At 43.1% G+C, this 144,179-nt stretch overlaps 1 protein-coding gene across 1 annotated transcript; it reads left to right on the forward strand.

Annotated features, from left to right (window-relative positions):
- Positions 1 to 4,805: 4,805 nt before the first annotated feature.
- Positions 4,806 to 118,232, forward strand: DIPK2A (divergent protein kinase domain 2A). Its single transcript, XM_029616203.1, has 3 exons — positions 4,806 to 6,209; positions 91,115 to 91,418; positions 114,122 to 118,232. Exons 1-3 carry the CDS (start codon positions 5,556 to 5,558, stop codon positions 114,451 to 114,453), a joined length of 1,290 nt encoding a protein of 429 aa, XP_029472063.1. The 5' UTR covers positions 4,806 to 5,555; the 3' UTR covers positions 114,454 to 118,232.
- The last annotated feature ends 25,947 nt before the right edge of the window (positions 118,233 to 144,179 follow it).

The following is a 144,179-nucleotide window of genomic DNA, read 5'->3' on the forward strand; positions in this document are numbered from 1 at the left end:
TTAGAAGAATTTCACCTCCAATGCTGTACCTCTCCCTTGGGTTTTTGCAGCCCTGCATTTTTTAGCATTAAATCTTAACTGTCAGTCTCTAGACCATTCCTAGAGCTTTGCTAGATCCCTCCTCATATTCCCCACACCTTCCTATTGCAAATTTCGGTACCATTGGCAAAAAGACAAACCTTTTCTGACAATCCTTCCGCCATGTCACTCACGAAAATGTTGAAAAGAACGGGTCCTAGAACTGACCCCTGAGACACACCACTAGTAACGACCCCTTCCTCAGCGGAAACTGCATTTATCACTACCCATTGTCGCCTCTCACTCTAGTTACTAACCCTCCTCATGAACACATTGCTTTGAAATTCGATTGAGTATTACTTCTCTTCTAATCATATTTGTGTTTGTTTTATGTGGTTCTTCTCCAGGCTCTTCTAGCTTAAACGCCAACCAGAAATATTTGTTAAGCAATTTTGCTTTTTCCTCAACTATTCCTTCCCTTCACCTCAGAGTCTCTCAATGCCACTTTTGCACTCCTTCTAACACTAACAGATCTAAAATAAAGTCTTGTCTACCCCAATTTGCTATTTTTTCTTCCATTTGAATTTTTGCATTCCTGACTACTTTTCCAACTTTTCTTAGCTTTTCCAGATATTGTTGCCTGTCTTCCTCTTTCTGTGATCTCGTGTAGTTTATGAATGCTAACCTTTTCTTTCTTACCTTTGCAGCTACTTCATTAGAAAACCATAGTGGCCTCTTTTTCCTCTTTCCTTTATTTAACTTTCCTAACAAATAAGGTTAGTTGCCCTTATATCTCTTAGTTTTGCCTGCTGCTCTTCTACTTCCACTAGATCTTCCCAACTAGCTAACAACTCCTTGAAGTACTCCTGCATTTTAACAAAATTAGTTTTCCTGAAGTTTAGCACCCCTGCCTTTGAATGAACCTTCATCTCTTGGGCTCTAATAATGAATCACACCATATGGTGACGACTGGATCCCAGAAGATCATCAACTATAACACCAGAGATACTGTCCCTGTCAGTAAGCACCAGGTCCAGTATTCCCCCCCCCCCCTTCTCTGTGGATTTTGTTACCAGTTGACAGAACAATTCTCCTTAAGAAAATTCAGAATCTCCTTGCTTTCAGAAGACACTGCAGCTGGGATGTCCCAATCAACATTCAGCAGATTGAAATTACCTAACAATAGCACCTCCACTTTCACAGCAATTTTGCAAATATCCTCAATTAAATCTCTAGCCATCTCCTTCATCTGTATATTACACCTATATAAATAGATATTCCATTTCTTCTTTCCAAATTATCCCACAGTACCTCCTCCTTGTCTTGTAAGCCCTGCAACGCGAAACCATCCTTAATGTGGGTTAAACTCAGATTTTGCAGCGATGAGATTTGAGAGGCCATCTTGTTATTCTGATCTTCCAAAATTCCCAGCATCCTTTCCTGGTCAATCAACTTGGCAATGGTAGCTTTGGAGAAAAGACATAACTGGGAAATAATTCTTCAGGATTCTTAGATCTTGTGACTGCTTCTTAGATATCAACCAAAGAGATGTCTTTCTTGATAGCCACAGGGACTTCCATACAGAAAAGCTCATAGTAAAAGTTAGCTTCTTCAGGCATAGTTACCCAGTCGATAAAGAGACTTGAGTTGAAACATTGCCCATCACTGGGATTTCATGCACACGTCAAAAATTTGATTATGTTATAATCACTACTGCCAAGCACCTCACCATTGTTTCCTCAGGTACAAACTTAGACTGTAAGCCCACTGGGGATAGGGAAATACCTAAAGTACCTGAATGTAATCCGCTTGAAGTGTTGAAAAAAAAAAAAGTGTGAAAAGCGGAATATAAAAATCTAAAAAAAATAATGACAGGGATAGTGGCATCTAGTGGCCAAACTGGGAGGGTCTGCCACAAATAAAATTATCAACAGAACATTTCTGTGTCAATGATCAATAGCTCAAAGTATTGACAGATAATAATGAGCAAATTAGCACATTTACACAATCTGCCAATCACATAGTCAGTATTCTAAATCCCAACCAACTTTCTACCTTTTTTAATGCATGGAACACATCTTGTCTGGGCTTCCAAGATGGTGTTTTTAAACAGTGTCCATATCACATGCAAAACTTATAACCTTTGCAACTGCTCATTTTATTTTCCCCTAAATTACCTTTTTTTATTTTATCATAGTCTCCCTTTTTAAAAGTTAAATGCTACAGCTGTAGTTTTCCTTAATGTTCGCCTATGAGGGTGACCGAGCAAATCACCTAGGCTGGAGCAGAAAACCACACTGACTCCAATCTTTTCAAATGCAATTTTCAAGTTTTATTCTCAATAACAGTACTTTCACAAAAAGGTAGACTATCTTATCTCAGGACAATGTACTTACAACCTTCAGAGAGGGTCAGGAGCTCCTTGCTCCTGGAGACGTGGGGCCTCCTCATCCCAGTTGGGCTTACACTCTTATCCTGCCTCAGCTGGTCCCACCTTCAAGACTCTCCCCCTTTGTGGGATTTAAGATGGACCGGGCATCTAGCCTGGTCCTGCACACACAAAAAGGGGGAAAACAGGGTCACTTCATCATAAATGTGATTATGTTATAATCACTACTGCCAAGCACCCCACTATTATTTCCTCTTGCATCAGATCCTACATTGCAGTGAGAATTAGATGTAAAATAGCCCCCCCCCCCCCCCTCGTTGATTCCAGGACCAACTTCTCCATGAAGCAATCATTTATGGCATCATTTTTGTATTTATCTGTCATCCCGTGCCAGATTCTAGATGACGTACAAAATCAACATACATAATAAAATTCAGAACAAACAACATAAACACATCTGTCAAAAGAAATTAACAAGGCAGAGACTGCAGAAACTACTCAGATTAATAGCATCAGGAGAATGCCTGCTGAAACAAAAAAGGTTTAAATATTAACATGAAGATTTTCATACAGGTCATAAGCAACATACTTTTGGGGACAGAGTTCCAAAATATAGAAGTAGTCACAGTCTCCCTAGTTTCAGCTATATGCGTCATACATACTGAGAGAACATCAAGCAGCCTTCTTTGAGAAAAAAAGCAGTGTACGCATGGGGTTGACATATGAAGCATTGCATTGGGCCATGGGAAGGAGTCAAGACAAAGTAATTTGTGAACCATCTACAAACATAAACTCCCTGGCAGTTCCTGATGAGACATTTACCCAGTCAATTTTGGGGTAATTGAAATCATATTATTACTCTGTAGAACAATTTGTTAGCTTTCCTAATTTCTGTATTTCACTCTGTCTCTTTATTTTGGCCTGGCAGTTGGTAGTATACCCCCACCACTACACTCTTCCCCATTACATATGGCAGCTTACAAAAATACAAACCAGGTAAAATATATAAAGATTATGGTGCCCATAGGCAGAGGACTTCAGGTGGTGGGTTTCAACCTCAAAAATTAGAGAGCAGCAGGAGGAGTCCCAGGGCTTTCAGAATGTGGCATCCTTGGAACCAAATTTAAAGGCAATAGGGAATAGCCACTGCTATTAATTGTATCAGTAGCATGGGATCTTCTTGGTGTTTAGGTACTTCTTGTGGTCTGGTTTGGCCTCTGTTGGAAACAGGATGCTGCGCTTGATGGACCCTTGGTCTGACCCAGCATGGCAATTTCTTATGTCCTCATGTTCTTAGGCAATGTGCCTCTAAATACAAAACAAAACCTAAAACAAAACTACAGCAAAATGTAACACAGCAATGATTAACTTTCAAATCCTAAATTTATCCTGTATGGATTATTTTTTATTTTCTTCTTCCAAGTTTCTTCTTTTATATATTCTATTGCTCTTGTTAGACAATTACCAAATGCCAAACTGTACCTCCCCTCCCCTATATTCTCCTTACATCAGTTTACCCTTCCCAAAATTAGGAGTACAGATAAAGGATCAATAGGATGGTTTCTGTTCTGTGACTGTCATGTTAGACAAGAAAAGTGCAAACCTGCACAAGGAAACAGAAACAAAAGCTCTTGACCGCCAGACAGCCTTCCAAACAAAAGACATGAATAAATCTAGTCTTACGAACAAAGGGAATCTTCATGTTTACTGCCCAAGAATTTCTAGATATGTACAATTACTGAATGCAAATAAATATTTATAAGAGAAATTTAATTTTTAGTCATTAGCCTTAAAGAGGTTAATGTTCAAAGGGACATTTTTTGTGTAAACATGCATTGAGAAATAAAACATGTAAATATAAAAAACAGTTATAGAATTTGATTGCACAGTATAGTTATAAAACAATTTGGTCCTACCCAGTTTGGCAAATCTTATGTTCTTAACTAAAGTTCTAAAATTAAATAATTTATAAAAGACAGCAAAACCTACCAATTTTACAGTAGATGCATGATTAGGCATTTTTGAACTACATCCCCCACAATTCCCAAAGCTGATGGTTGCTTTTTTTATATTGCGGTTCTATGTCCTGGACTCTCACTCAAAAGCTGGTTTGTTATACGGTAGTAGAAAATGGAAAGAAAGGTATTAGCTCAGCACGGGCAGCTGCCTTTGCTAGTGAACTCGGCCAATCTTTGCAACAAAGCGCTCTCCTTTTCATTGGTTGTCAGGGGCGGTTCGCTCTTTAAACACTTCCCCCATCAATCGCATACGTTCTCTCAATGAGGAAAGACAAGGGATTCGGATTGACGTGTCGTTTGCCAATCACAAGGTAGCTTTTTCAGAGGAGGTGGAGCTTGTCGTGGTGTGCCATCAAAAAGAGACAGCTTTATAGAAAGGCACTGATGCCGTTTCTATGGACGTGACGTCTTCAAAAAGCGACAGCATCCGCAATTTCTACTTTTCGGTTGGGCGCTGCAGTATTTTGGAACGGAATAAAAATATGCAGCTGGTTGTAGTGCCTGTTACCTGCCGGTGCCGCTGAGACCAAAGAATGGCCGGCGGGTCTCCTTTACTTTTGCACTTGTGCCTAATCCAACATGGCTGGAAGGCTTCGCCGTGTCGAGCGCGTTCTTTTTCCGCGTAACGCGCATGCCCCGCCCTCTTCTCCTCCCCCTCGCCAGCTCTCCCGCCGACGCTTTCATGTAAGTTCGCCGCCTCTTGCCGTTAGCTGCTGAACTCAGGCGGAGAGGGTCGGGAGCGAGTCCTTGGAGGTGTCTCTACTGCCGGCGCGCCGCGCTTGTGCGGGGTTTTGTCCTTTTTTTTATTTTTTTCTTCCGAAGGTTGTTAGTCGTGCGCGCGACCTGCGAGCTTTATCTCATGTATCTGAATCTCGAGCGAGCTCGGCAGGTTTGGAGCTGCAGTAGCCCAGAGGGTTTGCAGCGGAGCTGCGCGAGCCCCGCGGGAGCATGTTGTCGGTGTAGCCGGGCCAGAAGACTTTTCCCGTAGAAGTGCCGCCCCCCCGTCGTGGAATTTGCGGCTCCTGGCCACCAGGTCCCTCCGCTGCCGTCTGAGGAGGCCCCCCCTGAAGATACCGGTTACTGTCGCCAAGCCCCCCCTTCCCCGAGGGCGGACTAAAGTGGTGGAGACCATGCTGCGGTTTGTTTCTCTGAAGTTTGGTCGCTTGTACCGGTACCTGAAGTTGGTCTTCCTGGTCAGCCTGCTCATAGTCATGCTCATCAACACGCACTCCCTCTTCGCCTCCTTTCAGAGGAACGAGCTGACGGACCGGCGCTTCATCAACCTCAACAAATGCCCGGCTTGCTTCGGCACCAGCTGGTGTCGGAAGTTCATGAACGGGCAGCTCTCCTTCGAGACCTGGGGCCGGCTGCGCGTCCTGGACTTCTTCAACGTGAAGAACGTCTACTTTGCCCAATATGGCGAGCCCCGGGAAGGCAGCCGGCGCGTGGTCCTGAAGCGCCTCGGCTCCAGCCAGGAGCTGGCGGACATCGACCAGAAGATCTGCAAGCGGGCGACGGGGAGGCCACGCTGTGATCTCATCCAGGCCATGTACAAGACCGAGTTTGCCCGCCTGAACGGGGACGTGCGCCTGCTGACTCCCGAGGTGGTGGAGGGCTGGTCGGACTTGGTGCACTGTCCCTCGCAGAGGTTGCTGGACAGGGTGGTCCGCCGGTACGCCGAGACCAAAGACTCTGGCAGCTTCCTCCTCAAAAACCTGAAGGACACGGAGCGGATGCAGCTCCTAATGACACTGGCTTTCAATCCAGAGCCTTTGGTCCTACAGGTATGTTGAAAAGCAGTGGGGAGCATGCGGCTTTTGTTTGCTTTTTATTTTAGAATAGAGTTCGTTTTATTATAAGCGGGGTTGGAAAAAACAGCAGTTTACTGTTCTTCTTCTTTTAGGTGCTCTTTCCCTATCGGTTTGCCTTTTTTCCTTTTGTATTCTTCCCATGGTTATAAATGGAGAAAAGGCTATTCTTACTTGGAAGATTTGAACGTTCTTTTATATAAAAGCCCGTTCTAGAACTGTTTCTGAGTGTGCAAAATACGGCCACAGCAATACGGTTTTTGATTTTTTTAAATACATTGACTACTTATATTTCCATAAATAGGATAAACGATTCCTAATAACGTTTTAGCTCAACTTATTTGAGAGCATATTACTGTTATCACTAATTGTGAGTAAAGATTGAAATGTTAAGGCTTTTTTCATCTACCATACGTCTAACGAGAAGGTGGAAAATCAAATCCAAGAAAATGAATGAAAGCAATGTTGTACTCCTGGGTTAAAGTTAAAAAAGAAAAAAAAAGAAATAGTTGAAAATTTCTTTGATAGGCTTATAGTAATTGGACTTCTCCAAACACTATATAGAATATACTTTCTAAATTCTTGTGAATTTCTAGTTTTACAGTGTTTATTGTAAACAGCTAAATAGTCTTCCAGAACTGTATTAAAAAAAATAGTGATTTCACTGTTGGGACTTGGGTCCTCTCGATTTTCCAGTAGTGCATCATTTGGCTACTGTATCTTCTAGATGTCTGGAGTTTTAGAACCTAAAGCAGCGCTCATAAAATACACAAATAATTGACATTACACTATCCTATTTTATGTGATGCCAAGGAACAGCTAGGTGAATTAAACTTGTACTGAAAGCTAGGACCAGTGCTTGGTCTTGATAATTTTTCCTCTTACCTATCAACATCAGTAATGGAATAAAACAAAAATGTTGATATATTTTTAAAAAATATCTTTAGCGTTCTTGTGTGAATAACTCTAATCATTTGTGTGTGAAAGATCACAATTTTAACTGCTAATTATTAGTGTTACACTTTTTTTTTAAGGGGAAGGAGCAATTGTGCCCAGTTGCATGAGAACAATGGAATTCACATCCTTGGATTCTTCTAGTTTCTGCTGACCCAATTTTTAGTTAATGTCCCAAAATAGGATTTATAAGTCAAACACCTAAGCATGTTCTTATATAACAGTCATCTTAAATCCCTGGTATATGTAGTGGATTTGATTTCCTAATGTATTGAAATAGGGATTTGATAGTTCTGCAAATGGAGTAAATGTGTAGAATAAGCTACCAGTTCTATACATTGCAGAGCAAATAAAATTTGAGCTCAAAATAGGTTAACCAGGGGTTTTTAAAGCTGATAGTTATTGATTTGCTGGTCCTGTCTTGAATCTTTTGCTGTGTGGCTCTATTTGTGTCTTGCTCTTATCTAAAATATTTTTCCAAACCCTTCTTCCTCTCCTCCATGCCTCACTTCCCCCCCCCCCCCCCAAAATACAAATAAAGAAACAGAAGTGACTGTACATGCTCTCCAGGTTTCCCTTTCTTTGTCTTGCAACCAATTTACTTTCCCTGTTCTGACTAAATCAGTTATGTATGTGCTCATGCTTCCTCTATTTACTATACCATGTGTTTTGCTTTGCTTTGTGTGGCTGCTCTCTCATTTCAACGCAGCTTGGACTTATTACAGCATCCGTAGAGTCTGAACCACTAACATTCAGCTGAGGTTTGTTTGGCTTTTTAATATATTTTTTAGAAGTTTTCTTTTGTTGTCTGATTTCTCTTAGATGGATTTTCAATTAGCTAATTTAGAAGATATTCTCCTGCTTTTTTCTGGCAGTGTTTTTATACATTCTATTTCACTACTTTTGTGACTTTTGTGCAATAAAAGTAGCACTTAAGTTGAAACATTGTTTCAATCGCTGCACTTCCAAAATATCATTCACGATACCAGTATTTGAGAACCATCTGTGTTTTAGAGGGCTTCCAAAAATCCATATGATGGTTATTGCCCTGGAATGCAATAAAATTAAATCTTTAGGTGTCTCTTCTGTAAAATGCCTGCGTTGAATGGACAGACATTTGAAGGATTTATTTTCCTATGCAGGAAGAAGGAGATTTGGGCCAACTTGTGTTAGGGTTTGCTCTGTTCCATTGAGATTTTAATCCTGTGTATGTTTTTGCAAATCTCGATTTTGCAGACTTCTTAGGTTAGAGTAAGATATTGGTTCCCAAGTTTATCTTTTGAGATCCACAAAATATAATGGCTATAATCCAATATCAACCTAGATGCTGTGTGTCTTAAAATCTTTTAGGATGTTGCTTTTTACCTAGTGTCCCCAGTGGAGCTTCATCTGGGAACCATCCTGAGAAGTTTGCAGAAATGTGAGTTAAGTGACTTAATCAAAATTAAGAGAGCACTGGGCTGGAGAATCGCATTGTGTTTTCTTCAAGGTTTCCCAGCTTGCAAACAAAAGTTTGCACACTGAATAACAGCTTCTGTAGGTGAGAAGAGCGAACATATTCAGTTCTAGTTGATTAAACTGTAGCATAACTCTAAAGTGGTAGCCTTTGTTCCTCTAGGACTTTAAAAACATTTTTTTTAAACACTGTTAATAGCTAGGTTTCCAGTATGTTACAGGTCATGTTTTAGATGTCGTACAGGTTCAGATATTGCCTGGCTTCTGTCTGGGTAAAAGTGTGTAAGCAGTGTAGCTCCACTTGTACTTTTATTCGCTGCAAAAAACTGCACATGCTGTCTTTCACTCCTGACAAAATCAGTGTTTCCGAAGGCTGGGCTAGGTTCGGGAGGGGGTGAAATGAGCACCCATCACTTCCTTACCCAAAACATCCATAATAACCACCAAAAAAATATATTTTATCACTGCTAATGCAGTTCTCATTTTACAAGAAAAAGCCTGTTAGCTAAAGCTGGTGGCTGCATGCCACACTACCATTTATCCTCTGAATGCCGTGCTTTTAATACCAGTAAAGTACTTATAAAAATGAACTAGATGAACCTCGTGTGATTATAGTGCTGATGTAATTAACAGGTAGGTATCCTCAGATTTCATTCATAACCAAGTCACTGTAGCATTTTAGGAGAATGATATATACATGTATAATAAGCAGAAAGGCCCATCAAAAAAAGGTAGGAAAAAAGATGTTGTTAATGTGGATTAATGGCAGGTTTGGTAAGGCTTTGTAGAATGCAGCAAATAATTGCAAATCTAGCAGGGAACAATTTTTGTAAAAATAAGAATCTTATGTGAGTAGCAAAATGTTCTGTCTTCTTGAAAAGTATGTCCTCTTTCTGATCTCATTGTTTCACAGCTCTGGACCTGATTATCAATCTTCCCCACCCCCCCCCCCCCCCCCCCTTATTCAATGGTATATACGTGAGAGATCCAGTGCTGTGTTCTTTTCAACATTTTATAAATTTTATTACTTGGTATTTCATTTTGGCTCAGTGTTTTTTCGTACTGCAGGCAGTGTAACCAGTAGAATTCTCATCGTTCCACTGGTCCAAAATTAAACTTTGACCTTATTTTTACCTTGGGTCAAACAACTTTTGAATCAAAATCAAGAGTATCTATAAACTTAATCATTTCAGAAAGTACCATCAGTAAGTGATATCAGCGTCATTCCCCTCCAATCTGTCTGCTACATCATATTTAATGTTTATGTGCAAGTGGAGGTTAGCTATTTATGCTCAGAAATTAAAAGCGAGAGAGATGAAGAGAGGTTGAGATCAGTTTCACAGCATGTGGATTAATTACAACCATATTCTGATTTATCACTGGGGGTTCTAAAACATTTAGAAACACTCGGGAATGAAAAAGACCATTGAAGACAGTCCATATGGTTGAGACATATTAGGTCCCCAAAGCCTAAATTTTATTCTATCCTTCATAGGAACAGAATTGCACAGACTGCCTGCTCCAGCCAAGCCTAGTGGTTAGAGCAATGGGCTGTGAACCAGGGTTCATGTCCTGCTGCTGCTCCTTGTGACCTTGGGTAAGTCACTTTACCCTCAGGTGCCTCGGTGACAAACTTACAGGGCATCAGATTGTATTACGGTGTTATTGCGCACATTAGGGCTCTAACGCACGCAATAATGCCCTGACTCGCGCAATAAATACTGCATCGCGAAATGCGTATGCAAATTTAAAATTTAGTATTTGAGTGGGAGGAGTTTGGGTGGAGTAAATGGAAATGACTGGTTAACATGGCGTGCAATAAAGTAACGCACAGAAGTGCAGGTTTTAACACTGGAAATAACTACATCCTTTTTTTCCCCTGTGAGTTATGCCTGTGATAGCTGTGCGTTTACGGCCAAAACGGTATTTATCGCAAATCCCGGTTCGGGGAGGGAGAGAGCCTCTGTGACGGGTTATTTATAATTGAACTTTTTATACCACTGTGAGAGGGGGGCATTATGAACTTGAGGTGAGGTTTGTGGGGGTGGGTTTTGACGGCCAGTTTTCATGCAGTCATGTTTACGAACAGCACAGTTTCCATCAGTGAAGATTTAATGTGATTTGGAGAGATGAACGGTAAAAGAAGAATAGAATTGTACCATGTTCTCTCTACCTAGCTTGATGCTCCCTCTATCTAGCTGCAATCAAGCTAGGTAGAGAATAAAAGTGTAAAAATCTACTCTTTGCCTTTTGTTCCTCCAAATCGCATTAATTCTTCACAGATAGTAACTGCTGTTCGTACGTGTGACCCCCCCCACAGCCAGTCGGGTTTTCAGGATATCCACAATGAATATGCATGAGATACATTTGCATACCATGGAGACTCGGTATATGCACATTTATCTCATGCATATTCATTGTGGATATCCTGAAAACCTGACTGGCTGTGGGGGTTCCCAGGACAGGTTTGGGAAGTCCTGCTCTACAGAGTGTGGTTCTTGCTTGCTCTCTCTCCCCTATGCGGTGTATTTTTTTTTTTTCCAAATAGTCTAAAATGTCTGTTGAAAATGCTTTAAAGGACTGAAAAGCTTCCTGCCTTCATGTTACAGCTAAAATTACTTATTATGCAGGTATAGACCCAATAGTACATCCCTCTGAAAGGCAGTACTGCTGCGGGGTAAGGAAGTCATATAGCTAATCTCAGTAGAAATAGTGACAGGTTTTTTTACATGGCAAACTAGTAGACAATATGTAGAAAGATGAGCAATAATAACGTAATATTAAAGTAGTAAAAGGGGGATGGGGTTTCTTGTGATTGAGGACTGTTTTGAGAGTATTTTTTGTAAGAAATCAACAGTACTAAAATTAAGAAAAACCAACTTGATTAGTCTATTTTAGTCCTCTGCTTGGAGTCAGAACCAGTAGGAAAACAATTTTAAAATGTTAGGCAAAAGAAATGATATCTTTTCAGTGCCCACGGTTTCCTGTGGCAGATTTTCAGGATTCTGTAGCATGAGTTAGCGGATTCTGTGGCCAAGCTTTTAAAATTTGGCAGCAATTTTACATAATTTTGAATGTTTGCATAGTAAAATATCTTTAACTTCTGTAAACTTATTTTCTGACACTTCTGTGTTCAGTTATTTTAGTCCTTTAATAAAGGAAAAGGGATCTTGGTGATTTGGGGTGGGTGGGGAAGGAAGGAAAGGAATCTGGGAATGGGGAGAGGTGATCTCAGTGGGGAAATGAAGATGGTAACTCAGATATGAGGGATGGAGGAGGTCAGAGGCACATGAGGATTAGAAGGGATATTCAAGGAGGTTAAAGAGAATAAGAGGAGGGGAGAGATCAGGAATGGGACTGATGGGGGGGGGGGGGTGGAAAAACAGGGACACTTGAGATGGAAGGAGAAGATCATCAGGGATGCAAGAGAATAGCAGATAACTGGAGAAAAAGGAGGTCCTGAGATCTTGGTGAAGGGGGAATCTGGGGAAAGGAGAAAGCGACTCTCCCCTGGCTCCAGTCATGCTCTTTTCAAATACCCAACTCCTGATATCTTCTCCCTACCCCAAGTTAATGTTTCCCATCTTGCCTACCTATATAGACACCCATCCACCTTTCCCCAGTATCTTTCACATAAAACACAATTCCCTAGTTCTCCTATTGTCCTCCAGGCTCTCTAACAATTCCCTCCCTCTATCCTACCAGGACTGGTCATGCTGCAAGGAGGAGGAGAGCGATAGCACTTTGGGCTATGCTCTCTAACTGGGCCTGACAACTGTCCTGTGATTTGAAAGCAGCAATCAGACTCGACAGAGGAGGACAGAATGTTTTGAATTATTAGGAAGGGAATGGAAAATTAAAGCAGAGGATGTCATAATGCCTCTGTATTGCTCCATGTGTGCAGTTCTGGTCACTGCATCTCCAAAAAAAAAAAGTATAGCTGCACTGAAAGTGTGTAGAGGACGACGACCAAAAATAAGGGGCATGGAATGGCTGACCTGTGTTTGGCGTTAGGGCTGTTTGGAGAAAAGACAAGGGGGGGGGGATATGATAAAGTTTACAAAATCATGAAAGGACTTGAACAAGTTAATATAAATTGGTTATTTACTCTCTCAGATAGGACCAGGGGGGCGCTTCATGAAGTTAGCAAGTAGCTCATTTAAAACAAATCAAAGACAATTCTTTCACTCGGTGCATGGTTAAACTCTGGCATTCATTGCCAAAGGATGTGGTTACAGCAGTTAGTGTAACTGGGGTTAAAAAAGGTTTTGATAAGTTCCTAAAGGAAAAATCCATAAACTATTATGGTAATTAATAAGCAACAATAGCTTGTGAGTTATTTAATGTTTGGCTGCTTGCCAGATACTTGTGACTTGGATGGGCCACTGTTGGAGACAGGATAATGGGCTTGATGGACCCTTGGTCTGACCCAGTATGGCATTTCTTATGTTCTTATGTCACAGCTCGATATGTTGTTGCTCTTCGCCTTGCCACATTATTAACATGTGGGGAGCCAGAAAGGTGTTCGGTGGCAGAGGAAAGTGCCACAATGGAAGCTTTTTGCAAACTTTCATGGACTTGGCTCCCTGGTCTCTTGTGGCAATTTTGTGGGCAACCAGCTAATTCTGCAGGAAGAAGCAGATTTTGCAGCCATTGCCACGGAATCACAGGAGATCAAGGACCAAGCGTAGAGCTATGATTCAGTCACAGAAGTTATAAAATCTGTGACTTCTGCAGATTTAGGTGGCATGTAGAAAGAAGGATGCCGAACATTAAGAACATATTAATGGAGGGTTGAAAAAGTATCTTGAAATATTAATGCAAAAAAAAAAAAAACAACGTACAGGAAAAAGGCCAACTGAATTTGGTTGTCCATGGGGATTATTTCATAAAAGATCTATTGGAAGAGCCTGGGGGTAGAGTGAGTTATGTATTCTTGATGACACTTTGGCTGATGCTTTTGAGGCAAAAGTGGCTTAGATTGGGATAAATTTTTTTCTCTTTTGGAATCTGCAGCTGCACCATTTGGTTTGTCGCAATGCCTCGCTAGAATGAAACTTTACTGGTCCAAATTCTGTTTAATATAAAAATCTGTTGTGCTGCTAGTGTGTTCTGCACTACAGTTGCTTCATAGCCTCATTGTTTAAAAAGGGTGTTTTTTATTATGTGTATGATGGAAATAATGCTCTATCATCAGAAGCAGTTGTACCCGGTACAGTGAAGCAGGCATTGGTGTGCTCTGTTTTGAAAAGTGTATCCCTTGCTTTAACTAATCCTATAAAACTATTGGCCAGTTCTTAACATACAGATTTTAAGTACATTTCTTGAAAAGTATGGTTGTGCTAGTTACAGAACTGGAATGGGACAAACGAGGTCAGATCCCTAAAGGCTTGAACAAAGGGGTGGTGCAGCATGTCCACTGGGGGTAATCCACATGTTACTACCCTTAACGATGCATGGGGTAAGCCGCACCGAGCGCCAGTTACTATCACAAGTAAATTGTTGGGTGGACTACATGGGCCATCTGCTCTTTATCTGCAGTCATTAATATGTTATGTTATAGTCTGGATGAACACCAGTGTGGATTTAGGACCTACCATAGTACTGAGACCTTATCGATATCCTTAGCAAATTTACTAGGTGAATGTCGTTCAGCCATTTTGGTCTCATTAGATGTGTAATTGGCATTTGAAAATTTGTCATGACATTTTTGAGTTGGAAGGTCTGGGTAAAGGGAGGAATGCACATAAATAATTTTATTTCTATTCTGGCTGACCATTGGTGCTTTATCCAGATCATGTGCAGTTCTTTTGAACATACCTCAAGGCTCTGCAGTGTCTGCTGCATTTTTTTTTTTTATTTGAACCCCTTGGAGAAACTTAATTGCCACTTTTTTGGTGTGCAGTATGAAACGTATGCAGATGATGTACAGCTAATTCTACTTGTCAAGGCTCATTGCCCACATCCTTGGACTGTATCATAAAGTTTCTAGCGATGGATGCTTGCTAGTTAAATCTAAGTAAGACTGAAGTGTTATGGGTAAGTTAGGATTTGCAGCCAGCCCCCAGCTAAATGTGTCATTTAAACATGCCTTGAGTTTTAAACCCTGCACTGTTTTGTTTTACTTTGTTTTAATGTGTGATGTCTTTGTCAGTAATCGCTGAGGTCAGTGTTTTTATACCATGATCCGCTTTTTAACTAATATGTGAAAGGTGGAATATATCTGTGTCTAAATTAAAAAAAACAAACCAAAAACCTGTAATGTCCAATTTCTTGAGAAAAGTATAAAAAGAAAATACTGTTTAAAGATGGCAAAAGTGCCCATGTCTCTCAGCCCACTTGCGCTTGGCTTTATAGCTGGTGAGATTTGTTGAGTAGTCGGTTGATTACTACTGGCCACACTGCATTCTTGTAAAAAGATGCGATCATCAGAGCGTACAGTTTAAACTGCAGTTGTGCACGTTTTTAGCGTGTAAAATCTACTGCAGATGCAAGGAGTTTTGTGCAAAGGTTAATGCCCTGTCATACAAATCCCATGCAAATAACATTAACCTTTTGCCATTCCCCCAATGCAGAGAGGTCTTGGCTTAATTTGTGTGTTTCTTGATGCTGGAAATTTTTACTCTACTAGGTATTTTAAGTTTAGCAGCTTTTATTTGTGCGGGGGAAGGGAATTGGCTATATTGTAGAGATTCTTAGAAATCAGGAAATTCAAAATATTGTAAAGTTATTTTATTGTATAAACTACAGATTATAAGCCAATAAGATGGACATCTGTGACAACTCATGCCAACTAGTGAATTAACAAAGGTGGAAGTTGAAAGAAGTTGGGGGAAAACTACTAAATTTGCTAACATCAGTGCAAAAGCAATTGACAACCATTTCTTATCTGCAGGCTTACAAGATGTGCGGAACTAATTAATTGGGAGATCCCTTGCAAACGCATCTAACTAAATTGCAAGGGTGGGTTGGGATGGTGGGTTTATTCTCAAACTTTTCCATTTGGCCTTTTTGTTGGAAATGTTGGAGTTATTCTCCGATTGTCTTTAGTAATGCCATGTCTCTCTAGTTATTGGTTCAGTGAATAATAAGCAAATGTGTTTTAAGAGTCTTTGGAGGTTCACACCTCTTGCACAGCCTGCAGTTTGGACATTTGCCAATTGCTTTCGCACTGATATTAGCAGATTTAGTAGTTTTTCAGCTTCCTTCACCTTTGTTAATTCACTAGGTGTTAACAGATGTCCATCTTAAGCCAATAGATTTGGACCTGGAAAGCTAAGCAGTATATAATGCCTCAAATCCCTTTTCTGCAAGCCACAGGTTTCCAGGAAGCTAAGCAGAAGTTGGAGTTTCAGTGCCAGGATCTGTAGTTAGGATTTTATGTGCAGAAAACATGCTTTGTGCACAGACATCTTTTCTGCACATATGATTTATATGCACAAAAATGCCGGTGTTTGCATGCGTAAATCACGAGTCTGAGAGACTTCCCCCGCTGGAGTTAAAATGTGCCCTCTGCCTATGCAAAAGGCTAAATGCATGTTTTTAACTTGTTTCCCAATTTTTATTTTTTCATCATGTGGGTTAAGCTGTGTGCTGAATTCGATAATTTTACTATGCTGCTCCTTTATATCGGGCCTAAACTGAGCACTGTAGCTAGCCTGAGAATTTTCCACTACCTAAGGAGAACATTTCTTGAGTCTGACAGATTGATATTCTTGTCCAGCATGTTATGTTCTTGTGTTATAAGCGAAAAGTAAGCTGTGACAAACATCTAAAAAGTGCTTTGCACAAACATATAAGGGGCATGGCCCGGGACTGGATGAGAGCACTAATGCAAAAGCACAAAAAAAAGAATAGTTTACTGTAAAGATGAGTGGCTGCGTCATAAGAGAAGTTTACCAACATAGAGGTTTTCTGCAATAAGTCTATATTTTGTGTGTTTCTGTGATATGTTGGTTATTGCCCACATTGACTAAGGCTTTTATTGAAAATTGTCATAACAAAATGTTAGGTATAATGACAGTTTTGCATTTTTGGCAAGTTCATTTTATAAAGAGCATTGCTTTAATGGGTGAATTTGACGTGTGAAGGTAAGTCAAACAAAATAGCAAATGTAATATGCTTCAGGGCCAAAGTGCATCCATTAGCTAAATATAGGCTTGTTGGTGAGTTAGTCTTTGGTAGGTTTGCTGTCCTCACGTGAGTAACCATTCACATCTTTACCCATTAATGAGCTCCATATTTGAAGACAAGGGCACACAGTTGGGTTGGGGGTGGTAGGAGAAAATCCAAGCCACGTGTGTGAATTTATTTATTTATTTAACAACTTTTCTATACCGACATTAAAATACACATCATATCGGTTTACATTGTAACAAAAGGTAGAAAATACAAATAACAGGGTGTTATTTGGCATGTGTGTTAAAAAGTACAGTGACTAATGGTTATCAATTTTCTCTTTAGAAATGTGGCTTTCAAGATTGACTAGAATGAGATTTTCAATGCAGAAATGTAATTGTTACTAGTACCATGGAATTAAAGCTAGACTGTTTTTGTGTTCTTAAATTAAAACATAACCTCCTCTCTCCAAACTATTTGTTTTCATTCATGGTAACTTCTGTTTTGGATATATCATTAGTAGTGGTCTTTAATTGTGAATTTTGACTGCAGAATGGAAAATGGTTCTGAAATTTTGGAAAGAGGTAGCATGCTTCAGGAGATGTGAGCCCTTGGGCCACTGCTAGGTTGACATAACCTGGTGCATGTGAACATGGACCAAGCCTTATCAGGCAGCAGCTAATATGCTGCAAGGTGCAAGGTCTTCTGCCTGGCCAGTCAGCTCCCCATTTGGGTTGAGCTCATAGGTTCTGGCAGCCGGTAGGACTTCTCTGGCAGAATGTTTGCGACAAGGAGTCAGGACCAGGGCGGGCAGAAGTTAGGGCTGGTGGAGTTTAGACAGCATCGGGAGCAGGCAAGGGTCAGGGCTGGCAGAGATCAGGCAGTGTTTGTGTACAGGCTGGGGTTGAGGTAGGTGGAGATCGAGCAAGGTTGGCATCGAGGCAGGCAGTGATCAAGTAAGGTCAGTCTGGCTTAGCAAGGGCAGAATGATGCAAGGATGGCTGACATGAAAGGCAGGGCAGGAGAATAAGGCAGATTGGAGAGGCTAGGCAAGACCAGCAACATAATCATGGAACAAAGTCAGCATGGCTTTACCCAAAGCAAATCTTGCCTCACAAATCTGCTTCACTTTTTTGAAGGAGTTAATAAACATGTGGATAAAGGTGAGCCGGTAGATGTAGTGTACTTGGATTTTCAGAAGGCGACAAAATTCCTCATGAGAGGCTTCTAGGAAAAGTAAAAAGTCATGGGATAGGTGGCGATGTCCTTTCGTGGATTATAAACTAGCTAAAAGACAGGAAACAGAGAGTAGGATTAAATGGACAATTTTCGCAGTGGACGGCCTCCTGTATTGGGACCCTTACTTTTCAGTATATTTATAAATGATCTGGAAAGAAATGCGACAAATGAGGTAATCAGATTTGCAGATACAAAATTTTTGAGTAGTTATATCACAAGCAGATTGTGATAAATTGCAGGAAGACCTTGTGAGACTGGAAAATTGGGCATCAAAATGGCAGATGAAATTTAATGTGGATAAGTGCAAGGTGATTGCATATTGGGAAAAATAACCCATGCTATAGTTACACAATGTTAGGTTCCATATTAGGTGCTACTACCCAAGAAAGATCTAGGCATCATAGTGGATAACACATTGAAATTGTCGGTTCAGTGTGCTGCGGCAGTCAAAGCAAACAGAATATTGTGAATTATTAGAAAGGGAATGGTGAATAAAGCGGAAAATGTCATAATGCCTCTGTATCGCTCCATGGTGAGACCGCACCTTGAATACTGTGTACAATTCTGGTCACTGCATCTCAAAGATATAATTGCAATGGAGAAGGTACAGCGAAGGGCGACTACAATGATAAAGGGAATGGAACAGCTCCCCTATGAGGAAAGACTAAAGAGGTTAGGACTTTTCAGCTTTGAGAAGAGACGGCTGAGGAGGGGATATGATAGTGGTGTTTAAAATCATGAGAGGTCTAGAACGGGTTAATGTGAGTTATTTACTCTTTCAGATAATAGGACTAGGGGGCACTCCATGAAGTTAACATGTGGCACATTTAAAACATCAGAGAAAGTTCTTTTTCACTCAACGCACAATTAAGCTCTAGAATTTGTTGCCAGAGGATGTGGTTAGTGCAGTTAGTAAGGCTGTGTTTAAAAAAGGATTGGATAAGTTCTTGGAGGAGAAGTCCATTACCTGCTATTAATTAAGTTGACTTAGAAAATAGCCACTGCCATTAGCATTGGTAACATGGAATAGTTTTTGGGTACTTACCAGGTTCTTATGGCCTGGATTGGCCACTGTTGGAAACAGGAGGCTGGGCTTGATGGACCCTTGGTCTGACCCAGCATGGCATGTTCTTAGGCTGGGCAGAACAGAAAATGGCAAGACTGGGTGAATAACATAGCATTGACTAGAACAGGAGGACCTGTTGCTGAAGTGTCTTCAGCCATCATCCCAAGAAGTCCCAGCTGCAGGGCATATAAGAGATCATGGGTGCAGGAAGGTTTTCTATACATGGTGTGGGGACATAATGCCGGAAGTGATTGGAAATAAGGAGCGTTACAAGAAGTAAGAAGCAGAAACAGGTATTAGAATTTGTTTAAAAACAATCTTTTTCTGAAATGTGAACTTGGTCTTACTTGACTGTAGATAATGTTTTCTGCAACCAGCTGTGCTACTGTGTTTGAGTGGTGAGGTGAATTTTCTTGTGGCCTCATACATTTTCGGTTATCTGAGCTGCAAGTCCACTTTTACCTGGAAGCTTTTCTATGCCAAAAGCACTAGCACATTCTGGCAATCCATCTCATGAACTTGGTTTTCTCTAATACTTTATTCTTGGTAATCAGTTTTTTGCACTACTTTCCATGAACAAAAGTTACAGTAAGAAATGACAGCATATATCATGCATAAAGAACAGGACTGCCTTGGATTATTTGCAAGATTTGAGTGGTATAAATTCATGTTTTTTTGGATCTAAAACTTTGTAATACACCTTAAGATAACTCCTTTTTTGTTTTTTTGAAAACTTGAGACCTACATGTGCATTTTCAGGTGCTTAAAATTACATGGATGAATTTGGGATATCAAGGATTTGTTATGGATTTATGCAAACAATTTAATCAGTTTTGAAACAATTAAACTAAACTTAGCTGCATAAGAATCTGATATACAAACACAATTTATGCAGGTACCTCTGTGTTAGAAAATAGTTTGTGCATGCTTTATAGTTGGGTAAATTTTTATATAGAGTGCCTAACTATGCCTGGAGGGTTTTCTCAAGTCACGTTTAATACAGTCTCCTTGCAAATGATCTGGAATAAGGAACCGATGGCAACATATCAATTTTAGTAATGAGTCTAAACTGTGCTTTTATAATGTTGTTGATGTACTTGGGTCACAAGAACAGGCAAGCAGAAGACAAGCTAAATGGGCCATGCATTCCGCTACCTCCCAAGTATGGGCTTTTAAATTATATTGAGCAGTAAACTAATTGGGAGTTTTCAGGGCTAGGCAATAGCTTCTAAGGTTGGCTAAAGTGCTGCTATGGGGTAGAATCAATGGTTGAGGCCTTGTCTAATACTGTAACCGTACATGTGATTAATTTAAGAACTAGTCTAAAATCGGGAAGGTGTGTCAGTTATAACCACTGTGGAAGATTTGTAATAATTGGCTTTAAGGAGAATTTGCTATTTGTGAGAAGTGGCATTAGTTAAAATGGTAATTCCAACTTTATTTAGATGCGTTGTCATCACTTGGATTCTCTCTAGTTCAGGAGCATAGCCGATATGAGGGGTCCTTGTCTTTTTTTTTTTTTTTTTCTTAGCATAAATTAAGTTGATGCACAGTGTATTTAAGTACCTTGAATTTTTTTTTTTTTTAACTTGCTGGGCTTTATTTTAGATCCTGTTTTAATGAACAAATCCAGTTTTGAAAATGACCTTTTCAGTCTCCAATTCAGCCATCTACATAATAGGTTTACGGGATTTCATTAACTTTTTTAGAAATCACTATCTAAACATTTGGTATTTAAGTAATGAACTGCAAAGGCTGAGCATTTGATGTATAATAGAAAAAGTGACTTTCATAATCGGATAAACCTAGTGAATGTTGGATTATTGAAATCTGGAGGCTTAACTTGTCTGCTTGCACTATATTGATAGTGTTTTCTAAAAGCAAGAGTTCTAAACAATTTCAGCCTCTGCTTTAGCTGGATACAGGATTTTTCTTGTCTAGTTCAGTTTGCATGTCATACCTCCTGCATTTGGTTTATGTGCATGGCAGCATCACAGTGCCTGTTGCTATAACCTAAAATGCTTTAAACTTTTAAAACCACAATTCTTGCTGGAGTATGTTTGATTTAGTTTATTGGTAGTCATACATTTTGTACTATGAAGTGTTAGTTATATTTTGTCTGAATAAATTCTTTTTTTAGGACAAATATACTGAGATTTGTTTACATTATAGGGTATGCATTGTCTTTGAGCTCCTTTTTCATAGCGTATGCTTTCTTGTGTTTAATCAGTTGTAGGGAATGTTTGGTTTGCCAGTGTTTGGCATGAAATAAATCTTGCAGTATGTTAGCAGGGAGATAAACATTTGGAGTGTATTTCATAAGCTATGCTGAGGTGTTGAACATTTTAATTCTGCATGAATATCTTTAGTCTTAGGAAACTATGCATTTTCTAAATTTATTTTATGAAAAAAACAGTATTGGATATTTTTATTTTCTCTAAGCTGGTCCACTTTTCTGTATGTAATCAGATTAGTAACTGTTCCAAATGCAAACATTTGAATAATTTTGTGTATTTATAATTTATAAAAGCATCTTGGAATAGAATGGGCTTTTTACAGTGTACTAAAGATTCTACTGGAAGAGACCTGGATTGTCCAAAGACTATTATTCATTTATTTAACGGGTTTTTTATACCAGTATTAGTGGACACAAACCGGTTTACATCAGAACTGCAGGTGGAAAATACATCAAACAGGTACTGGGTAGGGGGTAACAGAGGATAGAGAGATGAGAGGCCGAATATTGGCATAAGTAAGCAACATAAAATATAAATAACAGAACAATGTAACAAACTTAATGCATAATTTCTGGTCAAGTACTGATGCAGCATAGGGTCAGTGGTGCGGGCGGGTCTAGTCTGGGTAAGCCTGCTTGAAGAGCCAGGTCTTAAGTTTATTTTTTAATTTAATGGTGCAAGGCTCAAGTTGGCGGTATGTGGGTAGTGAGTTCCAGAGGGTGGTACCAGCAACAGAGTGCTCGATCCCTCATGGATGTGAGGTGTGCCTTCTTGAGGGGAAGGTACATGGAGGGTTCCTTTGTGGGTTGCTCTGGTGGGGCGGTTAGAGGGTATATAGTGGAACGGTTCATCTATCCAGTTGGAGTTGTCTGTAGATGGATTTCTGAATAATGGTAAGGGTTTTATAGTGGATGCATGAGAGGATCAGGAGCCAATGGAGGTCTTTAAGGATCAGGGTGATGTGGTCTGATTTGCGGGCATTTGTGATGATCCTTGCTACAGCATTCTGGAGCATCTGAAGCGGTTTAATGGTGGAGTAGGGAAGGCCTAGAAGGGAGTTGCAGTAGTCCATTTTAGAGGAGAGGGTAGCCTGAATGACAGTACGGAAGTCGTGGGTGTGTGAAGTAAGGGTTTTAGTGGGGGGTTTTTTAGGACATTGAACTTAAACCCTCCTTGAGGATATTGTTGATGATTTTCTTTAGGTTCAATTGCTGGTCAATCAGGGCACCGAGGTCTCTTACGGGGGGGTGCTGAGTGGAGAAAGAGCTATATGCTGGGTCATTTGCGAGGGTGGGTTTAGGGGTTTGGTGATGGGATATGAAGAGCAGTTCCGTTTTGGAGGTGTTTAGGGCATGTTGGAGGTTTGTGAGTAGGGTATTAATGGAGGCTAGGCATTTCTCACAGAGTTTTAGAGATTCGGAGATGGAGTCCTGAATAGGTATGATATAAGAAGAAAACTGCATTGAATTAAAAACTTAACTCCCCCTCTGAACTTTTCGTCAAATGAAGATGACTCCACCATAGTATGCCTATTCTGGAAAGAGGAGCTGCTGGTAGCCCTTATTTTCGGTATAGTGTCCACCTTAGGGATGTCTGTTACTCCTGCAGAAGACTCATGTGAAGGGGATCTCATTCTCCAAGGTATTAGGAACCCACCGAAAGCATTCCCTTTGCACGTCACTTTTAGGTGTACGATCTTTTCCATATAGGATATTCCTCAGGAGGGGATAAAGGGGGAAATGTTCTAAAGTTTACCCCCTGTGCTGGGGGAGAGTAATAGCCTCCTCAGAATCCCTGGAGTAATGCTTTGGACTCAGCAGTTACATGCAAGACCACTATGCTGGTGGAGGGGGATTCAACATTAAAGAAGCCTTGTTAGGAAAACAGAGGAAACTGTTCAGCCCAGTGTCTCTCAGCAAGCCCCCTTGGAGATAGGCAACCCCCCACCCCCTATTGAGTCTATTGAGATACTACACAAAGTGGACCCAAATCTCAGGCCAGTGGGTCATGGACATCTTGTGAAGGGGCTATGGCTCTGAGTGCAAGAAAATCCAACATGCATCTAACAGTCGTAGGCGCGTACCTTTTCCTGACAGTCACTACAGCTGAAGGCTAGGATATCAATAGTATCTACATTTTATGTGAATCAATCTTGGGCAGTAAAGATGGGACCAAATTCTGATATAGGTCCTAGCCTATATCAGAAATTGGAGAATTTTTGATGATTACTGCTCCAAGCAGGACCTTTCTCCCTTGGAAGCAGACTTCCCAAAGACTAGATTTCTTACAAGCTGGCTTGGACAAGGGACTGGCACTCGCTTCCTTGTAGGTCGAGGTAGCAGCCATTGTGTGTGCTATAGAGGTTGAATTAAAGGCACCCCTGTGCTATACATCCAGACATAGGGTGTTTCATGAAAGGGTTAAAGTACATTAGAGCATCTTTCTGCCCAGTTATACTGTAATCCAGTGGGATCTCAACTTAGTGCTAAGGGCCTTGGTAAGGCTGCCCTTTGAGCCAATTTCAACAGGCATCCATTATCTCTGAAAATATCCTTCCTTGTAGCAGTACGTTTGCCTAGTTATATCTCAGAGCGGCAAGTCCTGTCTTGCAGAGATGTTGGATTTTCTTGAGAGATCCAAAGCTAACAAATGTTTTATGAAAACAGACAAACTTCGTTGTTTGGTGCCCGAAAGGAGAGGTGGCCTCCAATGCCACCATAGTTAGATGGATCCAGGAGGTAATCTCATTGGTTTAATTACTGTCAGGAAGCAGTCCCTGCACTTCAGGCTCACTCTACAAGGGCACAGGTATCATCCTGGGCAGAGTCAGCTTTGATCTCTCTGGAGAAAATTTACAAGGTAGCGGTCTGGTTTTAATTTTAGACTGGACATAAAAGCCAAGGCAGATGCTACCTTTTTGGGGCAAGGATCATTGAGCAGCCCTGTATTCTTCCCACCCCAGCAAGGAGTAACTTTGGTAACTTCCATACATAATGACTCGTCTAGCAGGAAGAAAAGGAAGGTTCTGCTAGACCAGTTAGGAACCCACCCAGGATCACAGGGTCAAGTAGGGTTATGATCTTGTAACATGCTCATACTTCTAAGTGCGTTTTGTTTTCTTTCTGTGATAACATCTCTTTTCTCACTCGGATCAGATGTGGGCCTTATGACACACACACACTAAAAAAAAAAAAAAAAGGGGGTATTGTTGATGGTCACAGTGCTCTGGCAGTAGGCTGCTGAATTGGACTAAGATCACATCCCTCTCATAGCCCAGAATGTCATAGAAGAGGTGTGTTCTTTGACTCGGTCAGCTGTGGAAGAGGAAAATCCCCATAAATGACTGGTCTAGCAGGGCTTAAGAAAATTATCAGGTAAGAATAATTTAACCATTTGATGTAGACTGTTCCTAGACCAAGGTTGTTTTTATGCATAAACATCATTAAGTAAAATCCATATGGAAAATGATTGTTAGATTCAGAAAAGTAATTGCAAAGATTTAAACCTCCTCTTAATCAGGACATGTTGTGTGAAACAATGTGTCTTTGTATTTGTGGTTGGATTTTTTTTTGTTAATAACTTTTAAGAGAATACTTTACCAATGTTCTGTGTATCAGGCAAACCTCTTTATTTATGGTTGGAAATTCTGTTCTGTTGTACTGCCGTTTCTCTTCTTTGTCAGCCTTGCAAAACCAAACACTACTACTCACAAAAGGTTTGTTGCTTTTTTTTTTTTTTTTTTTTTGTCGTCTGGTAAATCTGTTGGCATAAACTAATAGAAAAGTAAGAACAGAATCTTTGCTGGTAGTGTTCCTTCATTTTTCTCTTTATGGAAAATATTTTATAACGGTGCTGCTGGAAAATCCCTCGCACTACTTACCAGGGCATGGGGGAGAGCTGGTGCAGCCCAGGCAGAGAATGCCGGTGTGTCCCGGCGAGAGATGCAGCTGGTTCCACTGTGGGAAGCACTCAGGCTGGGAAGCAATGTTTTGGTGCTGCCACCTATGTTTCTCTCTACCACTGTCTCACCTAGAAGCTTGGAGTGCAGTGAGAGGCTGTCCAGGCATTGTCCTATCTCCCCCCCTCTCCCAGCTTCTTGGTAGAGGAAAAAGCAAGGAGAGGGAAGACTGTGCCTGGTAATTCTGAGAGGGAGGTGAAAAAAACTGAATGAGATGGGGATAATACCGAGGAGGAGAGAGCTAAGAAAAGCAAAATAAAAACAGAGAAAATGAGGGGGAAAAAATGTTCTTGGGTCTTAGAAAATGTGGGCACCAGTCAAATATATTTAAATTTTTCCATTAGTTTTTACAAACAACTTGGTACAATTCTGCTTGATTATATTACCTAACATCTGGAGCGTGCGGTATATTTTGATTATATTAACCGCTTTTATGGTTTGCTTGAAATGGTTTAAAAAAATAAATGGTGATGTACAATTTCTGCCTCTGCCCCTCAGCTCTTTAAATTTTGGTTGCTCAAGATTCTAAACAATTTTCCACTAATTCATTTCTTCCTAATCACATTTTAGCAGTAGGTCGGGATGGAAAAGCTATGGGGTAGATTTTAAAAGAAGCACGCGCGGTCTTACATGTGTGCGGTATCCGGCGTGTACGCGCATGTTATAAAATACAGGGTCGGCGTGCGCAAGGGGGGGTGCACAATTGTGCACCTTGTGCGTGCTGAGCCGCTCTGCCCTCCCCCGTCCTTTTGTCTGTCTTTTTGCGCCTGCGTCCAGGCTGCCGGCACAGTGGCAATGGCCGCTTTGCCTGAGGCCTCTGGCCCTGACCCCGGACCGCCCCTTTTGTAAAGCCCCGGGACTTACACGCGTCCCGGGGGCTTTACGCGTGTCACCGGGCCTTTTTAAAATATGCCCGGCCCCCATAACCTTTTTAAAAATCTGTCCTTATACCTTTTTGTTGTCTAATCTGTGCAGTTGTATAAAGTTACATCTACGTAATCTCACTTTCAGAGGAAACGGAACTACTCTGGTATGAAAATGACATTTGATTTCAAGATTTTCACTTCTGATAGGGGTTGTTTTTTTTTTTTTTGGGGGGGGGGATCTTTTTCTTGCATTTTTGCTTTTGTTTACTTTTTAGTTTTTAATTTGCTTATCATTCCTAGTCTGTAGCGATGGCACATCAGACCCAGACTTGCTGAAGCTGTGGCAGCTTTTCCTCTCAGGCCAGGTGACAATTTTTAGGTGTCCTGCCAGCAGGGAAGTTTCCACTCCTGATACAAAATCATTTTTTCTGGCAATGTGCCAATCAGTGACCATATGTATACTTAGGTATTACCAGTATATATCTTAGCTGCATGGCAGAAATATCCTTTGTCTCTGGATTCTCAAAGTACTTGTGGTACTAGTTTTCTCAGTCAGCAGTGTCTCCTTATTTATGGCAAACTTAATATTTGCTATGGGTAAGAGGATAAATCTTCCCCCCCCCCCCACCCCCATTATATGATCCTGTGACTTAAACCAAACTGAGAAGATGGCTGCTTGTGTCATGCTTCCTATGGCTTAACCATCTCATCTTTCTCTCACCCATGCCTAGCTGGTGGCTGGGGCTTATGTTAAGGTGTAGAGGACTAAGTGGATTGAGATACTGCAGATCATTTCCTCTGATCTTCTGATAATTTAAACTAAAATTGGGTGTCTAAATATTTCCGAAAGTGGACCCAGTTTAAAAAAAAAAAAAAAAAAAAAAAAAAAAAAAAAAGGCTCTTCTTAGAATGTTACTTAGGTTTTACCAATCAGTTTGTATGAAACTGAAATAAAAAAATATACCGCTACTCTAAGTCTATTTGCATATCCAAAAGTCCCTTTAATTTGTTTCCATCCTGGATAAAGATCAGATTTTATTCTTAATCACCATTAAAAGATTAGTTGATTTTTAGGCACTAAATACTTAATTTCTTTGTATGCAGAAAAAATAGCACTGTCTTCAAATATAAATTTAAAAAAAAGACCTTTTTTTAATGTAGTGTTTTTTTTTTTTTTGTTTTTATTTTAAAGAACATAAGAAATTGCCATACTGGGTCAGACCAAAGGTTGTCCAAGTCCTGCATCCTGTTTCCAACAGTGGCCAATCCAGGTTGCAAGTACCCAGTCTCAACATAATATACTATACTAGAGGTTCCCAAACCTGTCCTGGAGGACTCCCAGCCAGTCCGATTTTTGTGATATCCACCGTGAATATGCACGAGATACATTTGCATGCATTGTCTCCAAAGCATGCAGAATTTATCTCTTGCATATTCATGGTGGATATCTTGAAAACCTGACTTGCCGGGGGTCCCACAGGATACGTTTGGAAACCTCTGAATTATACCATGGAGGTTATTGATGGATTGCTCAGTGCTACTAGAGAAGAAGTGGTTGATTCTGCTATTGCTAATTAAATATTTCACATCTATTTAAGACGTGTGTGTTAATTCTGGAAGGGATTTTTTGGCCATACTTAAATTATTACAGTTTTCCCAAATTGGATGGTATTACTTTATTTTCTGTAATACCTGATGTCCTCCTTAGGGCTTCTGACTAGCTATGAAATATGGTTTGCAGCACTCTGAGATACTGAGCCATGTGCTTCATTAATCAATGTGGCACTACTTAGCAAAATTGTCTCCCTACAAGAATAGTCTTAAATGTTTGGCAACTGTTGGGCTTCTAAGGTAAAGTTTTTTTTTGTTTTTGTTTTTTTTGTTTTTTGTTTTTTTTACTTGAGCAATAGTGAGGGCACAGAAATATAGTAGATTGAATGCCTATTCCCCCCCATGGTGGTGAAGATCAAGCTACATGTGAATTGGAGAGCATCTAAAGCAACTTTTCTGCTTTTGTGACTAATTTTGTTTGAATTAGTCTGGAGAGGAAAATTATCATTTTAAATGAGATCTATGCCAGGTTAGTTTTGCAGCTGGAAGAAACTGCACACATGGGAGGAAAGCCTGTAGCTTCCGTAGTAGACAGAGAGCACATAAATCATGATTTAACATGTCTTGGAAGTAAGCTTTCTACAGAATAAAAAAAAAACAAAAAATGGAAAATGAGATGAATTTTGCAAGAGTAGGTTGAGCATTCTATAATCATGGAAATGTTTTAGTGGCACTTTTTAATATCCAGCCTGGTGGGTCGTTCGTCCTGCTTCTCTGGGATGCCATTTGAATTGGATCCAGCTTCTTTGCGGGCAGTGGCCATATGTAACTTCATTTGTAACTACCCAGGATTTTTTTCCTTGTTCTTAAGCCATCCTTATACTGTCATCTTCCCTTTTTTTTTCTTTTTCCTTTTTATATTTCATATAGCCTAGCCAGTGTTGTTGCATAACAATCTGCCTTTGCTCTCTTCTGCTACACAGAAATAGTCTATTTTTGTTTTAACACACATGACATACAACTATTCTTTTAAAGTCACATTTTCATGTGTTGGGTGGGGGGGGGGGAAGTTAAAAAAAAAAAAAAAAAAAAAAAAAAGTGGCATAATTTCTTGTGGAGCTGTGTAATTACCGGATACTGTACTCAGGACGTGTGAAAACTGTTACTCTAATTGTTTAGGCAAAAATTTCCCAATCTTTTTGTCATATAATTCTGCTATTTGTGCATTGTTGCGACACAGTGTTCGCCACACTTAGTCGTTCCCCCCCCCCCCCCCCGCCCCAGAGAGATGCAAACTCTCTTCCTCTGCCTGGGCTTGAAATGCTGATAGCAAGTGCGAAACACGGCAGGAGAGCTGGAAGAAGCACTCGGCCAGCGGCATTCGCAGCCTGGAGGAAGGAACTGGTATGCAGTGGCCGTGCATGTGGGAAGAACACACAATTGTAAATTACAAGTGCTTGCAGCATTGGCCCGAAGAAGAGCAGTGCAGCCCAGAGCAAACAGAGGAGCAGTGTCAGCCCCTATGGCCTCTGGTACTCCTTTTTCAAGGCCATGAGAGTTGGAAGAGGGAGGAGGGTTACTGCTGTCGCCAGTTGTTCTTCGGTGTGTTGGGCGAGAGAGAATGTGAGAGCATGTGTGACAGCAATTTTCTTTCCTCCCCTTTTAGTTGCACAAATTTATTTCCTTATGTTTTACTGTATCCCTGCTTGGTTAATGCAATCTACAGTTGGTGTATCAAATTCTAACAAACAAACAAATGTGTAAGTAACTGTGTGAGAGAGAGAACATGTGTAAGAGTCTGAGAACCTGTTTGTGGTAAAGAGCATGGATGTGTGTGATTGTGATCCTTTGTGAGAGACGTAGCACGCATGTAAATGTGTGACTGAGAGCCTGCATGTGAGAGAGCATGTGTATGAGGAAAAAGTTGCAAGTAAGCCCCTCCCCCTACTCCTTTCCTCCTGCAAATTAAACCTTTCTTAGATATGGAGAACAGGTTTTTTTTTTATCATTTTTTATTTGGTCTGAATCTGCTGTTTTGAAATATTTTGTCTGGAAATTTAAGTGTGGGGTTTTTTTTTGTTTTTTAATTTGATATTCCATTCATCAGCTGTTTTGAAATCCATTCTTTTTATTGGTATGGTTTTAATGCTTTTGACTTTGTTTCTTGATCTGTTTTTATAAGGACTGGTGATGTTTCTGTCTTTCCTCTGTTGCACTGCATACAGAGTCTCTTGCTTTTTGCGGTTTCCAGTTAGTTTTTTTGTTTCTATTATGCTTTATGGTCTCTATTCTCTGTTAGGTGAGGGTCTGCACATGTGACTGAGGTGAGGTTTTATGCTGGCCTGCAGTTTCTGGGTAGGGCTTTATAGCAGCCCAGCATGTACCATTTTCCTAATAGGAGTATTGGAGTTTTAAGTCCTGGTGAATATTTTCAGTGTTGCCTTTTCTTAAGTAAGGTGGCTACTGTTTGGAAGTTGGTGCTGTTCTGGTATGCGATGTTTACTGTTTAATTTCTGTTCAGACAGATCTTTCCCTTGTGTCATTCTTAACAATAAAAGTAATGCTGGGCTTTTTTTTTTTTTTTTTATTTCCGTTGTGGATTGTAATGAACAGTGTGTCACACATGTGAGTTGTCCAAGAGATGTGGCATGATGGGATAAAGGTTGAGAACCACTGTAAACCCATGTAAAAAATCTTTTGAACTTTGTCCTGTGTATACTTAGGATTAGGTCCCTGCAGCTATTTCTGGGATGCATAGCCTGATGGCAGATAGAAATTTTGCTGAACTTGGACACTGGTTGCAGTTCAGTCTCGCATATTCACTGCATAGATTCCTGCCTTGCCTCCAGAAACACTGGAAATCAATGACATCCTTTAATGAAAGCTGTGGAAAATTTCCACTTTTTTTTTTTTTTTGGGGGGGGGGGGGGATAAATCTATGAAGCATTTTCTGCTTTAGGGTAAATTTTATTCAGTAACACTAAGGTCCTGACAACATATTGTGCCACAAAGTTCCAAAGGTTATGCTTGCTTGATTCATTAATACTGCATGCATGTGCTGATACGTTTAGTTTATGCATGCTGATCAAATTATCTTGAAATGTTGCTTTGTCTGTTAAGAGTAGGCAGAAATGTTGAAAAATAAATTTAAAATCTTGCAATGTGAAGAGAGAAGTGGAATAAAGTGTTAAATTCTTAATAGTTTTTAGCTCCTTGGCCCATTGTTGCTTCAAAACATCTGTTCTTCCAGAACCCCTGTCCTCATTCCTCACCACTTCCCAGTTCTGGTCTGCCTGTGTATAGTTTAAATTTTTGTAGCTGTCTAACTTCAGGAGAACAGAAGACAGCCTGGACTGTGTTTTATTTAAACTTAAAGCTGTTTAAAACTCAAATCGAGAGAAAATTAAAATGAGGAGAAAACTGAACTGCTGACCTTTTGGGGATGGGTTGTCATTTTCCACTCTCCTTGTACACTTGGTCTAAAGTGCATTCAGAATGGCTAAATGCAATTTGTTGCTCTTCCCCTGTTTTAGATTGTGATGGTATTAACCATAGCTTGTTTACCATGGTTACTGAATGCAACTTGTTTGTGTATTAAGAGGAAGGCAGGATTATGGAGCACTGTTTTCAGTTTGGGCCCTGTTAAGGACTCTGGAAAAATGTTTAAATCCTTTTTTAATAATCATCCCATAGATCTACCTATATTAAGGAAGGTAAGTGCAAAGATAAGTGTTTACAAAATAACCTTTTAGTTGTGGTAATGTCATACATGAAATTCACTTTTCTGTACATGACCAGAATGCTTAAATAGGCCATATGAGAATGAGAGGAAAAAGTCCTGTATAAAACACCTGGCCACCCTATATCCATAACAAGACATTTTAATCATTCATTTTACTCCAGAAAGCATGAAAAATACATTAGCATGGCTGATGCATCAGTAGGTTTGGCCAGTCTATCCTTCGGAATCTGTTTGAGGCTTAGAACCCAATTCTTCTGACCTATGGCCCGTTGTTTGGCTTCAGGCTGTCTTCCCCTTTGTTACCGGTAGCCCTGGTGTTTGTGCCTGCTAGCACCTGGTTAATGGTCTGTTGGTCACCTTTTGTGTTGGGGAGCAGCCTGAAACTAGGGATTCACCCATGTGAGAGGAGTATCATCCTGCTTGTCCTTGGAGAAAGCAGAGTTGCTTACCTGTAGAGGACAGCAAGATGTTAGTCCTCACGAAACCTGCCTGCCACCCAGTGGAGTTGCATTTCTCCTGGTTTTTTTTTTATTTTTTATTTTAATCATAATTCTATGTTACGAGACTGAAGAGGGGTCCCTATGTGGATACATGGTATAGGGCGTGCTGGACATGCTCAGTGGGCCTAGTCAAAGTTCTAGAAACTTTGACATGTTTTCCGCATTGGGGGTTCTGTCTGTCGCCCATGTGTGAGGGCTAACATCCTGCTGTCCTCGGAGAACACCTGTTACAGGTATGCAACTCTGTATATATGCAGATGTATAGATATCTATACAGCAATGTAACTCAACTTTGGGTAGGGGCCCAACAAATTGTATGGATGAAAGGAGGGGTGGGCTGATGCTCAAATTTTTCTCACCGCTGCCTTAGGGTACGGGGATGTGAAGGGAAAATTGCTGTTTTTAGGATACATTTTTGCTGTGGGAATACCCAAATCCACCTTGTAATTGCCAGTAAGAACAGCTAAAGCTTCAGCTATTTTCTTACATGAAGGATTTTTTTATTTTTATGATCTACCCTCATGTACCTTTTTATAAATGTTCAGTAAATTGCTGCTGAGAAATCCAGCTTTAAATTATGTGAGGAGGATCTAATGTCATTTCTTTGGAGGAAGAGAGAGAAAAAAAAAAGTGGTTAATGCCGTTTGGAAACTGAATGAGACGCATGATGTAAGGGCATGCTGTGTGGTCCAGACTGGAGGGGAGCACACACTCAAAGCAGTCATTTACTCCAGTAAATGCACACCCACTGGCATGTTGTGGCTTATGTCTTATGAGACATTGTGGGATCCAGCACTCTTCTGCAGTGCTGTTAAAATGACTTCATGAAAACAAGACTTAAAAATAAAGGAAACTGTTAACAAGTAGACTTGGTAAGATACTATTTGTTTTTTATTTGAAACTCTGTAGGCTTGTGAATTGTTAAGGAAATGTTTGTACACTATATTTTTTTATAAATTTTTTTTGATAACTTTGGAGAAGTTCTGTTACCCAGAGCATAACAGTGACAGAGAGGTTTTTTTTCTTCCAAGCTTTTGGCCTGCCAGGTGAATGAGAACGGTGTCTCAAGATGGGCAATTTGAATTTTATACAGCTGTCAGTCAAGTGAAACAGCTCCAGTAATACCCTTCATTCCTCCCAAGCGGAGAAAGTAAAATAGAGAATAGAAAGTTGTTGAGGAAAGCTTCAGGTCTTAAGGCAACTGACTGAGAAACGAGAGCATGAGAAAAGAGCTTGAGAAGGTTATAAAAGAATTAAAAAAACAAAAAAAACAAACCCAAAAAACAACCAAACCTGAGGGTTTTTTTTTCTCCTGCCAATTAGCCGAAGTTGACAAGATATAGGAGGTATAGTGGCTACTATGCTTGAGCACTTGTGGGAGGACAAGACTGCAAGGGATTTGAAAGCACAGAGTGTTCAAAGATGATGCTGTAAACTGAACTGTGCTACTTTCAGCCTTGGAAGTGTGTATTTCTTACGGTAAAATCCAAAGGAAAGTTTTGCTTACTGATCAGTTTAGGTATTTCAGAAATATTCTAGAAGCTTCCATGCAATGCATATACTTTTTAGCCACATTGAAGAGGAAGCGTCCTGGGGGCATTCTAATCAAGACAGCAAAATTCAAATTGAGAGGTCACAATTTTAGAATGAAGGAAAACATTTAAGGATACTTGTCTCTATGGAATGGCTCAGAAACCAGCATTTAGAGGTTTGTGAGGGCTTGTTAAATTACATTGAAACATGGGGGGTAATGTGGTGGTGATGTTTCCTGAGGAAGCCATGGTTATGGTGAAGCAAGGGACCTTTGTCAAGGCAAGTTTGGTCTGTAAACTGGTCTAGACTGCTGCAGAGGTTGGAATTGTGATAAAAGCAGGGTAACTTTTTTTTTTTTTTGCCAAAAATTGCTACTAATTTGCTACTAATGGATTGATCCTGACCCTCCTATAATATGAGAAGACCATTCAGTGTTAAAAGGATTTATTGAAACTTGAGCACATATGGTGCCAGAATTTGATACTACAGCAAATAGTTCACCTATATTGAGGAACCACATGGACATTTTTTTCTTTGGGTTTAAATGATTAATGCATTAATTTGGTATAAAGGTAATTGTATTAATTTTTGTACTATATAAATGTGCTTTTCATAGTAAAATAAAAATAGGTGTATTCCCAGACTTTTTATAATATACCAGTTTTTTTTTCTGTTTTGTGTTATGCTGGAGAGAGTGCAGCAGTGGCCCTTACCGCGGGGGAATAGTTATAACTCCTTGCTATTATGCATGTCCTGAGTTTCTATAACTTTAACTGCCGGATATTTACTGAAGGAACAGGCACCAAACACTTTTTTGCAGTACACGAGTTAATAGTGTTCTGCTAATTAACAATTATCTCAGACCTTGGAAATCTTCTCTCACTTACAGGCGCTCCTTCTCTCACTTACAGGCGCTCTTTCTCTCACTCAGGACTTCAAACATGCTTGCTTAGCCACCTACCAGTTCTTTTTAAGCCAGTACATGTGAATTCTGCTGAAGGTGCTGGAGATAGCAGAGCAGTTTCCTTAAAAGCAGCAAGTTGCCCACTAGTTACTGGTGGCGCAAACAAAAGTGCGCGCGTAGTGTTTGAAAATCCGCCCCATAGAGTCAGATTTTAAAAGGGTTATGCGTGTAAATGGGTGTATGTGCGCCGGGCCTATTTTAAAAAGGCCTCCGGGACGCGTGTAAGTCCCGGGGCTTTAGAAAAGGGATGGTCTGGGGGCGGGGCCAGAGGCCTCCGACAGAGCGGCCATTGTTGCTGTGTCGGAGGATCGCGTACTGGCAGTCTGCGTGCGCAACTTGCACCTACCGAGAGGCAGGCGCAAAAGGTAAGACGAGTCAGGGGAGGTTAGAGTAGGGCTGGGGGGGGAAAGGTTAGGGGAAGGGGTGGGAAGATTAGGTTGGGGGAGAATTGAGGAAGGCAGCACAGCTCGGTGCACGCAAGGTACCCAATTGTGCACCTCCTTGCGCACCAACCCTGGATTTTATAACATGCGTGCGCCTGCACGCGCATGTTATAAAATTGGGTGTACATGTGCGCTCGCCGGGTAGCGCGCGCACCTTTTTAAAATCTACCCTATAGTTTTGATTTTTGGGGACTTTTTTTTTAATGGTTTTACATAGCTCTGTGTTGAGAACTCGAATTATTTATTACACTGTATGTTTATATATTTCTGTCAAACCAAATAAAGTTACACTAATATAGAGCACAGATGTATGTTCTTTCATTTGAGTGACAAAAGAGTATTTGAGATAGAAGTAAGTGCTCGGTAAACTGAGCATGCTTAATAGGATTTTTTTTTTTTTTTTAAACAGCTTAGAAGTGTTAAGCTACTTCTTGAAATGCTGTCAAAGTTTTTGCCAGAGAACCACTAATAACTGAAGTGGCATGTCTCTCTAGAGTGAGTTGGTATCTTGGAAAATAGAATTTTTTAAAACTAGTTTACCGGGTCACATCTTTTGTGCTTCAGTGAAATATTTAAGGGAAAATTCATCAATTTGTGTTTCATTTTTTTTGCTAAAGTGAAATATTCTTTAAATAATGCTACATTAACCAGCACTTGTACTGAAGTCAATGGGAAGATCATAAAAGTAAGGAAATGTGTGAACACTTCGTGGTACCTAATTTACTACTTTAGTATGTGAATTTGCACGTTTCTTTGAGCAGGGCTTTTAAAATCCATTCATGTGGGTAGAGCATGTGGGTTTTTGCAGCTCCCAGTCAGAACACGAGAGGTGGCGGCTGGCTCAGGAGAGAGGCGGAATCATCTTGGTTCCAGTCGGGCCCCAGGAGGCTGCAAGCAGTGCAGGGTGGAGTGATGGATAAGGTGGTGAGTGTACATTCGTAAGGGAAGAAAGATCTCACACACTCCCACAGCCGCTGAGTGCATTTAATACCCGGGGATTAGGTCCTGCAGGAATTTTTTTTGAAAACGCGGTCCTCTATAAAACTATTTCCATGTTGGTGTTGATACTCACAATGACGGCATGATCTAAATTTTAACTGATTGTGTGTTAGAAGTATGTGAATATGAAATTGCTGACTCTGACGCTTGTTCCTTTTCTTTCCCCTCTATACTGGAAGCTTGGGTAGGAAATGGTGGATGTAACTGTTATGTGCCATTTGGAAAGAAGCCAGAGGCAAGGAGATGTTTGTACATGTGCAGATGTTGGCAGGGTTCCCTTTACGCTTGTTATCAAAGACCTTTTTATTACAACAGAGGCGTATTTGTATCTGTGTTACAATGGTGTATATTTAGTATACACTAACTTCTTTTTCTGAATTTTTTTTTTTTACTTTGAAATTTTTGTTTGTAACGATTCAGTTGACCAATCCTAAACAATACGACTCCCATGAGACTGAAAATGTGTAACATCTCTTGTGCAGTAAACACTTTTTTTTTTTTATTTTAAACAGTCCATTAACTTCCGAGAAATATATTTTCTTGCTGATGAGAAGGAATTGTTCAATCAACATTTTGCCTCAAAGTGAAAGTTGGAATTGTTTTCCGTACAGCACAATTTCTATTCTGGTCTATATTAATTTCTTAGGTTCTCATCTACCAAAAAGGATGGATTAGGTGATTAGAGCAGTGGAATTGGGAAATGAAGGGTTTAAATCTTGCTAGCCCCTCTGAAACACCTTGTAACTTTGGGCAAATCACTTAACCTTCCATTGCCTCATGTACAAACGTAGGTCTGTGCCCCAGAGAGCTTTTAATCTTCTCTACTGTGCCTGAATTGTAACTTGCTTTGAGCAATGGTTTGTAAAGGTGAGTAATTTAAATCCAAAATACAGAAGACTTTCCACCCTATGATAATTCAAGCTATCAATAAACCTGGTAAACCCAGCATTCAAAATTAGTTTTTTCTTTCTTTCAAATTATCTATAGATTACAACTTGTTCTTTTTTGAGAAAAGTGATTTACATTTTTAAAAATGTTCTAAAAGATTGGACACAATATATAGAAAGTAATGTTTGGTTTTTTTTTGGGGTGTGTACGGGAAAGGCAGGAGAGGCTATGAGAATTCATCTTTAAATTTTAGGGTGGAAATAGTTTAACTCAACCTTTTGTATAGCTATTTTATATTTGATATATTTAGAAACTTTTATGATAAGAAAAAAAGATGCTATGTTAGACTAATTCACTCTACTAGCTAAGATTTGAAAGAGCTACTTTTTAAAAAGCTAGAGTGGAGGCGTAGCCTAATGCTTAGAGCAGCGGAGCCAGGGAGGCCAGGGTTCAAATCCCACTACCGCTACTTATGTCCTTGGGCAAGAAACCTTACCCTCTGTTGCCTCAGATACAAACTTACTGGGGCATTGATCAAAAGTTGTTTATTGCGGGTGCTAGGAAGAGTGGGCATCTCATTCCAAATCACAACAAATGTTCACGGATGTGTACTGTACTGTTAGCACCTCTGACTGCATGTTAAACTGGCCCCCAAATCCTAGGCCACCACCAAAACATCACCTCAAGTTACTAGTTGACCGTCCTACAGTGGTATAAATAGTTTGACTAATATGAGAGCCTTATAAAAGATGCTCGATCTCTCTCGAGTCAGGAGTAGTCCAAAACATGGAACCCGCCTGTCCGGCCACTTTGCAAGCTGCGAAGTGAAAATATCGTGGGCGTGCTATAAATTTAATATGCGTTGCAGTAAAATACCTGTGCAAAGAGGTAAAATAGCGTACATTGTGGTGCGATAAAAAATTACCCTCACCACGCCCCTATTTTTTATCGCAGGCACTGTTCATGCGAAACTTATAGCAAAGTGATGAATCTAGGCCTTAGATTGTGAGCCCCTCCTGGGGACAGAGAAATAACTGCAGTACCTGAATATAATCCGCTGTGAAGTGCTGAAAAGTGGAATATAAATAATTCTAAATCAGTTTTATAAATTAAATGTTATCTTTTGTATCTGTATTTTACTAAGCTGACAACACATCAAGCAACATGCAAAACGTTCTGCATGATTATCTGTGTGTATAGTTCCTACATTTATTTATGATCACATGGAAAACATAAGCATGGACAGAACTGAATTTTTTTTTTTGGGGGGGCGGCGCAAGGTTAACATAGGGAGTACTGTGCTAGTTGTGTCTTCATGGCAGTGGCTACAAAGCCCTGTAACTTCCGGAAGCACTCTGTATTTTCTGTATTTTCACTCTTCTTGCCCCGTCTGTGTCTCACTATCCCTATGTGATTATGGTAGCTGCTTTGTGCAAGTATTAATCTCTTAGGCTGAGCAGTTTTATATAAACAAGCTTCCAACTAGCCATTCCAGAACTTTTAAGGTGCAGAGAGACTCGGGGAATTGCCCGCCAAAAGTTACAAATTTGGGGGCCGATGCTATAAAAAAACGTGAAAAGCAGGAGCTGGAAAGTCAGCACTTAACGCGTGCATGGTGCCCGCAAGGGGGGAAGGGGGCGCCATGCTATAAGCAAATTAAGGGATCGTGACCGTAGCACCTCCTTGCTAATGCGAGGCCTGCTGGTTATGAAAACCGCCTATAAAGCATATTGGCGTCTGTCTTCAATGTGGCCGGCTGAGTTTTTTTTTTTTTTTTTTTAAATCTTTTAAAGAAGTACAGAAAAGCAGTTTTTTCTTCTTTTCAATGTGCTCAGCTATTAGCGCCTGCTGGGCATTAATAGCTGAGCGATAAATGTACGTCTGAGACGCACGTTTATTTTCTTGCATTGGAGTGAATGAGTAATAGCCTCATTCACGTGCATTTGCATGTGATTGAGGGCTGTTTCATTCGCTCCGGGCGAGCGTTAAATAAGTGCTAATCCCCCCCGTTGCATTAGGGTGTGGATTAGCGTCTAACCCGCGTCCGACCGCGAGTTATACAGTGCGCTCAGCTGAGCGCACTGTATTGCATCGGCCCCTTTGGCCTCTAGTCTTTACAGGATTAGCCCAGGCTAGTGTGTTCCTGTTTGAGAGAGCCTTTTTAAAGGCGTAGGATCACGGATTGGCAGTGATTCCAGTGCCTCCAGCCTGTTTAACTTACTGCTGACTCAAATATGATGGGATCCTGCTGCTAGGGAAGGGGCTGAGCCAAATGTGAGGCCCTTTATAGCTACGCCCCTGCATGGCGCATTTCCTGCCTGTTGTATTGGGAGGTCGACTGGGACTTGTGCCAAAGTAATATGGTGCCAGGCTCACTTAGGGAGCAGACCCATGAGGGGGCGAGGTTGGGTCTCTGGGTGTTAGGCTGCTGGCGGGGGCGGGGGGCTGGTGTAATCCTAGGAGTTTCTGCCGGCTTGCCAGCTGTTAGGGTTTGAATGCTGTGGTGTCAGCGGGTGATTGGCTCCCTGGCGCTGACATGAAGGCTATGGGTGGGGTTTAAGCTGCGAGATGCCGGTCTGGTGTCATTCGACCGGCATCTCTGCAGCTGCTAAGGTCGCTACCCGCCCTTATTCATGTTCTGTGTTGTATGGGGGTTTGTTCTGTCGCAGCTGGGGGGGGGGGGGGCGTTTGAGGCGGGTGGGCTGAACCACTTGGGTTCAGATTTATTTACGGTAATTTGCTGCTAAGCTTCGCTCCTGTTACAACTAGACTTTGGAAGACAGCTGGGTGCAGTTGTCTACTATGGGCTCCTTGCTGGGTGTTGGCGGGGGGGGGGGGGGGGGGGTCACAAAACTGAGTAAGGCTTTTGGAACTTGCTAGCCTGGTGGCTAGTGCTGATCATCTTGCTTGGGTGGTGGCAGATGGTTCCTGGAAGTTACCTAATCTGTTACGTATTAAACCTGCGGCCCTGTTTCCAACTTGTTGTCAGTGTATTCTTTAACTTTGTAAAAGGGCAGATGCGAGCATGTGAATGTCCTGGCTGTTTATATTATGTCTGGTTTACCATGCAGAAAGATGATCTTAGAGTACTATGCTGAAAAAAAATTCTTGTATCCAATTGCCTTGGGCAAAAATCCTTTTTTTTTTTTTTTTTTTTTTTTTTTAAGTTGACCAAACAAATTATGATGGCATTCTAAACTCCATGCCTTTGTTAGCAATACCAAGTACATAGATTTTCACACTGTGTACTTTATAAAATCTGTATTACACACTCCAGTAGTCACATGTGAATCTATTGCACTTTGGGGGAAGGTAATTGAAACCAGCAGCTTCAAACTAGAAATTGCATCGTAGCACTTCCTGTGCTGCTGTTGCTTCCTGCTTCAGTAGCAGGCATCCCCATGTAGTCTTCTGACTTCATGCAGGGAAGGATCTCCTTAGTTGTTGAGCAGTCCTCAGATAATAAATAGTTCAGCTACATCTGGCTTTCATGGTGGTAATTTACAGGAGTTGCAAAATGGAGAATGTTCAGTGTAAGATCTTTTCAAGAAGCTTTTTGACAATATGGGACAAGAAATCATGGAACATCAGCCAATCAATAAGAATTTTGGTTCAAGTCCACAAGGGATATAAATGGAAATAATCTCTCAAATAGTAACACAACAAGTGCAGTTTACTAGAATTGTGTATGACCAGGTCTGCAACAGTGATTCCTAACTACAGGTGGTAATCTAGCAGAATGGTTACCTATTTCCTACAATGGTCAGGTTACATAAAATCTTTAAAAGAAATTATAGCGGCCATCGGCCAACTAGAAGTGAGGGTGGTTGTGGCTAGCAGGAATTGGGTATGTTGTGGAGATGACTCATTTGAATTCAGAGAGACAGGGAACATGGCTGCTGCTTCATTGTTGGGCTCCATCCAGCTAATGGAGTGACATTAAGGAATAGTCCAAGGATGTTTCCCTCAGGGCCAGCAAGGGTAACTGAGCAGCCTGGGCATGCCATCTGAGGTGGAAAATTTAAAATGTGATGGAAAATGGGGAGGGTAAGAGAGACCAGTTTTTCAGACCTCTTTGCCGTGTTACCCACCAAGTGGTAATGATAGGTTAGAATATGTAGCTGTAGAAGCCTATATCAACCCACAAGAGTATACACAAAGTAGAGCAATGATGGGGAAACTAACAATTTTTGTGACCCAGGGTCCTGGGGGACATGTGTGGACAATGATACATACATTTTCACAAAGCATCTCATAGTACTGAGTCACTTAAGTTATTCAAGGTGCTGCTTACCTTTAACACTTCCATTTTGGTTCAGCCATTTCTGATAGTTGGTGAACTTTCAGCATTGTCCTGTTATGAACCCTTGCCTCCCTCTGCTGTAAACAGGGCCCCAAGACATTTCATGTTAGTCAAGAAAACAATTTGCTACCTTGCCCAACTCCTTCACTGGGGACAAAATAAATTCCCATTAAGAAGGGAATTGGAGATATCTTTCCACAGAACTTCTTTGTTTAGCAGATAGAGGTTGTCTTGTTTTGGGGAAATAAACTTAGTGATCTTAGATCAGCCCAGACAATAAGGGACTTGGCTATAGAAGTGTATATACTGTAGATAAGCAGCTGCCACTATAGAAATAGTTAAGATACATTTGCATTAGGAAAAGAGCTACACTGAGAGCATGCAAGGCCTCATTTGTTGTGGAATTGACAAAGCAGCTGCCTGGGCATCTAGGCATACATAGTGACTTGCAAAAGTATTCAAACACCCCCCCCGAAAGTCAGCAGATTTGTGTGGATTACAAATGACAGATTGTTCCAGACAGTATGTTTAGTTTTTTGTTTTGCGAACAGTATGCTCTTAAATTTAATTTTCAAAGTGTCAATTCATTTTTTTCTCTGCATTTTTTTATAAAATAAAATAAAATAAAAAACAAACTGAAAAAAGCTGCTTGCATAAGATTTCAACCCCTGTGCTGTGGAAGCTCCAAGTTTACCCAGATGAAAGATATTGCTTTAACAATTGGCTTACGATTGGCCTCTAACTGTGAATCATTCAAAAAAAAAAATATGTAGCTTTTCTGGATAAAAGTCCCCCTAATTCCAGTACCATTGGTCAGACTGTGAATATGAAGGAAAGTCATGAGAATGACACAGAACATTCTAAGGAAATTAAGTTAGACATGCACAAGATAGGAAAAGACTACAAAATATCCAAGTGCGTGGATATCCCAGTGAGCACTGTTGGATGGATTGTGAAGAAACAGAAGCAGCATATCATCACTCAGACACTGTCTAGACAAGGTCATCCCTCAAAACTCAGCATTGGAGCAAGGAGACTTGTGAGTGAAGCCACAGAGGCAATCACTTTGAAGGAACTACAGAGTTCAATGAATGAGACTGGAGTGGAGCTGCACCAGTCAAGCATATCAAGAGCTCTGCATACAACTGGCCTGCATTGGAGAGTGGCTAGGAAGAAACCATTACCGAAGAAAAACCACATCAAAGCATGTGTGGAATTTGCCAGAAAGCATCAATGGCCCAGCTAAAATGTAGGATAAGGTTTTGTGGTCAGATGAGACGAAAAAATGGAGCTTTTTGGCCAAAATTCAAAATGCTGTGTGGCACAAACCTAACACTGCCCATTCCTCAGCAAACACCATCCCATACTCCTGAGGGAATTCTGTGCAAAAAATTTTAAAATTCTGCATACAAACTTTAAATTGTGCACAAAAAATTCTGCAAAATTTTGCATATTTTATATTGGTCAAAATAACACAATATACATGAGTCTTTGGGTAATTAATTTAAAATGTATTATAGAAAAAAGTTGTTACTTAGATGATTTTTTTTTTTAATATTTTGAGCAGAATTTCTCTAGGAGTTCACTATAAAAATGTCCCTTCTACCCTCTCTCCCTAGTTCCCTGGCCAGTCTCCTTTCACTTTGACATCTAAGGCCTCAACTCCTCCACCTGCTACTATCTCTCCTCCTCCCCACCCAGGCTCAACCCCTTCCACTCTATCTCCACTCCCAGAGTTTGACCCCTCCCGAAATCGGAGCAGCCTCGGAGGGAACTTTTTTTTTTGTCCCGTCCCCCCACCTTGTTCCATGGAGTTATGCCTGCCGGCTGGCCAGGCCCCAACACAGGCCACTGTGTGGGGGCACTTGGCCATGCCCCCCGGACACGCCCATTTTAGCAATCCCTGGGACTTACACGCATCCCGAGTCTTTGTGCGCGCCGGCGGCCTATGCAAAATAGGCGCGCCGGCGGCCTATGCAAAATAGGCGCGCCGGCGGCCTATGCAAAATAGGCGCGCTGGCGCGCAGGGCTTTTAAAATCTACCCCTGTGTCTCCTTCTTTCTCCCGCGTACACCCCTCCTTATACAGGTCCCCTCTCACGCATACCCCCTCATACAGGCTCCTTCTCTTGCGTGCACACACACACACACCCCCTCATACAGGCTCCCTCTCTTGCACACACCTCCCTTCTTACAGGCTTCCTCTCTCTCGCACCTCCCCTCAATACAGGCTCACTTTTTTTTTTTCTAGCACACCTCCCCCCATACAGGTTTCCCCTCTCTAGCATGTGCAGATTCCCCCCATACAGGCTCCCTGTATCTCTAGCACGAATACATAACCCTCATACAGGCTGTCTGTGTCTTTCTCGCACACTCCTGTGTCTCTCTCTCTCTCTCAAACAATCCTGCTCCACATACGCACACCGTCATACAAGCTCCCTCACATACACACAATCCCTTTTTTCACACACACCTGCTCCTGATCTCTCACACATACACTCCTTCACAGTCTCCTCACATAGGTTCCCTCTCTCTGGCAGCCACACCTCATGCTCCCTCACACATGCTCCCCCCCCCCCCCCCCCCCCCCCCCCCTCATGGCTTCCTCTCCTTCTCCCTTGTTAAAATTGAAGGGTAGATGGATGTTGCAACATACTGTACTGGTAGATACTGCAAGACAACCTCTTTGTTTGCTAAAAAGAAAAAAAACAAACTAAAACATGAGAATTCAGCTTGACAATGATCCCATCCACAAGGCCAAAGTAACACAGGAGTGGTTGAACAACAAAAAGGTGAATGTTCTTCAATGACCAAGTCAATGTTCAGATTTCAATCCATTTCAGAATCTCTGGCACTATTTGAAAATTGCAGTCCAAAAGTATCATCCAACCAGCCTGAACAACCTGGAGCAAATCTGCGCAAAAATCACTCTGAAGCAGTGTGCAAAGCTAGTAGAAACTTACCCTAGCATACTTAAAGCTGTTATTGCAGCAAAAGGTACTAGTTTGAAGGTGTTGAATACATATGCAAGCAGCATTTTTTTAAGTTTTAATTGTATTTTACAAAAAATGCAGAGAAATAGTGAATTGTGACTTTGAAAAATTACTGTAAGAGCATACTGATTTGCAATAAACATACTGCATGGAGCAATCTGTCATTTGTAATCCACACATCTGCTGACTCTTTAGAAAGTTGAATACATTGTATTGTATTTGTGAAACCTTATTCATTTGGCTGTAGAAGCATCAGCTAATGTGGAGTTCAGGAGGATGGTACTTAGACATTCATGGCCAAAACATGAGGTCCCTCCTGAATAGTGTGTGCATAGCATTTTTATTTTTTAGTTGGCTGAGCAGTTCCCATGGCTTGTGCCATTCTAGGTGGAACGGAATTCTTCTAACCTGCTAATGAGGTTTCATGGGGTTTGTTCAGAACAACCTGGATTGCCTACCCAAGTGTAGTAGACTTGGATTGGGGGAAAAGGGTAAAGGTATATAATTTTATGAAGGAATTTAGTTTTCAGTGTTGAAAGATTTGTTTTCATAACTAATAATGTAAAACATAAATATATTTTTCCACTTGAGAAGAAATTAGAAAGGACCTGAGCTAGTTATGTGGGAGCTCCATCTGTTTTTAAGGTTCAGTTTCCATCTGCTGGTCTGAGAAAAAAAACCCATAGTCGTCGTTCCTGTTGAACCTGGAGAAACCTGGGTAGCAGTTAGGAAAAAAATCTCTCTTGATTTATATGAGAAGCAGAGATTCTTTGTTAATACATTGTACTGTTTTGAAAACTAAAATATTAAGTTATTTGAGTTCCACGTTTATCTAACAGGGAAAAATTATACATTTAGGAAAGTTTGAGATCCATGACAGCTTGGATTCCTAGGAAAGTTTTTTATTAATAGCAAGAGAAAAGCTACCTTTTGGAAAGTTGGCACAAAACTAAGGGGATGGTGTGTGTTGTTTAAAGTTAGAGTACAGTGTGAACTGAAAATGAAGAAAAACAGATACTCCCTCCTGTAAATATTTGGAAAAAAAAAGAGCCTGGAATGGCAAGTTGTTTGGGGGGGGGGGTTGTGTCCCTATGTAATTTTTCAAACTTCTCATATCTTGCTCAGGGAAAGTTATTTCTCCTTGGACAAGCAGGATGGTAGTCCTCATACATGGGTGACATCAGATGGAGCCCGGCACGGAAGAAATTTGTCAAGGTTTCTAGAAACTTTGACAGACACATTGAGCCATGTTCAGCATGCTGCTATCCACACATCCATGCTCAGTCTTTTTCTGCAAAGCTGGTGCCTCATGATTTTGGAGCTGATGCTTATTTTGTGGAAAACATTTTGTTTCTATCCCAAGCCCCGTCGGGTCCCTCCGCACTTGTGGGATACTTTTCGGGTGTCGCAGTAAGTGCTTCATTGTTCGCGGTCAATTGCTGAAGGTGCTGCTCCCTGGTAACTGCCGGGTATTGCACGCTGCGCTCTTTTCCTATGGCATCGTCCAGTTTCCACCATTGCCCCCAGACTATATCCATAAGGTCTGCATTTTGTGCCTGGGGGTTGTGATTTTTGTTCCCAAATGATTAAGGGCCTTCATACGTGCCTGGACAAAATGGTTAAGTTTGGTCAAAAAGTCTGAGCCATTGGCAACAGGAGCATCTTAGAGGCCGCAGGCCCTTTGATATTCACCCCCCCTGTTGTCAGGCTCCCAGGTGGAGCTGGGCATGGGAGATCGTCCAATGTCTGTTTTTTCTCGATCCAGGATCTGGCTTCTCAGCATCCACCTCTGCATCAGGAGAAATCGAGAAAACATCACCATCGCATGGCTCCAAATTCGGGAATACACCGGCACTGATCAAGCTGCCCTGAAATGGCCCCGGGCCGAGAGAGCATAGCCTTCCATCGAACCTGAGGGACAGAGGTGTGATCCCCACAGTTCTGGTGGGGAGCTCCGAGGGAGATCTGGTTTTGCCACCGCCTCATCAAGCTGTCCTATCTTAATCAGTATTCGAGGAGGAGTTCGAGTGCCGTGTATGGCTAGCGGTCGACCAGGCCCGGCAGGCCATCGAGCCACTGGAGCCAGCTCCATCAGTACTTATATCCTTACTGGAGAGACTGGATTTGCTGCTCGGTGTCTTGCTGAAGCATCCTCTCTCGATGCCCCGGGCTCCCTCACTACCACAGAGGGCATCGGTGCAGCCTTCATCGGAGACTGTCCTGATGACTTATTCCTCCAGTGAGGGGGGGGGGGGGGGGCATCGGGATCATTGGCACCACCCTCACAGCCAACACCCTGGTCGGCGGTACTCCTCATGGGTTCTTTGAACTCTGTGCCTTTGGGGCTGACTGTGTTCCCCAGGTGATCCTGATACCCACAGCACCTCCGGAGCTGGAATACCTTTTTGGCTCCAATGGTATCATCAGTTCCTGTGCCTCTGAGCTACTGAGGCCTTTGGGGGTCTCTGCACAAGAGCTCATTGGGAGCTGCACCCCAGGCGTCACCAGGCACACAGAGCGAAGATGACCCGCCCTATGATCCTTGGGGAGGATGAGGCATCCCCATCCTCCATGGGGGACTTCCAAGAATTTGCCCTCCGAGCCCTCTCCTCCAGAGGAAGAGGCATAAGTCTCCATCGGCGGAAGACTTAACCTTTGCTGGGTTTGTGAGGGCCATGGCGGAATCGGTGCCTTTTCAGCTCTTGACTGAACAAGATTCCAGGCATAAGATCTAGAAGTCCTCCAATTTGTGGATGCCCCAAAGGAGGTTGTCACAATAAGGTACATGATATTTTCAAAGATCTGTTTGTCCGGTTGTGGGAGCAACACATTTCCATCTCTTCAGTAAACTGAAACATAAATGCGGTCTACTTGATGCAACCCACCACGGGATTTGAACATCAACAGCTTTCGCACCAGTCTGTAGTGGTGGCATCCGCCCTAAAGAAGTCGGCAATGTCACGGACCCATGCTTTGGCTTCTCCAGGTCATGATCACAGGGCTCTGGATGATTTAGGAAGAGAAGCTTTTCAGGAGTCCATGCTGGCAGCCCAGATTGTGTGTTACCAGCTCTATATGAGCCAATACTCCAGGAACCTCTGAAAACAAGTTCAAGATCTAGTGGAGTGCCTCCCTAACAGTTTCAGGAGGACTTCCTGAAAGTGAGTGAGCCAACAAGGTTTTGGAGTGTGACAAACATGAGGGCAGGGTTGGCTTGTGATGTCTTTGAAACAGTGGTAAGGGTACCGGTGACAGGCATAGGAGCTTGATGCATGGCCTGGCTTCGGGCTTTTGACCTCTAGCCAGAGGTACAAGACCATATCTAAGACCTCCTCTGTATGGGGGAAAATCTCTTCGGAGACAAGATAAAAGAGGTGGTAGCACAGCTTAAGCATTATCATGAAACTATCCAACATCTGTCTGCCCTCTTCAGACCCTCAGTCCGCTGGCAGAAGGCCATCATGGTAATGCTAGAGACGCCTCTTTTACCTTTCAGGGAAGTATTATCCTCCTGCTAGTAGGGAGAGGCTTCAACATGCACCAGCCAGACCACGAATGAGGCAGCCACCACCAGCCCTGCTATGGGGTTTTGACTGGCTGCGAGGGAGCTTGAGCCAGCAAGCCGTACCTGTGATGAACACCCCCCCCCCCCCCCCCCCCAGTTGGAGGCAGACTGTTGGCTCTGTCACCTTGAACCAATGGGTCCTATCCATTGTTTGTTGAGTGTATAAGTTACACTTCCAATGAGTTCCCTCGGAATCCCCTCCATGCCCCTCTTGGAGATTTTCAGCAAATACTTCGAGTAGAGCTCTCTGTCCTCTTAATAGCCTGAGCCGTCGAGCCTGTCTCGCCAGATCAGTGGAACAGTGAGTTTTACTGATTTCCAAGAAAACAGGGAGCCTTTGTCCTAGCTTGAGCCTGAGGACTTAGAATAGATTTCTCCTATGAGAGAAGTTCAAAATGGTTTCGTTGGGCACCTTAATCCCTCTCCTGAAGAGCGGGGACTGGCTTGGCTTGCTCAACCTAATAGACATCTATGCTCCTATTGCGATCTCTCGCAATCTTCGGAAGTACCTCTGTTTCCTGGTGGGAGAGGAGCATTTTCAATATCGGGTGCTACCTTTTGGCCTTGCATCCGCGCCACATACCTTCACAGAGTGCCTGGCGGTAGTAGGAGCATACAAGAAGTGCAGGTCTTCCCCTATCTGGATGAATGGCTTATCAAGAGAGACACCAGGTAGGGGGCATTATGGTCTCTCCAATCTACCATCCAGATCCTGGGGTTTCTGATCAACTACCCAAAGTCCCAGCTAGTTCTTTCTCAACACCTTGACTTCATTGGGGCCAGATTTGACAAAACCCAGGGCAAGGCTCTTTTGCCCAAGTGCCGAGCGCTGGCCCTAATGTTCCTGGTGCAGGTAATCTCTCAGTTGTCGAGCCTCTGTGCATAAGTTCCTGCATCTTTTGGGACCCACAAGAACATAAGAATATACCATACTGGGTCAGACCAAGGGTCCATCAAGCCCAGCATCCTGTTTCCAACAGTGGTCAATCCAGGCCATAAGATCCTGGCAAGTACTCAAAAACTAAGTCTGTCCCATGCTAGTAATAGCAGTGGCTATTTTCTAAATCAACTTATTAGCAGCTAATGGACTTCTCATCCAAGAACTTATCCAATCCTTTTTTAAACCCAGCTACACTAACTGCACTAACCACACTCCCTAGCAACAAATTCCAGAGTTTAATTGTGCGTTGAGTGAAAAAGAACTTTCTCCGATTAGTTTTAAATGTGCCACATGCTAACTTCATGGAGTGCCCCCTAGTCTTTCTATTATCTGAAAGAGTCAATAACTGATTCACATTAACCCGTTCTAGACCTCTCTTGATTTTAAACATCTCTATCATATCCCCCCTCAGTCGTCTCTTCTCCAAGCTGAAAAGTCCTAACCTCTTTAGTCTTTCCTCATAGGGGAGCTGTTCCATTCCCTTCATCATTTTGGGCGCTTTTCTCTGTACCTTCTCCATCGCAACTATAACTTTTTTGAGATGCGGCAGCCAGAATTGTACACAGTATTCAAGGTGCAGTCTCATCAAGGAACGATACAGAGGCATTATGACATTTTCTGTCTTATTCACCATTCTAATAATTCCCAACATTCTGTTTGCTTTTTTGATTGCCGCAACACACTGAACAGATGACTTCAATGTGTTATCCATTATGATGCCTAGATCTTTTTCTTGCTTGTGATTTAACTGAACAATTTTGTATCTGCAAATTTGATTACCTCACTTGTCGTATTTCTTTCCCGATCATTTATAAATATATTGAAAAGTACGGGTCCCAATGCAGATCGCTGAGGCACGCCACTGCCCACTCCCTTCCACTGAGAAAATTGTCCATTTAATCCTACTCTGTTTCCAGTCTTTTAGCCAGTCTGAGATCCACAAAAGGACATCGCCACCTATCCCATGACTTTTTACTTTTCCTAGAAGCCTCTCATGAGCAACTTTGTGAAACGCCTTGTGAAAATCCTAATATACTACATCTACTGGTTCGCTTTTATTTACATTTATTAACTCCTTCAAAAAAGTGAAGCAGATTTGTGAGGCAAGACTTGCCTTAGGTAAAGCCATGCTGACTTTGTTCCATTAAACCATGTCTTTCTATATGTTCTGTGATTTTAATATTTAGAACACTTTCCACTATTTTTTATGGCACTGAAGTCAGGTTAACTGGTCTGTAGCTTCCTGGAGCCATTTTTAAATATTGGTTACATTAGCCACCCTCCAGTCTTCAGGTACGATGAATGATTTTAATGATAGGTTACAAATTTTTACTAATAGGTCTGAAATTTCATTTTTTAGTTCCTTCAGAACCCTGGGGTGTATACCATCCGGTCCAGGTGATTTACTACTCTTCAGTTTTGTCAATCAGGCCTACCACATTCCCTAAGTAAACTTGATTAATAGCAGTTAATGGACTTCTCTTCCAAGAACTTAACCAAACCTTTTTTAAACCCAGCCTCAAATTTTTTTTTAAGTCTGAATTCTGTTTGTTTTAGCTTTTGAATGACTGCCTCATTGCATGTATCTATTACAATCATTCACTTTGGTTGTAGATTTTGGCATTCCATAGGAAAACATCTATTTAGCATATTATTGTTTTGTTCCTGGTTTTTGTTGGTGAATTTTCTGCAATTTCAGTATCAAATATGGCTGCTTTTATATTTGCAATATGACAGCCTATCTACAAAATACCAGTAGATACATTTTTCTCCTTAGAGTGTAAAAACAGCTTCAAAGGTTTATAGTGGGTGTGTATTTATATAAGCTGCTTGTGGAAAAAGCCATGCAATTTTATTAATACTTGAACTAGAAACTTACTAATTAGTTTTAATGACCTACTAAAATAGCTCTGCTTAAGGATGTATGAAAACAGAATAATTTTCTCTGAAGACAAGGTGAAATCACAGGTGCCCAAGTGGGAGACTCCATTGGTACCAATGTGGAAACATGTTTCTAGAGCAGTGATAGCAAATTCCAGTCCTCGAGTACTACAAACAGGCCAGGTTTTCAGGATATCTACAATGAATATGCATGAGAGATTTGCATGTACTTCCTCCATTGTATGCAAGTCTATCTCATGCATATTTATTTGGATATCCTAAAAACCTGACCTGTTTGGTACTCCAGGACTGGAGTTCGCCATCACTATTTCTAAAGCTTTCTAGGAAAACCTGAATGTTCCTCTGGGCATGTGCACTAGTTTCTGGTTTCATGCAAAAACTCATAATAAAAACTTTTTAAAATATATCCAAAGCAAGAAACCTGTGAGGGAGTCGGTTGGACCATTAGATGACATAGGGGTTAAAGGGGCTCTTAGGGAAGATAAGGCCATTGCAGAAAGACTAAATGAATTCTTTGCCTCCGTGTTTACTAATGAGGATGTTGTGGAGATACCAGTTCCCGAGATGGTTTTCAGGGGTGATGAGTCAGACGAACTGAACGAAATCACTGTGAACCTGGAAGATGTATTACGCCAGATTGACAAAATAAAGAGTAGCAAATCACCTGGACCAGATGGTATGCATCCTAGGGTTCTGAAGGAACTCAAAAATGAAATTTCTGATCTATTAGTTAAAATTTGTAACCTATCATTAAAATCATCCATTGTACCTGAAGACTGGAAGGTGGCCAATGTAACCCCAATATTTAAAAAAGGCTCCAGGGCGATCCAGGTAACTATAGACCAGTGAGCCTGACTTCAGTGCCGGGAAAAATAGTGGAAACTATTCTCAATATCAAAATCGTAGAGCATATAGAAAGACATGATTTAAAGGAACACAGTCAACATGGATTTACCCAAGGGAAGTCTTGCCTAACAAATCTGCTTCATTTTTTTGAAGGAGCTAATAAACATGTGGATAAAGATGAACCGGTAGATGTAGGGTGTTTGTCAAAAGCCATCTGAAAAACCAAAGTCCCTTATGAGAGGCTTCTACGAAAACTAAAAAGTCATGGGATAGGAGGCGATGTCCTTTCGTGGATTACAAACTGGTTAAAAGACAGGAAACAGAGTAGGATTAAATGGTCAACTTTCTCAGTAGAAAAGGGTAAACAGTGGAGTGCCTCAGGGATCTGTACTTGGACCAGTGCTTTTCAATATATATATATAAATGATCTGGAAAGGAATACGACTAGTGAGGTTATCAAATTTGTGGATGATACAAAATTATTCAGAGTAGTTAAATCACAAGCAGACTGTGATACATTACAGGAGGACCTTGCAAGACTGGAAGATTGGGCATCCAAATGGCAGATGAAATTTAATGTGGACAAGTTCAAGGTGTTGCATATAGGGAAAAATAATCCTTGCTGTTGTTACATGGTGTTAATTGCCATATTAGGAGCTACCACCCAGGAAAAAGATCTAGGCATCATAGTGGATAATACTTTAAAATCGTCGGCTCAGTGTGCTGCAGGAGTCAAAAAAGCAAATAGAATGTTAGGAATTATTAGGAAGGGAATAGAATGGAAACTGTCATAATGCCTCTGTATCGCTCCATGGTGAGACCGCACCTTGAATACTGTGTACAATTCTGGTCACCGCATCTCAAAAAAGATATAGTTGTGATGGAGAAGGTACAGAGAAGGGCGACCAAAACGATAAAGGGGCTGGAAGAGCTCCCCTATGAGGAAAGGCTGAAGAGGTTAGGGCTGTTCAGCTTGGAGAAGAGACGGTTGAGGGGGGATATGATAGAGGTCTTTCAAATAATGAGGTCTTTAACGAGTAGATGTGAATCGGTTATTTACACTTTTAGATAAGAGGACTAGGGGGCACTCCATGAAGTTAGCAAGTAGCACATTTAAGACCAATCAGAGAAAATTCTTTTTCACTCAACGCACAATAAAGCTCTGGAATTTGCCAGAGGATGTGGTTAGTGCAGTTAGTGAAGCTGGGTTTAAAAAAAGGTTTGGCTAAGTTCTTGGAGGAGAAGTTCACTACCTGCTATTAATTAATTTTACTTAGGGAATGGCCACTGCTATTACTGGCATCAGTAGCATGGGATCTTCTTGGTGTTTAGGTAATTGCCAGGTTCTTGTGGCCTGGTTTGGCCTCTGTTGGAAACAGGATGCTGGGCTTGATGGACCCTTGGTCTGACCCAGCATGGCAATTTCTTATGTTCTTATCTATGGTGATCACCATCCTAGAGATGCCTTTACAAAAAGTGAAAATCCTCCATGTATTCGTGTAGGCAACTGTCCCTTTATAAATGCGATTTTGTCATTGTGAATCAGCACCTGCATGCACTTTTCGAGATGTTATGTCCCTCTCTTCTAGTCTGAAGCACCTCCAGCATCATGCAGCATCCCAGAAACATGGCTGAACTTTCAATTCCTGAGCACTTCTTACAGGCCTTATTTGGAACACACCCTAATGATGACATTTCCTCCCTACTATAAAGCAACCTCAGAACTGCCATTCAGTGCCTTTGCAACAGGTCTCCTCCTCATATTCAGCAATGCTAGTTGCCATCTTTTCTCTGTCTGGCTGCCTATTCCAGTCTGTTTCCAGTTTTTCTGCTCCTCTTCTGGTTTTACCTCCCTATCTGTTCATTTGGTCCTTGTTCCTCCCTCTGTCTGCCCTGTGTTTATCCCTCTTTGCATCTGCTGTCAGCCTGCTTCAACCCCGGACCAAATTTAGACTTTCCTTGACCTAGCTCTACCTGTAAATCCTGCCAGAACCTGCAGACTCAACCCAAGGGGTAGGCGGTCGGCTAGGCAGAAGACCTCTGCTGAGGTGATTCAGCTGTCTCCTTTTAAGGCCTATTTTGTATTGAGACCCTGTCAGGGTGTAAAATTGTGCCAGCGCTCATGCCACAGCAGAGAGCCACAACCTTGCAGGAAGAGACAATCTGGCACACTGACTAAATCAGCGCCTGGACCCTCACAAATGATGCTTGGATTAGGATGTGGCAAACAAGATCTTTCCTGAGTGGGACACACTCGAGGTGGACCTATCTGGGGGAAGGAAGGTAGCAGTCTTTTTTTCCAGGAGGAGATCAGAAGACAGATGTAACAGATGTCTTCTCTATTCTTACTTTTTGTTGTTGTTGTTTGTTTAATCCAGTGTTTCCCAACCAGCGTGCCTTCATATCTTATTCACTGTGCCATGGAAAAGTCACCACACATGCTCGGATCCATGCCAGCACCCGAGTTCTGTTTTTCCAGAAGTGGCTCTTACATGTGTAGGAGCTCCTTTCTGAGATTTGTAATCATGCATGCTGCCGCCTCTTCTTCCTAGCTACAGCATGTGCCCTTGTGGTAATAGGCAGCATGCAGAGACTGATAGCTGGGCCCTGCTTTGAGCAGCACACACTACCTCCTCATCTTCACCTTCCTGAGCTTTTCCTCTTGAGTGCTTCCAGGCTGTGCTTTATCCTCAAGTGGAATGAGATGGAGCATGGTGAGCACTAAGTGTAACTCATTGAGTGTTGAGCAGCAGCAGCAATGGAGGAGCTTTAGCAGCCACATATAACAGCCAAGGTAACTAACCATGCTAGCTGCCTGCATCACAGTGATCGTTCCCCTCTCTTGCACTTGTAAGCAGAGGGAATAAGTCCACTGTGATGGGTTCTCCCTTCCCCCCTTTGTTTTAAAAGATTAGTAGGGCTTTCAGCTCTTCTTTTGAGCATGTGAGACCTGTTCAGGTCTGCATTGCCTGCCCTGCTGAGGTAGAGAAACTGATTTATATCCCACACTACTCCAATATATAGATAAAATTCAAAAACACAAAAGCATGTCAAACACAAATATTAAAACACAACAAACATGGAGACATTGATCAGTTCCTTCCATTCCTTTAGTGGGCTGTTTTCAAAGGCATTTCCACTAGTAGAACAGTGTAGTACTCTCAGAAATGGGCTTTTGAGAAACTTCCTACCTTCTATGCCTGTACAAGCACACGCTTAGTGCCAGTACACACACACACTTCTGTGTGCAAAGAGGAGGCATTTCTGGGGGGTGGGACGGAGTCAGGGAGGGATTAATACTTGTGTGCATACACACTAAGTTACACATTTGCATACAAGCATAATTTTGCAAGAAATCACAGGTGCAGGTCTATGTGCATATTTTTCTTTCGACCCCTATTTTCAAAGAGTTTGTTTTTCCCCCTTTGAAAATGTATGTAAAGTCTAAGAGTATAAAGTACCCATAGACTTTACACTTCTGTGCACAATTTGAAAGTTTCCCTCATTTTGTGCAAAACAGAGATAAAACTCAGGAGAGAGCAGGTATCCCTTCAAACAATAAATACAGGGAAGAGTGTCTTGCAGCTGTGCACGGGGAGAACCCTCCTGCCACCTCCTAAAATTTGCCGGCTTGCTTCCTGAGCTGGACTCATCAGCCCAGCCTGTACCAACGTGGGAAGCTGTACGGTGCGGCAGGAAAAGGGGACCCAGTAGTCTGCTGCAAGTCCTCAGCTTGTGCCAGCAGATGATATTCATGGTTAATATTTTACATCCCAACTTTGCTGTCTCTCTCTTCTTTTGCCTTGCTGGTATAAACTTTGCAACTACACCTGGGATTTTTCTCCTTTTTTTACATCTCTTCCTATCCTTCCCACCGCTATATCTAATCTTTTCATTGCAGTGAGGTCCTTGGCTGGATGCATGCACTTGGGCTCTTCCTGGGGAAAGGCAAGTTTATAATAATTTCAATTTTTTAAATTTGGTAGTTTTGATTTTCATTAGATTGTGTTGCAGAAAATACAGGCTGCCTGCAGTTTAAAGAGTTACACTGGTGTACATTAGTTTTACAGTCCTGTATCTTTGTACATATGCTGCATGAAGGTCTCATATTTACAAAGTCACCTTTGCTCTCTAGAGCAGGGGTGGCCAGCTCCAGTCCTCGAGAGCCCCAAACAGGCCAGGGTTTCAGGATATCCCATCACGAATATGCATGAGATATAATGGTGGCAGTACAAGCAAATCTATCTCATGCATATTTGTGGTGGATATCCTGAAAATCTGGCCTGTTTGTGGCCCTCAAGGACTGAGTTGGCACCCCTGCTCCAGAGGCTCACAGGACAAGCACCAATCACACCATGTGTGCAGTTTTTGAGAAGTATATGTAAAGAAACTAAAAGTTTGCACCATTTTTAATTTGGAAATCTCCATGTACCAGAATATATGGCTTAAAATGGTTAATGTTTTATGTTCTTTTCTGCTTGAAAACAGCTGTTTTGCAGCGACATACATTCCCATAGTAATAAGACCAATATCTTGCTGAAACCGTAACTAATAGCATAAGCCGTTTGACCACATTCCTGGCTACACAGTTTTAGATTTTCAAGTGGATTCTTGCAAGTACTTTGTATGTTGATGCCTAGGACAGGTCTCTTCACATAGTGGAACAGAGTAGGAAGGACCTTCTCGTTTTAAAGACCTTTAGTTAAGGGTATAAAATGGGAAAGAAGTTTAGATGTTTCACGAAATATGTTGGGGGAGGAGTGGGTGTTTTGGGGTTTATCCCAGGATAACAGGATGTAGTCCTCACATATGGGTGACGTCACTGAACAGAGCCCAGGCAGGAAAGCTTTCTGTCAAAGTTTCTAGAAACTTTTGACTGGCCCTGTGAGGCCACTGAGCATGCTCAGCATGCTATGATATTCTCTGCCACAGGTGTCTCTCTTCAGTCTTCACTTTTCCGCGCTGCTGTTCGCACCGCGGACTGATAGCCCTTAGTCGGGAATCTCTTTTTTTGACTGAAAAATCAGTTTTCTCTAAATATTCTCTGTCACGGGGAAGTCTCTGCCTCGCCGGCTGGTGAGTACCGTCTTGTAGTAATTTTCGGCTGAAAATTTTTTACACACGTTCGTTTCATCGGCCGTCGATCGAAAATGGTGACCGGTTTCAAAAAATGTCCGGTATGTAACCGAAATATGTCCATCACTGATCCGCATTTGGAATGTGTACTGTGCCTCGGGGAACAACACGACGTCAGCACATGTACCAAATGCGCAGAAATGACAGTTAAGGGAAGAAAAGCCAGACAAGAGAAGATGGAACACCTTTTTTCTCTTCAGCTAATCCCTTCTTCAGGAGCAACAAAGAAAGTTTTACTGAAAAAAACCGCATCCGGATGGCTCCGGTGATCATCCGTCCTCGCCATCATCTGTGATCTCCACTAAGTTGACAGACCGTTCAAAAGCCAAACATCGACATCGATCATCGTCCGCATCTGTGTCCCAGGACGAATCGATGCCAAAGCGGCCTAAACATCAAGATACGTCGGTGGTTGGGCCTTCACAGTCACCAATACCTACGACGTCATCGATGGACATCGCGGCACCGCCACCGCGCACACCATCGGTGTCTTCACAACCAGAATTGTCTACACTTATTAAACAAGCTGTCCTACAAGCTCTACAGGAGCAACAAATTCCGACAGGCTTGTCGATGCCGACCTCTGGGTCGATGCCGATACCCTCAGCATCGATGCCGATACTTACATCCTCTGTATCGATGCCGATACTTACATCCTCTGTATCGATGCCGATACTTACATCCTCGGTATCGATGCCGATACTTACATCCTCGGTATCAATGCCGATGACTCTCTCATCGATGCCGATACTTACATCCTCGGTATCGATGCCAGTGATAACACCGATGACTACAATATCTTTCATTCCAAGATCCTCGACAGGATTCATCACCACAACACCGAGGCTCCAAACACAATCCACATCGATGTTTCAAATTCCATCGATGATTCCATCGACAGTATCCCTACCACCACCGGATCAGCCTACAGAAATACAAGATGAGGCCTTTTACCGTCACCTTCTACAAAGGTACCACACTGTCATCGGCAACTTACCGCCTATCACCCCAAGAACATCTGCAGAAACTTTCATCGATGATCCTCAACCTGGGCCTTCAGGACTTCATATCCCACCAGCACCAACAACCCAGTCAACTTATAGGGAAGATTCAGAAGACTCCTGGGATGGTGAACCCTCTCAATTTTCTTCAGAGGAGTTCATGTCTAACCCTTCTTCCCCTGACAGAAGGAAGAAGTCACCCCTAGAAGATCTTTCCTTCTCATCATTCATACAAACTATGTCTGATTCCATTCCATTTAAGTTGACTGCCGAGGAACACACAAGAGCACAAACGCTTGAAGTGTTACAGTTCGTGGATCCACCCAAACAGGTATTAGCAGTACCTGTACACGAAGTCTTGCTGGATCTTCAGAAGAGAATCTGGGAACACCCAGCTTCAATCCCTGCAGTAAACAAGAGAGTGGAAACCACCTACATTGTTCAGCCAGCTCCAGGGTACCAAAAACAGCAATTGCCACACCAGTCTGTTGTGGTAGAATCAGCACAGAAAAAATCTAAGCGTGTGCGCCCACATTCCTCCATTCCACCAGGCAGGGACCACAGGTTCCTGGACACAATGGGTAAGAGAATTTACCAGAGTTCCATGCTGAGTACAAAAATATCTGCATATCAGCTCTACATAACTCAACACCAGAGAAATCTCTGGAAAGAGATGGAACAGTACATCACTTCCTTACCCACACAATTTCAAGAGCCTGCTCAAGCAATCATATCGAAAGGTTTTGAAGCAGGGAAACACGAAGTAAGAGCAGTGTATGATAACTTCGAAACTGCTTCAAGAACAGCAGCAGCAGGAATCACTGCTCGCCGGTGGGCCTGGCTCAAAGCATCTGACCTCAGGCTTGAGGTTCAAGATAAGCTTGTTGACCTTCCCTGTCTTGGGGACAATCTCTTTGGAGATAAAATTCAAGAGGCGGTACAACAGCTGAAAGATCACATGGAGACCCTTAAACAACTGTCTCAAACCCCTCAAGAACCTGCAAACCAAACTTCTCGTCGTCCTCCACGTAGAGATGTAAGACGCTCTTATTACAGGCCTCGCAGGTATTATCAACAAGCAAATAGGGGTAGATCTACCAGGCCAACACAACGATCCCAAGCCAGACAACCCAGACCGGCTCATCCACAACCTCCTGCACAAACAGGGCCTGCAACAGGCTTTTGAGGATTACACCAGAGGACAAATTCTACCTTGCAATCCCAAGCCAAATCTGCCAGTGGGAGGCAGAATATACCTCTTTCACACAAATTGGCAAAACATAACCTCAGATCAATGGGTTCTTTCCATAGTCGCCCGAGGTTACAAACTAAATTTCACTTCCATTCCTCCAGAATGTCCAACATTCTGCCAACAACAAAACTCTCAACTTCATCAATTACAAACAGAATTATCCACCCTTCTGATCCAAGGCCATTCAACCAGTGCCCCGGTCACAGAAAGGCAGAGGATTCTACTCCAGATATTTCCTCATTCCAAAGAAAACCGGAGGCCTACGTCCTATCCTAGACCTCAGAAATCTCAACAAATTTCTAAAGAGAGAAAGATTCAGAATGGTTTCTCTAGGCACCATACTTCCACTTCTTCAAGCAAGGGACTGGCTTTGTTCTCTGGATCTTCAAGATGCTTATCCTCACATTCCAATATACCCTCCTCATCGCAAGTACCTGCGCTTCATGGTACTCCATCAACATTACCAATACAGAGTTCTACCATTTGGACTAACGTCTGCTCCAAGAGTCTTCACCAAATGTCTAGCAGTAATAGCAGGACACTTGCACAAAGAAGGTGTCCATGTTTTTCCATATCTAGACGACTGGCTCATAAAGAGTCCATCTCAAAAAGGAGCAATAACTTCTCTCAACAGGACAATTGCTCTCCTTCACTCCATGGGGTTTCTCATCAATTATCAAAAATCCCATCTTACTCCAACTCATCTACTTCAATTCATAGGAGCAGAGTTGAACACAGATCTAGCAAAGGCAGTTCTACCTATGGATCGAGCAGAGGCCCTCATTCTACTAGCAAAGTCCATTTCCTTAATGACACAAACCACAGCTCATCAGTTTCTCATACTGCTAGGTCACATGGCCTCCACAGTTCATGTTACTCCTATGGCACGGCTAGCCATGCGAGTTACCCAATGGACTTTAAGGTCACAATGGATTCAAGCCATTCAACCACTTCATTATCCAATTCAAGTGACCCAACAACTGAAATCATCTCTACTTTGGTGGACCAACAAAGACAACCTGTGCAAAGGCCTACCTTTCCAACAACCAGTCCCACAGATAACTTTAACTACAGATGCATCCACCTTGGGATGGGGAGCTCATATAGACAATCTCCACACTCAAGGGACTTGAACAAAACTCGAAGCGACATATCAAATCAATTTTCTGGAGCTTCGAGCGATACGTTATGCACTGCATGCATTCCAGGACTGCCTTTCCCACAAGACTGTTCTCATCCAAACAGACAACACAGTAGCCATGTGGTACATCAACAAACAGGGAGGTATGGGCTCGTATCTCCTTTGTCAAGAAGCTGCACAAATTTGGGGCTGGGCCCTGAATCATTCAATGTTCCTACGAGCCACTTATCTGGCAGGCATACACAACGTAGTAGCGGATCGACTCAGTCGTCAATTCCAGCCACACGAATGGTCCCTGGATACTGCAGTAGAAACCAGGATATTTCAGCGTTGGGGTCAACCAACAATAGACCTTTTTGCTTCACATCTGAATCACAAAGTGGACAAATTCTGTTCTCTACACAAACAGAACCATCAACCAGCCAAGGACGCTTTTGCTCGCCCTTGGAACTCAGGCCTACTATATGTGTATCCGCCAATACCGCTCATAACCAAAACTCTAGTAAAGCTACAGCAAGACAAAGGGACCATGATACTCATAGCCCCACATTGGCCTCGACAAGTATGGTTTCCCACACTCCTAGACCTCTGTCAGGGATCCCATTCGTCTGGGAGTAGCTCCCACTCTCATCTCAGGACCAGGGCCGGTTGCGCCATCCCAACCTTCAGTCCCTATCCCTGACAGCATGGATGTTGAAAGCTTAATATTACAACCACTCAATCTTTCATCCCATATATCTCAAGTGCTTATAGCTTCACGTAAACCTTCCACAAGAGAGAACTATTCTTCTAAATGGAAGAGATTCACTTTTTGGTGCTCAGCAAAAGATATAAATCCTTTCACTTGCCCCACAGCTTCTCTACTAGAATACTTATACCATCTGTCGGACTCTGGTCTCCAGACTTCATCTGTAAGAGTACATTTAAGTGCAATCTCTGCTTACCATAACAAGATAGGAGAAACACCTATTTCCACACAACCTCTTGTAAATAGATTTATGAGAGGTTTAACTCACTTGAAACCACCAATTCGAAAACCTGTCCCAAGCTGGGATCTGAATTTGGTTCTAACAAGACTCATGCGTTCTCCTTTCTAACCCATCGACTCTTGTAATCTTAAATTTCTCACATAGAAGACTATCTTCCTCATAGCCATTACCTCAGCTAGAAGGGTTAGTGAGTTACAAGCACTTGTCACATATGAACCTTATACAAAGTTCCTACATGACAGAGTGGTTCTCCGTACACACCCAAAATTCCTTCCCAAAGTAGTTTCGGAATTCCACTTGAATCAATCTATAAATTTACCTACTTTCTTTCCAAGGCCTCATTCCCATCCAGGAGAAACAGCCTTACACACCCTGGACTGCAAGCGAACACTCGCTTTCTATTTAAACCGTACTGCAGTCCACAGAAAATCCACTCAGCTTTTTGTTTATGACCCAAACAAACCGGGTAAAGCAGTGGGTAAACATACCCTATCCAATTGGATAGCAGATTGCATAGAGTTCTGCTATGAACAAGCAGGCCTCCCTCTTCAAGGGCGAGTAAAGGCACATTCAGTAAGAGCAATGTCAACATCAGTAGCACATTTTCGTTCAGTGCCAATTCTAGACATCTGCAAAGCAGCAACATGGAGTTCTCTTCACACTTTTGCAGCTCATTACTGCTTAGACAAAGAAGGACGACAAGATTCAGCCTATGGACAATCTGTCTTAAAGAACTTGTTTCCAGTTTAATCCCAACTCCTTCTACATCCAATGTTCTCTCATCTTCGGCTGACTCATTTCACAACAATACTACACTGTTGCCTCAATACAAAATGACTCAGCCTCTAGCTTGCTATTCACCCATATGTGAGGACTAGCATCCTGCTTGTCCTGGGATAAAGCAAAATTGCTTACCTTGTAATAGGTGTTATCCCAGGACAGCAGGATGTAGTCCTCACAGAACCCACCCGCCACCCCGCGGAGTTGGGCCTCATACATTTATTATTTTATTTTTGCTAACGCTTTATGCTATATAACAGACTGAAGAGAAGACACCTGTGGCAGAGAATATCATAGCATGCTGAGCATGCTCAGTGGCCTCACAGGGCCAGTCAAAAGTTTCTAGAAACTTTGACAGAAAGCTTTCCCACCTGGGCTCCGTTCAGTGACGTCACCCATATGTGAGGACTACATCCTGCTGTCCTGGGATAACACCTATTACAAGGTAAGCAATGTTGCTTTATCATTCCTTGTGCTATCTTGCTATAGCAGATAGAACAAATCTTCCATTGATGATGTTCCCTACATAAAGGCTGCTGCAGCCAGGAAGCCTTTTAGTAATCCTGTGTCAAAGCTAAATCCCAGTATTTCCTGGTTTGAAATTGCACAGCAGCCCAAAGCTGGAGTCAAAGGCCTTTCAGGCTGTCTCTGGAGAGGTTAGGCAGCAGTTTTGCAAGTTCCAGCAGGCAGATATCAAAGGTTTTCCTAGTGCTCTTTGCTCCAGTGGGACCTGCTTTTTAGGGCAGGGGGTTCTTCCTCCTGTCCTGCGGTGAGAGCTTGCTCTAGAGGCAGCCTCTTCCCGCACCCCCCCCCCCCCCCTGCTCCATTGCTGTATGGGTAGGCTGGTGATTGTAGCACTGTTCCACAGGCACCATTCTTGCTGACTGGGAAGAGGCTCTGATATCTTAATCTTCTGTGGTTTCCATGGAGAAAGATAAAAGCAGATGTGATTTACTGTAAAAGTTTGTATGACATTTATAAAACACGAAGCTAAATTTCAAGAAAATGTAATATACAACAGTTATAAATGTCATCCATTTATCTGTTATTGGTACTGACACAGTCCATTTTAAAATGCTTATTGTCTCTAATAAGCGCCAGAGTGTCCTAAGGCACTGTTCTGTGCTGTGTTTTTAACTTAAACGGCTTGTGATGAAAATTGCTGGAGGGACTAGGAGCCAGCAAAAAATCAAATTTCAAAATAAAAATTCTAGGCACATCCTAAGATTCTAAAAATAGGGCTTTCATTGGGAGAGATGCTTTAAAACTTTTATGTGAAACTTAAAAAACCCCCAAACACCCCCCCCCCCCCAAAACTGATTTTAGAGAGGTAAATGTATGCTGGTAGTTTATTATAAAGCCAAAGTATGCTGAACTAGTTGCTTGTTTAGCTATTTTATTTGTATAATTAGTGATTTATACACTAATTTAGCAAAATTTAGCTCAACAAATCTTTCAGTATGAGCTCGCTCTCTCTTTAGGCCCTCATCTCTTTAGGACCTATTCTTACAGTTTGCAGGCGACAGGAGGGGAGGAGGTGAGACTAAGGCTGGTGCAAAGAGACCAAAGGAAAGCAGGCATCCTATACACTAATCCAGGCCCTCCCCTCCTGTTTTGAAGGAGGGGAGGGGTTAAGTTGAGAGGACAGCAGCAAACAGAATGTTGGGAATTATTAGAAAGGGAATGGTGAATAAAACGGAAAATGTCATAATGCCTCTATCGTTCCATGGTGAGACCGCACCTTGAATACTGTGTACAATTCCGGTTGCCGAATCTCAAAAAAGATATAAATGTGATGGTGAAGGTACAGAGAAGGGCTACGAAAATAAGGGGAATGGAACAGCTCCCCTATGAGGGAAGACTAAAGAGGTTAGGACTTTTCAGCTTGGAGAAGAGACGGCTGAGGGGGAATATGATAGAGGTGTTTAAAATCATGAGAGGTCTAGAACGGGTAGATGTGAATCGGTTATTTAGTCTTTCAGATAATAGACTAGGGGGCACTCCATGAAGTTAGCATGTGGCACATTTAAAACTAATCGGAGAAAGTTCTTTTTCACTCAACGCACAAAAACTCTGGCATTTGTGCCAGAAGATGTGGTTAGTGCATTTAGTATAGCTGTGTAAAAAAGGATTGGATTAAGTTCTTGGAGGACAAGTCCATTACCTGCTATTAATTAAGTTGACTTAGTTTTTGGGTACTTGCCAGGTTCTTATGGCCTGGATCGGCCACTGTTGGAAGCAGGATGCTGGGCTAGATAGACCCATGGTCTGACCCAGTATGGCATGTTCTTACGGTCTCTGCCCAAGATACTGCTTGGGCCCTAGTAGAATGAGCCTTAACCTGCAGTGGTAAGGGCTTCCCTGCCTCTATGTAGGCTGCCTTGATTACTTCCTTGATCCAGCGGGCTATTGTTGCCCACAAGGCTGCTTCTCCTTGTTTCTTCCCGCTGTGAAGGACGAACAAGTGATCTGTTTTGCGCATCTGTTCTGATCTTTCCAGGTATCGCAACAGGATTCTACTGACATTTAGGTGGCGAAGGAGGCATGAGTCTTCAGTGATTTCAATGTGTTATCCACTATGACGCCTAGATCTTTCTTGGGTAGTAGCACCTAATATGGAACCTAACATTGTGTAACTATAGCGTGGGTCATTTTTCCCTATATGCATCACCTTGCACTTATCAACATTAAATTTCATCAGCCATTTGGATGCCCAATTTTCCAGTCTCAGAAGGTCTTCCTGCAATTTATCACAATCTACTTGTGATTTAACTACTTTGAACAATTTTGTACCCTCTGCAAATTTGATTACCTCACGTCGTATTTCTTTCCAGATCATTTATAAATATATTGAAAAGTAAGGGTCCCAATACAGATCCCTGAGGCACTCCACTGCCCACTCCCTTCCACTGAGAAAATTGTCCATTTAATTCTACTGTTTCCTGTCTTTTAGCCAGTTTGTAATCCACGAAAGGACATCGCCACCTATCCCATGACTCTTTATTTTTCCTAGAAGCCTCTCATGAGGAACTTTGTCAAATGCCTTCTGAAAATCCAAGTACACTACATCTACTGGTTCACCTTTATCCACATGTTAACTCCTTCAAAAAAGTGAAGCAGATTTGTGAGGCAAGACTTGCCTTGGGTAAAGCCATGCTGATTTTGTTCCATTAAACCATGTCCTTCTATATGTTCTGTAGATCACTTTCCACTATTTTTCCTGGCACTGAAGTGAGGCTAACCAGTCTGTAGTTTCCCGGATCGCCCATGGAGCCCTTTTTAAATATGGGTATTACATTAGCTATCCTCCAGCCTTCAGGTACAATGGATGATTTTAATGATATGTTACAAATTTTTACTAATAGGTCTGAAATTTCATTTTTTAGTTCCTTCAGAACTCTGGGGTGTATACCATCTGGTCCAGGTGATTTACTACTCTTCAGTTTGTCAATCAGGCCTACCACATCTTCTAGGGTCACCGTGATTTGGTTCAGTCCATCTGAATCATTACTCATGAAAACCTTCTCCAGTACAGGTACCTCCCCAACATCCTCTTCAGTAAACACCGAAGAAAAATCATTTAATCTTTCCGCGATGGCCTTATCTTCTCTAAGTGGCCCTTTAACCCCTCGGTCATCTAACGGTCCAACTGACTCCCTCACAGGCTTCCTGCTTCAGATATATTTAAAAGTTTTAATGTGAGTTTTTGCCTCTATGGCCAACTTCTTTTCAAATTCTCTCTTAGCCTGTCTTATCAATGTCTTACATTTAACTTGCCAACATTTATGCATTATCCTATTTTCTTCTGTTGGATCCTTCCAATTTTTGAATGAAGATATTTTGGCTAAAATAGCTTCTTTCACCTCCCCTTTTAACCATGCCGGTAATCGTTTTGCCTTCTTTCCACCTTTCTTAATGTGTGGAATACATCTGGATTGTGTGCTTCTAGGATGGTATTTTTTAACAATGACCACACCTCTTCGACATTTTTTACTTTTGTAGCTGCTCCTTTCAGTTTTTTCTATTTTCACCAAACTGCTATCGTCTGCCGAGATCTGTCTGGCGGTGATGTGGTCCTCCCTACACACCTTCTCCAGGTTCTACCGCCTGGATGTTCACGCCAGAGAAGACGCAGCCTTCACAAGGGCAGTACTAAGTGGGCCACGAGCAGCCTCCCGCCCTGTCCGGGAATAGCTTTTGTACATCCTACTGGTCTGAGTCCATCTGGCTACATGCTAGGAAATGGAGAAATTACCTACCTGATAATTTAGTTTTCCTTAGTGTAGACAGATGTTCTCAGCATCCCGCCCACACCTGCCCCCAGAGAAGGAGAACCTGGGAAAGAGAACCTTGAGAACAAATAAATACGGGTAAGCTCTTGCCTTCCCTTAGTTCAAGACACCCATAGTTAATCTGGTGTCGGTGTTTACTTGAGTGCACTGGCGGTCTACATTTTTTTTTTTTTTTTTTTTAAATTCAGTTGAATCAGTTAATCAAGTTTAATAAGTATAACCAAGTTGTGTAAAACACATATCCACAATGGCTTTTCAAGGAGGCTACTGAGGAAGTGAGTTCAGAGCAGGGGTATATGTACCCAGGATGATGTCTGCTTGAAATCTGACTCTGTCTCCCATCTGCTAGCAGAGGAGCACATAACTCACTGGTCTGAGTCCATCTGTCTACACTAAGGAAAACAAAATTATCAAGTAAGTAATTTCTCCATTTTCGGTGGCAGGCCCTTGTTGGTGGAACTTGTTGCCAGAAGCCCTTTGTACAATTACATGTCTGAAAGCCTTTAAAAAAGCACTGAAGACCTGCTGTTTTGCCAGGCTTTTGAGACTGTCAAATTTTGAATCTCAAATGTCACCTTAGCATGATTTCAGCTTTCTGCCTGTAATTTGTTTATACTGCTTATTTTTATGCATTTTTTATTATTAGCCTCTGTACTTTTTTGTGACAGTAGTATTGTAATCCACTTCAAACTTTTACTTGAATGAAGCAGAATATAAAGCTTTTCAAATAAATACTGAAGTATCTCTAGCTATGTCTGGTTCCCCTCTGGAGGCATTGCCTTATTTGCTTAGCTGAACATAAATCTTAGGGCAAGTATGGATATCCATACAAGGAATCCAAGAAAGAGACTAAACTGACCACAACCTTAGACTACCTCTTTTTATGGGACCTTTGCAGCCCTTCACACCTAGGGCAGGGTCCACTCCAAGCCCCTAAAGACATGTCTACCAGAATTCACAGCCTTATTTATACAAGCCCGCCAGCTTATTGTTTACTCTTGTTTTTCTCTAAATAATCAGAAACCCTCAAAAGGCTACTCCAACAAGTGTGCCTTGAAACTGATCTGTCCCTGTCTCTGACCCTTGCATATCATGAAATTTGCTACAAGTGCTGCCATAGTAGCAAGTGAGATCAGATCAAGTAGGAACATTGACCTTTTATCTTGGAATTCTATCTCCACCAATTGTGCCCACTTCACAGTATTGGTATGCAGAGCATGCTAGTGCAGTAAGAAGGAATCATGCATAAGTAACTGGCAGGCCCCGTTTGACCGCACGTTTTACACGCGCTATTATTACCCCTTATACTGTAAGGGGTAATAGCAGGTGGAAAACATGCGGCCAATCCCCCCACAAACTAATAGCGCTCATCACATGCAAATGCATGTTGATGAGCCTATTAGTTATACCCGTGGGATATTGCTTTTCTGTACACCCTCCGACTTAATATCATGCTGACATTAAGTCTGAGGTCCCAAAAACTTAAAAAAAAAAAAAAAAATGCTGTCCGCTGGCCCACGGGTTGGAAAACGGACTCTCAATTTTGCCTGCGTCCGTTTTCCGAACCCATGGCTGTAAGCGGGTTCAACAACGGATGCGCCTGTTGTCAGACCCGCTGACCGCCGCCACTTCCGCTAATAAGGAGACGCTAAGGACACGCTAGTGTCCCTTGCATGGCCCCTAATTTAAAGAATCGCGCGCCCAGGAGAGTTGCCTGGGCGTGCGTTGGGAGAGCGGGTGCTCGCCTTGGCGCGTCAGCTCTCCCGCTGAGGTTTTTTTTTTAATCTGCCTGTATATTAGGTATACCTGCCTTTTCAGTTCACTAGTATGAGAAACTGTCACTCTTGAAATACCCTGTTCATCCAGGAGGTATTTTGCTTCTGTTTTCCCACATTTTGTCCATAGTTTCCAGCATGTTTTGCTTAGAACAAGAAAATGAAACTGATACATAAGGGGATAACAAATGTCCTGGCTGGATGGCTGAGTGTGAGTAGAGCCTGCATTTTGGTTTTGGAATCCTCATGGTTATGATTCATTCCAGGAACCCAGACCACCATTAACAGTGAACTGGCCCAAGGGGTCAGGACAGTGAAAAAGAATGGAATATAATAACCCTGAGATAATTAATGTCAGAACAGCATTTTGCAAAGCTTTCACAGGAGCCAGTCTAAAAGTGGTTACCAGTGCTATAAAGTCATCTAGTTGTTAGCGTCTCTGCCTTTAGGGGATGCTTACTGCCATTTATCAATATTTGTTAAGGCCATTTAGAAAACAAAAATCAATAACATATTGACACAAGTTGTCATTTATAATTAATTATTAAATGTATACTCAGAAGCTGTTTTACAGCACTGTGCTTAATCCTGGAATTGAGTTTTGCTTTCTAGGGCAATTTTAGTTGAGGTTAAATTAAAAACATTTTTTTTCTAATGGTGAGATCTGTGAAATGAGTACAGGTGTAAATGTATTTGGTTTACCTATTCATCAACTTTTATATCGACATAGCACAAATGATATATATTATCTTGCCCCACCTCAAAATATGAGTAATTACAGTATCAGTTTCACCTATTTTCACACAATCGTCAGCAACAATTTTTCCTCTATATTTAGCACAAGTCCATAGTTCTATGACAAAGTAAATTAACACTTATTTACATTGGACTTCTTGCATTATGGGGGAAGTGATTATAAATTTCTCATGTAAGCCATGAATTGCGCCGGATAGTTGGGTAAGTCAGTACTTATGTTAGTGGCAGCAGCTGCCTCCACGTAATCAGATAAGTTAGTATGTTATTGCTGAGCTTTAAAGATGAAACTTAAGCTAATTAAAAACTATACACATTTATTTTGGTTATGTGTTTGTTGTTCGTTTGTTTGTACCTGCTTTCCCCTGAGTATTATTCGCCTTTCTCTTTTTGATAAGCTAGTTTAAAGAGCCAGGTTTTTTAATGTTTTCTAAAGGTTTTGTTGTTGCTTTGTAGTCTCAACTCCACGGGCATGGTGTTCCAAAGTATGGGTCCTGCCAAGGATAGAGCTCTTTCTCTTACTTGTGTTAGTCTTGCTGTTTTGATTGATGGAATACTGAGAAGTGCTTTGTTGGCTGATCTCAGGTTCCTATTTGGGACGTGTACGCGAAGGCCTGTGTTCAGCCAATCTGCTTTTTCATTATGTATTAATTTATGTATGGTGCATAGTGTTTTGTACTCAATTCTTTGTTCAATGGGTAGCCAGTGTAATTCTGCCAGGGTTTCTGTGATGTGATCTCTTTTGCTTTTGCCGGTTAAGATTCTAGCAGCTGTGTTTTGCAATATCTGTAGTGGTCTTAATGAAGTGTATGGTATAGATTAAGAGTTGCGGTTGCTAATAGACCTTATCCAACTGGCTGTATTTCCTTCTGCTATACTCAGGCGGGATTGCAGCTTGGGGGCCATGTCAAGGCTCATTCTGTCAGAGCTATGGAAACTTCTGTGGCCTACTTGAGAGCAGTCCTCTTGGACAAGATCTGCAAGACTGCGACATGGAGTTCCCTCCACACTTTATTTTAAAAATACTTATATTCCACTGCCTCCAGAGATCAGTTCGGTGCGGATTACAATAAAAAGTAATAAAATAATACAATAACAAACATTTCCTGGCGTGTAGCCAGATGGACTCAGTACGAATGGGTTAGTATCCGCGTGCTAGCAGTTGGAGACGGATCTGACGTCAGCACGGGGTATATAGCCCCACAGGAAGCACAGCGATTCAGTAATTTCCGTCTCCAAAGCAGTTTGGAGTGCCTGCATGCTGTTCAGCGTGCTTTCCAAGACTACCTTAATTTTTTCTCTTTTCTTTTCGTTCTAGTTTCTTCTTTCCCTGTCTCCTCGACTCTTGCGCCCCGCGCTCCTCAGGGGACGTTCTGTCCGTTCCCCCCAGTTGAGCTTCCCGGGGTGACTACCGTGGTCCCCCGGAGGTGAAAGTCCTCGGTCCGGCCGAACCGCAGCAGGGGCAGAGTCCCCCGGGGGAGACTCGGGTGGAGCTTCGAGGCCCTCTTCCCGGCGTGGACGAGGTAGCGGGTACTGTTCCTCAATCGCGGTGGTGAACGGTACTGGCCCTTTCCCCCGCAGCCGGAGACCGCCTGAGTTCCAGCCCGGGAGCGCCGAAGATCTGGTAAGGCGTACGTCTCTTCGCCCAGGTCTCCGAAGCCTAGAGGATCGGCGGCGTGGCAAGCCGTGGAGGACGCCATTTTGTGGCCCTATTCAGGTATTCCGCGCCCGTAATAGGCGCGGCTTTCTTCCTCCTTGTGCGTATATGGTATTGTTTTCGCATATTGGCTGCCACTGTGAGTATTTGCCGCATATTATTGAAAGCCTATTGCATGCCATTGAGCGTATATTGCTAACTGCTTCAGTGCTGATTGCCTATTGAATGCCATTAAGCGTATATTGCTCACTGCTTACGTGTTGATTGCCTATTGAATGCCATTAAGCATATTCTTACTATTGTGCACCTGTTGTATTCGGCGCCTATTGCTGCCGCATTTCTTCTTGTGCGCCTGTTGTATTCGGCGCCTATTGCTGCCGCATTTCTTCTTGTGCGCCTGTTGTATTAAGCACCTATTGCTGCCGCATATTATTGCTATTGTGCGCCTGTGGTATTCAGCGCCTATTGCTGCCGCATATTATTACTATTGTGCGCCTGTTGTATTAAGCGCCTATTGCTGCCACATATTGCGCGCTTGTTCTATTTGGTATGGATCAGCACGCAGCCGCATCCTCAGTGGCGCAGCCGCTTGTCTCCGGCATTTCAGCCCTTGGCCTCTGCTCTGCATGCCACCTTAGGGCCACACGCAGTACTGCGCCAGACTCGCTATGTGCCCAGTGTGAGGCGGCAGGGGGACCCTCCGGCCAGGACCAGTCTCAGCCGCAGTTTCTTGACAGTTCCCCTGGGGCTACCCCGGATTTGGGGGGCAGTCTTGACCATTCGGGAATCCCGGGGGAGCTTGTACCCCGGCGATTCGAGGCTGCTTCCATTTCCTGGGTGGATCTCTTTAAGGGGTTTCATGCCTTCGTCCAGATGCAGGCGGCTTCCCATCCCGGCCCTACTTTCCCTGTTGCTCCGGTGGTTCCTGCTGTTGCTGCGGTTCCTGCGGTGGCTGCGTCTGCGGCATCTGCTGCGGCCGCCGCTACGGTGGCAGCACCTAGGGATCCTGTGCCTGGACCCTCACGGCCTTATAGGGAGCAGGACCTCCCGCCTCTGGACAGTCCAGATCAATCGGACCAGGAGGTTTCGCCGGACGAGTCAGACCTCCCGGATGAGGGGGACCTCCCCCCGGGGATTGAGCCATATAGAACCATGAGGCGGTTCTTCCCTAAGGAGGACCTCTCGGACCTCGTGACTCAGTGTCTGGCGGAGTTGGATATCACTGGTCCCAGTGCTTCGGTACCTTCTGCGCAGAACCCCCTGCTGGAAGGTCTTCGTCCTACAGCTCGCCATTTTCCTTTCTTGCAGGCAGCTCAGCAACTCATAGATTTGGAATGGGCGGCGCCGGTGGCTTCCTTCAAAGGGGGCCGGGCCCTGAAAGGCATGTACCCATTGGCGCCGGCTCTCCAGGACCTGCTGGCATGTCCTCAGGTGGACGCCTTAATTAGCGCTGTGGTCAAGCGCACTACTATTCCAGTGGAAGGGGGGACGGCCCTCAGGGAGCCCCATGACAGGCGAATGGACACCATTCTGAAACAAACTTTTGAGGTGGCAGCTTTTTCTTTGCGGATTGCGGCCTGCTGCACGGTGGTGACACGTGCCTGCTTGTCTCGGGTCAGGAACAACGCTTCAGCGGCTGACATGGAGTCCGCTCTTTCCTTCCTCACCGATGCCGCCTCGGATTTGGTTCGCACTACAGCTAAGGGGATTTCATCCTCCGTAGCCGCCAGGAGGCAGCTCTGGATTCGGCCATGGTCAACTGATGCACCTTCGAAGTCTCGTCTCACCAGGTTACCCTTTCAGGGCTCGTTTCTGTTTGGCAGTGACCTTGATAAGCTAGCCACTACCTGGGGTGCCTCTCCTGTGCCTAGACTTCTGGAAGATCGATCCAGGAGGGGACAGCGCTCCTTTCCACGGCCCTACAGGGGCAGGAGTTCCCAGCGCTTTGTCCCATATAAGGGGCGCTATCAGGCAACTCGTCCTCCGGCCAGGAATCAGTCCTTTCGGACCAAGCAGCGCAAGCGGGGGGCTGGCCCGGGCTCGGGCCCCGGTCGCGCCCCGCAATGAGAATTTGCCGATTCATCTGGGGAACGAAGCCATAGGGGGCAGGTTGACCCTCTTCTACCCCAGATGGGTCGAGATTACGTCGGACCAGTGGGTCCTCGCCGTTATCCGGGACGGATATTTTCTGGATTTTCATCATCTTCCTCCGGACAGGTTTGTGGAATCTTCATGTCCCCGGCACAAGACGGCAGCGTTAGAAGCTAGCCTGGCGAGGCTCCTGTCCTTGAACGCCATCCTCCCAGTACCTGCCTGGGAAGTGATTTCTGGACACTATTCCATTTATTTCATGGTTCCCAAGAAAGGGGGCACTTTTCGGCCTGTGCTGGACCTCAAGTCAGTCAATCGCTACTTACGAGTACCGAGGTTTCGCATGGAAACTCTACGCTCCGTCAAAGCCGCAGTCCAGCCCGGAGAATTCCTCACGGCATTAGACCTGTCGGAAGCATATCTTCATATTCCGATCCATCCGGATCATCAGCGCTACCTGCGCTTCAAGGTTCTGGGCCGCCACTTCCAGTTTCGGGCTCTACCCTTCGGGTTGGCCACGTCCCCATGGACATTCACCAAAGTGGTAGTAGTGGTGGCAGCGGCACTCAGGCGGGAAGGGATTCTGGTCCATCCCTACCTAGACGACTGGCTGATCAGGGCGAAATCTCGAGAGGAGAGCCTGCGGACGACCGGCAGAGTGATCGCCCTTCTGGAAAGCTTGGGCTGGGTAATCAACCTCAGCAAGAGCTGCCTACAGCCTTCCCAGTCAATCGAGTATCTGGGAGTGCAGTTCGACACTCGGGCGGACACGGTCAGTCTTACGCCCAAGAGACAGTTGAAGCTTCGACAGCGTATCCAGTATCTGATGGGTGCCAGTCGGCCCATAGCCTGGGATTATCTGCAGGTTCTGGGTCTCATGGCCTCCACCCTGGAAGTGGTGCCTTGGGCGCGGGCCCATTGAGACCTCTACAACATTCCCTGCTCTCTCGCTGGAGCCCCCGTCGACGGGACTATTCCACGCACCTTCCTCTACCGGCCAGCGTTCGGACCCAGCTGCGGTGGTGGTTGCAGTCCAACCACCTGAGCAGGGGGTCGAAGATGTCCTCGCCCACGTGGACCTTGCTCACCACGGATGCCAGCCTGAGCGGCTGGGGAGCTCATTGCGAAGAACTCACCGCGCAAGGGCGGTGGAACAGAGAGGAGTCCACGTGGAACATCAATCGCCTGGAGGCCCGGGCGGTCCGATTGGCATGCCTGCGATTCGCTCACAGACTTGCAGCACAGAGCCGTCAGAGTGATGTCCGACAACGCCACCACGGTGGCCTACATCAACCGGCAGGGCGGAACCAGAAGCCGACAAGTCTCTCTGGAGATCGCCCCACTGATGGTTTGGGCAGAAGCGAATCTGCAGGACGTCTCCGCCGTACACATTGCCGGGAAGGACAATACCACAGCAGACTTCCTCAGCAGGGAACGCCTAAATCCAGGAGAGTGGCAGCTGTCCCCCGCAGCTTTCCAGATGATTGTCGATCACTGGGGGATTCCGGCCATGGATTTACTGGCGGACAAGTCCAATGCTCAAGTCCCCAGCTACTTCAGCCGCAGGCGCGACCCGTTCTCACACGGAATCGATGCCCTGGTCCAGCCGTGGCCTCCAGGGACTCTACTATACGCGTTTCCTCCGTGGCCTCTGCTGGGCGCCATCATCCACAGGATTCAGACGCACCGGGGCCTAGTTCTTCTAGTGGCACCAGACTGGCCAAGAAGACCCTGGTACGCGGACATGAGACGACTACTGGCAGGGGAGCCTCTTCCTCTGCCTCCTCTCCGGGACCTTCTACGTCAAGGTCCCATCCTCCACGCGGATCCAGCTCAATTCTCTCTTACGGTCTGGCCCTTGAGAGGGCTAGACTGAAGAAGAGAGGTTACTCGGGGCCCGTGATTGATACACTCCTCCGAGCTCGCAAGTTTTCCACATCCCTCACCTACGTCCGGATCTGGAGAGTATTTGAAGCATGGTGCGACACTTATGGCACCAATCCCCATGCCACCACCATACCTATCGTGTTGGATTTCCTGCAGGATGGGCTTCAGAAGGGTCTCTCCCTCAGCTCCATCAAAGTTCAGGTTGCGGCACTGTCTTGCTATGGTCCCAGGAGGGATGGCAAGACCATCGCCAAGCATCCAGATGTTTCTCGTTTCCTGCAAGGGGTCAAGCATATTCGTCCGCCACTAAAGTGGCCTGTGCCCTTATGGAACCTTAATCTTGTTTTGGATTTCCTCGCGGGATCCACCTTCCGACCCCTTCGGGGCTTATCTCTCCGGTCTCTCACCTTGAAGTTGGTGTTCTTGCTGGCGGTGTGCTCCGCACGACGCATTTCTGAGCTACAAGCACTGTCCTGCCGTGAGCCCTTTCTACGGATCACTCCGGAAGCTATCCATCTTCGGACGGTTCCCTCCTTTCTCCCTAAAGTGGTTTCACAGTTTCATCTTAACCAATATCTCCTTGCCTACCACGGTAGGTCTGCAGAAATCTGAAGAAGGCCGTTTATTACGCCATCTCGACATCGGCAGATTGCTGCCCAGGTATCTGGACGTGACACAAGACCTGCGAAAGACGGACCACCTGTTCGTCCTACACAGCGGGAAGAAGCAAGGTGACGCAGCCTCTCGGCCCACCATTGCCCGCTGGATTAAAGAAGTTGTCAGAGCAGCCTACGTGGAGGCTGGGAAGGCTTCGCCTCTACAGGTTAAGGCTCATTCTACCAGAGCGCAAGCAGCATCTTGGGCTGAATCCGGGATGCTGTCGCCGACAGAAATCTGTAAAGCAGCGACGTGGTCCTCCCTTCATACCTTTTCCAGGTTCTACCGTCTGGATGTCCAGGCCAGGGAGGACTCTGCTTTTGCAAGGGCGGTACTACATGGTCCTCAGGCAGCCTCCCGCCCCGGCGGGGAGTAAAGCTTTTGTACATCCCATTCGTACTGAGTCCATCTGGCTACACGCCAGGAAATGTTTGGATTACTTACCTGGTAATCCCCTTTTCCTTAGTGTAGACAGATGGACTCAGCATCCCGCCCAGCTGCCTGTGTACATGGGTTTTACCGATTCCAGGTAAGCCATGGCATTTGTCTTACATACGGGCATACACTCTACCAGGTGTCAGCGCCTTCCGGTTGGGACTGCTGGCGGTCTCCAGCCACTGTCAATCTGTTAGGGGGGTCCTGTTTTCACTTTTTCACTTTTCACTGAGCGTCAGTACACACATCCATAACAGCTTTTGCAAGGAAGATTACTGAATCGCTGCGCTTCCTGTGGGGCTATATACCCCGTGCTGACGTCAGATCCGTCTCCAACTGCTAGCACGCGGATACTAACCCATTCGTACTGAGTCCATCTGTCTACACTAAAGAAAAGGGGATTACCAGGTAAGTAATCCAAACATTCTGTTCTAAAATACACAATACAAAGACAAGTATCTAAAATATTCAATCCAATAAAATTAATCATGCTGCCTCATCCAAAAGCTTGACTAAAATAAACTGCCTTTAATTGCTGCCAGGGGATGTGGTTAGTGCAGTTAGTGCTGCTGGGTTTAAAAAAGGTTTGGATAAATTCTTGAAGTCCATTACCTGCTATTAATCAAGTTGACTTAGAAAATAACCACTGCTATTACTAGTATCGATAGCATGGGATAGACTTAGTGTTTGGGTACTTGCAGGTACTTTGTAGCCTGGATTGGCCACTGTTCGAAACAGGATGCTGGGCTTGATGGACCCTTGGTCTGACCCAGTATTGGAAATTTCTTATGTTCTTTATAATCCTGCTGCAGCCTCAAATCAATTAGTTTATTCCATTCGTAAGGGAAAACTCATCCTTTAGTTGAAACCTTCTTGAACTTGTTTACTAGGTGGACAACTACCTTCAGACCTTAAAGAACGACTCTGTTTATAAAATGTAATGTCTTTCAATACACAAAGGGAAGAAATATTTAACAGTTTAAAGAGAGGTCACTAATCTAAACCTGCACCTCCATTTAACTGGAAGCCAATGTAAATCCCTAAGTATTGGAGATATATGCTCTAACTCTCATTACTGTCTGGACAAGGATGGCCGGCATGATGATAGCTTTGGCCAGTCTGTACTACAGAATCTTTCAGCTGTAGAATCCATTGTTTGGGTTCAGGCTATCTCCCTCTGTTACCAACAACACCATTATTGTGCCCATTGGCATCTGTTAGATGTCTGTTTGGGAGTAGCCTGTAACTAGGAATTCACCCCTGTCTGAGGACTACCATCCTCCTTGTCCTAGGAGAAAGCAGAGTTGCTTACTTGTAACAAGTGTTCCTCTAGGACAGCAGGATGTTAGTCTTCATGAAACCCGCCTGTCACCCCGCAGAGTTGGGTTTTTCCTAGGTCTGTTTTATTTTTTCGTAATTCTTTTTTTGAGACTGGAGAGGGATCCCACGTGGATAGTGGCATGCTGGGCACATTCAGTATGCCAGTCATTTTCTAGAAATTTGACATGTTGTCTGTGCTGGGCTCCATCTGATGTCACCCCATGTGTGAGGACTAACATCCTGCTGTCCTAGGAGAGCACCTAAGCAGCTCTGCTAAATTAATAAACCTGGTAATATTTTTTAATCCTTTTTAGGATCTTTTTTTTTTTTTTTTTTTTTTTAGAACAGCAATCTTTCTAGTCTATAGCAATTGCATGTTGTGGGTTTTTATGGGTTAAACATTGGTCTACCACTGCTTTACAGTGTGTAAAATAGGTGGTAATTATGCAAGCTGGTGCATCAGGCTATAAGATATCTACTGTTATGATCTCCCAAAGGAACATGAGAATTGTTATAAAGAAAATTGTAACCAGTAGACTACATGAACAGTACAGAAATGAATCATGAAATAAATACCAAGTGAAAATAACTTTGAAACAAGAGTATAGAATCCAGTCCTTGTATAAAGGTACTCTACATATTAGACCATTGTTTCTTTCCCAGAGAGGTTTTTAATATTTTCAAAAGAGAATAGTTGCCTTCGCCTTCTGATCAGTTTCTTGTGTTTTTGTTATATGTATTTGGGTGTATTGAATTAGCTGCAGACTGATTTTTTTTTTTCTGTACTGATTGTAATTTCAAGCAAGACTATGTTGCTAAGTAGCACATTTTTGTTCCTGCAGTGCTGTTCTCCTTAACAAAGGCTTTTGAGGTATTGAAACTGTGTGTTTATTTCACTGTAGATGAGGTGCATAGATGTGTGCTGGCCTTGAGTCTATAGGTGACTTTGAAAATGAGCCTGAATTGCTTAATAATGAGCCATCTACAGCATCTCATTTAATTAAGCATAGACTTGAACATGTCCATTGCTTGTCTGTGGAAAAATTTGTTTTTGTATTCGGCTGATTTGTCAGACCCTATCTCTCTCTCTCCCAGTCCCTGCATATCTCCATTTTCCTATAGAGCATGCTTTACTTTTCAATCAGATTATTTAATTCCATGCTTGTTCTGGGCTTCTTTGATCTCATGCATCCCCTTTTTCAGTACTAGGCTTCAACTGATTTGTATCGTATCATATAAAGACATTGCAAATAAAAATGACTAACAGTAAGGATGATCATTCTCCCCTTCCCTTTTAGATCTGGAGCTGTGCTACATTATTTAACCAGCAGGTGTCTGATAAAGTATATGGCTTATTAACTTTGAACATCTGTACAAGATTTTATTTTGTTAATTTCTGTAATATTTAATCATAAAATAAGATGTGAAGACTATATGGGGATGATGAGGAAAAAAATTAAAAACAAAAACCCTAAATAACATTAAATCTAATCGGCTGTCTTTGAATATCTCTGGTTAAGTTGTCCGGCGATGTGTGGCCAGATCACTTGAGACTTAGGCTATATTCGGACAAATATAGCAGGGTGGCTATAGTGTGTGCTTAAAAAAAAAAAAAGTGTGGCACGGGCCTGATGGCCTGATTCACTTACACTCAATCGATATCTGAAAAAGGGACCTAGCTGAGCCCCACAATTCCCTCCTAGTTAACTTTTAACACTTACTCCCTCTCCCTCCATCCCTTCCCCGGTTGGCGAAAAATATATTTCAAAGCCTTTTCCCTTCACCCCCTTGCCCTAATCTTAACCTCCCACAGAACTGGTATCTCTGGAAACCCCCAGGGTCATGATACCCTAAGGCTGCCCCACTCCCAGGAGCGGTTGTAGTGTACAGAGATCCTGGTAGCTGAAAGGGGTTGCTAGAAGTATGGATGGGTGGGAGGAGGAAGGCTGGCAACCATACCCTGAGACTTTGTGTGTGTTTACTAGGAGAAGATTGGGGGGGGGGGTGACTTGGCTCAATAGAGCCTCTTTTTTCATATATTTGGTGAGGATTATGAAATCAGATTATCTAGCTTGTGCTGCACACTTTTACGCTGTAGCCACCTAAATGGTAATATTCCTTTTAACAAAGCCAGTTAAGCCTCAAGTTACCTGATCACATATGGCTGGATAACTTTAGGCCTACTCTGAGGAAACCCTAAAGTTGTCCAGCTAACTTAGCTAATTTTCAGCTGTATCCTACTATGTTAGCCCGATAATTAAGCTCTTACCTGAAATGCCTCTCTTTATCTGGCTAAATATTATCCAGATATGTTCCCTAAATATTCAAAAGTTGGCATTTAGCTAGCTTGTAAGTTCTGTCAAAATGCTTTTGAATATTGGCCCCTGTATTACTTTGTGTGTACCTTTTGTGGAATATGTTTGCTGATATCTTTTGAGCGAGCTAATAAGGGAAAATTTGAAAATAATCTTTTCAACATCAGGCTTTATAAAAGTAATTTTTAAGCTAAGCCTTAAACAACAAGCTGACTATGCCCAGGAGATTGTGCAGAATCTGTTTTCTTGAGGTACTAATCAATTTGTTGGACAGCTGGTGGCAGGGTCAGACAAATGAAGATGGTGCTTCTGTGTTTAAATGCCCAAGAAAATACTTATCTAGAGAAAAGGCCCTTGCATTTTTTTAATGGTGGTTCACTGTTATATTCCAGCGCAATAGAATCATGGCTAGCACATTTTTTGGTATTCAAAAAATATTTACTCTGTTTAGATAGCAAATAGAGAAAATGTTATAGTGATTAGAAACTATTTTATAGCAATCTAAGTCATAGCATCAATTTCTTTATATAGATAGAGAAGATAAAGAAATGAGGAACCAGAGTGGAATCAGGCTTCTGGCACTAACCTTTAAAAAGGAGAGAGCATAGCTTTTAAACTAGATGGGGGAAAGCTGACAGTCGTTCAGAAGCTCATGGTTCGGAATGTTGTATCTTTGAAGGATACTAAGAAAACAGGGAAATTAGGACATCCCAGTAGAGAGGTTGCAATAAATGTCAAAGTGGACCAGGAGTTTTTAAGTAAAATGCAGAAAGATTCCAAATTAACCCTGTCAACTGATCAGCAGGTGGTTAATACAAACAATGAACATACTTTGAAATGTCTATATACAATTCTAGAAGTCTTAAAAAAAAAATGGACGTGTTAGAGCTTATAGAAATAGATGATGAGGTAGATATAATTGGCATCTCAGACCTCGTGAAAGGAGGATTATCAGTGGGACACTGTAATACCAGGGTACAAATTATATTGTAATGATAGGATGAATCACATTGGTGGAGGGGTGATTTTAGTTACTCCAGTATTGACTGGGTAATGTCATATCAGGACATTCTAGAGAAGCAAAGTTCCTAGATGAAATAAATGAATGCTTCATGGAGCAGCTGGTACAAGAACCAACAAGAGGGGAAACTATTTTAGACCTGGTTCTTAGTAGAACACAAAATTTGATGCAAGAGGTAAGTGATTGGAGCCACTTGGCAACAGTGACAACAATATCAATTTTACTTAACTAGAGAGCACAAAAAAGAAATCTACTGCGACAGCATTTAACTTTCAAAAAGATAACTATGATAAAATGAGGAAAATGGTTAGGAAAAAACTGAAAGGAGTAACTGCAAAGGTTAAAAGTTTAGCTTGGGCATGGAGGTTGTTTAAAAATACTATCTTGGAAGCCCAGACAAGATGTATTCCATGCATTAGAAAAGGAAGGAAGGCTAAACTACCTGCATGGTTAAAAGATGAGGCAAAAGAGGATATAATATCTAAAAGAACATCTTTAAAGAAATAGAAAAGGGATCCGAATGAAGAAAACAGGAAATGATATAAGCCCTGGCAAGTCAGATACAAAGCATTGATAAGGAAGGCAAAGAGAATTTGAAAAGAAACTTGCTGTGGAAGCAAAAACTCATAATAAAAACTTGCAGGTACATTCAAGGTACAAAGCCTGTGAGGGAGTTAGTTGGCCCCCCATTAGATGATGGGGTAAAAGGGGCATATAACATCAGACCACTGGGTCCTCTCCATTGTCTGCCAGGGGTTACAGTCTACACTTCAGCTGGCTCCGAGACCTCTCCCCCATGTCCATCTTGGGGTTCACCTGCATAGTTGGCTGTTCTTCAAACAGAACTCTCCACCCTCCTCACAGTGGGCATAGTGGAACCGGTCCCCCGCCATCAACAGGGCCGAGGTATTTCCTCAGCCCGAAAAGGAATGGCAGCTTGCGCCCTATTCTCAACTTCAGGGTGTTGAACAGGTTTCTCGTAAGAGAAAATTCAAGATGGTCTCTCTGGGCATGCTGATCCTGCTCCTCCGAAGAGGAGACTGATTTTTTGCTCCCTCAATCTCAAGGAGGCATATGCACATATTGCGATTGTCCCTGACCACAGGAAGTACCTCCGCTTCATGGTGGGGAATGCACATTTCCAATGCAAAGTGCTGCCCTTTGGACTGGCATCAGTCCCCCTCATCTTCACCAAATGCTTAGCGGTGGTGGCTGCCTACCTAAGACGCCACTCGGTCCATGTGTTTCCATACTGGACAACTGGCTGGTCAGGAGTGAACTCCCACTCTGGGGCCTTGCAAGCTCTGGCCTTGACAGTACAGACCCTGCAGACTGGGATTAGTTAACTTCCCCAAGTCGCACCTCTTATCAGTTCTCTCAGCTGGACTTCATAGGCACCAGGTTGGACACTGCACAAGCGAAAGCTTTCCTGCCCAGGGACCATCCGATCTCCCTTGCCTTGCTGGCCACCTTCGTCTGCAAGAGCAGGAGGGGTGCCAGCCCATCTCCTGCTCTACCTACTGGGCCACATGGTGGTCTCCGTTCATTAAATCCCTTTTCCCACCTCTGCATGAGAAGCCCACAGTGGGCCTTGCAGTCCCAGTGGCAGAAGACATATCAGGATCTAGAGGCTCAGATCACTGTCATGGATCCTCTCAGGGTATCTCTGGCCTGGTGGAAGTTCTCTCCAATCTGGAACGCAGACTTCCCTTTCAGCCCATGTTGCCCCAGGTGACACCACTGATGCTTCTCAGGGGTGGGGAGCCCACAAGAACGGCCTGCACACAGGGCCTTTGAACAGTAGCCGAAGCACATTGCCAGATAAACCTTCTGGAGCTTTGGGTGATACAGTACACCTTGTGGGCATTCAGCAATCAGTTGTTGTCCAAAGAACTTCTGATCAGGACGGACAACCAGGTCGCGATGTGGTACTTCAACAAACAGGGCAGCAAGGGCTTGTGCCTCCTCTGCCAAGAGGCGGTGCAGGTCTGAGACTGGGCCCTCTCCCAAGGGATGAATCTATGGGCCTCCTACCTACTAGGTCACCTCAATGTGCTAGCGGACTGTCTCAGCCGGTCCTTCCAACCACTTGAGTGGTCCTTCAACCCAGCGGTGGCAGCCGACCTGTTCCGCCAATGGGGTATGCCGGATGTGGACCTGTTCACCTCCTCTCTCTCAACCACAAGGTGAGCAGGTTCTGCTCCCTAGTAGCAGGGAATGGCCATCCGGCCTGCAATGCCTTCTCCCTTCACTGGGGCAGAACCTCCTGTATGCGTACTCTTCTTTACCCCTCCTCTCGAAGACTCTCAAAGCTTTAGCAGGACGGGATGACCATGATCCTTGTGGCACCCTCCTAGCCTCAGCAGGTTTGGTTCCCACTTCTCCAGGACCTGTTGGTGCAGGCGCCTATTCTGCTGGGGACAGCACCCGACCTCGTATCACAGAACCAGGGCACTCTGCATCACCCGAACCTCCAGGTACTGGCCCTCTCAGCTTGGGAGTGAGTAATTCACCAGCTATCACAGCTCTTGGACTGTTTCCTGGGTTCTGGTAGAGTCCCGGAAACCTTCCACCAGGAAGTCCTACAGCTCAAAGGGAAAACGTTTTTCCATCTGGTGTGGGGGGCATGGGTTAGACCCCCTTCTTGTGCCCTCTCCCCTGGCTGCTAGACCACCTGTGGCACTTATCTGAGTCTGGGCTCCAGACCAGTCAGGATGCACCTCAGCACTGTCAACGCATACCACCGAGGTGTTGCTAGTATGCCCACTTCGGTCCAGCCCCTAGTTGGCCATTTCATGTGGGATCATGTGGTACCCTGGGACCTCAATGTTGTCCTGGTGAGACTGATGTGCCTCGCTTTGAGCCACTGCAGTCCTGAGCCCTGAAGTTCCTCACCTGGAAAGTCATATTCCTGGTGGCGATCAATTCCGCTCGCAGGGTCAGTGAGCTTCAGGCCTTGGTCACGAACGCACCGTACACAAAGTTCTTCCATGAGCGTATGGTTCTGCGTACGCATCCCAAGTTTCTGCCTAAGGTGGTGACTGATTTCCACATCAACCAGTCTATCGTTTTACCCACCTTTTATCCGAGGCCTCATTCCCACCCAGGGGAACAGGCTCTCCACACCCTAGACTGTAAATGGGCTTTATCCTTCTACCTAGATCGCTCAGTGAGCCACAGACAGTCCACCCAGCTCTTTGTGCCCTTTGATTCCAACAGTCTAGGGAGGACGGTGGGAAAACAGACGTTGTCTAGCTGGCAGATTGCATTGCCTGCTGTCACGCGCAGGCAGGCTTTCAGCTAGCCGGCAGAGTAAAGGCTCACTCTATGGCAGCACCAGTGGCTCATTTGCATGCAGTCCCTGTCACGGAAATTTGCCGGGCCACAACCTGGAGCGCTCTCCACACATTTGCAGCTCACTACTGCCTTGACAGGGATAGCCATCAGGATAGTGCCTTCGGTCAATCTGTACTATGTAACCTGTTCCAGGCCTGAACCCAACTCTCTCTTCTCATGCTTTTTGTGGGGCCAGAATGCCCCTTGACTCTTCCCACAGTGCCCCAGTTGTGTTGTGCCCATTGGTACCTTGTTCAGCCGCTGTTGGTCTTTCCGGTTAAATGGGGCAGTCTGTAGCTCTGTACTCACCCTTATGTGAGGACTACCATCCTGCTTGTTCTAGGAGAAAGCGCAGTTGCTTAGCTGTAACAGGTGTTCTCCTAGGACAGCAGGATATTAGTCCTCTGGAATCCTGCCCACCTCCCCACAAGGTTGGGTTCACCTTCAGTTTGTTTTATTTTTTCGCTAGTGTATTTTGCTATGTTTACAAGACTGAAGGGGGACCTAGCATGGACGCTTGGATAGTGGCAGGGTGGGCATGCTCAGTCTGCTGGTCAGAGCTTCTAGGAACTTTGACAAAAGCTTTCCGTGCTGGGCTTCATCGGATGTCACCCACATGTGAGGACTAATATCCTGCTGTTCTAGGAGTGCACCTGTCACAGCTAAGCAACTGCCTGACCACCCTTGAATCAATTAATGACCTTAGTTATGTATGTGTTAGCTCTTGTGGGGGTCATGATACTGAGCAAAAAAACTTTTTGGTTGGTTTCTGGGGGAAGGGGGTTGCCGTTATCTATACATATTTTATAAATGCTTAATACTGCATTGCAGTGCATCTTTCCCTAATCATTACAATGCTTTTGCATGTTTTTGTTTCTGGGCAAAAAAGAATCCCAATATGGATTACTGAATAGTTTGAAGTTGTATTGGGTTTTATTTGTATGACTGTTGCAAAACATTTTTGATAATTTGATATTTTGTGTGACCATAGGCTTCAGCTGTATCTTGCCTTTTGTTGGGAGCATTTGCATGCTACTGTATTTACAGACATAAATTGCCCTGTATGAAAATTATCCTCCCTTAATAGGTCTAAAAGTATATACAGCATTCCACAGCTCATGTAGTTTGAGACATTTATGCAAGGCATTTCTGGGGTTGTGTTTTGGATGGGATTGGAGTTTAACATAAATAATTTGTGGATTCAAGTTGTAGGCTAAAGAGGTTGAGGCTCTTCAGCTTGGAGAAGAGATGGCTGAGGGGGAGATATGATAGAGGTCTATAAAATGAGTGGAGTGAAACGGGTAAATGCAAATCTGTTTTATGCTTTCAAAAAGTACAAAAACTGTGGGACATGCAATGATGTTACTAGCAAATAGGAGAAAATACCTTTTTATTCAATGCATAATTAAACTCTGGAATTTGTTGCCAGAATATGGGGTAAAAGCTGTTAATGTAGCTGGTTTTAAAAAAAAGATTTGGGCAAGTTCCTAGAAGAAAAGTCCATAACCATTAATAATGTGAACTTGGAGAAATCCACTGTTTGTCCCTGGGATAAGCAGCATGGAATATATTGAATTTAGGCATCCTGCCTGTACTTGTGACCTAGATTAGCCACTGTTAGAAACAGGATACTGGGCTTGGTGGGCTTGGTGTCACCCAGCATGGGAAAGCTTATGTTCTTATGTATTTTCTGTAGAAGATCTAGATGCACAAAAAGTAGGTCCTTGGATACTTTGTACCAGCAGCCAAGCTTCAAAGGGGAAGGAAGTAGGTGTACTTCTTGAAACTGGTGCAAGGTCTGAAAGTAAAAAGCACCTGCAGCCTTTGTTCCAAAACAGTTTTGAATATTTCCTGCTATAGCATGTGCTCAATGTACGTTTACACACAGGATTCTTCATAAATTGATCATTTGAAGGAGAGTAATTATGCTTTAGCTTTTTTTAAAAGTGGTTTATATTTTCCATCATGGGAAACACTCCCTTGTAACTGCTCAATAAATTATCAATCCAATTAAATTTTCAGTTCACTTGCTTTTGAAGAGGGTGTTCTGCTTCAGCTGGGAGCATCCATTTTTATGTCAGCAGCAACAGAGCAGTCTATAATACTGTCATATGCCCCACTTTTCACAATGGAGCAAGGTGTGCTGCAGCCATCTATCTTCTAAGACAAGCAGGATGGTAGCCCATACACAGGGTGATATCATCGGATGGAGCCCGGCCGGAACTTTTGATCTAAAAGATTCTAGAGCAGTGGTTCTCAACCCTGTCCTGGGGACCCCCCCCCCCCCCCCCCCCCCCAGCCAGTCGGGTTTTCAGGATATCCACAATGAATATGCATATGAGAAAATTTGCATGCTATGGAGGCAGTGTATGCAAATTTTCTCTCATGCATATTCATTGTGGATATCCTGAAAACCCGACTGGCTGGGGGGCTCCCCAGGACAGGGTTGAGAACCACTGTTCTAGAGCTTTTAGCATGCCCTACTGAGCATGTGCAGCTGTAGTCATCACCCTGCCCCCTAGGTAGAGTCCCTCAGCCTCTTCTTTTCTGCGGAGCTGTCATCTCGGTTGTGGAGCTCGGGCTCTTTTTTTTTTTTTATTATTAGAAAATGTTATTCACGGTATTCAGCTTTGCTCTCTTCTTACAGTTTTGTAAGTGATTTTTTTCTAAAGCTGCAGCTGTTCTTTCTTGTAGTTTATTCTTTTTCTAATTTTCTGCCAGCCGCATGGTGGGTTCTCCCCTGTACAGCCTGTTTAAAAAAAAAACAAAACTGCTCCTGCTGGTTTTTGTATTTGCGTCCTCTTTGCTCTGTCTGTTTTCCTCTTTTCCCGCAGTGCTGCCTGGACTATGCAGTCCTTCGGTGATCCCTGTAAGCTCTGAGCCTGGGGACTCGCTTGAGTTCTACCTGGACTAGAGTTCCATGGCAGTTCACCGATCACTCTGCATCAGTGGATTTAGATGGTGGAAGAATTGAGGAGCGTGCCGTTCCTGTGGGGACGAGAGCTCGTCTTTTCCCACGTCTCGAGGAAGTAGTCTCCACGGGTGAGAGCCGTGGATGTTGTTACTTCCCCCTCCTGCTTGCCAGCCTTAGGAATGCAAATCTCCCTGGAAGAGGGTGAGTGGAGCCTAGGCTATCAGCTTGCTGCCGCACTTTGGTGCCATGCCCATGAACTGTTGCCCATGCACAGCTGTGACCAGTGCACCATTCATCCGCATTGTCTGACGGGGCCCATCTTTAAGTACCATGGTCCCTTTGATGCCATCGAGATCCAGGGTCACCCTCGTTGCATCAAGGTGCGTGACTGCTCATGATCCCACAGTAGCCTTCGGTGCCATCTGCATCGGTGGAACTAGAATATCGCTGCACTGGTTTGGGCATTGAGGCCTCTGTACCCTCTGTGCCATGCTGCTGTGACGTGGCTCACTCAATGGCACAGTGCCCTCGGTTCACTCGATCCCTCTGCACTTTCGGGGCACTTGACCCTGCGGCACAGTGCCCTCTGTGCACTTGCCACAGTTGGTGCCCTCGCAACTCTTGTTATCTTGCTACCGTCACTGCACTCAGTGCTTTGGTGACCAAGGTACCATCGATGCTGCCGATGCCCGCAGGGCCCTCGAGGCCAATGAGAGCCTTGATCCATCAGTGTGTTTATATCCACCCTAGGGACTGGCAAGGTCGATGCAATGGCAAGCCCTCGATGCTCTCGACCCTTCTAGGTCATCGAGGTGCACAACATCAGTTCCAGCATCATCATGATGTGGTGGTGCCCAAATACCATTAACTCCCTTGAGGCCATCAAGGTATGGGGGCCACTGGAGAGGCCTTCGGACCACCAGTGCCTCTCATTACCGCCTAGCCTACATCAAGCCCAACCAACCAGGCACTAGATTTGCCATTGAGCGACCTTGTTGCCACTGTGGCCATCGACTGCTGGGACTCTCTGAATCCCCTGCATGGCCCCTGCAGCCCTTGGGGGAGGGGGGGGGAGGCAGGTGTTCTTGGCTTCTTACAAATCGAGCACAGGGGTGACCATCTACTTGAGGCACCCTGGTTCATCTGTACACAGTGGCCCAGTGCCCTCGGGGCTCCTGGGTGGTATCCACTACAGAGCATTGGGAAGCATGGAACTGCTCCTTCAGCCAACAATCCCAATATTGGGGGGCCCCGCCAAGATGTGCACACCATCAATATTAATGGGCACTAGCGAAACTCTAGTCAGCTGTAATGCTTGCGGGGCCATCGAGCTCACAGCATCGACACCACCTGATAAATCAGGGAGCCGAGGGATATTACTCTTGGCATTAACGGTCCTCAGTTCAGTTTCATATTGATGGCCTGTTGGGGGGCTGCAGGGCCTCTCCCTGCAGACATCCATGGCTCTTTGGGTGTCTGAGCCCTTGGGTGATCGTCTGTGGTCACCTGTGGTGCCAGGAATGGAGCTATTTACTGGCAAACTGCTTATAGACCTCAGGACATGTCTGCAGTCCTCCATAAACACATGTGCTCAACAGGGACTTCGCTGCCGTCATTCCCTGTGGGTCTCGTAGATAAGCCAGTCTCGTAGGTAAGTCCACCACAGTTTCAATGGACCACCTCCCGTGCCTTCTCTAGTACTGAAGGGGACGATGCCATAGACTGCTATCCTCTACCATGCCTTACCTAGAGCACCAATGGTGCTGGGGTTGCCATTGTCACACTGTCTTCTCCACTCCAATGGAGGAGTTGAGGCCTTGACACACAGCTTGCATGGTTGGTACAGATAAGGCATCTGTTCCGAAGGCCTTGGTTGCTGCCAGGCATTATTCTTCCTGGCTGTGCAGTCGTCAGCCAACTAGAGTTCTGCCATCTTTCGGCATGGTCTCAGCTTTCGCGTCAGTCCGTACCACATAGTGCTGAGGAGCACTGGTAGGTGAGGTGAAATTACACACTCTGTGCTTGCTCGTGGGACGGTGGGTAGCCACAGACTTGGGCACATGATCCTCAGTCCTTGCTGGGGCATGGGATTTCTCCCACAAGTTCAGCACTCAGGATCATGGGTGTCCCACCATCCATGGATGGTTACTATAGCATGAGTCCGCCCAGAACGCTTTCATAGTAGGGCTTCCAGTTGCCCTCTGTTGCCTGGACATTGGTGTGTATGTGTGTGTTTTTGTAGATTGTTCCCTCTGGGCAGTCACAACAGCTGCAGGACTGACCTAGGACTGCACTCCTAGTCTGATTCTGAGGTGAGTGGACATCACGAGAGTGGCTCAAGCGTCCTCTCCTTTCTCAGCAGAGTAATACATCTTTCACCCTCTACCATGTTCTTGTGGAACAGTCCCTGGGGCTCTGTCCCTGATAAATGTTTTTTCTCTGATCTGGAGCCCCAAGCTCCTGAATCAGCATGTCTCCTTGGTGGACAGGGCTGAGGAGCGGCATCTGCGGTCGTTGGACCATCTTCAGCTGGGGCCTCTCTGGGGATTGCAGATGACCTCCCCTATCCAAGGCTGGCTACCTGTGGTGGGTTGGTCACGGTGCCTCAGCGATCAGTGATTGTGCCTGAACTTTCCTTTTGGGGGGGGGGTTGTTAGGCCCTGATCCCGCTGCTTCCCCCTCCTCCCTGGAAAGGGAGACTCGACTGGGTTCTGGGGCAACCCTTTTGAGTTCCTCTCTCGATGCCTGACAAGTGATGGCACTGCTCTGACTTACCCTAGCCCCAAGAATAGTTGAATTCCACTCTCCCTTGGGTGCTCTTAAGCTGATGCAGGTCTATCCATGAAGGAGTTTGTCCAGTGTTGCTCCTGGGTGATCTTCCAGGTTTATCAGGAGTCACTTTGGAAGCTGCTGGACTCTGAGTGTTTTCCTTAAGGATTGCTATGGTCAGTCATTCTTGCTTACGGCTGGACGATTGTGCCTTTCGCTGTGACGATTGTGCCTTTCGCTGTGACGATTGTGCCTTTCGCTGTGTTGCCATGTCCATGGCTGAGGGCGTTGGGGGCCGGATACCCCACAACAGAGGCACTGCCCTTTGCTCGCAATAGTGTGCAAGCTGTTTTTCCCCTTCTTCAGGATCACCCTGTCTGCAGACAGAGTACTCCTGGGTCATGCAACGTTGTAATTGCTGGGCCATGTGCTCCCTTAGAAGGGGAAGTTTCTCCCCTGGGGTAATCGCTCCACTGTTTCAAGAAGACGGTGCTCTATCTCAGCAGGTTACTCCCTGCTGGTTTTGGCAGTGAGTTGTTTGCTTGGGGTTGATAAATAACTGGGTGACTTGTGCGTGCTCTGGCAGTCCTCCAGTCTGCCTCCTTGAGTTCGTCACTCCTTCTGATTTCTGATTGGATTGTCGAGGGGAGGGGAGATAAAGCTAAGATGTCTGGCATATCTCTGTATACCTGCAGGTAAGGATACACCACATTTTTCCATTTATTTTCACCATTCTTTGGCCAGTACTGCCTTGGTTTTTTCTCATTCTCTAGGTTGCCCAAAGGGCCTTCCTGCTCCTCTTGCAAGATTAACCTGTTGTGACAGGTGCTCTTAAATGAGCTTCAGGCCTATCTCATCGCCCTGCTCGGGAGTTTTTGGGCTACAGGTTTGTTTCGGGGATTCTCTCATATCCCCTGAAACCCTTGACGCTGTCCTGCACAGTCAGCTACATCTGATGCTTTGGCACGCAAGGTCTGTCACAGGCCTTGCTGTGATTTGCTGCTTGTTCTTTAAAGCGAGGGGTGGGTTTCTTCTGCCCATTCGGCCTACCAGTCATACCTGGACACTGTGTTCTCCAGGCCGTTGGCTGTCGGTGGTAGACAATCTCTTCTGGAGGGCTCTCAGACCCCAGTTTGTTTTTCAGTTTTTTCACACCGAAGGAAACTGTGCGGTTTTTGTCCTAGAGTATCTCTTGTTTACATCTTTGGGTCTTTCCTGTATCCAGGAGGATCTAGCTCCACTGTTTTTGTCAGGAAACCCTGCTTGCTATGTCTTCTGTGATGTGCAGTTACTTCTGTTTGCAATTGTATCACTCCCCTGCTTTAGGGATCCCTGCTACACATGGGGATTTATGTCTCAATCTTTTTCTTGGCTTTCTTTGTAGAACCCAACTCTTCTCTAGCCTGGTGAGTCTGCTGCCTCGCAGGCAAAGGTCAGAGGTGGTGATCCAGAAGTGTGCGGTTTACTGCTTTGTCCTGCTCAGACAGCTTGTAGCTTAGTATTCACCCATGTGTGAAGACTACCATCCTGCTTGTCTTAGGAGAAAGCAGAGTTGCTTACCTGTAACAGGTGTTCTCCTAGGACGGCAGGATGTTAGTCCTCACAAAACCCTCCTGCCTCCCCTGGGTGTTGGTTTCTCCATGTATTAGCTATACCATGGACTGAGGGACTCTGCTTAGGGGGCAGGGTGATGACTACAGCTGCACATGCTCAGTAGGGCATGCTGAAAGCTCTAGAATCTTTGAGATCAAAGTTCTATGCTGGGCTTCATCCGATGATGTCACCCATGTGTGAGGACTAACATCCTGCTGTCTTAGGAGAACACCTGTTACAGGTAAGCAACTCTGCTTTCTGTTGTGGTACAAAAGATACTGGGGGGTTACCTTTTTGAAGTTGTTTCCATTCTGCGATTTTGCATTTAGCTTTCATCTAAAATGTAATGTTCAGTCTTGGTTACTTTCACTTGAGTAGGCAGAGTTGCAGTTTGATTATGAAAGTACTCTTGAGTTGCAATGCTTAGTAGCTACAACAAACTCCTTATATTGGGTTTTTCTTGCACAATTATACAATCTATTCAGTCTTAATGTTTTCAAGTAACTAGTTGCAAAAAACTGTTTAACAGCATGGCACTTGATATAAAGGTTCGTTTTGATTTCCGGTTATTCCATTATTGTGATTAAAACCAAATACAAAATTTTGAATCATTTACAATTTTCTTTTTTTTTTTTTTTCCAATTGCTGGATGTATGCATTCTTTAATTTTATCTTAGTACTAAACAACAAATGTGTTTATCTGCAGAGCTTTCCATCAGATGAGGGCTGGCCTTTTGCAAAGTACTTGGGAGCATGTGGAAGAATGGTGGCTGTAAATTATGTTGGAGAAGAACTGTGGAGTTATTTCAATGCACCGTGGGAAAAACGAATGGACCTGGCTTGGCAGCTAATTGAAATAGCAGAGCAACTTACTAATAATGACTTTGAATTCGCACTCTACCTCTTGGATGTCAGTTTTGACAACTTTGCAGTTGGTCCTCGGGATGGGAAGGTTATCATTGTAGATGCTGAAAACGTATTGGTAGCAGATAAAAGGCTAATCAAACAAAGTAAGTCGTATTTTTTTTTTTTTTTGTTTCTTTTTGACAACTTGCTGCATATGTGTAGAGGAACTGTGCCATGAAAAGTTAAATTAAAACTGTACAGCATGTTTAAAATATATAATCAGACAAATGGCATAGTATTAGGAGTTCTTGAATATATTTACAGAAATAAGCAGCTGCATGAATATTCAGATTAGCACTCTGAAATTGATTTGTTTCAACTTCTTAATAGGATTATTTTCATTTGTATGGGATGGATAAAAATAGTATATTACCTCGTGAGGAATAGCTAATGTCAGATAGGTGATAGTGTATAGGAAAACACTTCCTGAATAGTAATCCTTCAGATGGACATACCCATTTCAATTTTAAACTAAGGCTTTGAGAGCAGTATGTAAAAAATCATATTTATGTCAGTTTTGTTACTGTTGCCAAAACAAAATGAGAGAGCATTAAGAGTTGGAAGAATCAAGGATTAATTCAGGCCTTATCTTTTTTTTTAAGGTGGTAAAGTTTAACCTGAGATGGTGATGGTAACTTCTTGAGAATCTTATTTTTAATATAATTTTTTTTTAAGGTTGAGCAGACACCAATGCAACATATATTTTTAGATGACAAAATATTACTCTTGTGAAGAGTGCATGTGCCTTGAATAGTTTATTTTTTCAACTTTTTATTTATGCATTTTAGTTAGAATCAAGAAATACAATCTTGAAATAGTAAAGGAAGAAGGAAAAGAAATTCATAACCAAAGGAAATACAAAACACTTTCCTACAATTCCATAAGTCCAGTGTAAGGGATCCAATTACAAACACAAAAAGGGAAAAAACCCAAAAAGAGGAACATGAAGCAAACGGTGTTAGAGCATTTATAAATACAGCGAGTAATATATCCAATAAACAGGGTACTCAACCATCTAAATGAGGAACGGACTGAGCTAAATCAGAACTCCCTAACAGTAAGACAGAACTCAGCCACTCGCTTGTTGACTGGAATCTCTCGGAAAGAACACATCACCCCCCAATCCTTTGTTCACTGCATTGGCTCCCAGTCCACTATAGAATTCAGTAGAAGATCTTATCTATTTTACATAACTTAATATACAATGACTCAACAACTTGGCTCTGCATCTTTCTCAGTGTTTATCAACTGTGCAGACAGCTGCAGTCACTACATATAAACCTGTTGGAAATTCCGTCAGTGCACTTGGCGCGGCTAGATATTACCAGAAAACGGGCCTCTTCAGTACGGCGGCCCCACACTCTGGAATTCGATCCCAGATCACTTAAGACAATTATCATCCAACAAGGAATTTAAATGCAGTTTAAAAACTTACCTATTTTCTATGGCATTCAGCTCTTCTTCTACCACCCAATAGGTCACTTATGGGCACGTTACCTTCTAATCTTACCCTCCCCTAAGCGCCACTCCATCATTTTAAGTAGCCCCATCTTTCCTAAAACCTTCTTATATAAGTTTTGAGTTTTTATATGTATCTTATGTGTATGTATACTGTACTATGTAAACCGTTTTGATGAACTGTTTGTTTCAAAAGCGGTAAACTTAAAATAGGTTTATCGGAAAGAAAAAAAGATAATTGAGAGAATAAAGAAAACAAAGGCCTTTATATTTGCATGGAAATTTCAAAAGAAAAGCAGCACCAATCTGCAAAACCCTTGGTCTCGTCAAGAGGAACTGATGCCTCCTCTTTTTTGTTTGCCTGGAGACATCAGGAAACACACTAACAATAGAATGAGGAAAAGGGCTCAAGACGATATTTGGCAAAAAAAAAAAAGTCCCAAAACCCAATCGCGATCAAATTCAAAAGCAAAGGTAACCATCATAGTGGCTGCCTGTACAAGGGCAGAATCTGAGGTCTCTAGTAATGTTAAATCCTTTGGAAATTAAACAATCCATGGCTTTGTATGCCTGTTTGATTATCCTTTTTAAATGGGGGCAAATAGTACTATTCAGAAAGTGGTGGAACCGCTGCCTCAGGAACCTTAAGATGTTCCATTAAATATATTTTAAACCTATCTTTTGCAGAAACATGTGAAAGTTTAGGAAAATTTATAAAACCAGGATTTTGCCCATGAATTACATTTTTCAGCTTTTCAATTTTATACTGAAGCAATTGATTTTCCTTTAATAATGAATCTTGAGTAGATTTCAAAGTTTGATTATTCTGTTTGACTTCTGCAATTTCTTTCTGAAAAGAAGCTTTTCATTTTTCCATAGGGGTAAGACTATTGTTCATAGTATTAATTCTATCAACAATAGGAGTCAACTGGAAGTTATAGCGTTTCCAAGATTTACTATAGCCACCCATATAGAATCAAGGGTAATCTCTTGAGTCTTACCAGAGCCGGGACATACATTCTCTTCAAGGGATTCAAAACTGGAGTGGAGATTTGCTCTTCTGAGATTTAAAAAAACAAAAATCTTCTGTTGGTGAGCCACAAAGCCCCCATCAGGACCCACACCAGCTTCTTTTCCAGGGCTCACAGGGAGTCCTGACTCCACATCAGATTCCAGGGCTTCAGCATCATTGGCAATGACCCCTCCTGATTGGGGATAAAGATGTCGACATGTCCGAAGGGGAGGATGGTAATTCCAGACCTGTCTCCACCTCCAAGGGCAAACCACCTGATTGATGGCCCCGCTGATCGTGGGCATCCATAGGGCCCGAAACAGGGGAATCCAGGACTGTGGGGTAAGTCCTTTCTTTAAGCCAGCATTTTCGGGCCAAATGCGGCATCGCAAAGGCAAAACTAGCTCCGACGTGAAAAGTAGAAAGACACCGTGCTCACACAGCCTCGATCAGCAGCAACCATCTTGGATCCCAGTTAATTATTATTTATCCTGAATATGAGAGTGATGCATCTTCTGGTCATCTTATTTGGGAGAAGAGAGGAATGTGCCTCTAAAGCATTTAATGCATAATACTGCATGTTTCTAAGTCATAACTGAAGTAGTACAAGTCATACTTATCCTTGTGCTCTTAAATTATTCACTAGTAAAGAATCCAATATTTAAGCACATATATTTTTCCCTATAGGACCTTCACCTTCCTTATGCCAACATTTTTATATAGAAGCTTAGGGTCACCGCTACCAAAGTAAACTATGGAGAAAGCAAATTGTTTTGATAAACAATCTTGGTCATCTTAGGGAGGCCAATGGAATAAAATCCACACACAAACTGGAATAAATGTTATTTTTTTATCGCCTTGTGTTAAAAACATGCTTCTCCACAGGAGTGTGAATATTCTTGCTGGCTCACAGCATAAAAATCTTAAGTAGGTTTTGTGATGCCTTCTGTCGAGCAATGCCTTTTTTCCCCCAAATAGTTTTAAAATGCTATTAGAATTATGAAGAATATGATTGGCCAAAAAGGAATAAAAGTCTCTGCATGAATGAAGATGTGATAGATGCTGAATACTGTTGCAAAAATATTTTTATAACCTATTCCAATACAAAGTTACATAATAGAGCGCCTTTTATTCCAGAATAATTGGGATTGGGGTCATTCTGGAAAATGTACCCCCTTTCAATATTTTAAAAGAAGAAACAGAGAAATGGCTACTCAAAGAAAAAAAATGGAGTATTAAATATAGCAATAAAAATGGTTTTGAAATTGCATGCATGGAATTCCTAAAAGTCCATTTTTTTTTTTTTATTTTGGAAACTAAGGACTCATGTGAGGATTTCTAGCTGGTGGATGTTGTGACTTCAAGAACATGGTGTTTGGTTAAAGTAAGAGAAGGGGTCTTTCCAGGGTAATCACTTCATAAGTAGCAGCATTATTAATCATGTCCATCTTTTTCTTTCTGCCCCTTCAAATCATACCAGCTGCATTGCATCATATCAAGACCAGTTAGTGAGGTGGTTGCTTGATGAGTTGATGACTTATATGAATCACAAATTTCTCAGCGGGAGACTTGTAAGACGGATATATTTTAAAAGATGCACGTGCGTGTCCATGTGGTTGCGGTTCCCGGCGCGTGCATTTGCGGACGGGGGTGTGCAAGGGGCGAATTTTTGCAAAGTTTGCACGGTGATGCAATCGGACCTTCCCCCAATTCCCTCCTAGTCCGCTCCAATTAAGGAGCAAACTGGGAGGGAACTTCCCCAACCCCCTGCCTTACCTTTTTTCCCCTTCCCCTCTCCTCCCCAGCCCTTAAACTTAACCTACCTTTTCTCAATTTTTTTCTTATTACTTGTTGCTTCTTGGGAGCAGAAGTAATTTATGCGCGGCTGTCTGCGCATGCTTACCCGGAACAGCGGCTAATGGCCGCTGTCACGACCAGCCTCCGTCCCTCCCCTTTTTTCAGAGCCCAGCACTTGTGCGTGTGTGGCCGGGCCTTTTTGGAATTGCACACAGGGCCCAGCCACGTACAGAAGTACCGATTTTTGCACGTACCGGGCTTTTAAAATTTGGCCGATAGTTTGTAACCAATGCAAAATTGCAGTGAGATGCTGGAAATTTCTTCCACGAACATGGCTGAGGGCCAAAAATTGTGCCATGTATGGAGTAATTTGTCAAAGGCATCATGTGTGTAAAAGCACACGTGCGTAAATAGCCTGTTTTTGCATCTGTTTTATAACCATTGAAAGCATGTGCATGTCTTCAGTTTTGCATGCAGATTTGTCTGCAAAAAAAGAGGTAGTCTGGGGCATTCTGAAACGGGCCAAGAAGATGCAGAAGCTAATTTATAACAGATTTACATGAATACATTGAACAATTTATTTGCAATTTTATACCTGCTAATTATCAAATGCAATTGATATCACTCAACTTTTTTTTTTGGGTGGGAGGTCTCTGTGAACTGGGTGGAGCAGTTCAAAGTGAAATACTAGGAGGGTCTCTAAAATATGCACATATACTTGAACAATACTTGTGCAGTTTCACAAAGTATACCTGCCTCCATGTATAAATCATTGTTTTATATGCTCATGTTTGCTTTTGCCTGTAAAATATACGTACATATGTTTATGAACTAGGTAAATGGTACGTGCTTTCAATGCATTGCAAATCTTCACGTGTACTGAAACATGCGTACTTTCAGAGCTGCACTGTGGTATTTTATACAACTATGTAGCAACACATTTATCTCCTCGCCCCCCTCCCATCGTAATATCCTTCAACTGGCAGGGGAAAAAATGTGTGTGCGTAGGGGGGGTGTGTAGCACTTAACATGCTACTGCTTTCTCCTTTGTCTGCTTCTTTCTCTAATTGGAAACGCATAGAGCCCTGGTAAAAGGAGGAAGCAGAAGCAGTACTGATCGGAATTTTCTTGCCGGTTGGAGATAAGATTGTTCAGGCCAGGGAGTGTAGGGGTAAAATATGAGAACTTTGCAGCTGCATGCAGTAGCAGCAACTCTTGTCCAGTGCAACTCTTCTCCCTACCGATGTCTCTAGCTGGCCAGTAAAAAAATAATTTTTTTAAATCTGTTCTTTTGCTGTACCTCACCTATTGGGGAAACACTGCTCTACTGTATTATGTCCTGCTGTAAGATGCTTGGTAAATTTCCCCAATAAAAGGTTTTTTTTTGTTTTTTTTTTAACCTAAGCTGGTAACTTCAGACCGGCACTAGGGCACACAGTGATGTGTGTGCGTCGTTGCGTGCCCAGAGAACGGCCATTTTTTTTTAACTTGCACGTTTATATGTGTACATGTTATAAACTAGCCTGGCTTGTGTGCACATGTGCAGCACATTTTATATTGATGCACACATGGGAGCGCAAAACACACTTCTGCCACATAAATCGGGGAATTTTAAAAGATGTGCGTGTCCATGCCATTGCTAGTTTTACCAGTTCGTCCGCCAGTACATCTAGTTAACAGCTAGATTCTCCAAACCACCCTGGTTTGATAAGTCTACCCTCCTCCCAGTTACCCGAGACCCTTTAAACCCATCAGAAATGGCTTGATTGTTTTATTTTATTACTTCTATAGCAGAAGTAAAGTTATGCAGTAGGGGACCTCTGCACACCGGGGCACTGTAAGTATTTATGTGCACATCTCTTGGCTAGGCCCTGAAATGCCCATGCCCTACCCATATCTTATCCCTGTTTGTTAACTTTGCAGATGTGTACGCAGCAGGTTTTCCATGCATATCTGGGCATTTATAAAAATAGGATCGGCACGCGTAAGCCCGACTTGTTCACACATCCCCTAAGTGATGCACGCACTGGGCTTTTCAAATTCACCTTTAAGAGTTCAACAGGCAAATTTGTTCTTAAAATATTCATATGTATTATAAATAGACCTTAAAATATTTAACATTTCTTTTATATAAAATTGGATGTGTTTATGGAAGAAATTTTGAAATAACCATGAAGATCATTCATATTTCAAAGCCATTTTAGACTTATAACATGCATAATTCCATGGGAATTGTACATTACTAATAAAGAAGTCTGTGTGTATTGTTACATTTTTGTTTAATGAATAATTGTTTTATGTAAACAATTTGACATCTGTATAGTTTCTAGATTATTAAAGATGTAAATTTTTTTGATACAGTATTTTCTAGTTCTCTAAGTTTCGATAGCACACAGTGCACCTTCAGACTGTTGCTTCCTCTTGTGCTGATCACATACTAAAAGCAACATCAGAATCTTTCCTTTTCTTGTATGGCGTTTTATGCGGCAGTTAACGATTCAGTTTTTTTTTAACATGATAGGATCTGTTTTACAGTTTATGCTACTTATTCAGTTATTGTACTACATAATTAAGACATTTTCTGGCACAATCTCTAACTCCACCATGGACTTCCATTTTATTAAGTTGCAGTAGGTTTCAAATATAGGCAAAATTGGTATTTTGAGACATCTTACAATGCTTTCTGCAACTTTGGAACTGTTTAAGAAGATAAGAACTTGCCATACTGGATCAGACAGATGGTCCATCAAGTACAGTATCATATTTTGAACAGTGACCAATCCAGGTTACAAGTATCTGGCAAGATCCCAAACAGTAATTAGGTCCCATGCTGCTGCATCACAGTGATAATGGCTATTACTTAAGTCTACTTAATAACAGGTTATTGACTTCTCCTCCAAGAACTTGTCCATTCTTTTTTAAACCCAGTTTAACACCCATCACTTCTAGTCTGAAGTGCCTCCGGCATAATGTGGCATCCCAGGAACATGGCTGAACTTCTTGCAGTTCCTGAACCCTTGGACTTCCTGTAATATGCCCTGTCTCACATCTTGCGTAGTATAAACAAAGTTTGGAACTACCACTCGATGCCTCTGCAGTAGGTCTCTTGCTTGTTCTGCAGTGCTAGTTGCTCCAACATGTTCGTTCCTTGCTCCTGTGTGTTCCTGCATTGTTCCTGGTTTGTTCTTGTGTGTTCCTGCCTTGCTTCTGTTTTGTTTGTGTTCTTGTCCTGTCTTTGTTCCTGCCTTGTCTGCTCCTGCTGGATCTGTTGTGTTTTCACCTCTGGCTTGTTTTCTTATTGCCTTGTCTTTAGCCGGAACCTTGACTCCGCTTTGCTCTCTGCCTGCCTCAGCCTGGCCACCGACCTTGCTTACTTCCACCTTCCTTGTACCCAGCCTAGAAAGTTCTGCTGGCCACCAGAACCTGCAGGCTCAACCCAAGAGGGAGGGGGTGACTGGTCAGGCAGAAGATTGCCTCATGGCACCTGTTAAGGCCTATCTTGTGCTCATAAAAGATGGGCTGCTGTTAAGTTTATATAGCCTAAGGGCTCGCTATCCTTGCCCCTTAACAGATGGCAAAAGCCATGAGCGCTGCTGATTTGCTGGCGCTCCAGCACTTGCAGGGTTTGTCTTTACAAGTTCAGCAGCTTAATGGTCTGTGCATACCACCCATGACTTCTGTTTCCCCAGTGCAACAACTGATCATGACATTAGGTATATGCCTCTGTCTTTCACCACGCTTTGGCCGACAGGAGCAGGTTTCTTTTGTCAGCAAAAAGGACTGACGTTTTTAGACCCTGTATTGATTACCACAGACTGAATGCCATCATGATTAAGAATAAATACTATCTCGCATCTGAGCTATTCGATTGATTACAAGGTGCCAAGGTCTCTTCCAAATTGGACCTCTAGATCTTATCTGATAATGATTAGAGAAGGTGTCAAATGAAGGCAGGCATTTGAATATCTAGTCATGCATTCTGCCACTCCAACACCCCTGTGGTTTTTTAGAACTTTCTAAAATACATGTTCATGGACTACTTGTAATCGTGTGTTGGTATACATGGACAATATCTTAATCTTCTCTAAAATCTTTCCACAGGATCGCTGTTAAGTAAAACCTCCTCCTCTGTCATTGGGAGAGCAGATTTATATAAAATTGGAGAAATGTTCCTTTGAGCAATTGGAATTGCCTTTTTTATTTTTTAGGGTACATCTCATCACAAGACCTGAAGATGGACCCTATTAAGCTCTCGGCCTGAGGGAATTAAAGCACTGAGGTTGGCAAATTACTATCACTAATTTATTCCCCACTACTCAGCCATTACAGCCCCTATCACTGCCCTCACCTGCAAAGTGGCATTCAAAGGGGCCTTCGAATCGGCATCAGTCCTTCAGCACCCACACCTGGACTGGTCCTTCTTCATTGAAGTGGATGCTTCCTCCCTTGGAGCCAGGAGCAGTAATGTCCCAGGCAGCATCTGATGACAAACTTCACCCTTGCACCTCCTTTTCCAGAAAATACTCAGCTCCTGATTCCCAGTGATCTCATTTTTCTCAGCAGCTAATAGCCATCAAGCTCACCCTTGAAGAATGGTGATACCTCATGGAGGGAGCCAGACACACCCTTTCACTGTGCTCACTATTCACAAGAACCTCCTCTACCGCCAAGAGACTAAATCCTCATCAGGCTTGTTGCTCCTTGTTTTTCAGCAGGTTCAACTTCTGCCTAGTCTTTCCTCCTGCTGAGAAGAATGCCAGAGAGGATGCCATGTCCTGCTCATTTGATCCATCCTATACGGGGCGGACACCAAGGAGTTCGAAAGACCATGGAGTTAATCTCCATGGTGCCGATATTGGTGGCCTCTGATGACCCAGGATAGCAGAGCATATGTTGATTCCTTCCCCCAACTGTGTTCACAACAAGTTATCCCCACCATGACACCTGGGGTCTTCAACCCTTTTCCAGTTCTGGACAAACCTTGGACTCTTATCTGATTTCATCACTGACCTTCTCTCATCTGATGGCTTTATCGTAATCTGTCACGTGTTTTAAAAAAAAAAGGCACACTTCATCCCTTTACTGTCACTACCCTTGGCAACTACTTTGGCTCGTCATTTCTTTAAGGAAATCTTCCACCTACATAGGCTACCCAAAAATATTCTGAATAGAGGGGTACAATTAACTGCAAAGTTCTGGAAGAGCCTTAGTAACAAACTCAACTTATCCCTCAATTCTTTCCTCTGCTTATCACCCCAATCTAATGGATTAACTGAGAGCGCCAACCAGAATCTGAAAACCTTCCTTCAGTCAGTCCTATGTCTCAGAGCAGCAGAACGACTGGGCTCAATTATTGCCATGGGTGGAATTCATTATAACAAATATACCAGAGAATCTTCAGAATCCTCTCCCTTTTTTGTCATCCATGGCAGACACCCTAAGGTGCCTCTTCCATTACCCTTGACCACTGCGACACCTGCAGCTGAACATACAGTGGCTAGTCTCCTGGAACTTTGGGAAAAGACTCATCAAATCCTCTTTAAAGCCATCAAAATCTATAAGAAAATGCCGATAAGGCATATGGGACCCCAATTCTCACCAGGTATCCTGGTGTGGTTAAGCACCCAACTTTCACCTAAAGGTTCCCTTCGCTAAAATACAGAAACTAGGGAAATACCTACAGTACCTGAATGTAATCTGCTTTGAAGTGCTGAAAAGCATAATAAATTTAAAAAAAAATCCTCATTTCATCAGTCCTTATGCTATCAGAAGACAAGTCAGACCTGGCATATACCAGCTTGTTCCCTCTCACCCTGAGGATCCACTGTTTTTTCCATATTTCATTATTGAAACCCATGGTCCTTAAGTGGAGAGAGAGGACCACTATCGCCTGCTGTAGTCTCTTCAGCTCCCAACCAAGAATTTAAAGTTCAGGAAATCCTAGATTCCAAGTGACAAGGCAGACCACTATTTAATAATTTGGAAAGGATATGGCCTGAGAAACTCCTGGGAACCAGCGAGCAATGTCCAAGCTCCACTCTTAGCAAAGAGGTTTCACCAGCTCTTCCCCATAAGTCCAAGCCTAGGGGGCTGGGGAGTGGGCTTAAAGGAGGGGGTAGGGTAACATACCTCATCTCTAGTCTGCCTCCAACATCATTTATTTAAGTCTTTTATACCAATATTAGTCAAAAACACCATATCGATTTACATTGAACTAAGGAGGAAAGGAAATTACAAAGAACCGAGGGGAGGGGGGTACAACAAACCAAAAGGAGAGCAACTAAGGCACAGGAACAAGTAACTCAAATAAATCAAGAGGTGAACTTGGGAGCCTAACGAACAGTAGCAGAGTCAATTCAAAACATTATAATATTACAATTCAAAGCATTTTAGCATTCCAATCATGTGGCATCCCAGGACCACGGCTGAACTTCCTGCAGTTCCTGAGCCCTTTGCATAGACTCTGCTGCATGGATGACTTGTAACATGCCCTGATGATGTCACATCCTGCCTAGTATAAAGGAAGCTCAGAACTACCACTCAATACCTTTGCAACAGGTTTCCTGCTCATTGTGCAATGCTAGTTGTTCCTGGTTTGTCCCTGTATGATTATGCCTTGCCTCTGTTTTGTTTCTGTGTGTTTGCCCTGCCTTGTTCCTGCCTTGCCAGCTTCTGCCAGTCGTGTTGTGTTCTCCCCTCTAGCCTGACTTCTCGTTGCCTTGATCTCAGCCTGGACCTTGACTCTGCTTTGCTCTCTGCTTGCCTCGATTGCAACCCGGCCACGTACCTTGTTTGCTTCTACCTTCCTCATACCCAGTCTAGAAAGACTTGAGGGCTCAACCCTGGCTCATCAGAAGATTAGTCTCATAGTGCATGACCTGCTGCTTGTTAAAGCCTATCTTGAACTTTCACAAGATTGGAGGTATAAACTTAATAGCGTTTCAAGGGTTCACTATCCCTTCGACACGAGGCATCCCTTCGATGTGTTTAAGGCAGTTAGCTACACTAACTGCCTTAAACACATCTTCTGATAATGAATTCCAGAGCTTGGCTGTGCATTGAATGAGAGAGAGTTTTCTCTGATTTGTTTTGAATGTTTTACTTACTAAAATCATGGTGTGCCCCACCCTTGTCTTTGTATTTTTTGAAACAGTAAATATCCAATTTACCTGTACCTGTTCTATTCCACTCATTTTATAGACCTCTATCATATCCCTCCTTGGATTTCTATTCCAAGCTGAACTGACTCACCTTCTTTAGCTTTTCCTTATAGGGGAGCTGTTCCATCCCCCTTATCTTGGTCACACTTCTCTGTAACTTTTCCAATTCAACTATCTTTTTTGAGATGTGGCAACCAGAACTGCACACAGTACTCTTAAGTGCATCCTCACCATTGAGTGATAGAGGCATTATGACATTTGTCTTCATTCCTTTTCTAATAATTTTGGCCGCTGTTGCACTCTGAACCAAGGACTTCAAAATAGTGTCCAGTATGAGGCCCAGGTTCTTTTCCCGGGTGGTATCTCCTAATATAGAACCTAACATTGAGTAACTACTTTGTGGGGTACTTTTCCCTTTGTACATCATTTTACACTTGTCCACATTAAATTTAATCAGCTATTTAAATGCTCAGTCTTTGTTTTGCAAGATCCCCCTGTAATTTTTCACAATCTGCTTGTGATTTAGCAACTCAAAATAATTTTGCATCATCTGCATATTTGATCACTTCGTTTCCTTTTCTAGATCATGTATGAATATATTAAAAAGCACTGGTCCCCGAGGCACTGCAGTATTTACTCATCTCCTCTGAGAAAACTGACCATTTAGTTCTACTCTCTGCTTACTATCCTTTAACTAGTTTGCAATCCACAATAGGACATTGCCTCCTATTCTATGACTTTTTAAATTTTCTCAAGAATCTCTCTCATGGGGCATTTTGGACTTTCAGAAGGCGTTCAACAAATACACTACATTTACTGGCTCATCATTTTCCACGTTTATTAACTCCTTCAGAAATATGTAGTAGATTGAGACAAAATTTCCCTTGTGTAAATCTATACTGGTTGTGTCCCATTAAACCAAGTCTTTCTATTGTTCTGTGATTTTGTTCTTTTAGAATGGTTTCAATGATTTTTCCCAGCACTGAAGTAACTCGCTGGTCTTTGTATTTTTTGAAAGTCAATTTCTTAGCGTCAAGTCAGATGAATCCAGAACAAGTGGGTTATACACCGCTACCAGCAGATGGAGACAGAGCAAACTGATGTCACAGTATATATACCCCTGTAGTGACATCAGTCTGCCAGTATTCTGTCACCAGGAGATGGTGGACATGCATATTCCCCCCCGGGATCGCTTCATTTTAAACAAAACGAGAATTAAGGAAACAAGTTTGTCCCGCTCTCCTGCAGTGATACCAAATGGTCCTACCCAGAGTTGAGAATTCCTGAGGTGATTTTCATGGTCCCTCAGATGAACGCCTTGGTCTGGTAGCTGGTTTTCAGCCGGTGTGGACTTAGCTGCTTGAGCAGCTGAAAGGCAGCAGATGCAGGAAGCCGAGAGCAGCAGTGACAGCAAATTCCCTCTCCCCCCACAGCCGGAGACCATCTCTGTACTCAACCAGGTAAGGCTGAGCGCCAGTAAGTTTAAAAAAAAAAAAAAAAAAAAAAAAAATTATAGAGACCTAGAAGGATATTTTTTGTTGTGTACGGCTTCCTCCTTTCCCTGGTGTTGCCTATCATACCTGTGTTACTGAACGAATGATTTTGAATATTAACGTTAATTCTTTCTACTAGATTCGGGATTGTGCTGACAGCCAGAGCAGTGAAATCAGCGAGGGTGTAATGTGATCAAATTTCCTGGTTCCTAACAAGTGTCTTGCTGAGGCATTTTGTAATAATTGCAATGGTTTTAAGATACATGTCGGAAGACCGAGTAATAAGGAGTTACAATAGTCTAGATTTGAGAAAATTAGTTTGCAATACAGTATGGAAGACCTAGAAGATTAATAAACGTTTCAACCAATGTAGTATTCACAACGGCGAAATCTGTGTTAATTTGTTGATATGCTTTTTTATAGTAAGATTCTCATCTATCTGGGTACCTAAATCCCATACTTGATTTGAAGGAGTAATTTGAAAGTTACCCAGGTCTAGATGAGGTGTAGAGTTTCTCCTTATCCAGATTTCAGTCTTTTTAAGGTTTAATGTTAGTTTAGGTTGTGAGAGTTCTATCTGTATTGCTCTCATATAGGTTGAAAGTGTCCATACTGTATTTTCAAATGATTTGAAGAATAGAATGTAAAACTGTCAGCATATAAGAAGGTGGTGATTCCTAGATCCGCCAGTAAATTACACAGTGGGAGTATATAAATATTGAATAGTGTTGCTGAGAGGGCTGAGCTTTGAGGGACCCCGTATCAATATGGAAAGTATCAGATGTGTGATTCCAAACCAAACTGGGCAATGTTCTATTAGATAACCATCTGAGAACACTACCATCGATCCCAGTGTTTCTCAGCTAATGGCACAACAGGGCATGGTCCACAGTGTCAAAGGCAGCTATTAAGTTGATTAGCACAAGAAAACGATTCATCAGCATCAAACCCTCATAAAACAGTCTATTAGTGAAAGGAGTAATGTCTCAGTTGAGCGATGTTTCCTAATTCTGAAATGACTTGTGGACAGTCTTGGTTCACTAAATGATTTACAAGTTGAGCTAACACTGATTTTTCAAGTACTTTTGAGAGAGAAGACAGATTGGATATTGGACAATTTTCTCAAACATCTATTCTTCCAGCTTTATTTTTTAGAATTGGTTTTATCACAGCTTGTTTTAACCCATGAGGAACAATTCCTTCTGAGAAAGAATGGTTAATTAAGGTTGTGATTGGTGATAGCTCAGTGAACTTGTTTCAAGGAACTGGCTGGAATTGGGTCACATGCAGGATTAATTTTAGCAATGATTTGACTAATTTTAAGATTAGTTACTCTGTCGAAAGTGGACCACTTAAGCAGGCCGTGTGAATCTTCAGGTGCTTTTGTGGGAGAACAGATAGGGAATTGACTTTTCAACCTCTTGATTTTGTCTATTAAGGATATGTGGCATATTCATTGCAAGTGGCCATTGAGAAGTTATAGTTTCTCGAGATGGAAGATGATGGGTCCTTAATTAAATGTTTAACAACATCATTCCATTCTCTCAAATATTTCACAGGCTTTGGTTCTCTGTGTTTTATGGAGGTTAAAGTCTCCTATTAAGGTAGAACCTGGTGATGGAAATACCTTAGCGAATAATTCAATCAGTGGTGAGGAATCTTTTTGTAGTATACCTGGAGGACAATATACCAGTTCTGTGTTTTAGTAGAGGAGATTTAAGAATCGCCACCTCATGGGGAGAATTAATCTGTACTTTGTAAAGTACTAGCTTAAGTTTTTTTTTTTTTTTGGGGTTTTTTTTTTTTAACTAATTATTAAGCCCCCACCTTTTTGTTTAGGACTAGGAAAATGGAATACATCATAGTTTGGATGAGAAATTTGGTTTAAGAACACATTCTTTGTCATTTAGCCAGGTTTCAGAGATGCTAAAAAGAATGTGATTTAAATCTTCTAGCAGTTCATTAATCAGCAGGTTTTTGTTTGTTTTTTTTTTGACAGACTGAACATTTAGTAGGAGCAAAGAAAACATTAACCAGGAACATATAGTGGAAGAGTTGTTTATTGTAGGGAAGACCAAATTTGTGATCCTTCTTTGCTTCTTTCTTGGGCTACTTCTTAGATCTCCATAAAGACCCATTCCTAGCATAGGCTCAATGAAGCACATCTGATCCATGATTCTAGCAATTATCAACAAGATGCAAAGTATAAGCACTTCGGGGGGCGGGGGGGGGGGGGCACACAAGGGGCAAGCTCCTTTGTTGCATTCCTTCATGCGCACGCCTCATTGCACAAGCGCTTTCCGCGCCACTGTCACGATGTTCTTTCAGTGGGTGGGCCTAGCCGTCACGTCGCTGGTATACCTTCCTTGCTCTGGAGGGAGCGTCCTTAGTGCTGCCTCTGCTGCAGTGAAGGTGCCAGTGAAGACTGTCCACCTTGATACTTTGCTGGGTGTGCTTCCTTCGGTGCCACCACAGTTTTCTTTTGTTAGTTGGCAGGCCTAGCCGTCGCTGCACTGGTGTACCTTCCTCACTCCGGGAGGGGGGGGGGGGGGGCAGCATCCTCAGCGCTGCTTCTGCTGCCGGTGAAGGCTGTACGCTGGAATACCTCAAGGTTCGGTTCAACAGTAGGCAGGGCAAGGTTTGCCTGTCGGAAGCTCAAATTCAGAAGTTGCTGGCACAGCTCCGGCTGTTAATGAACACACTGCGCCCTACTGTATGGTCTTCCCTGCAAGTACCTAGCTTAATGGTGACTCCGGAAGTGGTGCTGTGGGCAAGGGTGCATATGCTTCCTCTTCAGTGCTCCCTGCTGTCTCTGTGGAACCCACAGTCTCAGTACTATTCGATTCGTCTCCACCTGCCCACGGAGATATCCTCCCAACTGCAGTGGCAACTGCAAGCAGATCTAAGGCAGGCAGTTTCCCTAGCACCACTGGACTAGCTAGTGCTGACAATGGATGCGAGTCTCCTTGGTTGGGGAGCTCACTGTCAGGAGCTGTCAGCGCAAGGGTGCAGGAATGGAGAATGCCGAAGTCTCTCTGGTCCATCAATCAGCTGGAAGCCAGGGCGGTCCAGTTGGCATGTTTACAGTTCGGCGGACAGTGTGACTACTGTGGCTTATATCAATCAACAAGGAGGTACTAAATGCCAACAAGTGTTGCAGGAAGTAGATCAACTTATGGAATGATCTGAGGTGCATCTTCAGATCTCAGCCTTGCACATTGCATGCAAAGACAATGTAAGAGCAGACTTTCTCAGTAGGGAGAGTCTGGTCCCAAGAGAGTGGATGTTGTCAGACGAGACTTTTCAGCTGATTCTGGATGACTGGGGTCTCCCGTTCCTAGACCTGCTGGTGACTTCACACAGTGCGAAAGTTCTGCAATTCCTCAGCCACAGGAGAGAGCCAAAGTCATTGGGGATTGATGCCCTAGTGCTGGAGTGGCTGGAAGACAAGTTGTTGTATGCCTTTCCTCCATGGCCTATGTTGGACAGATTGATTTGAAGGATCAAGCGACGCAGAGGGAATGGTGGTTTTGGGTCGCTCCAGATTGGCCCAGGAGGCCGTGGTATACATATGTGTGGAGGTTCCTGGTGGACTTGCCTCTTCAACTTCTGGCGCACAGAAACCTGTTGTGGCAGGGACCTGTTCTTCATGAAGATCCAACTTGATTTTGACTTGATTTCCATATTGCTAAGAATTAGAAAGTTCTCCACTTCCTTGGCCTATGTGCGGGTGGGTTTGGAGAGGGTTTGAAGCCTGGTGTGAGGATCGAGGTACTCTTCTTCCTTGGTCAAGATTCCATCCATTTTGGAATTTTTTCAGGATGGCTTAGCGTCTGAATTCCTTGAAGGTACAAGTAGCAGCTCTTGTCTGCTTCAGGGGTCAGGTAAATGCTTATCCTGATGTGGCCCTTTTTGTGAAAGGAGAGAAACATCTTTGTCCTTCGCAGTTTCTGGTACCCCTATAGAGTCTTAATTTGGTGTTGGATTTCTTGGCAGGTCCTACATTTAGACCATTGAGTACTCTGTCCTTGTGGTTTCTGACCTTGAAAATTGTGGTTGTGGCAGTTTGTTCTGCACGTACAGTTTCTGAACTGCAGGCCTTGTCTTGCTGGGAGCCATTTTTCCGGGTGACTGCAGGGGCGGTACAGCTGCGTACTCTTACTTTTTACCGAAGGTGGTCCCTGAGTTTCACTTGAATTAGTCCATCTCCCTGCTGTGCCTGGACAGAGAGATGTAGAGGAGTATCGTTTGTTTCGACCCTTGGATATCAAGAGGCATTGTCTGTTATCGAGGTTATTGAGCCTTTGCAGAAGTCGGATTGCCTGTTTGTTCTTCATGGTGGTACTAGACAGGGAGATCCAGGCTCACGAGCTACAATAGCTCGCTGGATTAAGGAGGTTGTCACGGCTGCATATGTGGATGCTGGGAAGCTGCTCAGGCAGTGTCATGGGCAAAAGTGAGATTGTCGTCTCCAGTCAACATTTGCCAAGCTGTGACTTGGTCCTCCTTACACCTTTTCCAGGTGTTATCATCTGGATGTGCAGGCCTGGGAGGACATGGCCTTTGCATGTGTGGTTTTCACTGGACCGCGGATAGCCTCCCATCCTATTCGGGAGTAGCTTAGGTACATCCTACTTGTTCTGGATTTATCTGACTGGATGCTAAGAAATGAGAAATTACTACTTTCCTGATAATTTCCTTTTCTTTAGGACAGTTAGATAAATCCAGCTTCCCTGCATAGTTAAATGCTAGCATTAGTACATTCTTGTCTGAGCTCAGTGTTGCCCGTTGGCTGAGTATTGAAATGTTTATCTGTTTTTAATCAAGTTTTCTGCTAGTCTGTCCACAGTTGCTTTGGAAGAAAATACTGCAGGCTGATAACACTACAGGAGTATATATACAGTGATGTCAGTTTGCTCCATCTCTATCTGCTCGTAGAGGTGCATAACCAGCTTGTTCTGGATTCATCTGACTGTCCTAAATAAAAAGAAATTATCAGATAAGTAGTAATTTATCATTTGCATTTATCCATTCCAGTCCACTCATTTTATAGACATCTATCAGATCTCCCTTCAGCCATCTCTTGTCCAAGCTGAAGAGAGATGGTAACTAGAATTGCACACAGTACTCAAAATGTCGCGTTGTGGAACAATACAGAAGCATTATGATATTCTGTTTTATTCTCCATTCCTTTCTTAATTCCTAGTATTCTAATTGTTTTCTTGACTTCCACTGCACACTGATCACTGTCCACATACTTGTGCAGCTGGTAGGATTCTCAGACCACACCAGTTGCACAAAGGTGATTTCTGACTGAGGTGGAAGGAGACTAGGAGGGGGGATGAGAGGGCCAGAGTAGGTGGGGGGGGAGGGGGAGTAGTGGGAGAGTGATAGGAGGGCTGGAGCGAGAGGAGATTGCTGGGTTGAGCAGTGGGGGAGAGGGATGAGGGGATGCAGAAAGATGTGGAGGGGGGGGAGTAGGAGAGAAGGGGGGTCTGCAGGGGAGACCAGTGAGTGAGGGGGAGGGGCGCTTCATGAAAGCAGTGGGAAGAGGCAGGAGGGTACTAGGGGAGGGAGTAGAAGGGGAAAGCATTGTCACTCTTCATGCTCACACCTATCCCTCACACTCCCTCCCCCACACCACCTCCTCCACCATCTTCCCCTTATACACGCAACCCTACCCACACCACACACCACACCACACACTTTATTCCAGCCTTACAACATACACGTACCCACACACGAAGAGGAGGAAACTGGAGAAGGGGAAAGTGCACAGTTACCACCCACTCCACTTTCCCCCAACATACCCCCCCCCCCCACTCTTCCCCCCCCCCAACACACATATACTTCACCCTACCCCAACACATGCACACATTCTCACCATCAATCTCCCTCCAACATGCACACACACCCCCTACCCCCAATTGCCTCCCCCCACACACCCAATACTCATACCAACCCTAAAACACACACACATTCTCTCACCCCAACACAAATGGGGGCAAGAAGAGTGTTAGGGTGCTTCGAAATGGTTTTCCTATGAAGCTGACATTACTGCACTGTGAATTTACACTGATCAGACTTGTAAAAACTAATTCAAGGTTGCTGAAATGCTAGAATGTAGGCCACAAGCGTGTAAAAAAAAAAAAGTATGTAGGGTTGAGCCTTAAATTTCAATTTTTCCCTCTATGCTCAATTTATAAGAAATCACATGACTTACAAGATTCCCAGCTCATTAATATATATGAGAGAAAATTATACTACTACCCTATTAAGTGGATGTTGTGTTAATGTCATCCAATTAGGAAAATGTTATGAAAACAAACTAGCTCATTGGAATATAAAGTGAATTTAATCTATTTTGTAAATAATGCTCCATGACTGTTTTTAAATTGCCTTGCTGGTCATCTCACATTCTCCTGGAATATTCCATACTTTATCTAATAAAAGCTCCTTCCTTAAGCTGCCGATATAAAGTGTTTATTTTGGTAAAACCACAACAGGGGGAGTCTATGGATATTGCAAGGGGGGGGAAGTCCATCCCCCAACACACATACCCCGTTACCCTCGCTTTCCTAAAACACGTACACACGGGGGAGAAGGGGAAATAGGGATTGCAGAGAGGGAGAAAATGCACACACTTGCACCCCCCCACTCTTGCAGAAGGGAGTGGAGGGAGGGTGGAAAATGGGGATGGATCCCTCCCTCAACATACAGTGTAAACCGCCTTGACATGAAGTTGAAAGGCGGTATATAAAGCTGAATAAATAAATAAAATAAATACACAAGCTCAATTCCCGGTACCACTTACAGTTCCATCACTCAGAACCACATCACATACATATACCATTCCACCTCAGGTGGGGAGGAGAGGGATGGGGGGAGACCATGGAGAGTACAAGAGGGGAAGTGCACACACAAACACCACTCTTTCCTCCACACCAATCCAACATACAACTCCTACACCACCACCACATACATGAACCCCCCCCCCCCCCCCCCCCCCCCCCCCCCACACACACACAGGTATCTTCCCCATTCCTCCATCCCCAGCAGAGCAAGTATAAGTCACTGATAATGTACACATCCAACTGATGGAGTCGTAAAACCTTTTTGCTGTTGCCATGCAGTCACACTTTTTTTTTTTTTTTAATTCCCTTAACACCCATGCACACTCAGTCAAGGGGGAGAAAAAATGGAGGAGTGGGTGGAGAATTCTATAGCTCTCTCCCTGCCCTTTACATTAAAATCATTTGCCCTACCCAGCTTATTCCTTTCATTTTCTACCTAAGCATGATGCTTGGAATCTAGATGGGAGTGCCCACTGGCAGGATTGGCAAGCAAAGCGAGCAGGGGCGCGCAGTCTCTAGTAAATGCATAATTACAATTGTGTACAAAAGTTTAGCTACCCCCGATCAAACTGTGTATATTATCCCAGGACTTACAGGATGGGAGTCCTCATGTGGGTGACATCGGATGGAGCCCTATCACGGAACACTTTTGTCAGTTTCTAGAACTTTGGCTGGCACACTGAGCATGCCCAGCTTGCCATCAACCCTGTATCAAACAGGGGGGTCCCCCTTCAGTTTCTCGCTTTCTTTTTACACACCCTAAATTTCTCCCTAAAATAGCTTCTGATTTTCACTTAAATCGATCCATAACTTTTCCTACCTTTTTTCCAAGACCTCACTCACAACCAGGTGAGCGAGCTCTACACTCCTTGGACTGTAAAGGCGCTCTTGCCTTTTATTTAGATCGTACTGCAGCCCACAGGAAGTCCACCCAACTATATGTCTCTTTCGATAAAACCAAATTGGGAACTCCGGTAGGCAAACAGACCATATCTACCTGCATTTCTTTTTGCTATCATCAAGCAGGACTTCCTCTGCAGGAATGTGTTAAAGCACACTCAGTAAGAGCAATGGCAACGTCAGTAGCACACCTCTGCTCTGTTCTCTTGCTGACATCTGTGGAGCTGCCACATGGAGCTCCCTCCATATATTTGCAGCTCATTATTGTCTTGACAAGGCTGGCAGACAGGATTTCATCTTCAGCCAATCGGTTCTGCGTAACCTGTTTCCCATATAATAACCCAACTTCCTTCCTGCAACCCAGGGAGATGATCAGGCTGCCCTGCTAACCAAACTACCACCGTTGTTGTGCCTGTTGCACTTCGTTAGGTGTTTTGGCTACATGACATACGGGCATCCTGTAGCTTGCTAATCACCCACATGTGAGGACTACCATCCTGCTTGTCCTGTAAGAAAGCAGAGTTGCTTACCTGTGTAACAGGTGTTCTCACAGGACAGCAGGATGTTAGTCCTCACGAAACCCGCCCGCCACCCCGCGGAGTTGGGTTCATTACGTTTTCTTATTTTATTTTCTGCTCGTACTTTTTACTACAAACAAGACTGAAGGGGGACTCCTGCTGGATGCAGGGTTAGTGGCATGCTGGGCATGCTCAGTGCTGCCAGAAACTTTGACAAAAGTTTTCCGTGATTGGACTCCATCCTGATGATGTCACCCACATATAAGGACTACCATCCTGCTTGTCCTGTGAGAACACCCGTTACAGGTAAGCAACTCTGCTTTCACTTAAGTCCTGCTCTGACTCGGGCGCTAAAAAGCCTGCTTATAAAGCCCTACACTAACGGATCTCCCTGCTAGCATGGCTCCCTGCATAACCCATGAATAAATAATTGTCTCCTTTACAGACATTTGCATGCACTCGTGCAAAACCTGCTGTGAGTGTTTGAGCATATTTTTCTGCATATTACATACATGCATAAGATTAGTGAGGAAAACCACACGCAAATACATATGCACAATCTGTGGCAGGTTTTGCGCAACTTATTGCTTTAGCTCCTTAAAGTGAGACTGTTGATATAGTGATAGAGGCTAATTGCATTTTATCAATATCGTAGTGCAGTGTTGTACGTGCTTTAGTTTTGCTTATCTGATGAATAAGGCTTTTTATTTAGTTTGACTAGTGCAGAGAAATTTTATCTGATCCTTCACTTCATCAGCTCTTGTGGAAATGTCAAGAGTAGACTGGTTGATAAAACATGTAGTATAAAAGTTGTTTGTTTTTTTTCAACTTGTGAGAAGCCAGTTCTTTCATTACAAGTAACTTTTGTTTGTTCTTGTTTAACAAAAAAAACCCTTCCTCTTTCCAGATATTATAATTGCTTTTCCAGCAAGAGAGTACAAAGCGTGCTACAGCCAGTTAATTATTAGTTATTAATTATCTTATTTGGTATACATTGTTTGCCAACTGCTTATTGATTTTTTTTTTCCTCCAGCCTAAAAATGCTAGCTTAAAAAAAATTAAAAATCCATTCAAATTTTATAAAAGAAAAATCTTTCATCGGTGTAAGCCAGAAAACTGTGGATATAAGCTTTTTATCATATTTTTTAAATATGAAAAGTTAATGGCATTTTTTTGTCTGTCTTTTAATTTGAGTTTTGACTGCATGTGTATAAAACAGTTATGGCAAAGTATCCACATTTGATATCCTATTCAACTTGGGTGTGGTTTTAGTTACTGAAAAGTATTGCCCTTTGGGTGTCTTATCAAATCATTATGCTCCAGAATACCAACATTTCAGTCCCAGTCCTGCACCTTTCTTAGAATTGTGACTGGAATGTTGCATAATGGCAAATTAACTTGGCAAAACACTCATTAATTTGTAAACATATAGCATTTTTGAAGGGTAATCACTCCCTTCTTTATTCCATAGGTTTTTTTTTGTTTTTTTTTAATATTGATCTAACATCCATTATTTGAGTTAACATTTTTTTGTCCTTCTGAGTGAGGTTCATTTAAGATATATATGTGAATTTATATGTGTATTATTTCTGACTACTTTTTCTTTGTCCCGTAGATAAACCCGAAAATTGGGATGTGTGGTACGAAAGCAAATTTGATGACTGTGATAAGGAAGCCTGCCTTTCTTTCTCAAAAGAGATTCTCTGTTCACGTGCAACTGTGGACCACAATTACTATGCTATTTGTCAGAATCTATTATCAAAACATGCCACTTGGCGTGGCACATCTGGAGGACTTCTACATGATCCTCCATCAGAAATAGCCAAAGATGGCCGACTTGAGGCCTTGCTGGATGAATGTGCCAACCCAAAGAAACGATATGGTCGATTCCAGGCTGCAAAAGAACTGCGTGAATATCTTGCACAACTGAATAATAATGTGAGGTAGTCCACACCACAACATTTTATAAAGTACTGAATAGCAAGAAATTATCACAAGTGCAAAAGGACTACGATTTTTTTTTCTTAACTTATAGAATCAGAAGGAAAGCTATAAACTAATAAATCAGTTCTATTGATCTCCATTAAAATTGAATTTTAAGGTGTCACATGGAGGATGATGTCTTACCTTGTTGGTTTACAGAGGGAATTAGAGGTACTTAATTAAACCTTGAGCTGTAATTGACAGTTTTCCCTGATTGCCTGAAGGGTGGATCTAATATTGATCTTCAGGTTACTGGAGATGAGACCGATAGCTTAATTGAGGCTCTTGTGTCAAAGTACATGACATGTTGCCACATTAGCATCAAAGTTTTTTGTGAAGCTGATGCCTTTACTTGGAATGTCAAGTTCGACTGATGGCCTATTTCAAAGGCTTTTTTTTCTCTTACATTTGTTTTGTTTCTTATTCATACTTTACTAAAGTAAGATCAGTGTACATCAAGAAACTTGAATGTTTTCCTTTATTTGGTTTGCAATTATTTTATCATTTCCAGTACTGTTTTTCTGTAAGGGCAGGTTTCCCATATTTACCATCTAATTTTTAATTTTCCATCTGTGTATTTTCCTGTATATATCCTTAATGGCTATTTTGTTGAATTATGTAAAAGATTTGTCACAAGATTTGATTTTTATTCCATTGCAAGTTTTGAGAGGTTTTAACATTTCATGATGTAGTTTTTCTAAAACAAAAGAATTCTAACCCCTGTATGCCAATAAATACATGTCTGTTGAGCAGGAAGACACTAATGTTATATAAACTATCATTTTACAAGGATAATCAGACTTTTAAAGGAGAGCATGGGGAATTATGAATTGAAATCTTTTTTGTAAGGGTAGATGCTTGATTTAAAAAGAAAATAAGTCCATTGTTTTATAGCATATACCAAAGATGATGGTTATATGTATATTAGTCCTTAGGTTTAAAGGGAAAATTCAATAGCCTTGCACTGTAGCAACATTAATAGCAAAAAAAAAAAAAAATCCAATTATGGATATAACTTTTTGCTTCTTGAAAGTTGTGCTACTGTTTTAAATGCTATACTAAAAAAATAAATAAATAAATTACAAGATATTACTGCTGCAGGGTGAGCAAAAACTTTAATACATGCACAGTTCAGCAGTGGGCTACCAGAAAGTGAGTTGCAATTATCCATGTACTCTACATTTTTAGGAAGATCAGCATTTGTCCACTTCTGGTATTAGGACTTCACTAGTCTTGGAATGTAAAATCACATTGTGGTGGTAGATTAGACTGTTTCACAACATTGATCAAAACACGCAGTATCTCAAATCAGGCTTTTTAAAGTAAGACTGTATATCGAATCTTTATGCAGGGGTTTAGTAGTAAACGTAAAGTAATCAAGCTTGCTCATGAAATGTTTTTCACCAAAATGTGATTATTTTGTGTTATACAAGAGGTTCCATACCAGCAAGAATAAAACGGCTAACAAATTTAGATTTACCTTTTTTGAAGACAAATTTCCATCCGTACTAAAATAGCTTTCTCTTTCTTGCTTGATAGAACTCAGGGACCTATGGATGGGTCATATTGTCCATAGACCCAAGATGGGGAGAGAACATGACGTGCATAGGCCTTGTAGTCTTTCATTCATAAGATAAAGTACTGTAATAAAACAGGAAAATGTAATTCAGGGAAAGCCTTTCTATTTTTGCTTCCTGGCTGCAGAAATCGAGCAAAAGACATGGTAATTATCAACTTTAGTACTGAAAAAAAAGTTAATTGTGGGAGGAGCTATGATAGGGGGGGTTAGGTGCAGTTTTGATGTTATAGAAATCGAACAGACATTGTGTGAACTATGTTATGTTAAACTTGAGCTTTCTGATGAGCACTGAAAATTGATTGGCAGTCATTGCTGTAACCAACTGTATTGCACAGAATAGAATGAAATGCCTTAAAGAGCCAATTGATCTCCCATTCAAAAAGCTGACAAAGTTGAAATACTCCCTCCGGGGGGGGGGGGGGGGGGGAGAGAGGGTGCATAGTGCTAGCATGTACCACTCTGCACATTCATTTGGGAAAAGTCACTTTCAAACTTTTATTTTTTTGCCAGAATTCTGTCTTGGTGCATTCCTCTGGCTGTGATTCAAGTGTGAATCTAGCTAGTCAGGCAAGTTAATGATAACCTTTGAAAGAGGTTAAAGCAGTGTTTCCCAACCCTTTCCTGGAGGCACACCTTGCCAGGCAGGTTTTCAGGATTGCCACTGTAACTATGCATATGAGAGAGTTTTGCATACATTGGGATTACAATGACTGAAAATCAATTTCATGCACGTTCTTTATGAATATCCTAAAAACCAGACTGGTTAGATGTGCCTCCAGGATAGGGTTGTGAAACAGTGGGTTAGAGAGAAAACATAATTTAGTTTTCTTCACTTGAGGGTGTGTTACTATAGTTTGTGTTCTACAACACTTAACCCCCACTCCCATCTCATCTTCACTTGATTTTTCAGTGAACAAAATTAACTTTCCTTTCTAAGACTATTATGGTGATTTGAAAAAAAAAAAAGTATCAATTTTGTAAGGAAATAGGATTGGAGAGAGGAAAACTTGTGACCCAAAGAAATGTGTAGGTTACGTTCAACTTACTGAGAAATAAATATTACAAAACGATATGCTTTGAAATAAGAAATAGTTTAAACTTTTTATTCCAACTTGATTGGGTACTTTATATGGCTAATGTGTTCCTACATTATTATTGAAAATCTAACATCTGTGGCCATAAGCAGTTTTGTTTTTTAAAATCATGACTATACCTCTTTCAGTTTTTGGTGTTTCTTAGGTTTTGCCAGCTTTATTCATTATTTTCCTACGAGAAATTATAATGCACTTAAAAACCTGATTGATCAAGTATTTGCTGTGGAAAGTCTTGGGATTCTTTGTCTCTTCCTGTGTTGCCCTTAGTAGTTGCCAAAACAACCCCCTCTCCAGATGGCCGAGGCCAGGGGATCCCTTTCTGGCCCTGGAGCTGGTGAGGTGTCTCCTACAAGATGAATTCCTGTGTTGCTGGTAGGGCACCAGTGGCCTCTCCACTCTAGGTTATAGTTGTTTCCCCTTCCATCGTGAGCCTGGGCAGACCATCTCCTGGGCATGCTCAAGCCCAACCTGACCTGTCAGGCCAGGGCTTCTAAACTTTTTGATTTATTAGTACTGCAACCTGAGCCACTGTACCAGCCTGGAAGATTTTATTCTTACACTGAATTTGCTTTGAATATCTGAATGAGTTAATAATGTTGTATGATTGCTAGTAAAAAGAGAGAACACTGCCATCTCTAGTTACTGCTTAAGGCAGTTTTTTTTAACTACCAAATGATCCCGTGCTAGATTTGATATAGGTTTTATTTTTTTCCCTTTTGAAATGTGCTGACCTTGACAGCAGTTTGGAATAATAGTGGAAAAACTACAGGGGGAAAAAACATTTAGATAACAAGCAATAAATCCTTTGTTCAGTTTGCACCTATCAGATATTGTTTATTGTACAATGGAAGTTTATATTTTTAGTCACTGCCCATTAGTATCGACAGACTTGGTGAAATATTTTTGGATGAGACATTTGGGGTTTGTATGTGTATTAAGATCGTCTTTTGTACTGTTAGTTACTGTTTAATTTGAATATTTTCAGACCTGTCTCCTTGTGCCTTTATATATAAAAAAGTTGTTTCTACAGCTTTTAACAATATTGATCAATAAAGAATACTTTAAGACTTGCTGTCTCTTCTTTTTCGGTTTTGTAAACATCTGTAAATATGCTTTGTAACTGGAAACTGAATCCCTCCATTGTCCAAAGATCAGGTACAGCATAGGGAAACTTTCAGGGGTTATTAGATCCTTGCCCCTTCTACTCTGCAGGTGTACCCTGTTACTGTTCTCAAGGTGCCATCTTTGGGAATGTGTGATACTGAATAGTTGCTAATTTGTTAGCTCCTAAATTTGGTAAAGCAAAAATTAAAAAACTAGAGGTTGACAAAGCATGACTAGTATATCATCAAATTGTTTATAGTTGTGGTGATAATGGAAAGCCACAAATTCTTGTTGAACTCTCTCCACCTCTGCCACCTTCAAATTCAAATTAAGTAGTAGGTAGTATTATAGTTACATTTGTTGCAGATTCCTTAATCTCTTTATAATTCAGTTTGACTAAAAGTTGCTTATGAAATGTGCTTATCTATGAATTATTTAACTCGAGAGTGGAACAAATAGCTCAGCCAGTCGAACAGGCTTTATGTAACAGAAGTATAGTACAACTTAAAGCCAGCTGTTCTATGGAAGAGAGAAAAGGTGGGTATGATGGGGAGAACGTGTTAAGAAAGATAGAAAATGGGCAAAAAAATAGGGGAGAGAGCTAAGGGAAAAATTGTCATCTATAAAATGATCATTGATATCCGTTTATTGTATCATAATTGCTTTAGGTAAAATCACATGTGATTTTTTTTAAAGGGCATGATTGTTCTATTAAAATGCCCTATTACATAAAAAACTGTCTTCCATGTTTTGAAGTTTTCTGTTTTATCTTTTCCTTATGATATGTTTAATATGACATTTTAGCTTATAGTAGTAGTATTGCCTTCTCTAATGGCCATTTACTATCGATTCCTACCTTTAAGAATACTCTAAAACACACAGGGGCGGATTTTAAGAGCCCTGCTCGCCTAAATCAGCCTAAATCCGGGCGGATTTAGATGAGCAGGGCCCTGCGCGCCGGTGCGCCTATTTTACATAGGTCTACCGGCGCACGCAGAGCCCCGGGACTCACGTAAGTCCCGGGGTTTTCTGAGGGGGGCGTGCCGGGGGTGTTGGGGGGCAGGCCCGGTCCGAGCGGTGTTTTGGGGGCGGGCCCGGGGGCGTGGCCGCGCCCTCCGTACCCACCCCCAGGTCGCGTCCCGGCGCGCGGGGATTTACGTCTCCCTCCGGGAGGCGTAAATCCCCCGACAAAGGTAAGGGGGGGTTTAGACAGGGCCGGGTGGGTGGGTTAGGGAGGGGAAGGGAGGGGAAGGTGAGGGGAGGGCAAAAGAAAGTTCCCTCCGAAGCCGCTCCGATTTCGGAGGGAACGGGGGTAGGCTGCGCGGCTCGGCGCGCGCCGGCTATACGGAATCGATAGCCTTGCGCGCGCCGATCCAGGATTTTAGCGGATACGCGCGGCTACGCGCGTATCTACTAAAATCCCGCGTACCTTTGCTTGCGCCTGATGCGCCAGCAAAAGTACGCCAAATCGCACGGTTTGAAAATCTACCCCACAATGCTTGCCCTCACCTCATTTACCATACTCCTTATAAATGCTCAGTCCATCAGAAAAAGACACCATTTATTTATGACTTAATATCAGTAAACTCACCAGAAATTACACTCATAACAGAAACATGGCTATATGAACACGATACAGTAACATTATATAATTTATGCCCAGAAGGCTATTGTGTCCGTCGCTGCTCGACGCCCTCTTTACCTCTGTGGCGACTCCCTCCGGGTCTGATGGACAGTTAGCAGCCGCGGCGTCGTCTTGCCTGGCACAATGCTGTGGATCTGCCATGTTCCTGATGACGTAGGGCGCACATGCTCTGATGTACCAGCAAGGGCGCGAACCTCGGGGGCGTCCCATGAGATGGTCATCTGCTTCCAATATAAAATGTCTCAGTATTCGCTAACTATTTGAGTTAGCAAGGATTCATCCAAGCTACTCTGCCTCCTCGGACTTACCAGGGGTACCTGCTCCTCAGGGGCCTCGCTCTCTCATTTATTTCAGATTGCAGATAGGAACCGGCACTCGCTCCTCGAGGGCCCATGTTCCTGATCACTCTGAAGATTCTCTACTGCCTGGAAGCTATTGCAGATATAGACATTTGTAATTTACCATCGCTCTCTCAGAGCTTTCCCTGGAACCAGGTACTCGCTCCTCGAGGGCCTAACCCTTTCCAGCTACCGAGCTTCCTAAAGACCTTATGTAAGTTTGGTCATCTAGTTCTGGCTATGAACACAGCATACCCTATCTACTCAATATCTATAGTTTCTCTACAGCTCAGCAACCCTGGGATCGCTGTTCCCCAGTACCTGAGGGACTTCAGCCCTGCCGGGCATATCAGCTCACTACTGCCACCTCTGGTGGTTCTACTATCATGTCTAATAAAAGAATTATCTGTCTGTCTCCGTACCCAAGCCTAGCCGGTGGTCCCTCTCGGGATATCCTCCTGGGGGCGCAGTCATCTGCCATCGGCCCAAGGATCCACCTATCCACATTCCTTTACAGCTGAGTGCCTCTCCAAGCATTCCGCTGGTAACAGATTGCTACTCCCTTCTCCATCAGGAGTCTTCAGCAACAGATTGCTGCTCCGCAGTCTAAACCCTAACAGATTGTTTACTACTCCCTCTACAGGAGCTGAGCATATCAGATTGCTAACTCCTCCCTTCTTGAGGAGTAGATCATAAGATTGCTAACTCCTCCTTCCTCAGGAGCCGAAGCATAACAGCTATACACCTATACACCAACCACACCCCAACCGTAGAGGAGGACTACTAGCCATTATCAAAACTATATTAGCACCCTGTAAAAAAACCCCATAATAAATGATTCCCCAACTGAAATTCTTCTAATATCTACAAACATCTTGAATATATGCTTAGTATGCCAGGATGACTGTAAATTATCTCAATTATCTTCCATTCTTGAGACCATTGTAACCTTACCCTGTGACCTAACAAATACCATAATCGCTGTGGACTTTAACATACACTTTAACTAACAAACATTACAATCTTCATCCTCAACAGTAACATTTGCTAGATGCTCTATCCAGTCTCAATTTAACAACATTATTAAATAAATCTACTCACACACAGGGAAATACATTAGATCAACTCTGCTTCAATCAACAGAATTTTAACCTAACCTCCAAAATAACACCTGTGCCATGGTCAGATTACTTTTTAATAAAAATTACAAGACAAATCACAGATGCAAATGATAGAATCAACAATATGCAAAATCATACCCTATGTTTAAACCAGAAGAAAATCGACACTGAACTATTCATAGAAACAACCATTCCTTTGTTAAATGAAAATCAATACGCAAATGTAACTGAAATGTTAGACTATTGGGACAAAATCATTACACAGAGTATAGACACATTAGCACCTCTAAAACAAAATAAAAAAAGAACGAAACCCTCTTCACCATGGTACTCTGCATTAAGACAAAACGTAAACTTCATAATTTAGAACGCCGCCGGAGAAAAAAATCCACTACCAATGCTCAAAAAAGACTATTATGCCTGCCTTCAAAAATACAAAAAAGAAATCATAAAATCCAAGAAAAAATTCTATGCACTCAGAATTCAATCTGCTAATGGGAATCCGAAAGTTTTATTTAACATTGTAAAAACTCTGGCAACCACTCCAAATAACTCCCATCTCTTCTTAACAGATATTCTTTGCAGTAACATTGCTGACCACTTCAAAAGTAAAACAGAAGACATCTCAGCCTAATTCTCCACACTACCCACACCTATACTTCCTCAAACACTTTCTGAATTTCATACAATTGATATTGACACATTAATAAATATCTTAACCAGAACAAAACCATCAAATAGCCTGGGCAAAGGTTGAAAGGACTATCTACTAAAAAAAACATACCCATATCTGACTCCATCTCTAATATAGTTAATGCATCACTAACTCAAGGAATCTTTCCAGAATCTCTGAAAAAAACATCTATAATATCAGTTCCCAAAGCCAAAAGTAAAGATCCGTTAGATGCCTCAAATTATAGACCTATTGCTATTCTACCCTCTATGGCAAAAGTAATTGAATCAACGGTGCTGCGACAACTGTCAGAATATATCGAAGATAACATACTACATGCTAACCAACATGACTTTAGGAAAGGGCACAGCACAGAAACACTTCTTATTTCATCATTTGACACAGTTATCGGAGACTTCGAGACTAACAGACTATATCATGGTGTGTTTAGACATATCAGCAGCATTTGACACACTAAATCATGAGATATTACTATCCAATCTCAAACAAATAGGCATAACAGGCACTGTTCTGAAATGGCTCAGACCCTTCATATCCAACAGACCACAAAGAATTACAATTGGAAACTCCAAGTCAAATTGGTACACCACTAACTGGTGTACCACAAGGATCATCACTCTCTGCACTACTGTTTAACATTTATTTACTCCCGCTATGCCGCCTCTTATCTGGTTTAAATTTAATCATTCAAAATTTACGCAGATGACATTCAATTTCTAGTCCCATACACAGATTCATGCCAACATACTTTCTCATTATTACAACTATATTTAACGTCAATAAAAATATGGATGTCAATAACAGATTAAAATTAAACACTTCAAAACAGAACTGATTTTTCTCTCATCAGTTCGATTCCATTTTCCAACCCCCAAAGAATTTCATATTCAATGACCATGTACTAGAAATAAAACCATGTAAAAAACCTAGGGGTCATTATCGATTCTAAATTATCCATGTCACACAACATATCAACTCTAGTAAACCATTTTTCAAGATTCACATGTTAAAAAAAAACCTAAAACCACTGCTTTTCTCCTCAGATTTTCGTTCCGTTGTGCAAGCATTGATATTGACAAGCCTGGATTACTGTAATGCATTGTATCTAGGACTTCCAAATGCCACTATCCGTCCACTTCAACTCATTCAGAATTCTACAACTCAAATACTAGGTAACTTATCCCGCATGGATCATATAACACCAACTCTACAACAGGTTCACTGGCTACCCATATCATACCGTATCTCCTATAAAATCCTTACCATTATACACAATTTAATTTATAATGCAAATTCCAAATGGTTATGCTCATTGCTTAGAATATACAAACCAAATAGACAATTACGCTCCATGGACAAATGTATTCTGGAAGTTCCAACAATCAAATTTGCATGATTAGATATGACACGTGAGCTTTTTCAGTCGCAGGCCCATGCCTTTGGAACTCTATCCCAGAAGATATTAGATTGACACAAAACACGAAAAATTTAAAAAACTGAAAATGTATCCGTTTACTGTTGCTTTCAATACTAGCTAACTTCTTTTCAGCCATATCTGATCTAAATAAGTACAGCTAATGAATAATATAACAAAGTATGGAGAAACTATCAATATGCAATTTTAATTTTGTTATAATATGTATTAATAGTATTGTTTTAACTATGTATGTCTCATTGTAAACTGCCTTGACGGCCAGATCCTGCCCATAATGCGGTATATAAAAACTTTTTAAATCTAATATTTTCTTATCTCCATGTATCTTTAACTCCTAAAACTGCTTGAGTTGTACCATCCTGTCTTAAAAATATACTGCTAGCAACTTTGAGAGAAAACAAGCACTTTAAGGGAAATCAAAATTTGTATTATCCCAGTTAAGTCAAGTTCACAAGAAAGATATTTAAGGAAAATAAAGTATCTTTCTGGGTAAGCAGGCTGCTTCTGTGTGAAGAGTACATATCTCTCAAAAAGCTGTTACAGTTGGTGTGGTCAGGTACACAAAGCAATGGTTTCAACAGAGCAGAATCCTGCATTTTGTTTCTATATATTTAAAATGCCCTTTGCCATAGGCAGGGAGTTATGCAGCATAGATTTCTCAATTGTAATTTAATGCTATGAGGGACAGAATGGTATACACAGCATTCTAAAAGAGCTCAACAAAGAAATCACAGAATTATTACTAGTAATCTCTAATTTGTCATTCAAATCAGCTATGGTACCTGAGGATTGGAGGGTAGCCAACATAAACCCATTTTTTAAAAAAGGAATCCAGGGGTGATTTGGGAAACTACAGACTGATGAGCCTGATGCCAATGGGAGGGAAAACGGTAGAAGCAATTGTGAAGAACAACATTACTGGCCATCTGGATAAATTCATTTAATTTTAAAACATATTTTCCTAGTGTGTAGCAGATGGACTCAGGACCAATGGGTATAGTGTGCTCCTTATAGCAGTTGGAGACTGAGTCAGATTTCAATCTGACGTCAGCACTACATATACCCATCCAGGAGGCTCTGCTCTTCAGTATTTCCCATAGCAGTTTGGGACTCTACACACGCTTGCACAGCGTTAGAAAATCCACTCAAAAGAAGAAAACCTTACCTCTACAAAACGAACCCCGCTGTCCTGCGGTGATACCTAAGGGTCCCTCTCCCAGTTGAGAATTCCTGAGGTGATTTCAGAGATCCCTCAGAGGTAAGCCTTGGTCCGGCAGCCGGTTCCCGGCATGGACTTAGCCCCCAGGAGGGGAGTGCCTGAGAGGCAGCGGGTGCAAGACTGAGCGAGGTGATGAAGACATTTCCCTCTCCCCTCGCAGCTGGAGACAGCCCGGCACGAGACCGGGAAGCGCCGAGACAAGGTAAGGTAGAAAACTTTCTTAAGTCTCTGAGGTTCGGATAGCCGCACAGATCGCCCATCAGCGTCTGTCCCATCAGGTTGAGCAGCCCCTTCCAGGCTAGACCCCAATCCGGCTCGAGGGTCCTCCCACGTGGAGACCCTCTGGGGGGGTTGCCATCTTAATCGTGTGGTCGCCGGTGCCATTTCCCCCTTTGATCGCTGTACTGTCTGCCTAACTGAGCCGGGCGCATAACATAGTTGTGCGCACAGCGTGGCGCGCACATAGGGGTGCGCACAGCGAGGCGCGCGCATATCTTCGCTGCCTGCACGCGCACCCGGAGCGCATATCTAAGCCTCCCGGCGTGTGCATATAAACACAAAAACCAGGTTTGAATGCTCCTACGAGCACAGACCCATGGCACCACCGGCCAAGAAAGCCAAACCACAAGCCCTCTGCCCAGTCTGCCACATAAGAGCTGCGCAGCATGAAGAGGCTACTGCCCTGTGCCTACAGTGCGAGATGACTCTGGGAGAACCAGGACAAGGTCGTCCCCGTCCCCCCAAACCAATACAGGAATCTGGATCCACTGATAGTACCCCGGACCTCTCTATCCACAGCTCGGCCCTCCAGACGGGGCCTTCGGGGAATGCCGCTGGGTTCAATGTAGACCCAGGAACCTTTTCCTGGGTGGAATTCTTTAAGGGTCTGCAAACCTTCGTTCAGGCGCAATCGGCACCACCAATGACACAGCCACAGCCTCCACTAGAGGACCCTAATCTCCCAGGCCCTTCTCAGCCTCCCAGAGATATATACCTCCTCAGGACAAAAGCCTAACCTTAGGCGACACGGACACCTTGGAGGAAGACCAAGACTCCCTGGAGGAAGGGGAAATCCCTCCAGGAACAGACCATGATGCATTTCTTCTCCAAAGGTGAACAACCAGACCTCGTATCCAAAGATGAACCTTCTTCTGGTCAGGCCTCATGCCATTTCCCATTGCTGCAAGCCGTACAACAGCTGATCGACCTGGAATGGAATGCCCCGGAGGCCAGTTTCAAGGGAGGACGGGCCCTAGAAGCTCTACCCACTGGAACCCTCAGCCAAAGATCTCCTGGAGTTCCCCAAAGTGGACGCCATGGTCTGTGCAGTCACAAAGCGCACCACCATTCCAGTTGAAGGAGGAACGGCACTCAAGGATGCCCAAGACAAACGTCAGGAGTCCATCCTTAAACAGTCATTTGAGGCAGCAGGTATGTCACTGCTGTTCGCTGCCTGCTGTGCCGTGGTGACAAGTGCATGCTTGTCACAGGCCAGGAACACAACCACACCCGTTGAAACATTAGAACCAGCAATATCCTTCCTCACAGATGCGACTTCCGATCTGGTGCGCACTTCAGCCAGGGGAATCTCATCCATTGTGGCAGCCAGAAGGCAACTCTGGCTCCGAAGCTGGGCAGCCGACGCGATGTCCAAGACAAAACTCACGAGAATGCTGTTTAAAGGAACCCTCCTGTTCGGCAGCAAACTGGAGAAGTTAGCCGAGAAATGGGGCAAATCTCCAGTACTACTATTACCGGAGGACAAGTTCAACAGAAGCCAATGCCCCTCTCCACGGACATCCAGGGGCAGAAGATCACAGCATTTCAGACTGTACAAGAATATATACCAAGCACCTCTCCCCACAGGCAGGGGCAAGTCCTTTCAGAACAAACACAACAAGAGGGGAGTCGGCTCAGGTCCAGGCCCCAGCTGCACCCCACAATGAGAATCAACAGACCCATCCACAAGAAGAAGCCATAGGGGGCAGGCTTGCCCAATTCTACCAAAGATGGGTCGAGATAACGTCGGACAAGTGGGTCCTAACAATCATTCGAGAGGGATACTTTCTGGACTTCCACAGCATCTCTCCAGACAAACTTGTGAAATCTCCCTGCCATTCCCCCTCCAAGAAGATGGCAGTGGAAACCACACTAACCAAATTGCTCGCCTTAAAGGCCATAACACCGGTGCCCACGCACCAGCGAAATACTGGACATAAAATAGATGGAATAATCGTCCCCAAGAAAGAGGGAATGTACTGGCCCATATTGGACCTCAAGTCGGTCAACTGCTACCTGAGGTACCACAATTCCACATGGAAACCCAATTCAGAGCGCTACCCTTCGGGCTAGTTACAACCCCTCGGACGTTCACCAAAATCATGGTTGTAGTGGCGGTGATGCTGAGGAAAGAAGGAATCCTTGTTCACCCATATCTGGACGATTGGCTGATCAGGGCAAAATCCCCAGAGGAAAGTCATCAGACGACCACCAGAGTCAAGAATGGGTCGTCAACACAACCAAGAGCTGTCTGCAGCCCTCCCAGTCTCTGGAATACCTGGGAGTCCGGTTCGACACCCAACAGGGCAAGGTCATTCTTCCCCCTACAAGGAGAAAGAAGTTGATGGACCAGTTAAACTGTTGAACGGTGCTCGCCCCACGGTATGGGACTACCTATAAGTCCTCGGACTCATGACATCAACTCTAGAAGTCGTAACATGGGCAAGGGCTCATATGCCACCACTAAACGCTCCCTACTGTCACGATGGAACCCGATGTCCCAGGACTACACCGTCCGTCTCCAGTTGCCGGCAGAGATACGAAGCCAACTCCTGTGGTGGCCTCAAGAAGACCATCTGAGCAAGGGAGTAAGACTATCCCTGCCGACCTGACTCTGCTCACCACGGATGTGAACCTGTGAGAGTGGGGAGCCCACTGTCGGGAACTGATGGCCCAGGGGCAATGGGACAAGGAAGAGTCGGGATGGAACATCAACAGACTGGAAGCCTGGGCAGTCTGACTAACCTTCCTACGATTCAGCCACAGACTCTGAGGAGAAGCTGTCAGTCATGTTGGACAACGCCACAACAGTGGCCTACATCAACTGCCAGGGAGGAACCAGAAGCCAACAGGTGTCCATGGAGATAGACCACCTAATGACGTGGGCAGAAGCAAACCTGCAAGGGATCTCGGCTGCCCACATCGCAGGAAAAGACAACGTCACTACGGATTACCTCAGCAGAGAAAGTCTGGACCCAGGGGAATGGAGGCTGTCATCCACGGCCTTCCAGTTGATAATAGACCGCTGGGGAACCCCAGCCATGGATCTTCTGGCAACCCGGTCCAACACCCAAGTTCTTCAGTCACAGACAAGACCCTTAATTCCAAGGGATCGATGCCCTCATCCAAAGCTGGCCACAGGAAGACCTGCTGTATGCCTTTCCTCCATGGCCACTACTGGGCGGGATCATCCACAAGATAGAACACCACAAGGGGGCTAGTACTTCTAGTGGCCCCGGACTGGCCAAGAAGGCTATGGTACGCAGACATGCGAAGACTTCTAGTGGATTACCTCCTGTGTCTGCCTCCACACAGGGACCTGCTCCAGCAAGGACCGATCCTCCATGAGAACCCAACTCTATTCTCTCTTACGGTCTGGCCATTGAGAGGACTTGCCTGAAGAAGAGCAGATACTCGAGGGCAGTAATTGACACCTTGCTCCGAGCACGCAAGTTTTCCACATCCTTAACTTATATACGAATATGGAGAATATTCAAAACCTGGTGTGAAGACCGCAACATCCTTCCATGGAATTCCTGCAGGACGGCCTAAAGAAGGGGTTGTCTCTCAACTCCATTAAGGTTCAACTGGCCGCGCTGGCCTGCTTCAGAGCCAAAGTGGGTGGCATCAGTCTATCTTCCCATCCAGACGTCTCCCGCTTCCTGAAAGGGGTCAAACAAATCCGACCACCATTAAAGTGGCCGGTACCCCTATGGAATCTAGTACTTGACTTCCTAGCGGGAGCTTCCTTCAAACCTACATGCGGTCTGTATCTCTACGGCTCCTGACCTTGAAGACTGCATTCCTAGTGGCAATATGTTCAGCCCGTCACATCTCCAAACTTTAAGTGCTATCCTGCTGGGAACCGTTCCTCAGATTCACACCGGGATCCATACAACTATGTACTGTCCCTTCCTTCCAAAGGTGGTTTCTCATTTCCATCTAAACCAAACTCTCACTGTCATCTCCAGACTAGAATAAGGACTCTGAAGACTCATGCCTCCTACGCCATCTTAATGTCTGCAGTCTCCTAGTCCACTACCTGGAAAGATTGGAATCTATACAAAAGACGGACCACCTATTCGTCCTTCACAGCGGGAAGAAACAAGGGGAAGCTGCCTCACGGGCAACCATAGCCTGCTGGATCAAAGAAGTAATCAAGGCGGCCTACTGTCAGTTCAGATATCAGTCTCACTTCTTTCACTACGTAGAGGCAGGCAAGCCTCCACCTCTACAAGTCAAGGTCCATTCCACAAGGGCCCAGGCAGTGTCCTGGGCAGAAACCAAGATGCTGTCACCCGCCGAGATCTGTCGAGCGGCAACGTGGTCCTCCATTCACACCTTCTTGAGGTTCCACAGCCTGGATGTTCAGGCCCGGGAGGACACAGCATTCGCTAGTGCAGTACTAAGTGAGCACGGGCAGCCTCCCACCCGGTTCGGGAATAGCTTGTGTACATTCCATTGGTCCTGAGTCCATCTGCTACACGCTAGGAAATGGAGAAATTACTTACCTGATAATTTCGTTTTCCTTAGTGTAGACGGATGAACTCAGTATCCTGCCCACGGCTGCCTTGTAATACAGAAACCTCGGGTGACAATCCCCGAGAGCAAGACAAGCACGGGTAAAGCACGCGTTACCTTTAGTTAGAACACCCATAGTTAGCGGGTGTCGGCGTTTCTCGGTTGAGTGCACTGGCGGTCTCCATCTAAAATTCACGTCAACCAGTTCAAGTTAATCAAGATATTCAAACACACATATATCCACAATTGCTTTTTGAGGACAATACTGAAGAGCAGAGCTTCCTGCACAGGTATATGTAGTGCTGACGTCAGATTGAAATCTGACTCAGTCTCCAACTGCTATCAGGAGCACACTATACCCATTGGTCATGAGTTCATCTGTCTACACTAAGGAAAACGGAATTATCTGGTAAGTTATTTCTCCAATGTCCTATAAAATGGGCAAAATCAACAGATTTAGCAGACCTGTTAGATTTATTTTTTTTTTAAGTTAAGAAATGTGTTGAAAAGGATTTTCAGAGTTTTTGGCAAAATCCCTCATGAGACTCGCCAGGAAATTAAAAGGTCATGGGATAGGATTCAAAGTCCAGTTCTGGATTTGTAACTGGCTAAAGGATAGGAAACAGAACTGAATGGTCATTTCTGTCAGCGGAGAAAGGTAAATAATGGAATGCCCAGGTATCTGTACTGGGACCAGTGCATTTTATTATATTTATAAATGATCGGGAAATAGGAATTAAGAGTGAGGTGATAAAATTCATAGATGACACAAGATTGTTCAAAGTTGTTAGATCACAAGCAAATTGTGAGGAATTACAAGAGGACCTTGCAAAACTGGGGACTGGATGTCTAAATGGCAGATGAAATTTTAATGCAGACAAGTGCAAACTGAATCATAGGGTAGAATAGAAACTGTAGGCACACCATTCTGGGTTTTGTATTGGGCATCAACACCCAGAAAAGGATCTTGGAATTATTTTGGACAGTAGTTTGAAATCTGTACTTGTACATATTGTATGCAGTTCTGGGCACCCATCTCAAAAATATAGTGGAACTAGAAATGGGACAAAGAAGAGTGATCAGAATGATAAAAGGGATATAAAGACTTCCCTATGAGGAAGGGCTAACAAGTTAGGGCTCTTCAGCCTGGAGAAGACAACTGCGAGAAGATATGATATATAAAATGAGGAGCAGGCTATTTACCCTTTGCAATAGGACTAGGGGATACCTCATGAATTAATAGGTATCACATTTAAAAGAAATTGGAGAGAGGTTTTTTTTGTTTGTTTTTACTTGGCGTGCAATTTAACTGTGCAACTTGTTGCCAAAGGATGTGGTGAGAGAAGCTCTGTTTAAAAAGTGGTTTAGACAAGTTCTTGGAGGAAAAGCCCCTAAACCATAATTAGACATGTAGACTTTTAGGAAAACCACTTGTTAGTACTGGTCATGCATATGGAGTATTGGATCTATTCTTTGAGATCCTAACAGATAGTTGGGACCTGGACTAACCACTGTCAGATGGGAAGTTGGGCTTGATGGACCTTTGGTTTGACCCAATATGGCATTTATGTAGAAACCTTGAAAAATGAGCAGTTGATCATAGATGATCCAGAATGTGTTCTTAATGTCCTCTTCTGTTCGTATATTCTTGATACCTAAACAAAATCTTGTGCATGGATATCCTAAGCTAAATAGGGGCCTAGAAATTTCCAAAGAACATTGGTGTCTATCTCTTTAGGATCAGAGTACAAGTTATGAGCTAGCAGTGGAGGACTGTCCCTTCTTGGTCTTTTTGCTGAGAGCCCTGTACCATGTGGAAGGTTAGTAGTGCCCTGTCACTTGATCCTGCTGGGGGGGGCGGCGGCGCACAATAATATGACTTTCCATTCAGTTCTGACATGTACCAGTAGCTTAATTGAGAAAAGTTTGTAAGTGTAGGGATATTAAAAGTCAGATAGTTTGTACAAACATTTTTAAAAATTATTCCTTTTGAAACCAGAGTGAAAAAAATTACTGGATAATAGGATCAGGTACTATATCCACTGTCAAATATATAGACAATTATTATAAAACTTGGAAATATATGGTCACAATATAAAAAAAAAATGGGGATTTTAAATCCAAGTTTTTTATTATACATTTGAGTCACCCATACCACAGCTTTAGGCAACATACAAAATAAGAACATTCACAATCTTAAAATAATTTTATTTTTTCCATATTTATGCTTATCAAAAACAAAATTCACAAGCATGAGTCATGTCTTAATGGCCCTCCTGCCAAGTCAATCAAAATATTCACAGTCATAAAATAAGCATATCAAGTATGCGTAAAACAGAATAAAACAAAAACTCTGACATGAGCCACTCTATCACCCATCCTACTAATTCAATCAAAAGCTTGGTCAAATAGAAACATATTGAGCATGGCTTTTGAAAGTCTTTGTACACATTTGCAGATGAAGATTCTCTGGTAAAGAATTCCATAGAGTAGGAGCAGCATTGAAAAAAAAAACCAAATCCACCTCTTACCTGCTGCTAGCAATTTCTGTTGTGAGGAATGAAGGGTAGGAGTTGGATTATAAATATGGAGTATGGAATTTAGCCAAGAAAGAGACCATTGTAAGAAGTTTATGAACAAGTAGCCCAACTCTAAATTTTGTGTGCCATTGTACAGGCAACCAATGCAGCTCCTATAATACTGGTTACATCAATCTATTTTAGGACAAATCAATGCCTTTCTGAAAGGAATTGTTTACTAGTCAAAATTATTTTTTCATCTAAATGTGGGGGAGAGGGTAAATGTAAGGGAATTTTGCTCACAGATTTATCTGAAATTGCATAGATCGCAGAAATAACATCCAAGTTAAAAAAAAAAAAAAAAAAAAAAGCTTTTCTTCTCACTTATGATCATAACACAAGTTAGGCCATACTGGGTCAGACCAAGGGTCCATCAAGCCCAGCATCCTGTTTCCAACAGTGGCCAATCCAGGCTACAAGTACCTGGCAAGTACCCAAACAAAGAGATCCACAGAAGAATTTTTCTTACTTTCTTGCCTTGTATTTCTTACTTGGACAATAAACAGAATATAGTTAAAGGGAAAGTCTTTTTCAGTTTTTGAATATCATCTGCTAAGAATTTCTTAAATATATTCACAGGAAGAATATTACCTACCTTATGAAAATTGATTCTCAGGTTCCTTTTTTTTCTTTTTTTTTTGAAATGTTCTCCAGATTTTTCATCTTTCTTCTCAATATTTCTGGTGGACTGGATAATAGTTTTTCCTTCAATGCTTAAGCCTTCTGAGAGAGACATATAAGGAAAAATAACATATGCATATAGGGAAAAATAACCCTTGCTGTAGTTAAACAATGTATATATTTTAAAATATATCCGAAGCAAGAAACCTGTGAGGGAGTCTGTTGGACCATTAGATGACTGAGGGGTTAAAGGGGCCCTTGGGGAAGATAAGGCCATTGCAGAAAGACTAAATGAATTCTTTGCTTCTGTGTTTGTTAATGAAGATGTTGGTGAGATGCTAGGTCCGGAGATCGTTTTCAAGGGTGATGAGTCAGATGAACTGAACCAAATCACTGTGAACCTGGAAGATGATGTAGGCCAGATTGAGAAATTAAAGAATAGCAAATCATCTGGACCAAATGGTATACATCCTAGGGTACTGAAGGAACTAAAAAATGAAATTTCTGATCTACTAATTAAAATTTGTAACCTATCATTAAAATCATCTATTGTACCTGAAGGCTGGAGGGTGGCCAATGTAACCCCAATATTTAAAAAGGGTTCCAGGGGCGATCCAGGTAACTATAGACCAGTGAGCCTGACTTCTGGGCTGGGAAAAATAGTGGAAACTATTCTAAAGATCAAAATCGTAGAGCATATAGAAAGACATGGTTTAATAGAACACAGTCAACATGGATTTACCCAAGGAAGTCTTACCTAACAAATCTGCTTCATTATTTTTTTTTGAAGGGGTTAATAAACATGAGGATAAAGGTGAACCAGTAGATGTAGTGTAGTTGGATTTTCAGAAGGCATTTGACAAAGTCCCTCATGAGAGGCTTCTACTGGTCAATTTTCTCAGTGGAAAAAGGTAAACAGTGGAGTGCCTCAGGGATCTGTATTTGGACTGGTGCTTTTATATATATATATATATATATATATATATATATATATGAATGATCTGGAAAGGAATACGATGAGTGGGGTTATCAAATTTGCAGACAATACCAAATTATTCAGAAGAGTTAAATCACAAGTGGATTGTGATACGCTACAGGTAGACCTTGAAAGACTGGAAGATTGGGCATCCAAATGACAGATGAAATTTAATGTGGACAAATGCAAGGTGTTGCATATAGGGAAAAATAACCCTTGCTGTAGTTACACAATGTTAGGTTCCATATTAGCAACTACCACCCAGGAAAAAGATCTAGGCATCATAGTGGATAAAATTGTTAGCTCAGTGTGCTGCAGCAGTCAAAAAAGCAAACAATGTTAGGAATTATTAGGAAGGGAATGGTTAATAAAACAGAAAATGTCATAATGCCTCTGTGTCACTCCATGGTGAGACCACACCTTGAATACTATGTACAATGCTTGTCGCCGCATCTCAAAAAACATATAGTTGCGATGGAGAAGGTACAGATAAGGGCAACGAAAATGTTAAAGGGGATGGAACAGCTCCCCTATGAGGAAAGGCTGAAGAGGTTAGGGCTATTCAGCTTGGAGAAGAGATGGCTGAGAGGGGGATATGATAGAGGACTTTAATATCATGAGGTCTTGAATGAGTAGATGTGAATCAGTTATTTGTACTTTCGGATAATAGAAGGACTAGGGGGCATTCCATGAAATTAGCAAGTAGCAGATTTAAGACTAATCTGAGAAAATTCTTTTTCACTCAACGCACAATTAAGCTCTGAAATTTGTTGCCAGAGTATGTGGTTAGTGTAGCTGGGTTCAAAAAAGGTTTGGATAAGTTCTTGGAGGAGAAGTCCATTAACTGCTATTAATCAAGTTTACTCAGGGAATATCCACTGCTATTAATTCCATCAGTAGCATGGGATCTTCTTGGGGTTTGGGTAATTGCCAGGTTCTTGTGGCCTGGTTTTTGGCCTCTGTTGGAAACAAAATGCTGGGCTTGATGGACCCTTGGTCTGTCCATCAAGCTTTGCATTTTTCTAATGCAGCCAATCGCTGCTCTCACTCGGTGCTCAAATAATAGAAGGACTAGGGGGCATTCCATGAAGTTAGCAAGCAACACATTTAAGACTAATCGGAGAAAATTATTTTTCACTCAACGCACAATAAAGCTCTGGAATTTGTTGCCAGAGGAGATAGTTAGTGCAGTTAGTGTAGCTGGGTTCAAAAAAGGTTTGGATAAGTTCTTGGAGGAGAAGTCCATTAATGGCTATTAATCAATTATACTTAGGGAATAGCCATTACTATTAATTGCATCAGTAGCATGGGTTCTTCTTAGTGTTTGGGTAATTGCTAGGTTCTTGTGGCCTGGTTTTGGCCTCTGTTGGAAACAGGATGCTGGGCTTGATGGACCCATGGTCTGACCCACTATGGCAATTTCTTATGTTCTTATGATGCTATTCCTGATGATGCAGCACTAGCGTGCCACACATTCTCTTGGCGGGGATGGTTTGGGGAGGTGGTCCGGGGAGGTGGCTGCACTCAGAGCTAGTCTGAGTGTCTCAAATCTGTATTCAATTGCTAGCTACCTTGATAGAATTTTCCATTGAAAAGATATTTGTTTGATTTGGCTGCATTGATGCCACGCCAGCCAGCTAGCGTAGCCATGCTCAGCTTTTTTTGACCACACTTTTTTTTATTGATCTGAGACGGTCTCTCTGTGCCTTTGAGAGAAGCTTCTAGCAGTGGCATTTTTCTGCTTATTTTACCCCTTGGGGTAGGTTGCAAGCAGGATTTGATTGTTGTGGGTGGGAGATATATTAAATTGCTAGCTACTTTGATATATATTTTTCAATGGAAAATTATATCTTCCATTTTGCTGCTGTGCCAAGCAAGCCATCCTTTTTATTTAACTGCAGTTTTTTTTATTAATTGACCTCAGGCTCTCTGTATGTGCTCTTTTAAGCCAAGAAGAGACACAGTTTTGCAGACTCACATATATATTATTGGGACAGCAATGCTCTCTCTGAACCAAATCCCCAGTGGGCCTCTTTTGTACTTACAAGCTTGGTCTGTGCAGACATACAGCGAGTGGTCCCAGTTTTAGTGTACATCCAGGCACGGCCTGGGGGCACTTTTGTAGACTCATATATATATTATTAGGACAGCATTGCTCTCTCTGAAGCCAAATCCCCAGTGGGCCTCTTTTGAAAATAATTATTTTAATTGAAAGCCCTAGTAGGCAGGTACATTAAATCCATAATGTCAGGGAAAGCTAGACATGGTCAAATGATTGGGACTGGCATAGGAGGCACTTCAGAAGGTAGTTCCAGTCCCCCGTTAAAAAGGGACCTGTTCCAATTTATGGAGGGGCAGGCAGTTCCATCCAGAAAAAAACAAAATTTAAAAATGTGCATTGCCACCATCTGTTTCTGACCCTGTAGTTTGGGAGGTGAGGGAAGGGGAGGCTGAGTCATGCCAGACAAAATGGCGGCACCCAAAAGCAGCAGTGCAACAGCAGACTCGAGGTAGCATTGACAATGTAGTATAGGCACTGTTTGCTTCTGATTCCAATGAAGTCATCTTGTCTGGGATTCTCATCATCAGAAATGGAAGAAGTAATAGCTGAAGAAGGTTTAGGAGTATTAGTCCTGTCTTAGCCTCCACTTCAGTGCAGCAGGGGAAAGATGAAACTGATCATGATGAGAGAGCAGTCAGCTTAGGCACAGTGTGTGACTGATACCCCTGGCATTGCTTCTCAGGGTGCACCCATTACTTCAACTCCAGTGGCAGCATCCATCCCGAAGGCTATAGAGAAGGGATCACGAAAGAAATCTGTGATCTGGAGCTACTTTAAAGTGACGGAGGGACCCGCATTTTGCTCAGTGTAATTACTGTGGCAGGGCTATTAGCAGAGGCAAGCAAATGGGACATCTATGTTTGGCATGACGCATCATATGAAGAGGCAACACCCACCAACAGTACTACATCTGGGGATGGTGGCAGTACCTGTCAGGGGACCCCTTTTTCCAGACAGCATAAAGTGGTTGAAAAGGAGCAGAGTCACCCCATGCCCTCAGCCCCTTCTAGCATTTAGGTGGCAGGCTTGCAGCCCCCTGCCATGTGGCAGAAGCGACAACCCACCATGGAGGAAATGGGGTGGTGTGTGGTAACGCGATACCGGGTAGGAGGCAGGCACCCTCAAATGTTGTAACCAGGAGCATTGGCAAAATGATTGCCCTTGATTACCTCTTGCAGGTAGTGGATAGTGTGGGTTTCAATCATTGGCTGAAGGTCATAGTTCCAAATTACAAAGTCCCCTCCAGAACCACATTTAGCAGAAAGGTCATCGCCAGCCTGTACAAGCAGTGTTGCAGTCACATCCAAGCACTGCTAGCTAAGGCACAGGTGAGTGTACATTTCACTTGCGATATCTGGACCGCCATGAATGCTGCACATTCTTACCTCTCCCTGACAGCACACTGGTGGGATCTGGCTGAGGCAGGGGCAGGCAGCAGCTCTATTAGTGAACAAGTATCAGGGTGGAGGTGGCTTTACTGCACACCCACCTGACGGACGATGTCCATACCTCAGCCAATATTCTAGCATGCATCTGACAGATGCTGGAGGGCTGGCAACTACACCAGTGAGACAGGAATCCTCAGGCAGGGTTCTTTGTCTCAGCAATAGTGCAAACATGGTAAAGGCAATATGTGAAGGGGTCTTTCAGAACATTCGATGTTTTGCACACACTCTGCACCTGGTAGTGAAGTCTGGGGTTGGAGTCCAATGACCAAGAGAATGAATACCTGCATACAGTAATACAGAAGTGCAGGAACATAGCAGCGCACGTCCACAGAAGTGTGTATGCGGGGCAGGTTCTCTTATATAAGCAGACTGATTTGGAGATGCCTCACAAGTGTCTCATTCAAGACATTGCCACCTGGTGGAATTCCACCTTTATGATGCTACAGAGGTTAATGAAGCTGCAGACACCCCTTCATGGATTTTCTGGTTCAATGGATATAGGTGTGCATAATCTCCTAGGGCATCATGATTGGTTAGTCATGAGTCAGCTAGTAAAAATCCTGCAGCCCTTCAAGGATGTCACGGAAAATTTGGAGGGCTTTAAACAGGAAGAGGGAATGATAGCTGAGGTGCTTCATTGTCTGGACATTTTGCAGGAGAAGGTACAAGAGAGATCAGGGCCTTTAACAGAAGAGCACACATAAATGCTTGTCACAGTCTGTAATACCTGTCTGAAAGGGAAACTCGTCCTACAGTCCAGTTGTGTTTCATTTGTGAAGGAACTACTGTTAGCAAAAGTCCACGATCAGGAGTGCCATAGGCAGAGACAGATTAGGCATAAAGCAGAGGAGGAAACAGCGGCGGCCACTTCAGAGAGTTGTGCTAGTCCAAGCATGAGCAGCACTCTGTCAGCGACATCTAGTACCTCCTCCTCCTCCACTTCAGTACGCCAAAGGCATGTTGCCCATAAAAATTCATCTTTTGTGCTACGAGCTAGAGAGAAAGCAGCTGGCATGAGTGACTCTCAGCCCACCTGAGCAAAGGAGACACCAGCACAACTGTCAGTGACACGGTATCTCTCAGAGCCCACAGAGGACATGCAGACAGATCCGCTGGCATATTGGGCACACAAGTCCACTGTTTGGCCACACCTAGCCAAAGTGGCTCAGCAATATCTGTCATGTACACCAACCAGTGTGCCCAGTGAACATTTATTTTCAATGACAGGGGATATCATGAGCCCTCACTGCTCAAGGCTGGCACCAGAGTTGATGGAAATGCTAGTGTTTTTTAAAATAAACCTGCCTTTGCTTGGGTTTCCAAATTTTCCCTGTGAATGGTAAGATGAATAAAAGCAATTGAAAGCCTTGCAGCAACTCCAACTGCCTCCTATGCTCCAGATAATATCAGCACTAGAGATGTGAATCGTGTGATCGATCTTCTTAACGATCGATTTCGGCTGGGAGGGGGAGGGAATCAGATCGTCGCCGTTTGGGTTTTTTAAATATCGTGAAAATCGTGTAAATCGAAAACCGGCACACTAAAACATCCCTAAAACCCACCCCGACCCTTTAAAATAAATCCCCCACCCTCCCGAACCCCCCCCCAAATGCCTTAAATTACCTGGGGTCCAGTGGGGGGGAGGGCGGGAAAACCGGCACACTAAAACAACCCTAAAACCCACCCCGACCCTTTAAAATAAATCCCCCACCCTCCCGAACCCCCCCCAAATGCCTTAAATTACCTGGGGTCCAGAGGAAGGGTCCCGGTGTGATCTTTTACTCTCGGACCTCCGGTGCTTGTAGAAATGGCGCCGGCACTACCTTTGCCTTGTCATATGACAGGTCAAAGGTAGCGCCGGCGCCATTTTGTTTTTTTGTCCCCCGAGGTCAGGAGCGTAGGAGATCGCTCCTGGACCCCCGCTGGACCCCCAGGGACTTTTGGCCAGCTTGGGGGGCCTCCTGACCCCCACAAGACTTGCCAAAAGTCCAGCGGGGGTCCGGGAATGACTTCCTGCATGCGAATCGTTTTTCCGTACGGAAAAACGATTCGCGGCAGGAGATCGCTCCCGGACCCCCGCTGGACCCCCAGGGACATTTGGCCAGCTTGGGGGGGCCTCCTGACCCCCACAAGACTTGCCAAAAGTCCAGCGGGGGTCCGGAACGACCTGCAGTCGAATCGTGTTGTCTACGGCCGGCGCCATTTTGCGCAAAATGGCGGCGCAAATGGCGCCGGCCGTAGACAACACGATTCGACTGCAGGAGGTCGTTCCGGACCCCCGCTGGACTTTTGGCAAGTCTTGTGGGGGTCAGGAGGCCCCCCCAAGCTGGCCAAAAGTCCCTGGAGGTCCAGCAGGAGTCCGGGAGCGATCTCCTGCCGCGAATCGTTTTTCCGTACGGAAAAACCAAAGGTAGCACCGGCGCCATTTCTACAAGCACCGGAGGTCCGAGAGTAAAAGATCACACCGGGACCCTTCCTCTGGACCCCAGGTAATTTAAGGCATTTTGGGGGGGGGTTGGGGTGGGTGGGGGATTTATTTTAAAGGGTCGGGGTGGGTTTTAGGGTTGTTTTAGTGTGCCGGTTTTCCCGCCCTCCCCTTCCCCTCCCCCTTCCCCCTTCCCCCGATTTACGATTTTTTGACGATAAATCGGGGGAATTGTTATTGTATCGCGGCTCTAACGATTTTTGACTATTTAAAATATATCGGACGATATTTTAAATCGTCAAAAAACGATTCACATCCCTAATCAGCACATGTACCTGACTTGAAACGCTTTGTCTGTCTTCCACTGTCTAGGCTGTACATCTCTACAAGGGCCTGACCTAAAATGCTATGCTTGTCCGTCCACTGTCCAGGCCATATGTGCCTACAAGTTCCTGACTTCAAATGCTGTGCCTGTCTGAGTTTAGTTCTAGTATTTCTAATTTCAGTTTCATGTATTTGTGCATCACTTCTTTCCAGAATATTATTTTCCTGTTTTGCAACATTTGGAATGTAAGAGCATAAAAAGCTGACTTCAGATGTTTGGAGCTTGCATAGTTCATATGGTCAATAGTTTTCCTGACTTTCATAATATGGGCCATGTTCCTGAAATCTTTCTTAGGTGCCAACAGTAATGTTTCTAGTACTATAGAAAACTGGTGGTAGTTGCACTCTAGTTCATCCTCTGTCTTCCCATAGTTTACAGAGGCATTGTGTAAACTTCAAAGTCAACATAGGTTGGTATTGTAGATTTGGACTTGAGTAGCGGTTTTCTTATTTCTGAGAGCTCTTCATGTTCCTTTGTCATCAGCTGAAGAGCATAAGTATAGTTAATAGTTTCTGGATATTCACAAATAATCTCCAGATCAGTTTTTGCTTCACAAATGGCAGTCTCTATTGCTCTAAAAGCTTCCTCTGTTGAATTATCTTTCAGAAATTAAAAAGATGTCATTTTCTTCTGGCAGTGAACCAGTTCAAGAAGAAGTGACAGATCAAACAACCACATACCTGCACAAAGGAAATCCTCTAATGCTGTGCCTGTCCATCCAGGCCTTAAGTCCCTAAAAGGGCTTGACCTCTATCCTCGAATGCTGTACCTGCCTGTCCATCCAGGCTTTACGTCCCTACGAGGGCTTGACCTCTATCCTCTATTGCTGTGCCTGTCCGTCTAGGCCTTATTTCCCTCCTTTAATGCTGTCTGTCCATCCACATTTTGAATGTAAGAACATAAAAAGCTGACATAAGATGTTTGGAGCTTGCATAGTTCATGTGCTCAATAGTTTTCCTGACCTGCATAATATGGGCCATGTTCCTGAAATCTTTCTTATGTGCCAACAGTAATTTTTCTAGTACTAGAAAACTGGTGGTAGTTGCACTCTAGTTCATCCTCTGTCTTCCCATAGTTTACAGAGGCACTGTGTAAACTACAAAGTCAACATAGGTTGATATTGTAGATTTGGGTGGGAGATGTCAGTGCTTCTTTTGGTCCTAACAGCTGAACCCTTGTTGCAAAAGGAACCCTCGTCTCTGGCAATTCAGAATCCTAATCCTTCACAGCATGGATCCTAAATTAACACAAACACGCTTTGAAGGCTCGTGCTCCACTCTAGGGGCCAACCCATTCCAGGGAGCCCTTTCCTGCTCAAAGGAAAGGGAACTCTCCCTGGGGTAGACAGCCAGCCTATCTCTTAGTACCTGCTGACCGATGTTGAACCGCTGTTCACATGGCACCCTCCTCTGCCTTGGCCTTGAAAATTCTCTTTGTATATCTGCTAACTCCACCAGATTTTAAAAGACCAGTGAGAGCTCACTAGATACCAATGGAAACACCCCATTCTAGGAGTGAATCCATTCTATGGAGCCCTTTCCTGCACAAAGGAAAGGGAACTCTCCCCGGGGCCAGCCTGTCTTGCCCTTATCAAAACCACAGGGACCTGACTACCTAGGCTCTACCAGCCAGTCTTGCCCCTATCAGCTTTCTGCCACTCTGCCTTCCTGCCATACACCAGATGACTCACTCAACTCCTTGTGGTGTTTTTGCCACTATCATGGTTCCTCAGTGTGTTGGTGCTAGTCTTTCTGCTTGCTATGTTCCCCTTCAAAGGGGCTCCAGGGGCGATCTGGGAAACTACAGACCGGTTAGCTTGACTTCAGTGCCAGGAAAAATAGTGGAAAGTGTTCTAAACATCAAAATCACAGAACATATAGAAAGACATGGTTTAATGGAACAAAGTCAGCATGGCTTTACCCAGGGCAAGTCTTGCCTCACAAATCTGCTTCACTTTTTTGAAGGAGTTAATAAACATGTGGATAAAGGTGAACCGGTAGATATAGTATACTTGGATTTTCAGAAGGCGTTTGACAAAGTTCCTCATGAGAGGCTTCTAGGAAAAGTAAAAAGTCATGGGATAGGTGGCGATGTCCTTTTGTGGATTGCAAACTGGCTAAAAGACAGGAAACAGAGAGTAGGATTAAGTGGGCAATTTTCTCAGTGGAAGGGAGTGGACAGTGGAGTGCCTCAGGGATCTGTATTGGGACCCTTACTTTTCAATATATTTATAAATGATCTGGAAAGAAATACGACGAGTGAGATAATCAAATTTGCAGATGACACAAAATTGTTCAGAGTAGTTAAATCACAAGCAGATTGTGATAAATTGCAGGAAGACCTTGTGAGACTGGAAAATTGGGCATCCAAATGGCAGATGAAATTTAATATGGATAAGTGCAAGGTGATGCATATAGGGAAAAATAACCCATGCTATAATTACACAATGTTGGGTTCCATATTAGGTGCTACAACCCAAGAAAGAGATCTAGGTGTCATAGTGGATAACACATTGAAATCATCGGACCCGGGGAAAGGACCTTCCCCGATTACCAGCGTCTCTGCAGCGTCGGAGGGTGAGGCAGGAGGCAGGACCGGAAGCGGCCCTTAAAATCGGCCGGCGTGCGGCGCGCCGCAGAGCCGGCACGCGCACAAGCAGGCTTTGCCGGATTCGCAGGACTTCGCCATTAACCCAAGTAAGATCTCCGTTCTCTCCTGCTTGTTGGGGCTTGTTTAGTTTCATTAATTCTATTCTAGTTTCAGAGGAGAAACTTGTTTCTTGTGCGGGTTAAGGGCACAATGCCCCCAAAACGGAATGGGAGAGTACGGGTATTCCCTGCCCTCCCAATACCATCATCCCTCCAACAACAAGAAATAACAAGTTTCATGGCCTCACCTATATTAAAAATTAAAGGTACCGAAGACTCTGGTGCGCCGGAAGATCAGGGAGGATCCACCGTGCCTGCAGAGGAGGCATCCTTGAGCCCTAATATTGGGCCCCCACCGGAACAAAGAATACGGGCGATTTTTCCTGAGGTTGGGGATTCTTCCTCTGTTACCCTGAATTCAATAAGGGAAACAGAAGGGAAACCCCAGGAAAATCTTTCAGGTAGACAGGAAGATATCATGTCTACCAGTATTACACCAGGTATTTTTACCCGTCCAGCTCTTGTCACGATGGATACACTGTGGGACATGTTGGCAGGAACTATGTCAAGTATTAAGAAACTGGAAGGGAAAGTTGATTTATTATGTGAAAAAAATCAACAGGAATACTTAACGCAGAAACAAATAAAAGACTCTGAAGAGAGGATAAAATATTTGGAAACACAAGAAAAAAAATCTTTGGACTTTAAGGCTATTGTGGTTAAGGATAGGGAAGTGATTTCCAGAAGGATAGAGATATTAGAAAACAATACTAAGCGGTTAAATTTAAGAATTTTGAATTACCCACGAGTAGTTGGGGAGGAACTCCTAATAACGTTAAAGAAATTCTTGGTTGAAATTCTTGGTTTTTCTCTTGAAAATTCTCCAACTATAAATATTTCCTTCCAAAAGTAAAAAATGAAAATGATAGATTAGAAATGTTCCAAGGGGACTTAACAAATTTCCTGGAGGATTCCTCAGCCAATGTTATTGACTGGGGAACTTTATTGGTTAATTTTTACAACATTTCTGATATAAATTCAACCATGAAAAAATATTTTAATAGATACCCAACAAATTTTCTTGGAAAACAAATACAAATCTTTCCGGACCTGGCAATCTCAACCCAGCAACGGCGTAAAGCTTTTCTAGTTTACCGCCAAGAGGTTCTTTCTAGGGGTTTCTCATTTGCATTACATTTCCCCTGTAAATGCATAATAAAGAGACAGGAAGATATATATATATATTTCATCCCAGACTAGTTAAATAATTTCTTAGAACCACTGAGAGTACCTTCATCAACCCCAGTGTTAACTTAGAATGGAAATGATATATAGGAATGCTAGATATTCTTTGAATATATTGTTTTTCTTTATAATACTCTCCCAGTATCTTATGAAACTAAAACCATCCTCCACGCTGATTGATAATTAAAATAGTATTAGTTTTATTTTTAGAGTATTGGAAATATATTGCTTAAATTGGAAATTCTCAAACTATACTATTGTATTTCATATGC

The sequence above is a fragment of the Rhinatrema bivittatum genome, chromosome 9, assembly GCF_901001135.1.
Source record: "Rhinatrema bivittatum chromosome 9, aRhiBiv1.1, whole genome shotgun sequence".
Taxonomy (NCBI): domain Eukaryota; kingdom Metazoa; phylum Chordata; class Amphibia; order Gymnophiona; family Rhinatrematidae; genus Rhinatrema; species Rhinatrema bivittatum.

Excerpts from the sequence above, each read along its gene's own strand:
- DIPK2A (XM_029616203.1), top strand. The coding sequence starts at position 5,556 with ATGCTGCGGTTTGTTTCTCTGAAGTTTGGTCGCTTGTACCGGTACCTG. Across the intron at positions 6,210-91,114 it reads CAGAGCCTTTGGTCCTACAG|AGCTTTCCATCAGATGAGGG; the intron begins GTATGTTGAAAA and ends GTTTATCTGCAG. Across the intron at positions 91,419-114,121 it reads TAAAAGGCTAATCAAACAAA|ATAAACCCGAAAATTGGGAT; the intron begins GTAAGTCGTATT and ends TTTGTCCCGTAG.